Source organism: Melanaphis sacchari, unplaced genomic scaffold (assembly GCF_002803265.2).
Source record: "Melanaphis sacchari strain LSU unplaced genomic scaffold, SCAv2.0 Contig36_pilon_pilon, whole genome shotgun sequence".
NCBI classification, from domain to species: domain Eukaryota; kingdom Metazoa; phylum Arthropoda; class Insecta; order Hemiptera; family Aphididae; genus Melanaphis; species Melanaphis sacchari.
This window is the reverse complement of record NW_020271232.1, coordinates 361,312-497,698: the sequence shown is the minus strand read 5'-3', so window position 1 is coordinate 497,698 and position 136,387 is coordinate 361,312. Positions and strand designations below refer to the sequence as shown.

Here is a 136,387-nt window from a genome sequence, read left to right as displayed (position 1 = left end):
CCTATTTAATGAATTCTTTTTGCCAGTTTTTCCAAACATACATTGCGGTCACCGACAAAAAGGACGTCAATCTTATCTGATTTAATATGTTATATTAAATTTTTGAAAATGTTAGAACTATATTTATTTATCATGATTTTTCGTTATTTACAATTTAATACATTAACGAAGTGATGCCAGGGAATGTATAAAATAACTAGTTAAAGTATAAATTATATACATTACCAACAAGCTTTAGTTATTTTATAAGTTACCTAATTATTTCATAAGCTAACTGATTTAACACTTTAACTGTAACATCCACATAGTGAAACCAATCATTTCATGAACTGAAGATTGTGAATTTTGACGAAAATACATTACACGGACAACCATTTCATGAAATAGATAATACCTATAATATTGTGTACTTTATGTAATTACTATAAAACAATTATTTTTGTTATTTACCAATTAATTGTATTATATTTTAATTTATTATTCATAAAAAATAAAAAATAAAAACAAAAATATAATATAATTATATATAATTGTCAGGGCTTGCAAACGTTATAATAACGTTATATTTGACAAAAAATGATTGAAATTTGTAAACGTAATTATAACGGAAAACGATAAACATAAATAATTAAATGTCACAAAACAAAACATAACGCAAAACGTTATATGTAATACATATATATCATTAAAAAAAAAAAAAAATAATAATAATAATAATAATAATTTCAATTATTTAATTAATAAATTATAAAATATAATAAAAATTGTAATTCTGAATAACGATAAACGCAAAAGTTGAATAACGTTTTAATTGTAAATAACGTATAACAAATTTTTTTTTTTCAAATGCAAGCCCTGATAATTGTATATCATATTTTATAAACGACAATGTTACGTATGAAGTATTATTTATAAAATAATATCTTTATTATTTATTTTTGCACAACGATTGATTATGATTTATAACATACGGCACAATACATCTTCAAAGTCAGAGAAGTATTGAGAGGTCTAAATAGGATGTTACGATCATGGGTGGCTGATAACAAAGCCAAAAAATAGAAAATAGGATTAAATTTTGTTTAATTCTCAAAAAAAAAAAATAGTCCATTTCACTAAACAATATATTGGACGTAGCCTTTATAAAGCTTTATTTGGAAATGACCCAAAAATTGGATTATATAATTACATCAAATTTATTGAAAAACGCTCAATTGCTTGCAGTATATTTTATAAATTTGAAGTGATAATGCTATTATATGCGATTCGATTATTCAAATAAGAAAAAACATAAAACGTGAAAACGAAAATCAGATTATAGATGCAGAGAAAATAATCAAAGCAGATAATGGAATACGGTAAAAATGTTCTTTTAGATCTTAATTAAAAATTATTTTTAATAAGGAAACAAAAAAGAGCAGACGATTTTGAAGTCAATCAATGCGTTGTATTCGGAGTACCTACTGAAAGTTAATAGGGGGACCTATAGATCTGTCAAACATAATTTTTGTGATCACGAAACAAAAGCAAACAGGAATGCGTAAGCTTGGAACAAGATATGGTTTACTTAAATGATGGTTCAGTATAATAAATATTTGAAAAAATCAACAACTCAAACCAATGATTAAGACGATAAAAATATTGAATATTTTTAGTGCCTGAAATTATTACGAAAAATTCGGAAGGCAAGGACTTTTGTCTAATTCGTGTAAAGGCAAAACCTCTTTGCCAATCAAGTCGGAGTGCACGTTTTAAAAATAATACGCTGTGTAATTAATGTAATAGTCGAAGTCATAATCATTTGTCGTGAAAAAATAAATAAATATGAGGATATTATATTATATCGTATAATTTATTACACTTTATAGGTAACGCTGCCATTTATAAAATATAATAATATATACGTACAATAATTATTATTAATAATTATACACTTTGTATTACAACGATATTATCTCATAATATTTTTTCATGAAAAACAAATTAAAATAATTTAATGTCGTGTAATAATTATTGGGCAACAACACAAAAAAAAAAAAAAAAATTGTTTTATAATGATCACACAAAGTGAACTTTGTACGTGCACAATAAAGATATCGTACCTACGTTTCATGAAATCGCGGATATCCGTGTAATGGGTTTTCGTCGAAATTCGCCACCTGGACGAATTTCGCGATCTGAATATCCAATTCATGAAATGAGTGGTTTCGCCACACGCGGATACAACATACGTAATATAATATATTATATTATGTGTAATTTTATCTGCGTGCTGCGTTAATGCAGTCGTTGCACGCGTGCAGGTTTGATACTGTCGAGACGACGTGCAATAAAAATAAATCATCAAAAAACATAGAGAAGTCGTATCTACGTATATATATATATATATATATATAGACTTTATACGGTAATTAATTTATTAAAAATTTAAAGTCGATTAATTAACGCGTCCGACGGTCTAATTTAAAATTAATCAATTAATTACAACGCGTTCGACGATCTAATTTAAAACCAATCGATTAGTAGCGCGTTCGACGGTCTAATTCACGATTAATCAATTAACGCATTCGACGGTCAGTCGGACGTATATATAGAGTGGTACGCGCGTTCTCATAATATTATGATATAGCTGGTGTACAATTATTTATTTCAGCGCCGTGGAAGTAATGCGCAAGCAGTCCGCACGGCGCCGTCGGTTCCAAACTGATAAAAAAAAAAAAAAAAAGAAAAAAGGTAGGTATACAATTATTTAGATCAGCAGTTCTTAACGGGGACGGTACCGTCCCCTTGGGGGCATTTCGGTCTCACTGGGGGGGGGCGGTAATTTTGAAGGGGGCGGTGAGCTTTTCCAAACTCGGAGATGAAAAATAATACAATTTATTATTATTATTATATAACAACATTACAAATAATTGAATGTGAAATCAGAATAGTTGTAATTGCGACAATTGCGTACGCTATGCAACGGCGTACGGCATGTTATCTAATCGCATTTTACGTTTATTAATTAAACTTTAATTAATAATGTTATAATATACTGATGAATAAATAAATATAAATATATATATATGTATAAGAAGAAAATTTGATTTTGCACGAGGGGGGGCGTTAACAATTAGTTATTGTGATAAAAAGAGGGGGCGTTGAACTAAAAAAGGTTAAGAACCACTGATTTAAATGTAGTACATTTCTATGCATAAACACTGATAATAAACAGATCACCGAAACTTTATAGCCTCTATTTAGTATTTGGTACACGGTAAGTAACAGGCCCTATTATTTGTAAAATTTCGGACTGTACACTTAATTTTACTGCTTTAAACAGAAATTTGACTCTCACTACTGTCTTGGAAAAAGAAATATATTATAAATATATATATATATGTGTGTGTATATAATAATTGAATATAACAACAAAATATTTTTGACCGATAACAATGTTTGAAAATTAATAGAAAGAAATTATAATTCAGTATAATTTAAATTTAAAATATTCAGGAAATACTCATATTTTCTAGTGGCTGGCATATTATTTAATTTTTGTTTTACAGACCGTAGTGCACACTCGTACATTCGTGGTGCACATAGTGTGTCGTAGTGCACATAAAAATAGGGCCTGGTAAGTAAGAAGGTACACTTTATTTACGTACAGTACAGGTGCATAAAATTGGTAATTCAATGCAAATCGTCTAATCCAATATAATAATATCATACGCTGCAGTCGGTTGTGTATACGCGTGTAACATATTATTCAGAATTTAAAATTTAAGCACCTATATAGTCTATATAGATATTAATTTTTTATAATTATTTTTATGGTTATTAAAAAAATATATATATTTGTTTCTATCTTAATTGTACACGAACCGAGATGATTCGATGTGTGGTTAAAATAAAAAAAATACGGAATTCTAGGTACGTATATACCTGCAGAGGAGGACAACAATAGTAGACGTCGTGATTAAGTATATTAAATCATTTGCAAATACAATATTAAACTCGCATAGCTTATATTATTATATCGATGTTGTGTACACATCAACCAGACTTGGGCCAAACGATTTGCTCGATCCACGGTATGTACTTGGACACTCTGGTGTATACGCCAGGCGAATTCTCCTCTGCACACTTCTTGCCGAACGACGTGACGCCTATTTGCTTATACATGCACGTGTAATCGCTGTGTGGTATCTGAATCGGACCGCCGGAATCGCCCTGTGCGACGAGTTCAAGAAAAATATTTAAAACAGACGCCTTTGAACTCGATAAAAGACTTTTCACACGTATGATGTCGTTTGAATTTCACGTTTGGAAAATTATTTAATGATTTCTCGTGTTTAGCCCCAGGTAATAGCCATCTGCAAGTATGTGTAGGTGATGGTACAGCACATTTGTCGTTATTCTTACACCACATAATAAAGTGATATATCCGATCCCTCTCGTCGTTTTTTCGATAAACCAAAATAAATAAAACAATCGCGGTGAAACAGGAGACGATAATATAATTATAATATACATACAATATAGAAAGACTTATCGTTTGCTTTGAAATTTAATATCAAATAAAATAAGGAATCGGACGATAGACCGTGCGATAAATGTTACGTTTTATCATTTAATTTATTAGATCGACGTGGGACAATTTAATATTTAATACGATATTAAATTACGACAAACACCGAATTAATGAAATGTGTAGTGTTACACGATACGTGAGTGCTGTATACGTTATGCGTGTGTAAAGTGTACAGACGTTGCGTGAACAGAGAACACGCGTAACTTACCCCGCAAGTGTCTTTTTCACCACGAGCATAGCCCGCGCATATCTGGCTGTCATCGAGTATTCCATTTGGCAATTGAGATTTCGCTGACGACGCATAATTAGATTTGCACTGACTCGCCGGAATAACCTCCAAATCGACTTTTAACAGATCTGGACTGACTGGTCCCTCTGTAACACGGTTTACTGGTAATTTACTTGACACTGATTATAAAAACGTATCAGGACGCGACTCGGGACTACATTTATGGTTTTAGCGATTTATAGGATCATAAATATGTCCCTACTACCAAATCTCAACACTATAGGGATCTACCTCGTTTTAAACATTGAAATTTGAGAAGAACATACCTAAAAACTTCAAAACGTTCACAATTTCATTTTATTTTTTTTGTTTTTTCGAAAAATTATACGTTTTATAATTTATAACGACAAAAAGATTTTTCATAATATATGTTTATCGATATATACGTATACTTCTCACACTTTTGCTTAACCCTACGCTCAAGTCCTATGAAATACGGTCATTGGTAAATAAAATTTAAAGCCAAGAAATATAAACCAACTGTGTAGTATCTGTCCCCAACCAGTTGCTACCACCTTCTGCGGAGCAGTAAGTTTCAAATTAGGATCTGCGTTCAGACAAATGGGCCGTACGTATGCCGAAAACGTTACATCCTCCTCCAAACGAAACAACGCTATATCGTTGTACAATAACGGAGGTTTATAGTTCGGGTGAACTACGCGTTGTACGATTTTGTAATCCTTTGGTCTGGCATCATCGGTATCCTTCAGATAGTTCAACTCTCCCAAGCGTGCCCATTGCACAAACAACCTGAAACAGGTAATGATAAATTTCAAAGTTTTCACAACAGAGCGAATTTATCAAAATTAATCATTTTTATAGTTTATATATCTGCCTGAATATAAACCTATACTATCCTAGAAGATTGACAGACGTAAGCGCATGACAAAATAATTGAAATTGTAAAAAACCCAATTTTCTTAAACTAAATAACAATATTTTAGATATATCATCAACATGTTAAGATAGTTCACTTAGCGAACGATCGTGCTAAATTACTGGTTCCTATTCGTATTTTAATGCGAGTACAGCACAATAAGCTTTCACCTATATAAAATCTTAAAAAGAAATTAATAACCTTTATATTTTTAATATTTATTAATTATTAGTGCCTAATACCTACGGATACGTATATACTAAATACTCATATTATAATATGTTTTAATATTTAATCATATAAATTTACTTGAATACTTACGAATATCGGTATAGACAATTATTTATTTATTTATTTATTTATTTAATCAAGGTACCTATTAAAATATTCACAATTTGCATATATGGTAAAGGTAATTTTTACCTATTACCTAGTTCAATAGGTATATCTACTAGGAACTATTAACGAATAGACGGGCAGACACAACGGAAAATTAAGATGTTTTAAACCAATGTTTAGAAACCTCTAACACTGTGTTTCTATTTATCAACGTTTTTCTATTAATAATATCATACTAACGAATTTTCAATTTTATCACAGTGCGCTGCGGACAGAACCCATCTATTGCTGATCAATGATCCACCGCAGGCCCATGCATTGTCTTTGGGATTTTTGGTATAACCCAACAAAGCCTATAAAACAATCGAATAAATGTGAAATCTATTAATACATATATTTATAATTTGATATATTGTATAGATCTTATTATTATTCTACATTACCATGTGCGGAAATTCTTTTGAATCAGCCAACGTTCCGTTAGTGATTAAAGGTACGACAATGCGACAATCTTTAAATTTGATAAAATGATCTTCTTGGCTCGGCAGTAATATTGGATCCTTTATTTTAACGTAAATCAACTCTGAATACTTTTCGCACACTTTTTCAAAATTAAAGCAAATAACAATTATATATTATTATTATAATAAATAAAACGATTTTTTTTTTTTTTTTGAATAGCTATTGGTGACAAATGAATTATAATTATATACAAACGCTTACTTTCAGCGGACGAATATGTTTCTATGCTTGTGGATTTGTTAACTGTCGGAACACTAGTGGTACTAGCCACTTTATCTGTAAGCGGAAAATAAGCAATAAAAATCTACTATAGTTAAATGAGCGAAATCACATTAACAAAACATTTTTTTTTTTCACTCACTCGCCTTCTCTCTATTCTGTATACGCATTAGATATAGATAATAATAACAATGGATATCAATAATTATTTTATTTTATAATATTAAAAACTCGAATTTATAATGACTTTAATTTAGTTAATACATACAACTGTAAAAACAATTTACTTTGCAAAACCTAAGAAAATGTTGCTGTATATCAGGGATGGGCAACTCACAGTTACTATAGGGCCAATTTTTAGAAATTTAAAATATAGCGGGCCAGAGCATAGAAAGCAAAAAAAAAAAAAAAAGGTTATATTCTTTTAAGACCGCAATAACGCTTAAACAAACTAGACATTGAGGTTTTTTTTGTTTGTTAATAATAAATAAATATTCATTCTCCCATGAGGTATTAAAAGTTCTATTTTCATCATCAATTTTACGCTTTTTTGCGGACATTATTAGGCACTACAAAAAACGAAAACAATAAATTCAACGACAGCACGACACGAACGATACGAAGAAACTGATATAATTAAATAGATCGGTACAAACAGCTATGGTTAAAATCTATACGTATCCATACGTGTGTATATACCTACTATAACTATATTGTGACATTTATACATTTAACAATGTTCAATACCAGATAACAATTATTATATCGATAAGATAGACTAGATAGAGTATACACTATACTAGACATTATAGATTATAGAGTATAGACGATAAAGTTTAAAATTGTATACCTATACCTAATGCAATTTGAAAATGTAGCGCGGGCCAGATAAAAAAGGCTCGCGGGCCGCCAGTTGCCCACCCCTGCTGTATATGATGTATAAAAATAATATTTAAATCTTTTATCGTGACTTTTGTCTTTTACATTATTAGAAAAACATCAAATACAATATGAAATAAATGAAAAAAACGTATAATTATACGAATGTATATTTAATTATGTGTAAGTATTAATATCATAAGTCAAAGCACTTTAATAATATAATATTATAATATATATATTATATACAATGCAATACCCGTATGATCATATTCATAGGCGTAGGGTAGTAAGATTTTTTAGGGGGGCTGTAGTCTTCCTAGGGGTAGACATGTACCAACTCACAGAGGACTTCGTCTGCATTTTGGAGGGGGGGACTATTTTCCAAACTGGAGACATCAATTTTAAATATACCGTTAAAATTTATATTTTAAAATGATTACGTGACAATATAACCGATTTTATTTGTCATTAATACCTCGAATCACTAGTCTCGTATCACTCCAAGTCTCCAAAATACGCATAAGTTTATAGCCCTAAATAACAGTCGACAAGTTAGTGTTATGACTTATGACGATAACTGGCAAGGAATAACGACGCGTTTTCAACAATAAAATTCACCTTAAAAATTACCATTTTTTTTGTTGTGCGACGGGATCGCACAATATGATTTATATCGCATTGCCTCGTATTGGTAGGTAAACCACGTGAAAAATATTCCTTCCACATTACACTTCTAATCGTTATAAAAAATATGTTTATCATAACACCGAGCGTCCGTAACACAAACTAGCTGTTTAAACGTTTTCAAGGCAACAACACTAGTTTTTAGTTTTTATATTACTATTATGTGTATGTCGTCAAGCATATATTTCGCCTGTGGTAATACGCGAGTACAAAAATATAATAATACATTTAGCTTTTTAATATTTAATAATTTGCTCGTCAATTTTTAATTATTTCGCCGTCGACCATGGCTGCAAATCTCGAAAAACCATTCGATTATCATTATTTTTACGGCTGTCTGCTTCAGCTGTTACTGTTTTACTACGACATTAGCAAAACCGTCGTATTCTGGATGAACGTTGTCTTGATCTTGTCCACCGCGATTACCGGTAATCACTAATCTGTAGCTCTAGATTACCACTGCAGGATCACCCCCAGCGATAAAAGTGGTAAAACTAAAACCGCACTTAAGTCTCCTGTAGTGACTAATTCCGGTTGGGGGCCACGGTGGCAAAGAGGCTTTGATCTTCGATAATTTATAAAAAAAAACTTCATTGTTTCAAGGCCGGGCTGTTCTACTAACGTGTGAGAACCTCGTAAATGACTTCTATGACGACTGTACAATGTATACGTGTTATAGTACCTAAATTATATTTCAGAAAGGAGGGCGAGAAGCAAATCCCATCACCGATCATCGCCCCAACGTCACTTTTCAAACGATAAATCCTCTCTGCAGTGATAGTTTTAATATGATGTACTCTAAATAAGTCATAACACGTTGCGCAGACGTTTGTCCTCATCCTGCCATCCGTAAAAACCCCGAACTTTTGATCTATCAACGATAAAAATAATCCACGTGATTTATCTTTAATGTATACGCATAGGCACTATGAGAATAGACTTTTATTTTTAGAAAGAATATTATGTATAGTTTTATTGAACTAAAATAATAATAAAAAAAAGAATTGCAGTTATTTATTTATTCGAGAAAAACAATTTTTTAGGCAATTTCGGTCAGTTGTGTTTCGCTGTGACTCAGCACATTGAAATGGCGGTCCAACTAATCTGTTCGGTGTTCCGGACGAAACCATTGGACGCGAAATACTTCCAAATCGATACGACTTCAATGCGCCAACAGCGCCTACGTGCCAAACTTCTAATCGACCTTTTCGAACGGAAGAAACGCATAATGATCGAAAAGGAGACACAGAAAGAACGAGACCGACAATCGATTTACGGTAATATTTTCGGCAGTGCATCATCGTAATTTACGGTGTAAATGGAAATCGACGATTAGAAATCCGATGACAATTATTTATTATAATATGTGTATTTTGATTTGTTATAATTTATAGATGAAATACTAGCTATAAGGTTATAACTTGATAATTTTATTGACTGGTTAACAGCATACACTTTTCTATAAGCGTGCAGGGTATACTTGTACCGGTACGTTATGATTAGGATATCTAGTCAAATTTTTAGGACGCTTAAAATTCTTCATCTTAAGTTAAAAATTTAGAAGTGTAGAGTTCAATGATAAAGTTGTTAATTAACTTTTTTTTATGTATATTAATATTTTTCTTGTCATTTCAACAACAATGAATTTATCTTTTGCTCTGTAGACAATTAGGTACATTGCAATTTATTGTATAGTATTGCAATGGTAATGACGTTGAAAAAATATTGGTTAACCTTCCCATCTTGCAGGTTTTATTTTGTAGCTAGTAAACGACTAACGCTTTACCTGATTGCGTTTTCAGATAAATTGGCGGAAATGTTAGATTTTGTACTGAACACGAAATCTCGCCATCAGCGGCGAGACTACGGTTACCGCGAAGAAACGGGTTCAGTGCCGTACACAAAATCAAGTACTAGAGATTTAAGATCGTTCCGAAAATTAAACACATCCATAATTGACGTCGAGACGTCGGAAACGTCGACGCAGCAATTAATTTGCCAAAGATGCGGGCTTCAGATTGACCTATGTAATACCACTGAACCAGCGTTGTAAAAAAAGACAATATAACAATATCATTTGTCTTGTTTTGTTGCATCCAAACTGTCCACTGATTAAATATTCTCATGATGATAATTATTTCAAATTTTAATATTATTATTATTACCTATTGCATATGAAAGATTTTTTTTGTATACCTATCTATTTATCTCAATAATTTGTGTGTTTCCTAATGATTTCAAGTATAATAAATAGAGCTAGAATTTAGATGATTTTTGCATTTTTTTTTTTCTTTAAGTGTTATACAGTTCCAACCAACAACTAAATTTGTTTCGTTGTAGGTATAACAATTAAGAATGTGTAATTTTTATTTTGCATTCTTTGCATTTTTTGTGTTTAAATATCTATATTTTATTGCGTTTTAAACTTTTTAAGGTAATTTTTACAAATATTACGTTAATTTTGTGTATTTTAACTCGTTTTTGTTTATTTTAAGCTTTTTTTAATATCTATGTGTTGTATAGGTAATCTCAATTACTTATACCAGTCCATTGACATTGAAAAAATAGTACAATTGATTGTCAACTTAAATTTAAATATATTTTCTTAATTTATTTCTTAAAATTAAATTTTTTTCACTCATCTAAGTACATTTTTTAAAGTTTTTTGGTTATTTTTGCATTATTTTTTTTTTTTTTTTTAGTGCATTTTTGTGTATTTTCTAGGTCATTAAAATCTTACCTCTAATAATAATTAATAGGTACCCGAGTAAATGTATATATGTATATTATAATATACTCGATTTATGATAAAACAAAAATATTTTGTATACGTATTTAACTGCGCATTTTCATTCTTTACGAGGATATTGTTAGAGAATTTATCAATTATATGAAGTATTAAAATAAAATCGTGAGCTTACCAATATTTTGAGGAGTACAACATCCCAAACGCGTGATACATAAAATAAACAGCATGAATATACACTGTGAATTTCTAAAACTCATCATTTTGCACTAAACGATTAGAAATAATATCTATTAACAACTACAATACCTAGCTGATAACGTTTTAAACTTGTGAGAGAGTATTAGTCAACGTCAGGTTTACGTTTAAGGAACGCGCAAATTGCAACTACTCAACACCAAGATTCTCGTTTTAATCAACGTAGCCACGAGCATAACTAATTAACATAACTACAAATTCAGAATTCACATTTATACATACAATACTATAGTCTGGTTTAAAATCTCAGTTCCCACTTATATTCCACTGTACGTGACCTTCTCAGTCTGCATAGGTGGTTAAGCATAATATTATATTGTAAACAATTCAATTAAATGTTGTACAGTAGAGTGGAAATATAAAATCATTATTCTTTGCTGGTCATCTCTTATTCGCCCGTTATTATTAATAAATGATTAATGTATTATTGTATTACAATAAAAAATTATTAGTACATTGCAACACCCTTTGATAGTTTTACAAAAGCATAACAATTATAATAGGTAAGCTATTATAGTCTTAAATAGAAACACAAACATTTTAATATTGAACAATAAAAATAATAAAAAATTATCTATAATAAAAATAATTACACTATGTAGGTACTTGTGTAAAAGTAATAAGTATAACACACGATACGCCTCTATCTGGGAAAATAAAGGGACGATAAAATATAGGGGTAAAACACGATTGCGTACGATTTTACCTGATTTTTTTACACCATTGTGTTCACAATATTAAGCTTTATTAATAATTGTATTTATTTATTAATTATTTTAGGTACTATTATTTAGTTATTCCCATTAGCATTGATTATAGAATATACTATAGTATATTATAGTATATTCTATAATCAATGCCATTAGGTATACTTTGTTATTTTATATTGATTATTATAGAAGTATATTGTAAAATTATTAAATTTGACAACATTTGACAACCCATCCACAAACATACGCAATCGTGTTTCACCTAAATATAAAGGAACTAGGGATTAAAATCTTGTGACTTGTACGTTTAAAAATAATAACACTTGTACCTGCTTAAAATAATAAAATGTGCCATGCAATAAGTCATTTAAAAATTTTAATTTAACATTAAGTAGTGTCAAAAGAAATATTCAAATAAATATATAGCCTTTTTTATAAATCGATAAATTAATTATAATAATTATATCGATATAGATAACTAGGTAGGTACCTATTTCACAATATTTTGAACCCTTCTTTGGCTTCTTCGTGACTACACTTTATCCAATTCATCCTATGTCAAAGTCATAAAAGTTCAATGTATGCAACTTTTTAAGTTGTGGGTATAACGTGTCACCAATATATTGGTACAAACACTGAAACACATCTAAAGTTTATTGTTTAAATAAATACTCGCCAACAAGCACACCGAAAAACATATACCTATAACAATAGGGCAAAAATCAATATTGTTTATATAAATACAATTATATTTTATCATGAGTTACAACGATATTATTATAGCCTTATAGGTAATAAATAATAATAATATTTAAATTTTAATACTCATAATGTTTCAACTCACAACACTATAGCTCGAAACATTCCTTTGATGATAATCAGATATTCAGTGGTCAATTGCACATAACACCTATCTATTTTTGGATAAAATACTACGTTACCTATGATTCAAATACATTTCAGCTGACATATTTTCGTATATTTTATAGCTCTCTCCCGTATTCCTATACTACATAGTCTACATATAATATAAATATAATCGCTTGATGTCTTGATGTCGCTAAGTCATTAACTATGTAATGCGTAGTGCGTAGATATACATACAAAAACAACGATTTTCCATTTAGTTTAACTTGGCATTCACCTACTGTAAGTTAGGACTTGAAAAAAAAAAACCAGTAAAAATTATATTGCATTGAATAAAAAAATAAAATAATACAGAGCAAGATACAGAATGGGATTACGATATTATTTTCAATATAATACTTATCAGACCATTGTGTTATTTTTTTCATATCTTAACGCTTAGTTTCGAGATAAACTGGACCGATGATTTATAAACAAATTGGCAACTACCTACACATCACGAGTTAAAAATAATAACTAAGGTAATAAACTAGGTATTATACTATTATAGTAATTAGTAGGTAACGAGCGCTTGATTTGGCACCAGTTGAGTGGAGAGCACTTGTGACTTGTGAGGGACGGTAACAACAAAAAATGCATCTACCGTCGTGCATTTAAAATTTTCGACAAGAGAAGAAACCCACCCACAACAACCTACCTAGCAAGAAAACATTGATGAAATTAATCCGATAAAAGTAAGACAGGGGAAGTCGCTCTGCTATGTAGAAGGGCATAATATATTATGATAAACGTACATTTGTATGCTTGACCTATGGGCAGATTTCGAGTATATACGGACTGTAGTCGAAGATAGAAGATTTTTATTATGCCTAAGATTTTAAATTTGAGTTAATTTCACAATGTTGTAGTCTTCTAAAATATTATCATATAAAATATCATTGATAATTTTAACTGTACAATTTTTAAGTATATATATAAATCAATAAATCTTATTATAATCGTCAAAAAACTTAAAAAGAAGTAAAAAAACATTAATAAATGTACGAATCAATCAATAAGGTTAAAAATAAATGGTTACAACAAAAGAAAAAAAACAGTATTAAATGTTACTTTTGCCTATATTATGATGAAAGGCTAATATATAAATTTATTTTCATTAATTATATATATATATATTAATTTTTTTAATATTCATTTATTATAATTGAAATAATATATATGAATCAAAAATATATGAATAACATATAATGTAATATTATGAGTTTGATATAATTCCACAAATCACAAAAAAAAAAAAAAAAAAACAGAATAAAATTAGATTGATCTTACAAGATAAAACATTCAATAACTAATGATTTTATATATATTGTTGTTTACAATTAATTCTTAAAAATATTATGGAAAATTTAGTTTGATGAATATATATTAATGTTTTTTTTTTTTTTTTTGTTTTAATATTTTTAATTCAGTTACACTGCATGGTAAGATTATAATTTATTTTTGAAGAAATATAATATATTTTATTCTTAATACCCTCTATAATTCATTAGTTTATAAATTTTGTAATTAGTTAAGTACTAAGGTGAGCACAGATGAGTGAGCGATCGGATGTTGCTTATATACTTAATATAACTCAAATAAAAGAAGTTACAAAATCAAATAATTGAAAGCATAATCAAAATGATAAAATATTAGTAATAAATATTGAGAGCAAACATCATACTTTACTTTATATAACTAATATGATAAATCATGGCCCTAGATTTGATTATTAAAATCATGTAACCTACATTTTTAAATATTTTTATCCTAATAAGCACAAAAATACAAATTATGTAAAAATCATATTTGTTCATATATTTTATCTAAAATATTTAATTTCAGTATTTTAGTTTAAAGTTACACACAATACCTATTAATGTCTATAATAAATTGACAAAAATTAAACACAAAAAAGTGTATATATATATACTAAAATAAATAATAATATAATTATTTATTTTAAAAATATAATGCACTAGTACTAAAAAATTGATTGATTAGATTAAGAGCGAATGTTTTTTTTGACAAAATTAACTACGGCAATGGCAACACAGAAAATATATTACACAATTAGCTACGTTTGTGCTGCCATCAGTCGTGTAAATAGCCTAGAGATCTCATATATTGTTTATGTAAGTAGTCCTGAATAGGGGAGGAATGAAAGGCAAACAAAAACTTTTCTTAGCAAATTAAATTATCTAAGTAAGTCTTTGTTTTTTTTTTTTTTAATTTAATTTAAGCCTTAAACATAAGCTAGTCTATGATGTTAATAATACTTGAACGTGTTGAGTACATAAAAAAACAGTCTTATTATAATATTCAGCTTATGCTTATACAGTGTATCGGACTTAATGCGCGCACAGTTAAATTAAAATAAGAAATTAAAATCAACATAATAATAATAATTAAAAATAAAAGAAAAAGACAAATGTGAGTAAACGCAATATTAATGATAATAATATATAAATATAATTCACAAAAATTAGCTAGGTGAACAAAAAAAAAAAAAAAAAATTAAAAAAAATTAACTAACACATTTGAAAAATTTGTTATTTTATAGGTTTAGGTCAACGCAGTACCAACAAAGAAAATCATTAGACTTTCATTTTGTTTAAACTGTGTAAAATTGTTTAAAAATAGTAAAATAAGAAAAATAAATATCTAAAATCGCTATATATTATCGTTGTTTAGGGTGAAACGTGGCTCTCGGAGAATATAACTACTTCAGAACACCAATGTCATGTAGTGGGCAGCATATTTGTTATCATTGTCCATAGTTCTTTTTTACATGATTTAGATCTAAAATTAAAAAAAGAAAATCATAAGCTAAGTGTAAAATACCATTTAAATGACAGAACTACCAATTTAAATATTGTTCACCTTCTAACAGACTGCAACCAGTCCTTGAACATCGTACCGCCTTCTGGTGTCATCGCAAATGCACCATAAGCAGAGTAAAGTATTCCGACATACTCTTCGTAGTCTGCTGATGACAACTGATATAACTTTTGATGTAACAGTTGAATATACCTGTGTGTAAGTAATAAATAGTTAATAACTAGTTAGTTTAAACAGCATATTATTTATATAAAATATATAATACTGTAATAATAACACATACATAGAATGACATTTTTCCACCAAGGGACTCAAGGTTGGGCACATGGTAGGATTGGGATTAAAATGTCCCATGTACATAACAGCTTCCATTGCAACATCATGAAGTGTGAAAGGATTCACAACGCTATTGGTGACAGCCAAACAAAACTGTTGAGTGTAATTAGGTCCTAAAAAAAATAATCAAGTATAAAAATTATATAAATTTTAACAATTATTTATATATATAATACATATATGTATATTGACCACCAAACTTTTTATTATTTTTTTGTATATATTTTTAATTTATAATACATACCTAATTTTTTCGACAGACGCAACAACCATTGTATATCTTCTCTGAAAGGTGGATTTCTAGAGTACTTTGCCTGATTAGGTTCATGAACACGTCTAGCCAGCGTGTCTAAAGCCAATAACCCGACACGGTACGCTGATGTTAAATGATGAATTTGTCTGAAATTTGGTGGTGGACAATGGGTTGCCTGCATGAATAAAATTAAATAATAACAATTTAAATGATTGTGTTTTGTTTTTTTAAATGTATTTATATGTATACTTGTGCTTGTTGTGGTGGGCTTCTAATTTGATTACTATTTTGATTGATTGGCTGAACAAAATACTGTGGTGGTCCTTGTTGTGGTTGACTTTGAGGATTTGCATTCTGATACTGCACAGGATTCTTAAAAAGAAAAACAGTTCACCATTGAATTTACATATAAGTCAATCAATAGTCTTAAGATTTTTTTATACATATTTTTAATAATGAACATTTTTAATTACTTGTAAATATGGAGAATAGTACTGGGAGTATTGGTTTGACGTAGGCGCAGATGGATATGGATAGTACATTACTGTATTGGGTTGTTGGGTATTGAGTGTTGGTGAATTTTGAGGCATTGATTGATTAGGAAAGTATGATAGTTGGTACAGATGAGCTGGAGATGTTTGTGGTGGCGCCATCAACTGATGGGCATAAAGAGGTGGTGGCTGTTGGGATGTGTCAACTGACATTGAATAGTTGGCTTGATAAACATAAGGGCATTTGAATTCCTCTCTGGGATCAACTTGTAACATATAATTATCTTCATCTGGATTGGAATTCTGTATAAATGAAAGATACAGAAATTAAAATAGACTTCTATTCAACTAAATCAATAAAACATACCCGCATATATAAGTCAAACCAATGTTTTGCTACACTAAATAAAACTTCAGGAAAAACTCCTCCACCTTTGGCTGCCATTTCTACAGTCAGACAAGCAATTTCCATCATGTGATCAGACTGTTCTTTACACTAAACAATAACAATTAATAAACATTTATTAAAAATATAACACTCTTAGTAATGATAAAATTATATGTTACCTGTATTATAGCTCTTGTTATTTCGTTTGGATTGAGAGCAACTGAATGTTTTAAACATGATAATGCTAATTGTGCTGCTGCCTCGACAGTATTACGTTCGTGGCTTCTAGACATTCTATCAGCAATATTTGCTACTTCGGTTGGAGTCAAATGACCATCCCACGTGCTTAGCAAGAATAGTGTAGCTGGTGCCCCTATTTCCATTGCATGATCAGCAATCCAGGTAACTTGAGATGAATAATTACGACTCCGCCAGTTTGGTGTAACGCGGTTGAGAAGACCCAAAGAATACAAGGCCAATTGGAATGCACACATGTGTAAAGCGCGATGTGGTTGAGTAGGTAGTGGAGGTTGTGAAAATACTGTAGTTTGTATCGGTCCACCTACTTTGCTCAAAATGGTTTTACCCAATTCAAATAAGTAGTGAGCATTTGCTTCGGAAGCTTGGTTAGGTTGACTGGGATATAAACGTTTACTACTTTTATATCTAAAAAGAATCATTAAAGTTAAATATTGGAATACTTAAAAAATAATATTATTTATTACAAAATTATAAATTAATATTATACCTGTTATTATCTTTTCTATGAGAGGACAATCCTATATTACAACTACTAGACGTTTGAGGTGGTATGGAATTTAACGTCATAACAGCTATGTTTGTGTCTAACTCTCCAGGTACACTGGTTACATTTGGATTGTAAGATGCTACAAATTCAAATAAACAAAAATTTTAATAGATTAATTTTATGATTAATGATTTGGATAATTATGTACTAACGTTGATTATGAATATTGCAGTTTGCAACATTCTTCATAGCTAATAATGGTAAATTCCTAGGATCTCTTATTTGATACCAGCAAGCATCCATTGCTGACTGTAAAAATGGATGAACTTCTCTATCTAATAGTTTATCCATTGCAAGAGCCAAACGTGTAGGATTATTTTTATAACGGATTAATATGTTTGTTGCCAATTCACCTCTGAAATTATGCATTATATAATTCAGTTACAATTGAAAACAATAATATATGAGAATATATAAAAAAACTTTATACCTTTGTCTGCGGATTCCTTCACAAAGCAATGGATGATCCGCTTCACTAATATTGGCTTTCATACCTAAAGCGGCTACAGATGCTTCAAAACCTAAAGTTTCATCAGCAATTTTATCTTGCATAGGTGACTGACACATTGCCAAACACTCAAAGATTAATGAAGCCAGATTTAATGGCAATAATGATTCACCACGTGTTTTGTATTGTCCTTCACGCAAAAGTTTTGCCCTATTTTGGAGAATGCTCACTTGCTCCTTGCCTAATGGCAACATGCGTTTTAAATGATTTAAAATTTCCCCTTCTTGATGAGCCATTTTTACCTAAAAAAATCATTTTTAATTTAGCTATTGTTATTTATTTATTTTTGTTAATTATACGCATATTATTTGATTTATGCATCAATATATTATTTAATATTAATATACATTTTATAATTCATTAAGTAATGTAATAATTAAGGCTCAGATTAATGTATATAAAAAGTAATACAAAATATGTTTTAATAAAAAATTCTTTATATGCATTAAAATTAAACAAATACGATCTAAAAACTGTCATAAATGTTAAGCCGCATTTCCTCGATTGGTATATTTGGCTAAAATTTGGTATTGGTGGTTATTTGTCATACCTTAGAATGGTATATTTGTATAATCATTAGTATCCTTTCTGATAATTTGATTATTGGTAAATGTGACACAAGTCAAAGCAACAGCCAACATATTAATAAATATACTAAAGCTAGATAAATATACCGGCTATTGAAACATTTTATAAACATATCACTGCCAGCTTGATTATAAGAACACTAAGAATGCTGGTGTTGAACATAAAGAACTGTGTCATCACAATATTTTCATCATGCAAATTTATAATCTTTGTATGTATGACAATTGGATAAATAATATTACAATATAACATTCTGTGTGTATAATTATGTTTTTGTAATTATCTGTATCTACCAGAGGGAACTGTTAACCAGTAACAGAACACCTGACATTGTATGAGGAGTTTGGATTTTTTGGTAGCTCAGTGTGGTATACACAAAAATGGATAGAATAGATTTTAACATACAACATGATTGATCAGTAAAAAAAAGGCAAATTTTAATTTAATTACAAATAAAAATGCTTACTTCTAAAGGTTTTGTACTAGCTGGTAGTCTTGGCATCTCCAATCCATACAAACCAATTTTAAATGCTTGTAAATAATATTCTTTTCTTTCAGCTAAAACGGAACACAAAAAATAACATTTCTGTAGAATTTCTGATGCCAATGTAGACAAATGGTGACTGACTGGATTAATCTAGAATATAAAATAACAATTTATTTATTTATTTAATGAGAAAATATTGCGATCAATTTTAAGATCTAGAGTACATACTTTTTTTCTTTTTCCTTTTATCATTGATGGTGGTATTTCAATTATAAAATTTGGTGGATTTTGTAAAAACTGGTCGACAAGTTTTACACAAAGTACACAAGCTTCATTTGTATGACCATAACCATACAATCCTTCTGCTCTTGCAAACATTGTTTCCCACTCTGCATCTAATTTTACCAATGGGGTTATAGGTGCAGTAGAAGTTTTGGATGTAGATGGTATTTGATCATCAGATGTTTTCTTAACTGGGTCTGACGATGTTGATGCCAAGTGCTTTGGGTCATAATAGTAAAGGAAATTATATTCATCTACATCTGGTGGAGGAGTAGTCTGAGAAGAAGTAGACTTTTGTGCAGCTGTTCGGTCACCTTCATCACTACTTTGGCTTTCAGAAGATGTGTTACATGTACTATTGATTTGATGAGGAGTACTAGGTAGGGTACTGGATGAGGAACTTGTAGATGCATTAAAGTCTAGGATTAAATAAAAATATAAACATATATTTTAAAATTTGAAATTTGAAATTTGAAATATAAAATAAAACTATTACTTGCACAACTCGCTGATGCACTTATAGACTCATTAGTTGAAAATTCCTCAGGACTAGTAATATTACTGCTAGCGTTCTCATCATCTGGTGGAGGTAATGATATATTTCTTGGCATATGTACCCAGTAAACATTTGTCATTGCTCTATTTCTATATTATTATAATTATTTATATTTATCATAAAATTAGTATTATTTAAATTATACATACTCATTATTTGGCATATGATTTCGAATCATAGGCATGTTAGATCTGCTACGGTATTCAGATCGATGTGTTCTATTTCCAAAGTGCAAATGCCGATTATTTCTTAAATCCAAGAAGCATTCATCTAAGCATATTTGAGTAGAATTTCCCTAAAAAAATTATGAAGTGATATTTATTGTTAAAACTATAGTTTAAAAATAAAAAAAAACTTTTTAAGAACATCAATATTAAATATATTTAGGATATTTTTTTCTTTGTTCAACTTACTCTAGAAGATGAACTGCATTCATTCCAATTTACATGGTCTCCCATAAAATGAGTAGCAGTTCCTGTTCGTTTAATGTGTACACAAGTACCATCATCACAACAGCAATTAGTTCCATAAGTGATTCCAGCTAATGGATAATCACCCCAGTCTAGGTCGCAAGCGTCACAAGCCGGATTGAAACCCACAAAAATTTCTGTATCTTGGCGAAAATTATTTATTGATTTAGCGTTAGACAAATTTCTGTGTTTCATCACCTACAATGTTAATTAAATAAATGTACAAAGCAATATTGTTAAATTCTATGAATTTAATACATACTCTTGTAAATATTTTTTCTTGCCAATCTTTAAATTTAGTTTTTAATGAAGTTTTATGATCAGGTGAAATACTTGGATTTAAAGCGGCCAAACGCCACAAAGTTACCATTTCGTCACAAAGTAAAGCACAAGCATGAGATGCTGTGTTGGTATTGCCAGCGGGACCAGTATGCTTAGTTCCTCCACTTCCTCCACCATGTAATGCAACTCTTGTGTTAAACCACCAAACCATAATCTGTAAATAATAATTAAATGTTATCAAAAACAAAAAAATAATAATAACAGTTAATATTCATCCTTACTTGATCACATGCAATAGCTTCTTCTGTTAACACTTCCAATAAATGTAAAGCGTTTTCATCATTTCTACGAAACATTTCTCTTACAATTGATAGTAAATTCCATAAGCCTTCAGGTTCGCGACCACGTAACGGACGCAATAGATTTGCCCATTCTGCAGTAGCAGGTGGTACAGATTGTGATAAAATGTTTACATCACTAATAAATAAGACTTAAATTAATTATTTCTGAAATAAATTAAAATGAAAAAAAAAACTATAAAACGTTTTATATACCTAATAACTAAGGGTGAAGGAACACAAAATTTGATCAAACTTTTTTTAATATTATTGTGCAATGTTTTTTCGTCTAAAAACCATGTTGTTTGTTCATTTACAGAAGCACCTGCAGTTGGATCTGGTGCTCCGCTCGTCTAAAATTCAATAATAATCAGTAGGTAATAAAAATTTAGAATTGAGTATGATATCAATTGTTTAAACAATAATAAATCTTACAGAATTAATAGCAGTTGGTTGTGAAGACAACAGTGAATCCAGTAATCGTTGTGCAGCAGGTAATATCTGTTGAGGTAACTCACTTATCAGATATTGTGCAAATTTTTGTAATTGATCTCGTTCTAATCTAGAAAGGCTTTCACTAACAGGTGCTCTTAAACAAACTTCTTCAGACTAAACATAAGAAATAAATAAAATTATAAATATAAATATATGGCATACGTGATAAATTATTATTTTTACTTAAAGTAATAATAAATTCCTTACACAATATATTCTATGTAAGCAGACAGCAACAACATGAGAACACCAATATGACATGGGTTCACAAGTGCAATTACATGTTGTTATTTTCTTTCGGTCAAATGTAATTGCCACGTTGAACACGCTACGGCCGCCATGATGAACATTAGCACTCAAATGAAATCCTATTTGTACTGAGTCTTTAACAGAATTTGATGCGTACAAACCCTGACCACGTAAAAATTCATCAGAGTTCGAATTGGCCAGACACGAATACAAGCGAATATCGTCTTCGCTATCGGGAAAGCTCCAAAAAGCAATACGGAGCTGAAGTTCTTCTGGCACTGGTGGAAATTCTTGTTCAACAAGTTCATAAGGTATGAATAGAGCGACACACTGAGCAGCTAATTCAACCAGTGCTTTAACTACCTTTTTAGGCTCTAGAAAATAAATATAATTTTATTTATAATTATTAATAACCATCAGTAATATAATGAAAAACAAGAACATTCTAATTAAAGAAATAAATAAAAGTTCCCTCTATTTGAAATAAATATACATTAATTATGCTAACTTTTTTGATTTATTTATACATTGTGTATTAAGTAAATGAACAAAAAAAAAAAAATGAAAAAATAATTTAGAATCAGTAATAGTTTTTTTATACTAAATAATAAATTTGATTAAAGATGAAGTAAAATTAATTAAAAACAATTAACTATTAAGATCGTAGATAAATATGGTATTAAAATATTTAACTACTGTTAGATACTATTAATTAAACAAAAAAATAATATACGTACATTATTTTTATAATAAAACTACATTAGTATTTAGCTTAAATAACTAAAACTATATAAAAATATTATTGTATGAGATTCAAGCTAGAGAAACACGATAAAAATTAAATTATTGAGAAGAAAATTTATTAGAAGAGTTGAAAGATGTAGAGGTTATGGGGATTATGTTAAATAAAAATTTTAATTGCGTGATATAATATAACTAAACAACAATATTGATTACTTAAGAAACCGCTGTAAATAACAGTATGTGTCCATTGGCTCACAAATATATAACATTACAAATTTGTGTTCATCAGTACCAATTTTATCTAGTTATCTATAACATAAGAGTGAATTGACCTATTTTCATATTAAAGGCGTAAAAAATTAACTGTGGTTGTACATTTGTTTTTTACGATATTTTAATTTTTAATCAAGTTGAGGGTATATAAAATATATTTTAAAATGCTCATATAAACTCACTTAAAAATTCATGTATCGTAAAAAAATCTATGTACAAGCACGGAAGTTCTGTTGAACATAAATTTGGTATGTAGAATGTTTATACATTTATAATAATGCATGAAGACAATACGTGTGAATGTGTGATTGTCTTAAGAAAAACTAATTTTTAAATAAAGACAATCTAAATTCTATGATTCAGTTTTCAACTGAACATTGATATTTAAAAATTGTAAATAAGTTCGTAGATTCTTTTAATTTACAAAAATTAAATAAATACCAATCATCTACTTTATGTTTTATAAATTTTAAATAAAAAATCGTGGATAAAATCAATCAAATTAATTTTCATTGTTAAACAGCTAGTAGCTATATTTTCTAAATAATTAAAATAATTTCAGCGTAAAAAATGAAGGTTTTAATAATTTAAACGAACCGACGTCATCAAGACATTTATCGATTTTTCAATACTTAACTATAAAAGTTAAAAACTAAAAATATGAATACATGTATTATACCTACACGAAAAAAAAACATTGATAGTTACTGCGCGGCGTTTTTATTATTTACATTAGGAAATCCAAATAATAAGAAAGCAAATAAAATTAATTTGAATTTCGTAATATTGAAGAACATAGTTAGGTATAAAAATGGTGACAACCCATCTGAGGTTATTTTTCATTAAATAATAACAAAAATGAAAGAAGTGAAATACTCACACCGTGTACGATATTTATTGATCTCCTTTACCAACTGTGCTCTACTATACATATATATTCAATGTGCAATGGGGCCACCCGCCAGGTAACTGTTTAAATAAATGGTAAGAGTGAAAGAGAGAATATGTCTCTGCCTCTGGAATTGTTTGGAAAACATTTAATTATCAGGAAGCCGTACAACACTTATGAAACATTGGAGTGATAAGTGATAATCATTCCAATACTTTTAAATACAATTTATAAAGTATTTTGTTTTATCATTATGTTATAACGAGATTTAAATAGTAACAAACCTAGTTTTATCTATACTAGCTGTACAATCTACTACATGTCCCACATATTTTTAAGCGACTATAAATTATAGATGATAATAACCATAATTTGATTCTTTTAGGTCTGGGCCATATACATATTTATGTTACGAAGGCCGCAACAAAGTAATTAAAATGCAAAGAAGTAGAAGATAGTTCAAAAAAGATAAAATACTTTTTTAATAATAATCACCTACCTAATTCAACTTACCTACAGACCAGTAAGTCTCCTAATAGTTCTAACGTTCTTCGTAAAAATATTAGAAAAACTAATGCTTAAACGTATCTTACCATTCATCACTAAAAAACATAATCTTTTCCTGATCATCAATTAAATTTGCGTATCTCGCATTCGACCAAATACTAAGTTTATCGGGTAGTGAATGCAATATTTTACTCTTTTGAAAAAAAAAATTAAACTGCTTTTTTGGATATCTCTCGAATCTCAAGCCTTAGACTTTGTTTAGCACCAGTCTGTTATATAAACTGAAATCCTTCTTCCCAACAACCTACTTCCTACTTATCATATCTTATCTTACAGATCGCACATTTTTAAACCGCTAACGTCAGTTTAGGATGTAGATTGTATATATTATCTTATTAATAAATATGAAAAAATAACAACCGCAAGTTGAGTAAGGTTTAGGTTATTATTAGTCTATTTTATCATTTTTATCTCGCGATGTACATTTATTTTATAGCGAATAGCTTTAAAATTGACATTTTTTCACACGGGTACGATGTAACAATGAAAATAGGTAGTATTCAGGAAACTTTCAAAATGATTTACCATGCTTCAAACACACGTTTATAATTCGATAGGTTAACTACTAACTGGATAACTAATAGAACTAATCAACTCTAAATTCGTTAGATTCGTCGAATTATTCCAAATAAAATAGAATACTTGTTCGAAAACAAAAATGATTGCCCGGGTGTACTCGTTTTCATTTTTCAAACTTTTGACCGCGTATGCTACACTAATTAGCTTATTAAATTAACAATGTTCTTCTCAGACCCAATTTAATTGAAAATTCAATCTTACCATCAAAACAGTACATTTTTTGTCCATTAAGGCTATTCCTTAATATCATCCTGCTTCTAAAGTCAAGCAGGAGTACACCAAGACTAAGGTACTTCATCAGTACTAATACTTACATTTCACAAACACTACGATATTGAAAAAAAATTTATCACAACTAACAATTACTAGAAAAAAAATCAACAAGAAATTAAACATAACACAAATTCACCACTAGTCTTTAGTCTAAAGCTAGTAAATCCATAATCCTGACTTCTCTCCTTTAAAAATTGAATAACTCAGAGGAATTGATATTTCTTAAATACTGACTTTTAAGTTTAAAAAAAAAAATTAAGTATACACAATATATTTAAAAAAAAAGAAAATTAATTAAATGTACTTATTATAAAAAAAAAAAAAATATATTACTAATTTTAGTTAAGTATTGCTTTAATAATATTAAAGATCCACATTTATACCTACTTATCTTTTAATTTGTTAAATTTCTTTAACTTTTTATTTTAATAATTATATTAAATATATATGTAAGTACAATTATATTATTATTCATGATAAAAATATGTTTAGATATTGTAGGTAGTTTGAGAAAGGTAAAACTAGAGACTTGGACATTTTCACTTAAATTGTGGAGAATTTTTATTTATATTATTATTGCAAAAGAAATAATAGAATACATAAAATAAAAATTACCAATGTGTGATTATAGATTGATTCATTATTTTATATTTTTATAATTTTAATATCATTATATTTATAAGAATTCAAAATTTGAAAAAAAGATGTGGTTCAGTAAACAAAATAGATATTAGATTTTCAATAGCTAGACACTAAATTTATGTAGTCTATAATGATTGTACATGAAATAAAAATGAAAAAAAAAAAAACGTTTTTTATTACTAAAATTTATCAGGAAGTAAATATCACTTTACCAAGTATACAATATTATATAGTCAAGATAAATCTTCCAAACAATTGCCAAAATATAGTTTTATAATTCAATACTATTCAATATTATTATATTTCTTATAGGCTCGATTTAACTTATACTATAAAATAATTATTAAATAAATAATAAAACAAAATAATCGAAATAAGTAACTTCTTAAGTAATTTTAAATATCAGTATCAAACAAAATATTTTCTTAGTATGGGAAATTTCATAACTGCACATTGAAATTAATTAGGTCACAAATGAAAACCAGAGTTCATTTGCCTTCTATTCATAATATTACTTTTAAAGTAATTAAAAAAAAAAAAAACCAACTATTTTCTTTGATTTACATGTGCATTTAGAATTTTTAAATGATCAATAAGTACAATAATTTCAATTACTTACAGATAATACAAGAAAAACTGTTAATACTCTAGAACTTGTAACACCACATTTAAATTGCAAGTGTTACCTATCAATATGTATACCAGAACCACGGAAAAGAATAACTAGGTCATTAATAGATATGTACTAATTAAAATATACCTAGGTATAATAGCTAATACACATTTTCTATTTAATAACAATAATTATTGAATTTTTAAAATATCTAATGCTTTGTTCGTCACATATGTTGTACCTAAATATCATGTATTTTATAATTACCTAATATTCCAACCAATTTCGTAAAAAAATGTACAATTTGAATTAAATTTTGGAAATTAAATTATTATAAAGGTCAAATTACAAATAGATAGGCAGTTACGACATGTACTTAACTAAGTACTTACTAAATAGCCAAAGCTTTTGAGTTTCAATAGCTTAAAATCTTCTATATGTAATAATAATATGATAACTTGTATAACAGATAAATAAAGTACCTAAAGGTTGGCACTATAATAAAATATTGGAACTCTATTTCTTTTCTGTAGTGAACACTTGAAAATTAAATCAATAAATAATGCAATTAATTTTTCGAATAGCAGTTTACAATTATTTAACTTGAAATCTTAAATATTAAATTTTAAAAATATTTTCCTGAAAACTAATGTAATTATATTTATTCTGTTGTTAATTTTATTATTTATATTGAAGGATAGAAGGCAATGTAAATTAGATATAAATGATTCTCTCTAATTTGTTTGGATTTTAAACTGTTATAACTGTACGAGTATAATAATTAATAAACTGCTTAATATTAGACTTAAATACTTAAACCTCAAATAATAAAAACCAGCCCATTTTTCCTGTTAAACCGACAGTAGCAGAGGGGCTCATTACTATTCCTCTGCAGCCATTGATTATTTATGTATACAAATTCTTTAAAAATAGCTTAATAGATACAGTATACATATTAAAGCGATTGCAAGTTGTGCTGAATTACATTAAATAAAAACTAGCTTATGCTTAATTGTTAGTGATTTTTTTAGGAAATTGGCTTTCAATCAATTTAATGTTTTTAAATAATAAAAATATAATTTTAATACATATTATTCTGTTATAAGAAAAAAAATTTCTCAGCCCTATAAAAATTGATTCTTTTGCGCATCCCTATATGATACCTTACCACAGTGACTAGTTTTACTATGACATATTTTCTCATTGAACACAATGTAGAAATTGCTTATATAAAAGCTCATATTATAGTAGTTAATAGGAAACTTTACTTGCATTTGTTGTTTCGTCATACATATACATAACATTATAAATTGTTCAAACTGAAAAATCCATTTAACTCATTTATACTTAACATTCCAGTAAATTTACCTATTATGAACTTTAAAAATAATAATATTAACTAGTAAACCTCTGAAGTTTTTTTATTATGCTTTAATTTTAAAGCAAGTTATTAACATTTTAGAATTTTAAAATGTTCACGATTTGCTAAAAACCTATAACGTTAATCAGAAAGTATTATTACTTTAAATTAAATAATGTGTAATTTACTGTAATATAAAGTACAAAGAAATTAAATGGGCTCTTTAGAATTTATAATTGTATATACTACCTGTTGAAAATACAGATATAATATTTTCGGGTGTAGTGTCAACTTAATAAAATATAATTTAAAAAGATAGGTTCTAAGTATATTAGCATAATGTTTAGTAATGATCTATTTAAATAAGTAGATATTAGACATATATACCCTAAAAACTTAATAAACAATTTATTATACTTCATTTTTGAATATGTAACTAAATTTAATCATGCATAAAAGTTTAACTTTGAATAAAAAATAAAACTTTATGTGGCTACTAAATAGATAATTTAATATTATTATAAATTAAATGATTGAAAGGTATTTAAAATTTAAAAGTTGGTTTTATCTATTATATTTATTGGAACTACCATTGGATGTTTTTTTAACTAATTTTCCATTAATAAATCAATACAAACCCAACTAAATTGGGATATTGATCAAACAAGTAAATAAATAGCTACCTACTCAATAAAGGATAAAAAGATAGGTACTTGTAGTCAAACAACCTCTAATATAATAAAACAAATGAATAACTAGCATACCTAATTAAAACAAAAGAATTAACTTTTATAGTATGCACTAACCGTCTTCAGTGTTCTGTTCGGTCGGTTTCCTCCATCCTCTCCAGTTTATGCATGCAGATTCAGGTTCGCTGCTCCATGTACACAGGGAATCCTCTTCAAACCGGTCAGAGTCATCAAACGAATAACGGTCATTTTCGTGCCATAAAGCCAGCATATTATCATCAATCAGTGGTCGACCTCCATCGTGATGGACGTTGCCGGAACGTCTGGGCAAACCGGGATGCGCCAGTTTGGACGGGTAGTATGTACCACGTTTTCGGAAACACAAAGGATACACACCGACTCGACTTTCCTATGTGTGGACCGTGCTATGCACCGTGGGAGAGTGTGATGTATGTGAATGAGTCTATAAGAGTGTTTGTGAGTGTGTGTATGTACTGTGCAGTCGACCTATGCAGGCTAACGCATCGTAGAATTTTCTCGGTCAGGAACGTCAGCAACCTTGAACCCTTGGAATAAGAGGTTTTTGACCCCGATCACCCTGTGACGACAATCATGACAGTGGTGGCGGCGGCGGCGATGACGACGTCGACGAACGGTGAGCGACGGACCGCTGGCTGTCTGTACGGAGCGTCCCTAGACGACACGAAACGATTATCACGAACTCATAGGATCCATTTCGTATTTTAGTTATCCTTTGTTATCGGTCAGATGAGCAGTAATAAGTAGGTACAAAGGGGCAAAAACCTACTATATATACCAAACAATAATAAAAATAATGGATATCGGATATCTATGGAGGTCGGAGGTGGAACTGGTACTTGGTAGGGCTTTCTCTCTTCCCTAGTCAGACCACTACTATTACAAGTCTATTGTTCCCGAAAGGTGCAACTGCGTGCAGTGTTGCCGACCGCCCGGTTATTTTATGCCTGCGCCGCACCGTAGCACATAAATTATGTTCTACGCTTACTGGACCGCTTGGAAAACCTGCATATCGCATTTCCACTTTCCAGTCCCATGGCCGCACTGGCCACTGTTGAGGTGACTGACTGATGGCTGGATCGTGGATCCGAACCGTTGTCCAGTATTCCAATCGTCAGCTGCAGCTGTCCTACTGACTGCTTCCTTTCGCTCATATCTCGCAGTAATAAATTATCCTGTGCGTCGTTGTCTTTGCGGCTGATAACGGTTATCTCAACGTGGATTGTACATTATCAAATTATCACACATTCTCGGTGATGAGCCGATGGTCAGACGACGTATTCCATTCGCCAGTTCGCCAGCGTTTTGCGAGTTTCGAATGTTTCGGTATTGACGACCGCGCTGCTTTTGTATTATCGTCTTCGTCGATTACCTAGTGTGAATTATTGAGTTGTGGCTTGTTCAATCCGCGACTAACCTCTGACCGCGTAGATCCTTCTCTTTAACGGTACCCGATCGTCATTCGCCATGCAAAATTGGTTAGAATTCCAAGCGGTTGTCATGGCCGCTGGTAAAGGATCCCGAATACCCGAGATGACTGCCACAAAACCAAAGTGTCTGTTACCGGTCGGCAATAAACCAATGATATACTATCCACTCAAGCTGCTCGAAAACGCCGGGTTCAGAGGTGAGTAGGTAGTATTGTAGGCTATTGGTAGGTACCCGATGTGTGAATAATATATACATTGACTGAACCTATTTATATATAAAAAAAAAACTGTTTTACAACTACATTAAATTATTACAAACTGTGGTCCTATATTCAATAAGACAATAAATTGGCTTTAACTTAATAACATTAGAAGTAATAACATAATAGTTATTTTATTTTATTAAAATCATTACCAATTGAGTTGTAGTAAATGATAAGTTGATATAGGCGTTGCAATAGCTACAATGTACCAAACTACACAAGTATATATTAGGATAATATTACGCTATGAGTATTGGGTAAGTGTTACAATTTATTAATTTTCTTTAAAAAAAGACATAATGGAATGGTTACATTGTGATGGGTCATATGAGATTTACTGGGTATATCTTGGGTGTATGCTATTATATATTAAGTTCCATTTATAAGGAATGCAAAGAAAAGGTTAATCCTAAAGAGCCATTGCAAATACCTAAGTGGGGTCTTGTAGAAGACAATAGAATCTAACTGTTATCTAGTATATAAAAGGCATTCTAAGAGTGACATGGACACATTATTTCTGTATGACGACTAGTAGAAAGTATTAATGCTAGAAGTATTTGTCTCAAGTTGTTATAGTACTCTGAGTGCTTAAAAGTGTTAAATACTAACCACACGTCATTAAACATTATGATAGTAAATTAACCTACGTTTTGATTTATATGATTCAACCTTTGTTAATGGTACTCCAAAACTGGATTATAACATAGGTATGTAATTTTTTATGCACCCTCATAAAGTTAAAACTATTCAATTACTAGTTAAATTTAAAGAAAATGCTAAAGCCTGACATAAGGTAAAATAAGGTTACATATAGGTACATACCTATTAGTCAATAATTTAAGTTAAATTAATAAAATCTTGTAATTACTCATACAGTTCCCTTTAGGCTTTAACTATTTTTTATAGTTTATTTTAAAGATGTTTAAGAATGATGTTTATGTTAATGACAATTCAGAAATGTCATAAATACCATTTAGTCTCAAATTTATATCATAAATAAATTGTTAATTATTTTTACAAGTATCTGAAAGTTATTTAATTATTGATTAGCGTTGTTCAACCAGTTTCTTAACATACATTCATAAATCTTTGTATGACCATATGAGAATAATTTTTATTTATTAGAAGTTATTATTATTATAAGTACACTCTAGATATATTTTCTCAAATATTATGTTGTCATGAATATGATTTAAGATGTGATTCAATCAATATAAATTACTTATCTGTTTAAGTTATTTAATAATAATAAATGTTTAACAACAACAAAAAGAAATTAAAGAAAATATCATTAATAATAATGTAGATATGTATATGTATTAGGTTCTCTATAATAATTTCAATTAAAAGTATCTAAAAATTACTGAATGAATAATTAAATGATTTATATAAATGTATGTTGCTTTTCCTGTAGTGTCTTACAATGTTTTGATATTATGTTTTTATGTTTTAGATACAAAAATAATAGTAGCAGATAATTATGCTAGTGATATACAAGAAGAAGTAGATCAACTTGGTTTTGAAATTAATTTAAGTTTTGTTCCAATTCCATCTGATGAAGATTGGGGTACAGCTGATTCTCTTCGACATATCTCCGATTATATCATAGTAATTTTTAATTAATATAAGTAAATTAGTATATACATGTACTATGTATTAATTAATAATTATTTGTCATATGATAATAAATATTTGTTTATTTTTTTAGACTGATGTCATTGTTATTAGTTGTGATTTAATAACTGACATTGATTTACACCAAGTTTTAAATATCTACAGAAATAATAACGCATCTTTAGTGTCTTTGTATTTTTCACCATCACAAGATGAGCAATGTGTTTTTACTGTACCCGGGCTTAAATCAAAGAATAAGTTTGGTAAAGTCATAATTTTTTATAAATTATCATTAATTTAATTTAATTTAATTTTTACTTTTCAAAATAATAAAATATTGATGTGCATATTAAAAGAATAAAGAAATTTTTTTTTCCAATTTCAAGAAACGTATATTCCTATAATCAAATACATTTAACTAAAATTTAAATTATTATAGTTAAGTATAAATAAACCTTTAGATTAATGTAATATCAATATATTTAAAAAAAACATTTTAATAAACATAGTTATGCAATTTTGATTTTCAAAAATCAAATGATTAAAAATTTAATAAATTAATTAAAAGAACATACAAGACACTCTTTTAATATTAATGTATTTTTATTATTTTTTAAATAACTATTCTGAATTTAAAATAAATATTTTAAATTTTATAGAAAAAGATATTATTGGTTATGATTCAAAAACATCTAGACTTTTATTAATGGCTTCAGCTTCAGATTATGAAGAAACTATGCCAATTAGTAGTTCATTACTAAAAAAATGTTCAAACTTGACTCTTTGCTCAAAATTATTAGATTCTCATATGTATATTATGAAACGTTGGCTAGTTAATTACCTTGTAAAAGATATGTAAGTTAAACTTTCATTTATTTTCCACTTATGTAGGTTTATTATTAATTACAATTGTTAATTATTTATTTTAGTAATATTTCAACTCTTAAAGGAGAGCTACTTCCATTTGTGGTAAAAAAACAATTATCAAAACATAGTAAAAATATTGAACCAAGTGAAAAGTGTATTGAAGATGAAGAAGATGAAAAACCTGATATATTTAACATATCAAAAGAATCTGATATTGAAACTAATATTCGTTCAATGTCTTGTTTTGGTAATATATCTAACTTTGAAGAGATAATTAAATGTTATGCTTGTGTGATTGATTCAAATATTGGAATACGTGCAAACACTTTGTATGATTATTGTAGAATCAACAAAATTGTAAGTAACTAATAAAAATAATTTTATTAATATGTTATTTAATTTTTAATTTATTTTTAGATTCACAAATTAAACATAAATTTAGGAGATGAAAAAGATAAAATTTCACCTGACGCTGAAATTTTATCAAATCAATTTGACAAGGAAACTTGTTTTGTTGGGCCTAATACTAAAATAATGGAGAAAACATCCATTAAAAGTAGCACTATTGGTTCAAGATGTACAATTAATTCAAAAACGAGAATAACTGATTGTATTTTAATGAATGGTGTTACTATTGAAGAGAGGTAACATATTTTTTTAATAATGTCAGATTGTTTGACAAGTCATTGGTAATAGATAGTTAAATAGTTTTTATGTACAGTAGAATCTAAATTCGCCATCAGTGTCATAACTAATCGTTGATCAAATATATAGTTTTAACTATTTATTTATTTATATTTCTTGTAAAATACAAGAAAATATGTTAACATTAAACATTTTACTGTTTACCTCAAAAATTTAAATACAATTTTTTTTTTATAATTCCTACACAAATTATATTTTTGTCATAATGACATTTTGTAATAACTGATATTATACATTATTATAATATTACATAATGACACTATACTTTGTCTCATTTAAGTCTGACTAAATTTTATCTTGTTTTGCGCAGATCAGACTTTTTGACAAATTTTTTTGTTGTTAGCTTTTGTTTCTGATAATTATTCAAATACAAGCTAAAAAGTACTTGTTAAAATTATATAAGTAATACTGAGATTGTAATATTTGGAGTACAGTAGCCATATCCAATGCCGCCTCTTATTCAAATATGCTTAAATGAGACAGAGTATTTATTACATTATATTAAACACAATTTATTACAATTGTAAAATTATATGCATTTTAAATAATAAAAAGTATTGGAATTTTCAGATGTGTACTTCACAACTGTATAGTATGTCATGATGCTGTAATTAGTGCTGGTTGTGAACTAAAAGACTGTTTGATAAGCGGTAATTTTAAGGTTCCACCTGGAGGTAATTTTATTTATTAGTTATATAATAGTTTATAAATGAATTAATTTATAATTGTACACTATCTATTCAACCATTCGTGCTAGAAAAACCCTTAAAAACTAATTAACCTCATAAGATTATACATTATGCACACTGAAATAAAAGTATTAAAAGGAAACTATCAGTAGCTGTCTAAGTAACTGCATGATTATAACAGGGGATGCATAATTACTAGTTTAATTTAATTTATCGTTGAAGAAGTTTAAACTTTGAATAAAGAGAAGTACATCTAGGTAGAAAAAGTTAGTGCTATTAGCAGACAACAAAGAAGTGTTCATTAAATGAACCCAAGAACTATAAAAAGCAGTATAAAGAATGGGATTACAAATAAATGTATAAAAGACATGATAGCTTATTGGGTGTTTTTTCCTGAGAAGGAATCTAGAAGTGGGTGTTTATAAATATATTAGATTACAGGATTTCAAGTACCAGGTAAATTTACAATTTAAGAATTATGAACTACAAGACAAATAAAAAACTAAAATATAGGAAAGCAACTGATGCTATTTCTGATTGAAGATAGACAAAAATTCTATATAAACATTTTAAGGTACAAAGTATAACCTGTATAAAACTCTTTATTTGATACATGGTTATATATAGATATAAACTTGGATGCTCCTTAATGTAAAGTACAATAACCTTTTAAGTTTTAATTTATGAAAACAACTATTGAAGTCAATTTTTGACCCTTCTATCGATGTAAATTTAAAAAAATGGAGGACCAAAAATATTGGAAAAGTTAAGGAGTTTTTCAGTAACCCAATATAGTAAATTACATAAAAAAAAGTTGTTCTTTGTGGCTAACTACTCTTGCAAAACAAAGGCTTACTTAATAATTGATATGAGATAGTATACCAGAAAGACAAAAAAGACCTATAGGATGTCTGAGGTTAAGGTGAAAGATCAGGTTCAAAATATCTGAAACAAATTGTTTTGGACATGAAAAACATTTAAATGATAATAATCATAATAGCTAATTACTATGATATCATAATTATTTATCATTTAATATTTATACTTATTTTTAAATGTTATAATTTATTAAAATAAAATATTTTTGCCTGTATGTGCTTTAATATTCAATTATCATATTAAAATGTTGTGTACTATGATTAAACTCTCATAAAGTAAACTATTAAACCAAAAACAAATCATTTAGTTTTAAAAATGATTTATTATTTATTGTTATTTTTGTGTTTTAGGAAAACATTATAATGAAGTACTCACTGCTATGGAGAGACTGATGGAAATTTAAAAATATATGGAACAAATTCTCTTAATGTTTATTTCATGATATTGTTGTTTGATATACATATTTTCCTGCACAATATAAAAATGTTTTATAAATATTATACTTATTTATTACTATCTACTATTTAGAATTTGTAATAAAAATAAAAGTGTTATGTATAAATATAAAATAGTCATCATATTACCATATTATTTATACTACATTATTCTTAACTTAAATAAAATTGTATTTGACAATGTTATAGAATTCTGTTATATCAAAGTTTACAAAAATGTATTGAATTTATTTTACTCACAATAATTCATATTTATTTTTTTAGATAATTTTAATGCGATTATAAAAAATGTAATGTTTTACAATAGCTATATGCTCAATCTAATTATTTTAAATAATAAGTAATTGAAAATTTTTATTTTGACCCTCATTCCCCAATAATACCAACTAACTAGATCCAATTTTCTTTCTGAAATTACTATTAAAATTGAAGACCAATGCATTATTATTTATTTATACTATAATAATTTAATAACTATAAAATGAGTAAACGAAAAAATAAAAATGTAAATAACATCATTCTAATTATCAAGTTATTCATTGTTCCAATCTCAAAATTCAAAATCAAGGTATGCCCATTAAAATATTTTAAAAATTTTACTTAAAACTAATTAGTGATTGTTATATGCTTAAATACTTTATACTTTATAGAACATAGGTCATAAGTATATTTAATATATTACCATATGCCATATGGTATATACGACATGTTTATCATTATCGTACCTACGTGAAATGTGAAAAATATAAAGAACATAAATGATAAATACAAGTACCGCTTATTTGGGATGTTATGTTATAAATTTAAGAATTTTTCGACATAGAATATTTTATATTGATATAAATAAAAGAAAAAAAAATCGAAAATTTCACATAACTTTAAATAGTTTAAAAAGTAACAAAATATTTTTAAAATAATCATCTGTAAAAAATGATAGCATAACATTTGCCAAAAATGTCAAATATCTACGATAATTTATTTTTGAATTACCTCAAAAAACAAGAAATTGTTATAAACGGCGTCTGAATATCTTATGATAAAAATTTGAACTTCAAATAATTATTAAAAATAATTAAATTTTCCAATAAAAATATTTTAAAAAGATTGCAAAACGTATAAACAACTTTGTATTCAATTTTAAAATTTTAGGTATAAACAGAATTTTTTTTATGATTTACTAAGTACAAACTAATTGTATATTTTCAAGATTTTGCCTAATTTTATCAAAATTCTAACTTCAAAAATTTATAAAAAAATATTATGACTATAAATTTTTGAAATTATTTATTGGGAAATTAACAAATTATTAGGAACTTAATAATATGTTTTCAAGCATTTTTATCGGGTTTTATTAAAAAAAAAAAACACAAAAATTTTCAAATTTCCATATAGATATATAATTTTAAATTCCTTAACGCTGTCCTGAATTACTTACTTATCTATACGTCTGAAATTCGATTTTTATAAAAATTAAAGTAGGTAGATACATTGAAATTTTCAGAGAATTATTTTGCTTCGAAATATGAAATTCACAATATTTGCTATTATTTAACTTAAAATATAATAAGGATAAAAATATAATTTTTATTTTTAATTGTTGTTTTGCAATAATTACCTACTTAAAATAATAACAACCAATTTTCAAAAACATAAATACTTTTCGAGAAAATGTATGTTTGTCTTTGAAATAATCGACTAGTTTATTGTTTAAATTCATAGAGAAATATTACATATAGACAGTTATGTGTAAATAAAAAATGTACTATAGGTACTAGGTAATCTATAAAAGAAAAACATAAATAAATATTAATGGATTATCATCTGGTGAAACAACACAAAGACAATTAATTTAAGGAATAATGATACATAAAGGTATTATATTGTTTTATTCAAAAGTTATATGGATAATAAGGAATGTGCATTTAATTAAAGAATTCAAGATGGATAAAGGACGTTCTGTCTTAAAAAACATTTATAATGATCCAATTGCTGACTGCTGTAGCATACGCATATACATATACATAATATTGACATTATGCATAAAAGATTTAATGGTCCAAACTACAAAGGATTTCAAAACAATATGGTGATAATGTAGGCCTACCGCCTATGGTAGTTACTATTTAGTATTTAATGTATAGTATTGTACACTGGACTTTGATTTTAAATTAAATATAATTGTTAAATGTTAATTAACAAACAAATAAAAAATTATAAAATTATTTATCAGTTTAAAACCCGAGAAGTTTGATAAGTCTGAGTTTTATAGGTACTGACGGGCATACACGTGTGTACGACGTACTCGGAACATGGTGCACCACAACCGTGATGACGTAAATTACATATTATATGCTCATAACTCATAAGTCATAACTCATTTGTTTATACAATATACCTATGTTAAATGTACTAAACGAAATTTTACTTCATCTTATAACCGGATGATACCTGAATACCTTACTTTATTTTCTCCTAGCACACCTTTTACTAATTTTATCTATGCCGTAATAAAGGAAATAAGTTAGCTGCTTATTGCTCTGTACCTCTGTTAGGCCAATAATGTAATGATATAATTAAATATAATGAATAACTTAATAAAATACGTTAATGGGGAGTCAAGAATAAAGCATTCGCAATGCTGATACGGTTTGTTGCTATACCTGGTAACTTTTATGGTCTGAATAAAGATCTCCGATTTAAAATTTGCATGATAATAGCGTTCATGTCCTAGCTGTATAATTAATGAGCTCTCTATATCTCTTAATGATCACAACTGTATAATATAGGCAACCGACCTACGTTTGTACAAGCGGTATCCGAATCCTTTATTGAAATAACTTTTGTTTTTAAGGTGCTGAGGAGTGAGGTATCAAATTGACAAATGCTATAGACGAGGATTATATTTTCTACGAAATGCTTCATCCATAACATAAATCATTAAATAATAGGTGTAATGTAATAAATGTATTAATTAAGTAGGTACACAGAACATCTAAGTATTTAATTTTGATAATTAGAGCGTTATAGATACAAGGCACAAATTGTTAAAATTATATATCTATGTTATACATTTTTATCCACTATTAACAAAAATCATTTGCTTTTTAATTAAATATGTATCTAAATATTAATAGTAATTTAAAATTTTACCTTATAATTGTGTTATAAACTTATAAATTATTAAAAAAGTAGAATTTATAACAAAATTAAGAATAATATTATAAGGTTTTAGAAAACAACTTAACATCAACACACAATTGCTTATTAATTATTAGAATAATTTGATTTTTTCACATTTTTAAAACACAATATTATAATAATTTATATTTATAGTATTAAATTTAAAATAAATATAAGTATGGTACCTATATCTATTGTCTATATAATAATAAATAAATATACTAAATGTATGTAGTAATTATAGTATATACTATATACTAATGTAAGTACTTACTAGCTCGAGTGAATCTTATTCTTTTATAATGCCTTCATTCACATTTTAATTTTTGTTATTTCTGAACGCTATTCTTCAGGGCCAAACTTTAGGAAGTCTATAAGGAGCCTCAAGTCCCGACCCACTACAAAATGAGGACTTTCACATAAAATGATTTTATTTTTTTACATTCAATCATCTAATTACAGAACATAATTTTAATATAAATTGGAATGACAACTTTTCGATCATCGGTATTTTCATAAATTAATAAATACCAAGTGAAATGACTGCATAAAACTCATAAAAGTAAACACAAATAAAAATTTATAATTAATAGTAAGGAATTTATAGAATAGGTGCTGATAAACCCTACCGATAAGGTCAGTAATTTAGTTTGATATTAACAAAACAAGTATAAATATTTAATAAAAACTTATAATTTGTAATTTGTTTAGTATTTTAAGTGTTAGGTACCTAAGTAATTTTTAATAAATACCACATAAAACTTAAGTACAGTCATAAAAACATTTGTTTCCATGCGTGGAACTCGTTACTTTTAATACTTTTTAAGTACCTCATTTATCATTTTAAAGAAATTATAATGAAAACGGCGTAACTTTATTAATTATTAAGTTTATCTCAGACAAAAATATATACACATGCATACTTAGAGCACGTTTGTATAAACTTAACGATACTTACTCCGCTACTTACTCGCGAGCGAAGCGGATAACCCAGATATTTTTCGTCGAAAACGGTTAATAACTCACGTAGACAATTTTTTCCACGTCCGTCGCTCTATCTGATATTAAATTATTTTAGATTAAAATATCAATAAACTATATTTTTTTGAAAGATTATCGTTTAAATCTTATATGTTATTTTAATTAATGTTTTTCAGCTTGAAAATATACTATTGCATAGAACATTAGAATTATATAGAATATGTCATTATTTACCTATATTTCACATAATATAATAAATAGTAAATGTTTGATTAGTGATTAATAATTATAATGTAGTTTTTACTACATTTAGTAAAATAATATTAAAAACTTTATCATTATATTTGTAGGTTATAAGAAAATTAATAGATACAATGTAAATTGTAAACCATAATGAAAATTATTTCTATTATGTAAAAAGATATTTTTTTTTAATATGTGAAAATATACTTATTTACTTTTTAAATATCCTATTATGATTTTATTATAAGTATACCTACTTAAAATTAAATATTCTGTTTTATAATCATTATATAATTTAAATTTTGGAGTTATTTACTTATCAAATAAACTAATAATAATATAGAAAATTAATTTAAAGGTTAAAAGTATTTATGAACAGAAAAATTTTCACCTATAACAAGTAACAACGTAATAACATTCAAACATTAAAGTTGGTCATGTTACGAAGCTACAAACCTATACAAACCTATAGTATCCTTTTCGAACTTTGGAAACAGCATTGGAAAAAAATCAGCGTTAAAACCATCCCTCTAAACTTTGACCCAAACATAAGACCTCAAGGTTTTGAATTGTTTCGACAAATCTGGGCAACGCTAGCCAGGATTTGAATTAACCTGGAAAAATGAAATTACTTACTGTACAAATATAAGGATTCTTAGAGACAATTACCTGCCACTGTGGAGCCGAACAAACAGTAAAACATATAGATTTCGATTTTAGAGTGCACTCAAACCAAATTCGAATAAATTCAAGCGTTCAAAAATGCAGTTTTAAAGTAATAAATTGGATGTGTTAGCTGACGTATCTACGTCTGTAGACAAATTTTCACTGACAATATCAATCTAACATAACCTTAGCTTTTCCCCTTTTCCTTTTCTGCTTCTATCTATTGTTGTTATTACATATTAATATATTATTATTTATTTTCAATTTTATTATCTATTTTTTGTCATTAATTCTATTCAAATTTATTTATTTGTAATTTGTATGTATAGTAAATATTTATGCTTATATATATTTTATTATTTTGTTATCATATCAAAGCCATATACAATAAAAAAAGAAAAAGTGAATAATAAGAATTATTTGTTTACATGGGATGCTAGGTGTAGAGATTACAGTAACTAAATACTCTTTTCATCCATTTTATGTCACTCTATAAGTCCTGAGTAAGATGCACTTATATGCTACATTGCCACCTACTTACATCATATTTTCAAGAAATAAACACGTGCAATGTGTCATGTGTGATTTAGGAGTGTAACTGTATGTAAGACAAGTTTTTAAAATTTAAGTAAACCCTTAATAAAATGCGATTTTAGTTTACCTGTATAGATAAATTATAAAATACCTTAAGATGAGTAATATAATACAATGTATATCTATTATTATTAGTTTACTAGGTACCGTTGCTTTATATCAGAGACGGTCAAACTTTTTTCGGCCGCGATCTACTAAAAATATACTTCACCTTTGAGGATCGACTTCGGTAAAAAAGTTTTTATTATTATTAAGTTACTATATCACCATAATTAATTTTCGTGAGCGTAGCTTAAAAATAAATTCTAGCACGATCGACTTTAAAATCGTTTGCGATCGACTGTTTGGCCGCCCCTGCTTTATATTATTTGATCCAGAATTGTAATTTATATTTGCTCTATTAATTTAAGTATGGGTACTGTGTTATAAAATAAATAACTATAATAATACATTGATATCTACTGTAAATCTAATAGATTAATAACTATTATTTATATATTACTAAAAAAATAAATGTTTCAATTATCGTATGTAATCATAGTCGATGGTCATCAACAAATGTTAACGTAAGTAGATCATTTTAAAAATAAAAAAATATCCATTAAGTGCATTAAACTCATTACAGGCACAGTACATTACTATAATATGACATGCGAACGCAAAAATAGCATTAAAACCAGAATGGAAGTCTGGAATATAAAAATAATACAACTAATAACTATTATTAGTTATATAATATAATGTTTACTTTAATATATTACCAAAAATGTATACCTGACAATAGTTGGAAATTTATTAGGTACATAACATGGTACTAAATTGTATTCTACATTTTGCCCTTAACGTTGTATTGTACCATGTGTCCATGTGTTTGTAACAAATATGTACTTACATAAAAGTAATTTATATAAACGTTATTGTGTTCATATTGCTTAATTTTGTGTGGACGAAATATCAATTATCATGTCATATATTTGATATATATTGAATTGTTTTTTCTGTACGTTTAACATTTAGGTAATTGGTAATCACAAATAATATAAAGTAACCGATTTTGTACATCATGATAATTACAATTGTTAACAAATAAAACATAAAAATAAATATATATATATTATGTAATATAGGTATTGGCATATTGGTATAATACTGCAGCAGTGCAGCTTGTCTGCAGAAAGTACAAAGTAGTTCACGAAAATCGAAATATAAATATAATATATAATATGTATTTATTTTACACTCTTAAAAATAATTAGTATTATAATATAAAGGTAGTTTTTTTTTTAAAAGATCATTGATCATAAAAAAATTTAAAATAAATATATATATATATATATATATATATATATCAATATCCGTAATATGTTATTATGTCAAAACTTCTAACTACATTTAAAGATGTTTCCTAAATAGGTATTGTATAATATGATTAAATAATAATAATTAGAAAAAGATTTATAGATCATTGTCCAATGTCCATCCTTCATATTGGCTTCCTATTTGTATTTCTGTGATATGGGTATATTATAAAAATGATACAGCGAACATAGCTATATTGTGTTTATTGATTACCCTGATTAGTGATTACTCAGAAATTCAATTGACTAAGTAGGTACTTTATTATTTCATAAGACGGCGATTCGCATAAACGACGTGCCATTTCTTTGACACAAAATTATGTTGCATAGTTCGTTTCTACCAAACAAATTAACTTATAAACTGTAAATTCAACATCAAAATTTCCAAATATATAAATTTTACTTTATGGTACCAATTTAAATGTTCATTATTTCATTAATTATAGTATCATATGAATCACTGTTGGTAATTAGAGCGAATATACGAATAAACCATAACATAATATGCTGCATAAAATACAGGTAATAAACCTCGATATAAACATATATAGCACTGCAGTATTTAATATATTTATTAAGTTAATAATATTTTTATTATTCATATTAAAATTAATCAACGTAATAGATTTTATTCAAAAATATTGTAAAATAGTTAACAACCTATTTCATAACGGTTATTATTTATAAATTTGATGTAAACAAAATTAGGAAACTTGCTTTGTTATTGGGGTCTTAAATACCTACTTATTTATCTTCTCGTTGAATAGGTCACTGTAATGGATGTGTTTAAGTCAATAATAAATTATTGCAGTATACCAAAAAAGAAAAAAATAATTACGAGCGAAAACTATCTATATTTTTAAAGTTACTTTATTAAATATTTATATAAAATATTGATATTAATTTGTTTTGCTATTACCATAGGTAATACAATAAAGTTGAACTGATTTTTGCAAAATAACTAATTGTGTAGGTACTTAGTACTTACCTACATTACTGTCTATTTTTTGCCTCTTACCAACTTGTAAGTATTAATATCTTCGTACCATGACAGAATGGTGTGAATAAGTCAATAAAATTGAAACTTAACAGAAAAAAAAAAAATTAAAAATTATAAAATTTATCACATTCAGGTATCAAAAAATTATAATTATTACAGTTTCATTGACAAGTGACAACAATAATTTAAACCCATATTTGGTGAAAAATTATGTAGTATGGAAATTAGATTACACCGTTCCCCTATTCCATTAAAATCAATAGTTGAGATTCGCAAATAAAAAAATAAAATAGAGGAGCTCCGTTCTCCTGCGTAGTGCGAACCCCTTCAATTTGAGCTTTGGAATCTTTGGATATTTGTCATTTTTTCTTCTAAATTCACACATTAGAAATTACAAAGTAAATAATATTATTTTTATCGACTTATCGTATTCGCCGCCGCGAGGTTGCAGCGCTGCCAACTATGCGCGTCCGTCGGTCCGAGACATTTAGTTCGGTTGTGACGTGTTGACACTGGAACTGCACGGTCCCCACCACTCGCTAGACAGTCACTGCCACAGTCTATTCCTCAGCAGTGTAGTGTCTGTGAACGTTGCGTGCGTGTGCGCGGTCCGTGTGTAGTGTTCATTAATCACAAACGATATTGTTATCAGAACGATATGGTAGTGCAAAGTTCGACTGTTTCGTCGAGGTTATCGTGAAATAAAAATTGAAAGATAAAACCGATGTGAATTACTAAGAGTGTGGTCCTTTCCTTAAGTCATATTATTACATCGTAATCGTCCGAAAACGATCGCGACCGTCTGTGTCGAGTGTTGTTGGTGTGTTTGCCGATTGGTGAAAATGGTAAATTAATATAAATTCGCGAGTTCAGTGCCCGTGATATAGTGTCGAAATCCTCCGTCGTCGGTAGTTGCTCAATTTCTTTTTGTTATTATCGTTATGTTTGATTATTATTGTTGTTATTATTATTATTGTGACGAGGTGAAACGATACGTGTTAGGCGTCTGCAAATTTTGATCGTACCACCGGTGGTAATATATTACATTTAATTTGTGCGTATGAATGAATTGCAATACATTTCCCGGAAACAAATATGACAACTCGCTGTCTACTAGCTTTAGGAGTTGTGCAACTTAAGTGGAAGTCGCAAAGGTGGCAATCATAAATAAAGTGTATCTGTCAGTTTTCGCAAATGACACCGCAAACGCATCGGACAGCACCGACAACGCGACTGGTGCGAATAAGGTAAAAATAATTCTTTTGAATCCGTTATCATATTTTCATTTACCCGGGCTAAGCTTTACTCTTGTCAAGTCATCGAATTGTTAATTTATTTTTGGAATGTTTTTCTTTTCTGTGGGTTTTTCTGCAGAACATGAAATTTTGTAGGGTGAAATACAGACGATGATAAGGAATTTTAATACTGAATATCGAATGGTACTTGTAATAGTTGTTCAGAATCTGTGCTGACAGTAATAGGTGTTATAAACACGAGTAGGTTATTTACTCGTTATAAGCAATTTTTGTAGGCTTAGGGCTTAGTGTAGGCACGATGGCCGCTTGATCGGAGATCGATTATAAATGAGTTTCCCAAATTGTTTAATAAATAATTATTTTATTTTCCACCACTGTTTTATAAAAGCTTTGTGTATGTGTGTGCGTATTGTGTACCTATCTATCATTGTTATTATTTGTATTGTTGCATTATCATTTATCGTACATTTCATACCTACCATACCTCCACCGTCGTTTAATATTGGGCGTAATTTTTAATAATAATAATATTAGAAAAAATATTCGTAGCTATTGCTGATAACTAGGCCAAGGATATATATATTTAAGTAATAATTGATAATACTCAGTATTTGGATATACAATACGTAGGAACAGTGTATTATTTTTCAGAAAAACGTGAATTTTACAGATTTTTATGTTTTGATATCGTTTATATAAGATATTATTGTGTAGGAACTAATAATTGCGCTATTCAATTAACAGCACTTATTACGTGATTTATGGATTTTTACTTTTTATCGCTAGTTTTTGTAGCTAGGACAACCAAGAAAACAAGACTATGATTTATATTATTTATATCTTTATGATGAGCAGTGCGTATAGAAATAGGTTTTAATAAAATAAATATATTATTAAATAATAAATTATGTAAATCACATGCAGATGTCATATTATTATTATTTTCTGATGTAAAACACTTACCCATCTGTATTTAATGCGTTGGGTAAAATTCATAAAAGATAACCCTTTGACGCCCTCATTAGGCTTATTCATTTGGAGATTGCAGTTATACCTATTATTCTATACTATGGATGTTAGGAAACTAACATTTACTTATATTATGTTTGAGTTTTTCTGTTAAAGATATAATAATATATTTTTTTTCATAGGGGTATTTATGATTATTGTAGTCAAAGAAATACGGGTTACCCTATTGTTACCATACCAAACCCTTTGCATTTATGAAATCTTTGTAATGATAATTTACATATTTATTACACATTTATATTGTTATACCTACTTTATATGTGTATATTTAAATTATATTAGATTTTTTGTATGTAAAAAGGAATTCAAAGTACGTATTTGATATTTAAGACGTAAGATAGAATTATTCAATGTTTGATTGAAATCAACCTTCACTTTTTGTTTCATTAAAAAAATAACAGTTAATAACATTAATAATCAATATTTAAATAAAGTAGGTAAATTAATATTATTAGGTATTACTGTTTATATTTAATATTTAATTTAAAATAACGTGACACTATTTTAAATGAAATTAATATAAAATAACGATTAAAATTATATGAGTAAATATTTTACATAAATTTTATAAAAAATGATAGGTTAAGAATTAGGTTAGTGAATTGAAAATATATAAATATCTAAATAATACTGCCTATTAAATGTGTTTTTCGACAATTTTGGAGTTTTATAAATATATCAACATTTTTAGATTTTTTTTAAAATATATCGACATTCTAGGAGTTTTTGTTAGTGGTAACATAAAATTAAGTTATTTTTCACTTATTTGTGTTTTTTTTTTTTTTTATATATAATATTATAAAGAGAATATTTATAATTATAATCATTGAACAATTATTTGTAAATATCACTTATACTTAAGTAATAGTAAAAGGTAAGGTAATAACATTTGAATAGATTGTGTTAATTAATTAAGCAAAGAAAATACAAATTAAATGATTATTTTTTGTGAGAAAAACCCTGAAAAATCTTTAGGTACTATAACAAAAATAATTTATTATAAATCTTTTTTATATTTTTTCATTTTTCATATTTTGACCTTGGTGTTTAATTACAAAAATTTTTATTTATGCAAAAACCTATTTTTTATAACAAACACACTAGTGTTGATTATGAAAAAAAAAAATAAATATATTTGTCTCATATTTCACATTTTATAAATTGTATTGTCAATTCTTATTACTGATGTATGTATTTGTATAAGTTCGCCCTTCAAAGTTCCAATTGATTGTCAATACTCGTTAAAAGTTATTAATAAAATACTATAGCTAAATTGGTTTTATCATAGTGATAACTAATAAGTAGGTATATATTATGATTACATGGGTAATACATAATGATATTTCATAAGTGATAACTACGTGTATGGTGTATCCTATTTAAATTACAATTCGACCAATAATTACTGGTGTTAAAATAGATATTATAATATATTTATATCAAAAACGAATTTTACTCCTAATTATTTATATGAAATGTATATGGTAATATACTAATATTATTAATATCATTATTATTTGTGTGTTTGTATCGTGGCATAAATTTAATGCTTTCAATAAAACAAGTAAGTTTTGGTTATTGGATTTTTAGTTGTGGTCTGTTCATATCATAGAAAATAAACACAATTTTAACGGTATCATAACCGTATTTTAATATGGTCACGTTTTGTTTAGTTTTTTCTCGTTCGTTTCAATCTTGATGCCTTGTAAAAATTCAATTGTTATTACTTTTCAAAACCAATAAAAACACATTGTTTCAAAAATAAATTAGTCAGTTCATCTAGCCATGTATATAATATATTTTGATGTAAAATGTACTAAAACAATAAATTACAACGGTTTATTCCGATTTCCTCATGTGTATTGTGTCTATAATTTTATATAAAACTTTAAAACCACACTAACTGGACATTGAGTCCGAAATATCAGCAATGTGATGTATATTATATTTACATTTACATGATTGTTCTATTGATCGATAGAAACATTTTTTTTTTTTTCATTATAATTTATTTGTTTACCTATAAACATCTATCACATCTATATGTATTATGTTATCTAACTTGTTCTGAGTATTAAATAGGTACCTAGTGTCTATGTCATATTATTTAAATATAATTTCAGAGTTGAAAATTCTATTTTTTTAGGTGGTCAAAAGTAATATAATATACCTACACTTAAAAAGTTGACTTCTCTACTACGAGCCTATGAAGGTTATGCTTATAATAATGTAATCGGTTTCCGGTCGCACTTGTACGTGACTCATCAAATCGTGATTACAATTGTATTTAAATGAATACGGCCGCCTCATGCGATTATTATTACCATACGGGTTGTTTAACTAGAACTGCCGCCTAGTCCAGCACCGACTATGTAATGCTCTATAAGTTTTTATTCCACCATGTTGGTTCTCGTTAATACATTGTATATTTATACTGCATTCAATATAATAGTTAATAGCGAGGCTAATAGGTAGGAATACTTTTTATAATCTATGATTTAATGACAGAATTTTTGCAATGATCAGTTTAAGTACTTATTACCATAATGTGGATGGAGTGAAAAAAAAAATTAAAAATATGTATTTTGTGAATAGATAGGCACAATAGACAAATAATATTATTTCAATTGAAAAAAATATCATAAATATTATTAATTTTATAATTGTGTATGGTTATATAACAGAATATCATTTAATATTATTAGATATGTGTAAAATATCATACAATACTATACCTTTGTATAACGTGTTTGTATTAATTTATAATGCTTACTTAAATTATTTTATTTTATATTAAATAATTTATGTTTATGTTGAACATGCATAAAAAATATTATTTCATTTTAATGTAAAAATACAAGTATATTATAACCATTAGTCTTAGTCTGATTCACTTCAAGAGCATATGCTGGAATATTAAAACGGAAGTCATGAAAGTTTTATGATTTCCAGTCGACAGAATCCACATACTCTTGTCTTAAGTGTTTACCTGATTGTTAATATTCTTCTTTGAAATGTCGACGAAAAGCAGAAGCGTTTCATGTCAATATCAATTTTCTATACCGTATAGACTATGCCATAGAGTAATTATTTACAGAATTAACCATTGAAAATTGTTTTATGATTAAAATCTTATAAGTTATTTTCGTAACATCTGGAATTCGTTACTCAAAAGGGTCGCTATATCCTTTTATTTATACATTATGTTGTAATACAATTTTTAAGCCTAAATGTATAAATATTTATATCCATATTTATCTTAATGTATAGAATTTATTAGTTAAATAATTATATTGATTAGGTAAATATCAGCTATGATGTATTTATCTGAATAATAATTTTGGTCAGATATATTATGAACAATAAATAGAAAATTTTTTTGCTATATTACGTTCTATATAATATAATTTAACATATATATTATATATATTTGTCTTTGTTTAACAAGTTGATGCCAAATCGTTCTAGACTTAAAAAAAGGTTAACCTTGGCCTTTGTTGTCGTACTACCAAAGTCTTACTTTCATTGGACTGTGTCTAATTCTATTTTCTAATAGTTATTAATAAAACAACATAAGTGGTAAGTTTATTAATCTTTAAGGCCGTTTATTATTAATAGTTTCAACGATTGGAAATTGTTAATATTTTTATACTTACGTCTTACATATTTTTTAAAAATTAGAAAATTATATTATTTGTTTACAATTTAAAAATTGTATACCTATTGGTTTTATGATAATTGTAGTGTAGATTAAAGTGTAGTGGTCGAGGTAGTGATGTATGTATAATTGTTCAGTGAACATTATATAAATAATAAAAAAAAAAAAAAAAAAAAAAAAAGGTGCAAGAATAGATTCAGTATACTTACGTAGTTATCAAATTTTAAACAACTATATATTATGATATGACTTTTAATCTATCAAAGCCCCTTTGTTGTGAATAAGATCAGAAGTCTAAAGTATAAGTTATGTACAATACGTATTTAGACCCATATTATTTTTTATAACTTATAAGTTACTAACTTACAATAACTGTAGGTATAGGTAATCAAAATAAAATATTTATCTTAGATAAAATAGTTATATTTTTCATTAATGAACACTAAAACTTTGAACTTATATACCAGTGTTCTCTGGTCATTCGTGTGTTTATTATTGGTTACGATCTACACCGCTAATAGTGTTGAATTTTTTGTAATCTACTGATAAAATATTATTTATAAATTATAAATTATAACATATAAGTTATAATTTATAAATTTTAAAAATAAAGTGATTTTGTATAAATATTAATATTTAACATACATTCTATTACAATTATTATGTTTCAATTTTTAATCTATGTGTTTCAATTTTTTAATTTTCAAGCGAGTTTTGAACATGCAAAATATTACAGTTTAAATTTGACTCTGTATTTGATTTATGTTATAATTTTAGAATCCTATAATGTCAATAATGTTTCATCTTTAAATTTTATTTACAAATCAGTTGAGAATTGCAATATGATTTATAATGTTATACTATTAATACTTCTATACCTTTTGTTTAAGACTTCTTTAACATATTTCGATTAGAAAGAGATGTTTAAATGAACATAAATTTGAATAATTTTTTATCGTTACTGCTGTTTTACTTTGTTTTGTCATTGTAGTATTGCTTGATGTACTTTTAAAGACAAACAAATAAAGATTCAAATTTATCTACTTATTGTTCATAATAATACTGTAAGCTTTACTAAATCACGTGGATCACATGTAGCTTATAAATAATACTAGACCTAATTAGCTAAATTATGAAGTTATGTTAAAACACTTATAACTTATAATTATCCGTCATACTCGAATGAAATCTTTCAAAAATATTGCCGAAAAATGAATTTGTTAAATTTATTATCAATATTTTTATTACTTTTATAGCATATTTTCGTTACCTATTAAATTTTATTGTCTGTTAAAATTTACTGTTTATTATACTCACTTAAACCACTTTAACCTTATTTAAAATCTATTGTTTTACCATTATAAAAAATGTATAGTATTTATGTCCAATGTCCATATTTGTATTTCTGAATGTTATATGTTTTGAAAAGTGACAATTTTGATTCAATATCTCACACTATTTGTGTATAGAATTTTTTCATAAATTATGTTATTATTTAGTATGCAAGTAAATAATGCCGTTATTGGTGTTTAAGTACTCATCCGAATATTCATTTGACAACAATTCATTAGGTACATTTATATTCTATTATATATACATGCTTGTTTCTATATATTTATTAAGCTGTATTAAAATTATATAAAATGTATAAAATAAAAATTAATATAAATCGTTTCATATTTATAAAGAAAATAGTATTGTTTGGAAATATTTTTAATCGATTTAATTTATTTAAATTTATAAAAGTGACATTCATAATATTTATGAATGTTTATTTAATTTTCAATAATATAATAATTTATGATCAAATAAAAGTTTTTATACTTTTAGTTTTAAGATGATTACATTAATAACACTATAACGCTAATCATTAATGTATATATTTTATTTGGTATTTTATTTTGAATCGTATATACCTGAGGTATTATTTATACTGAGTGGTTCTTTAATCGAACAACACTCATTATTTCAAAATCTATTAACGTTTATGAAAATATATTTTTTACATAATTTCCAGTTGAATTAAAACAAAATTTTCGCTAAGATTAATCACAGTGAAAGTAATTAGTAAATGTAATAGTAGTTAGAGAAGTAGATACTTTGACGGTGGCTATTTTCCGTAAAAAACGACATAGGTATTAATTTTTTTACTATTCATCTCGCTATTTATTTTCCTGCAAAAAAAAAAAAAAAATTCTAGATAATTTTTCTACATTATAAAATTTTTATATTATCCTGCTTTTATTAATTTGAATACCTATCTATATTATTTTTTGATTAAAAATTCCGTTTTATATATTTATTGAATGTTTAAACATAAAATATGAAATAAATTAAATTAAAAACTATTGTGATAAAACATGTTTTCATAATAATTTAGAATTATATAGGTAGTCTAAGAATTTAAAATTAAAATACAACATACAAATTATTGTTAGCTCTTAAAAGTTAATAACATATAAAATATGTATATATTAATATTAGAAAATATTCATAAAAAATAAATATAGGCATTCTTACTAATAATTACACATATTTTATTATTTTACCAAATAATGGATGTTTAAATAAAATAAATAGATATGTACTTAAAAATATATGGATCTAACTCAAAATACATGATATAACTTATTCTATGTTAAAGTATTTCTGTTTGTAATAAATATTTTGTATCTATTTTAAAATTTGATTTTACGAGGAAATTAAAACTTTCATGTAATTAAGTTGATAAAAATATTATAAATCTATAACAGTAGTTAGTACTAGAGACGTATACTTGTGTGTGCATTTTTGAATCATGCTTAGTCAAAGTTACGAGATTATCAACTGTTAGTGTCATTCTCAATACAGTATAACTCAGTTAATGTGTCTATTCTGGCTAAAATATAAGCAAAATATTGGATATCATGTCATAATATATATTATAAAAATATCATTTTAATGTTTGATGGCGAAAAAATATAATTCTAGTCCAAAAAAATATATAAAGGAAACAGTGACGACGTTTTGTATTTTGGGGGGAGGGGCCCAGGACATTATTCTTGGGGGGGGGGACCTTAATGATTATGGAACTAGATGGTAAATACACTGGTTTTTACTTTTTTATTTTTATATAATACACCTGATAATCTTTTGACACTTCAAGTACCAATTTTCAGTTAACAGTAGTGATATATTTTAATATTCTTATAATTGACGATTTATTTAAAATTATTTTAAACAGATAGATAATTTATTAGATATTAAAATTAAAACATACTTATTACAATTTATATTTTTATGCTTTATACTTGTATTTATTCAACTATGAAAAACAAATAAGTAGACACAGGACCCTGGGCATTTGCTCGGAGTGCCCTTATCTTTCTAACACTGTAACTGAAGGGAAAATGGAAAGTCTCTGCCTACCTCTTTTTTTGGTAGAAATAATCCCGTTTAAAGCTTTTAATAACTGATAGTATGATGTTAATTCTAAAATATAAAGCATGCTATTACGTTATTTAATTATATAATGTATATATATTATCGGATATTTTCAATAAATAATAAATATTATTCGATTTGTTAAACACTTTGCATTAATAACCTTTTAGTAAGAAAAAAACAAAAAAAAAAAAAATTGAATTTAATACAGATTTAATATAACATATCATGTAATATTTAATCTTGAATAGGTTGTTTTTATAATCTGTTTAACGTTTAATAATGTAAATACTTGCAAGGATAGTATATTTGATAACTATCAGATATTTTTTTTTAGTTGCGTCTCGGTAAGCATTATATACCTAATCAAATGATCAACGTTAATACGTGTTTATCAAAAGTAGATAATCGTATGCCATATGGTCTATGGAAATATTAAATCTAAAGGTACCTACAACAGTAGATATCTTTGTAATGTATACAATTTATAAGTACATTTGTAACTTGAATTGAATACATTTTAAAAATAATTTTTAGAAAAATAGTGTAGAATATTTAAAAAAAAAAATTTCAGCCATGTAGGTTTTTATTAAAATTATTTCTTTTAAATTTCAGTCTAAATATTAACATATTTTTATGATAACTGAATTATAATAGTTATCTTATGAATAATTTAATTGAAATTATTATTATATTTAAGTTTTAGTTACTAAACATGCATTATAAACATTTTTTTAATTATTTTATTATACCTAGATATTATAATTATTTTTATGAAACTATTGTAAAAAATAGGAAATAACTTAGAAATAACATTTTTTTTAAATTTAATCAATAATATTTTTAACATTCTTTAAAAATATTTCTTATATAGGTATAATAAATATATTATTAATCACGTACCTATAATAAATACACGATAAATCAATTAATTATTATATTGATACTTCTACGTAATTGATAGTAAGAGAGTAACTAGAAAAAAAATAAAAGGCGGTGGTAAATTCTTTTGATTTTTAAAACTAGTAATTTCTCCTGATGATAAAAACTCCCGAATCAACATTATGTTTATCTGAAGTACCTATTGTATTATTTATTCAAACTTAATTTTAAAATTAAAACTTCAAAGTTATTGTCTATACAAAAACAGTGACATTTTTTAAAATTTGTAAGTTTATATTATTATAAACATTAAATGATAATGATATAGTTACAATGTACATAGTTATCACAGATTCAAAAAAAACTTATTTATACCTTATAAGAAGTACTTACGTAAACTCGAGAGAATTTACTAACGATAGAGTTTACATATCATTAAAGTCGGGAGAGTTTACAATTATCCAAAAATTGCACACTGGAACATTAATTACCCATGAACTTTTCTTAACATTTTTTATTAGGACCTGAGTTTTCTACCGATTAGAATTTCGAACCAAAGTTTTTTGCATCGAGGTAACTATTTTTATTGACATTTTGAATTTCCTGGATACTTGTATAATATAATTTATGTAAAATAAAATAGGTACCACGTATATATGAGTATCTCTTTGTAAACGAACTAAATTATATAGCCAGATAAATGAATAATTATCATGTAAATTTTTTATATTTTTACCCATATGCATTCTCAGCTAAAATGATTCTAAACCATAGGTACGAATTAGTGTTAGTGCTGCTCTTTAAAAAGAAGTACCAACGCAATAATTATCAAATTAGTCGTGCTCTTTTTTGTTTGGCTACAAGCAACCTAATTGTCTGTTAATACTATTGTAATACTAATTTTACTTTATGGTCGCCTTAATAGTTATTTATCCTACCATAGTATATTAGACCGTATAAAATATAATATAAGTAAAAAATGTACATACATCATACTGTAAAGCTATGCATTCAATGTAATGTATGTTGGGTGATTATTTTATCAAATAACATTCATAAATTAAAATTTATTAAAGTTTTTGAAAAAAAGTGTTGTTTTATTTCGATTGAAAGTTATGTAAGAAAAAAAATATATGTTCTCACTTAAAATAATGAGTGTTATTTGATAAAAGAATCACTCTGTATACATGTATAGAAACAGACACATAACATACCGAGTGAATCATATAAAAATCTTTCAACAATTGAAAATGCGGTGTAGGTAAGTCTATTTACTCAAAACGACCATTGAAAAGTTTTGGGTGTAAAAATTATTCACATATTAAAGATATAAATATTCAGACTGTTAGATTTGGATGTTAACAATATCATGTAATTACTGTTATATTAGTTATTAGTATAAGATATAAATAAAATATAATATAATAATAATATAATATACTCGTTAGTCATTATACAGGCAGATATTTCTTTAATAGTTCATTAGATTACTTATTAATTTATTTAACATTCGATCAATTAGAATTGACATTACGGAACAGTGAACATTGGTCACAACACTACAAAATAATGTACTGAGCGACCATCCTATGTCGAATACTTTCTCCGTATTTTACGTCTTCATTTTATATTTTTTTCCTTATTTTGACATCCTATGCAGTTATTCTTCATCAAATATCATTTTAAAATAACAAATAGATTTAGCTGATTTAGGTCTGTAAAAATCAATTGAAATTATTAGAAATCGCTACTATTGATGGATAAATTAATACTTACCCAAGTATTGGCTATTTTAAATTTATTAGACATAACTAAATAATGTTTATGAATATATTTTCGTTTAAAATAAATATTTTTAAACTGAATTTCTAAAAATAATTTTAGTTTAAAGTATAGAAATGTTTTACAATGAGGTTAGTTTTATACCATTATGATTTATGACTTAAATATTTTGATGATTTTTTTAAGACTAAACAGTTTGAAGCCATATGTTTAGAACTTTTTAGTTGAAGGTGCAACCTAAACTTTAAACAATTTTAATCACTTTAATTTTATATCTATTTTTTAATTTGTTTTTTTAGTAGGTATAATTGGTCTTTTTTAAAATTAGTAAAATAAATGTAATGAAGTGTAACTGCCATTTAAAATTTCTGTAAACAATAAAAAAAAATGTTGATTTATATTTTTCCATTGAAAATGTTGTATTATCAACTGATAAATTTGCTATAAATAATTAAATAAAATAATTACGAAAACATACAAATATATAAAAAATTATACTTTATAGTTTTATAATTATTAATAATAATTGTATTTAGATTTATAAATACATTAGTGTATTAGGTTTCTTATGAATAAAAAAATTATGTTCTTTTAATACTTATTTCTTCTATCACATTTTATATTTATAATTTATAATGATTTTTTTCTGTATCTATAGCTTAATAATCATTAGCCTTATTCACTTTCCATTATTTCCCCAACTCTATTAATCTGGGTAAGGCTATTTTCTTTAAATATGTCTATAATAATTAAAACATATATATTTAGGTTATTCAGATTTTAGTTTTTTTCTTTTTATTTACTTTATTGTTAAATTTTACAGTTGTTAGTATAACATATAATATAGAATTTAATTGCATGTTTATATTGATATTGTTATATGATTGTAAGTGCAAATCAATTAATTGACCTTGATTCTCTTCAGTTAAGTGATAATAATATTTAAGTAACATAATAATTAAATTACCTATTAATGGAGGGGGCGTAAACAAAACTTAAAAAATGTGCGCCCTAGGCTATCATGGTATTTGCGCCTTCTCAGCAAGGGCCAAATTGAAAAAATAACATTTTGTTATACTAGCACTAGCACGCTTTGTTTGCAATATTTTTTTGTTTTTTTCAATACATTTGTAGTTATTTGCCCGCACAATATCAAATAGTTTCCATGGTTTTTGATACGGTGAGACTTCAAATACACGTGGTCAATGACATCATGTGTTCTATCGTTAAACAAAATTTCAACATGCACAACGAATTCGATGTCATACAATGATGGCAATAACCTCATCTGTTTATATTTTTTCATTACTTTTTACCCTTTACTATGTATATTTCCTAACTAATCTAACACGTTTAGTACTTTCTATACATAAATGGTCTACTTGTTTTTGGTACAATTGAACTTAAATATGTGCAGCTGTGGTGAGAACATTTTTAGACATTGTAAGACCAGCTGGCATTTGGTACATCTCATTAATTACAATCTCTTGTATAGATATGTGTATAGAAGTAAAAAAAAATATTATTATAACTCCAGTTCATAAGATAGATAAAATTCACTGTGGGTATATTATGTAAGAAGTATTATTATTTTAGTCGGAGACTATTTTAATTATTCACTAAATTGACTTAACACTATTGCCATTGAATAATTAAATATATTTTTTAAATAATTATCATGTTACATATCATTGTATCACATAATATGTATCTGATACAACATGATAACAATCGCGATTAGGAATTGTGTAAAAAACGGTATAACAAAAGCAGTATAACGACATGGTTCCGTTAGATAGGTATCAGAACAATGCGACCAAAGCATTCATCTTGGCGAATTACATGCTTTCTACTGCAATATAAAAAAAAAAAATATGTCATCAATAAATCCCTACCAGTTTCATTGTATCATCGATTCTACCTGTACTCATACGTCTATTCAAGTTTGTTTCAAAAAGTCCAGGATCCAATTTAATAGACAATATTTAATATAATATATACTATTTTTATACATATAAGACACTACATATTATACTTATAGGCAGATCAAATATTTTAAATTTAACGTCTATAATGATACTATAGAAGGTTTATTTACTTATAGAATATTTTAGAGTGAGTATTGAGAATTGTGGTTTTCGAAGAATAAACAGTCATAATATACAATAAATTTAACTTTAAATGATTTTCTTTAGCTAAAGTTAAGTATTTTATATACTAAAATCTTATTCATAACATTAAGAATTGTGATATGAATATAAAATTTATGACAAATGTATTATTATTATTATATCATATAGTTTAAGAGAAAGGATATACTTCGTATAGTATCCGTATGAAGTCCTAGCTGTCTCACCCACTTGTTGGTCATTATTCGTCGTGCAATTTATTTGCATTTGAACATGTAGTCTACCTTTATAAAAAAAATCTATGTCAAATTCGTGTGTTCATCGTCTATTGTTGTATGTATTATTCACTGTATATATTTGACGTAAAATATTTCTAGGGTAGTAGTGGCCATGTGCTTGGACCATAATATTATAACAAACAATTTCTTATAATAGTTTATTATTTCAAATTAATTTAATTTTCTTCTCTTTTACTATGGATTATAAATTATAATTTCACAATATTATGTATGTACTAAAAAAAGTAATCGCTTATAGTATCTATACAGCAAAAGCTGTCAATATAATATTATATGAAAAACAAAAATTATTCATTATTTTTTCTGCACATTATTATGTATATTTCAATTAAAATCCTTGTATATGTATAACAATAATACACCATTATTATGTAAACCTCTGGTCAGTTATACCATATGTGTTCTAACATGGAACGAGGTTAACGGCCTGTGTAGTGTGTATGCATGTGTGTAGCGTAGGTACAGTGTATGGGTTTGAGATCGTGCGTGCATGTGTGTGTATACTTACTGTATATTATATGTACCATCATTCTATACTGTTCGATGTCAGTTGGATCCGAGCAACCGTGACAAATGATCTTTTACCACGGTCAGTCCTTATATTCACCCAAAACACCATGATCATATTTTTCCAATGGTTTTTATGTAACAAGCATAATATATGGATTCAATCATATCATACAGTTTTTTCACCGTTCGAAAAAAATTTGTTTTTTTTCGCCCGCTTATATTGTGTACACTGACAATAGACATCATGCACTTTACAAGTTGCCGCCACTCTAATACATAATGCATATCAGTTATACGCGCGTGTGGTCGCTATTGCTGTCCAAAACAAAATAATATTATGATCTCCGGGTGATAATATTATTATTATTATATGTGTGTATACGTGATCAGATACATTTTGTCCAATGGAGTTGCATCATATATTTTCCCCTACCCTACTCTTCGGGCCATTTTATTTTATGTTTTACACTGACGTGATGAATATAATATGTAGACCACAACTATAATGTTATATATAAATACTAAATAGGCACATTTTGGGGCGACGGCGAATGGCACTTCACTGTGTTGTATACTCGTATAAATAATAAATATTATGTTGATATTATAATATCAAAATATAATATATTTAATATAATGTATGTATTTATCTAATCATACTTATGCAGACTCTGATATGTGTAAATACTAAATATACTACGATTATTTCAGAATAAATTTTCATTCGAGTCCTCTGATCGAAATTTATCCATATTATATATTTATTTTGTGAATTTTGTTGTGCTTTACATTTAATAATATGTATGTGTAGGTATATTGTTAATGATGTTTGATTGGATTTATTGTTATTGTACATGGTTATTATACACTGTATTTAAAGTTATATGTTGTACATGAGTATAAAACTATCATTACATTTTTTAATGTGATACATAATTTGTATTGATTTTATTTTTTCGGTTTAATATTAAATGTATTTTTAAGTTTTTTAATAATAAATCTGTGATATAAGTAGGTACTACAATGTAATAAGAATAATAAAGCTTTCTAATTTTGAAATTCTTATCAGGATAACATATTATTTTATACTATAATACCTTTTATTAATACCAAATATTATAAGTCTATTTCTACAAAATAGCAAACGTAACTGAAAGTTAAGAACCAAATAATGTTTTTTACATTATCGCGTGATTATAAATTAATGCTTGATACCTTGATAAGTTATTTATAGTTAATTTATGTTTTTACGATTTATAATAGGTTTTAATATTTTATTATTTAAAAGTAAATATATAGTAAGTAAACTATATATTATATTCATTTTAATTCAAAGTATAATTAAAACTACGTTAAAAAAAGCGGTCCTAATTATTTATAAATTATTTAAAAATCTATATGCACTCCTTAGTTTTCATGTTGTGTAGGATTCTCTAACTATATATGTATGTTGGATTTATATATCATTAAAAAATTTAGAATAGGTACTATTAATATATTATTTATAAAGATGAGTTAACCAAGGGAGAAAATGAAAAAGCAAAATAATTTCTTCCGTTTAAAATTTATAATACTTATATCTAAGTATTAATATATACCTATATATTTTTTTGTTAAGGAAGTTGGTGACCACATTTTGGTATTTTATAATCTAGACGTTATCAAATTATTTAATGATTTATTCAAAACCTGTACAATCTTAGCAATCATATAATTTCCACAAAATACTGTAAATGTGATATATCTTAAATAAAGAGTAACATATAATTTAGTTTTGTAAAATATTACGCAATCGTTTTGTCTGTAATATAAATAATATAAATTATAAGATATTTATTTGACGTCATTATAGATGCCTGTTGATTGCTATTATCATTATTATGTTGAAGTCAAAACTAAAATTATGGTATTCGTGTATCCTTATAAGTCATTATTATTAACTAAATTATACCCATGTGTATTAATCAGTGTTATGCAATTTGGTAGTTATCACATTGTTAGTTTGTTTATTTTCTTGTGAAATGGAATTGACTGTTCGAGAAGTTGAAAATAAATGCATTATTATTTGTTACAATAACTTATAATGTATTTTTTTTAATTGGTTATATAAACGTTATTACTTTTTTACTTTAGAATGGGCTTTAAAGTTAAAAGGATTGAAATTAATGTACACGTGTGTTGTATACATTATCTAAAATTATTATTTATAACTTTATAACTTCATAAGATACACAAATTCTAATTTTATATTATTTTAATACCATAATGTTAATAGAATGGGTCACTAAATTTTCTGTTTTCTCATGTTGACTTTATGGAAAAATATATGTGACAACTTATAGAAAAATATAACCAGTTTATAAATACCATTACATTTTCTTAAAAATAAAATATATAATAAACTTTTAATTTGATTATCAAATAATTAATTGATTCTGCAAGTAAATAGATTTGATAAATATCTTTAGATTGTATTGTATTATTTTTTTACTGTTGAAACTTAATTAAAATAATTAAAATAACTTAAAAAATGAATAGTTTTGTTTTTTTACATAATTTTTTGAACATACTATTATAGATGTTTTCCATTAAATCTTAACGGTAATATTGTATCTTTTAATATAAGTTAAAGCTTGCATATCTTTGTGATTTATTTTTTTTTTAATTTCCTAAATCATACATATTATGGTAGGTATTGTTATTAAAAATATATCCAATTAATTACAATGTTATGAATAAATAAAACATGTTAAAACTACTATGCATGTAGGTTCTCTGGCATTGCTTATTAACTATAGTTGAGTTTAACAACGGACTAAAAAAAACTATATGTTTATTTTATATAATAACATAGCATGATTTAAGAACATTGTTTAATGCAATTTTAAGCCTTTTTGATAACTCGGACAATATTGACGTAGCACTAGTAAAGGTTTGATGATTATTGATACAAAATATTTCAACAAACTCAAATACCTCATACTGTCTATGTTATTTAGTCTATTCCAACGCATGCCTGTTGCTCATTTTAGTCGGATTATCACGCCTATTGTCTTAGAGAAAACTACCTTCGCAAATGACATATACACGTATATAACAACAAAATAAATTGCAAGTGATTTATTTAGCGGATTATCGTCCGGTTAGGTATGCTATTAAGTATATAGTATATAATATGTATTGGTTAATGTGGAGATTACTGTGGGACTTGTGTCATCTGCGCGGGCAAGATTATAACCTTGTTCTCTGATGAAGCGTATATATTTCCCGAAGCTACTGAATATAATTTATTATATATTATACTCGTATAACATACAATACAATTGGCGGAGGCGGTTTTTTTTTGTTATAGACGAATAGATGGTATAGATGCATTCGATTGTGAGCCAGATAATAAATATTTTATAAAAAATTAAATTAAAAAGTAAAAAAAAAAACATAACCATGGAGGTTTTCAGAGAATAAAATACGTATATACAGGCAAGAGGCTGTGGGATTGTGACACGTTTTAAAACAATGCTAGTGAAGAAGACGCATGCGGTACACTTGTCTATAGAAACATGTGAAGTAATTTATATATATATAGATGCCCACACCAGTGGAAAAGTTTAAAAAAAAATAACAATATGATTTTTAAAACAAATAATGGTTAGTTATAGCAATAATTACTTACGGTTGAATTTTAATGCAATTTGTAGTTTTTTTTTGTAAGGTATTTGTTCTGGTACAAATCTATTTTATAACTTGTTAACGGCATTTTTTTTTATTCATTATGCCTATTAAATGTTATAATTTTTTTGAAATTTTCAGCTTTTAATTTATAATTACATTTTTATGATTTATTGACTATTTTATACGTAATCTTAAAATTAAAAAAATATGTATTTTCAAATACCAAATATTGCAGTATCTATGTATTTTACTATCAAAGCAATCAATTAAAATTAATTCCATTTAAATTATATAGGTAAATAAATTAACCGGATACAGACCATCAGGCAATATAATTTAATATTTATACATGATAAACCAAATTTTGCATCATAAAATTAATGTAATTTAATCAGATTATCAAACTAAATAATTAAAATAATATAACTCTGTGCATTCTACAATCTACATATTACATTTTAAATATTTTAAAAACTTAGTATTTTTTTTTTAGTAAATTTTATAAGTGCATTATTTAAAAATTTTAGGGGATCAATACATTTTTTATAAATTAGTTCTATAATAATAACTACATCGATTTACGACTGTTCGTGATGGGATCATTTATGTATTCCTCTTAATAAAAGTTATGTACTTTTAAAACTTTGTGAAATAAGTAATTACGAATTTAACTTTTAAACTTTATTTTAATTCATGTCTAATGTTACAAAATATGTCGATTTAAACAAGATATTATCACATATTTTAACCCAAGCTATTTTCATAAATGTTTACAATCCTAGGTAATAAAATATTGATTTATTTCAGTAGCGATTGTGATTTATGATTAGATACACAAGTTGCTGTAAAAATAATTTTAAGATTTAAAATTTTTTTGAAAATTGAATATTTCTCATTTTAATTATTAATAATAACTTAATATCATTTGTATTCTTTTATTTTTTCTTTGTTTGAAAAAAATAAAACATTAGATCTTGAATATTGTAATTTGGCAAACCGTCCATTTAAATAGAATAAAATAAAATATGTAATGCTATTTAATGCTTCTTAGGTTATCTATCAAAGTTTCCCTCCGCAGAACTTCCATGCACTCCATTATCTCTTTTTGTTATAATAATAACTTTATCGAAAAATACTTCCATGGTTACATAATATTATATTACTTACCTATTATATTTATTTTTCTGTTGTAATAGTAAAAATATTGAACATCGATATAATGCATATAGAAACGTATGCCTATGCTTTAAATTTATGAAGTGTAAATGGATAATATATTATTATAGATATAATTTAATATTTGAATATTTATAATTAGATAACGGCTATTAAATAGTACTTAATTGTATTATAATATTTTGTTTAATTTTAAACGATTTAATAAAAACTAAAATACTTTTACAAATGTGTTATAGGTATTTACCTCCAGTTACTTCAAAACCCATATAGTAAAGTTGATTTTAACAGTCTTAAATAAATCAATATATTGACTATATAATATACTTTTCATATATAGGTACACATGATATTATTTTAAGTTAAACATTAAGTACTTAATTAGTACACACGTTTTATTTTTAATTAAATGTAACTAAAATATTTCATTTATTTTGCGTAACAACCTAAGCAATTTGAATTTGATTTGTTATTAATATAGAAGATTATTTTAGTATCAATAAGCATAAGAAAATCGGTTTGTTAAACATTATAAAATTGACCGTGTGAAGTTTGATCGAGTGGAGTGAGTGGTCAGTATGAAATAATAAGTAATAACTGTAAATATTTTATTTTTTTTTTTGTGTATAACTATGAGTATACATTGTTGGACGAGATAATAGTAGAAATATAAAATATTTTTTATACAATTTAGTATCTTACTATAAGACATTATTTAGTTATTGCGTTATTTAACTATCGATGAGAACTATACTCATTTACTATCGTTTAAAACACATACATTTTATTTACATTAACTTAATTTTAATGTTAACATGAAATATTTTTTTTTTATCATCAAATATGTAGTTTATGTACTAAATAAGTATAATTCGAGTTTATTTGAGTTAAATTTAAATTTATTAAATCCAAGTATTTGTATAATGTATTGAATACAAAGAATAGAGTACTAAAAAAAAATTCAATCTGATATTGAAATATTATTAAAGTTGCATTCTAAATATTCTGTGGGAAAATTCTTTGTATTCCACAGTTCTAGAAGTAGTAATTACTAATTATAATATGAATAGTATGGATAAATACTTATAAAACACAAGAAATATGCATGTTTTACCAAAGAAGTTTATAAATGGAACATAACTGTTTCCTAGATAAAGATAACATAAATGATATTATTGAAAGGCATATTATATTAGAAGTATTCAAATTAAAAATTAAAATTGTATCATCTAATTTATGTAATTCCATTTATAAAAGATTTACCAAGAAGCACATTGTCTTGTCTTATAAATTAATCTAATGTACTTGAAAAAGGCTTTATTTAATAAACATTATTAAATTATTCTTCATATAAAAAGTCTGACGGTGATTATGTATATTATTTTTTAAGTAGGTAGGTATATGCGAAATATGTAAATTGATATCACAATGTACATATCTGCTTGATTGAATTCATACACACAAAATACTAAGTATATATATATCAAGTACAAGGAAGTTTACATTCAATTATTTTTCAAACAAAATCGGATCTGAATTTGATCTTGATTTAAATTTAATTTCGACGCAAAACGCCCTCTGTATACGTACAATATCAAATATATACTCAACCAAAATCTAATATATAAACCGTTACACGTAGCTCGTCCATGCATCGTGAGCTGCAATCCTATTTAGAATATTGTTTCAGGTTTCTTTAATAGGCGTTCGATCAATTGATTGCAACAACAGTCGTGTTCCAGAAGGAATAGGTGTTTTTGAATTTCCATATAGCGTGTCACAAAAGTACGAACTTAAACTTATTGCAATATTATAGTATAGTTTCGCCCAAATTTTCATCTTATTTCATTTTTTATACTCCTACGAGTTCTATTATTTAATCTTTTGTATATTTAACTACAATCAATACATACAATTGTTGTATTTTATATTTTTTTTAATACAGTGTTGAAATTATCCCAGCGAAATAATAATACATAATTTTATATTAAGCAGCTATATTTATATTTATTGTTTTTAATTGTTATTTTGATGTAGCACTCCGGTCTCCGATCCTATATACCGTGGCTTCAGCATTTTCATTGCAAGACCACCGCTATAGAAAGTCGACAAGTTTGAAAACTATGTGTGACTTGCGGAGGGAGACGAAAATGTTTTTCTCAATAACACGCTCTCATTGGCATCACCACAGAGTGGTTGCGGTTTTACTCACAACTACAATATTAATAAAATACGTAGTTGTGTCTATCCGTCAGAGTATGAAAAAAAAAAAATTCGAGAACTGCAACACACTATTTGTCCATCCCGTTAGATCACATTTTTTGGTTTTATTTCGGACAGCTAAAATATTGACATTCATTATGCCTACAGGTAAAATTTGTATATTACATACGGTTCTCGTTTGCTGCGACAACTTATTTTACGGAAAGCGTTTTCACGTCTTCTTTTTTGAGCACGTCACTGTATTTTGTGCACTCGTTTTTTTCGCACGTCGAATCATTTTTTTGTCTTTGTATTAGTGCAGATTCGTGATATACTGGCAATGAAAACAATTGTACGCAGGTGGTTATTTACGTAGGTGTGTGCATATGTGATTCTCGACATTAATTTTCGTAAATACAGTATATTATATTAGTTATTAAATTATTATTATATCCGCGAACAACCAGTCGGTGGAACCGGTTATGTCGAGACACCACGAAAACGCTTGCAAGTCGTTCCGTTTGAAAAATAAAAACTTGTCCCGGTGCGTTGCACTTTTTTGACGGCGGCTCGTCGAATATAGTCGAAGTATCCACTCAATACGATCGTGACCGAGGTGGCGCCCGTGCTCCGCGATCTTGTTTTTTTCGCAATGGCGGAATCTCGTCAAACATATTACATTACATATTATTATTACATTGTAGCGTACGCCGAGGTTGGCGAGATAACATTACAGCGTGGTCTTAATACAGTGTATTATATATGTAGATACTAATATGTGTATCTAGTATTATACTGTACTGACAACGTCTTCGCAAATACAACCGACAAACTTATATTTAACGTCTATATAGATTTGACAACAGCTTGGGACAGGTAGTTAATATACATATATAAACGTAATATACTAACACCTATACGGCTATACATAATACATATATGTATATAATATCAATAGTGCAACTATGGTGGTTTGACGAAATATTTCGACATGTCATGTAATGCGTGTGTAACTACATTTTTAGTGATGGTTTAACTAAATATAGTTGACATGTCCTGAATTCTGTGTTTATTAAATATATACTGAACATAATATTATAATATAATATACATGGACCTTGATATTGCAGTAATATATTATTATTATATAGCATTGTGTAGTTAATCACAGAGAAAATGAGAAAAGCTTAAAATTCAATACGGACAATACCATACATAAATTACAATGCCCATGGAAATTTTTTTTTTAAGTATTTAAAATAATTTCTCTATTTTATATGATAAGGATTTTAAACAGTCTCTAATAACATAATTATTTATGTAACATTTAGTACTTAGTGGTTTTAAATTTTTACGTTTGACTAGGTGTATAAACCAATACCACATAATTTATATAAATTATTGCAGCAATAACGCTCAAAACACTCAACAGAAGTTTATATACTTAATACATAGTACCTACATACACATATTTTATACATTACTCATAAATGTTTTTTTTTTTTAAATTATTATCTTTCTGTTTATGCATTGATGTTAATGTTTTATATCAATGAAAATGTTATTTCACTGATACAATAATTATACACCATTGATACCAAGAATCTTAATTATATGTTATGAAACATTATATAATCCGTATATTTGTTAATATTTTACTAAAAATAATCTTGCATGGACAAGTGAGTAAGTGGGTTAAGTAGGTTAGGTGTATTCTACGTTATAATATTTATATTAAATTATTATTGTTAAATTTAAAAATTAAATAGTCAGTTTGTTTAAACGTTGTGTATCCTAAGATACATATACACAAGAAAATAAGTTTGACTAGCAACGCTGCAATGACGTAATAAACCTGGTTGTTGGTACCAGGCACCGCCGGTTGACGTTAAATCGGCGTTATTAGTGTGACACTGACACGAACGTTCGCATTTCCTTGATTTATAAATTATCTTTATCTCGGAATGAAAAATATCGAAAAGTTCAAGTTTATTTTAAAAATTTAAAAAAAATTCTAAACACGTTTAGAATACAGACTTAAAGTTGTATTAACCGAATATTAATATTTAATTGAACGGGCTGTCCGTCTCGTCACGGTTGTCACATGCTGATTATTACGTTATGGCTGTGTGTGTGTGTATGTGTACGTGCGAGTGCACGCGTGCGTGTGTACTGTGTAGCCTTTAAATAAATTCGTACAGGAAATGTAAAACTAAAAAAAAAAAAAAAATAATTATAATCAACTTCTATTGCAATAGGTTCCACATAATATCACCATCACGTAGGTTTTATTATTATTTTTCATCTATTGTAAAATGTATAATGCAAATGCACACGCACACTCTTGCATAAACATATACGTGTGTGTGTGTAGCCGCTGTAGACGGCTGCAGCTGCGCCGAGGCCACGCGTCGTCGTGTGTGTGTGTGTGTGGACTAACGAAAATGTTGTTAAAATACTTATTACGCAATATTATTGGATAGGTAGAGCATTATGCCATTATGTGTTTCCATTGAATTTTCAAAACGCGCGCGTTGTGCCTTCCGAATTACTCGCCGACGAGTTTTTGATAACCGTGACTTCACATCTGAACGGGGCAACAACCCAACAGCATATAGTGGTGACTGCGCTGTATATAACCGCTTATTCGGTAGGCTGTGTTTTTTTATTCAACTCAAAACCGTGACAACCCGAAGCTTTCACTCGTTTTTACACGGCCAACCGTAGGTACAAAACATAATATTACCTATATCTACTACTGTTGTGTTATCGGTCGACGATGGTCTGTTTAGTTTACAACGCCGTTGACCGAAAACTGTTCGATCCCCGTCGTCTATTGCGCGCGTGTACAATCAGTATACACTTACGCGTAGGCGGCTATATTTATATTATATATATATATATATATATATATATATATATATATATATTATGTACCTATAAGACAGTCTCATCTAGTGCACACCCGTGTATTTTCGTTTCAGATTTTTTTTTTTTTTTTTTCATTTAGTTTCACGTTCCTTAAGTAATTATTTATAATGTAGGTTCCGTATTTTTAATGTCAATGGAACGTGTCGCGGGACATTATCGATTCTGCTACAGCACTGTTGTAGTTGGTGAGTGGTGACGAGGCAACAGCGGAAGGGCGTTGGTAATTTATTGGTATATAGGTATACTATTGTCGGCGGTTATACATTGTATCTACGTTTACGACGTGGTTTGGACAATAGTAAGGGGAGGGTAGGTCATTTATTATAATTTCTAGTTTCACATGCTATATTATTAATATCGTTGGATTGTCCGAAATCCTAAAAATTGGTCCCATATTATGTAAAATTGTATTACGGTTTTCTGCTGTCATATGGTTGTCGAATAAAATTTGTATATTATTATATTATATTATATTATATTATATTATACAGACCGAGTCGTTATGTATAAAAAAAATTCGTAATAACTGTAGTTGTTTTATAATATAAACATAGGTAGCACCTCGATGGCGTATACAGTTATGTGTTTTTCGATGAACGGATTCACTGTGATTTTTTTTTACTTTTTTTTCAGCTATTTTGCGTACCGGTTGTAATTTATCAAATACTTGAGATTTAATTTTGTAATTTATTATAATTATAACTATATATTTACATATAATATTATATAGTATATGAACAATAACCCTTTTATGTTGTTATGCAATTATGTTCACATTAATAAAGTATGAAGTTTAAATTAAATGTGAATAATTAAAATCCTTATGCCTCACAAAAATTATTCAGAAAAAATTTAACATATTTATTATACTGTAAAGGGGGGGGGGGGGGTAAACTACTCATACATTTTTTCTGTACCAGACTCCCAACTATATGTATTTCTATGTATTATATTCCCAAGTACTTCCACGTACCCCTAGTACTTTTAAGATATTTCTTAATATTTATTTACCCACTTCCACTAATGGTATGTTTATCCCTCTGCATTGTACAATGTACATTGATTATCACTGCTATACGCATATAATATATAATATTATATAATATGTAATGAGACCTTTTTCATGTTTTTTACTAGAAATTTCAACAAACTATACAATATTATTTGGTACAATATCTAAAAATAATAAAATGATGGCAAAAAATGTGCTTATTCTCAAATACTTCAACAAAGATTTTTTTTTTTTCATAAATCTCGATAGTTTTTTTGTGGATCTTCTTTCACGTACGCTTTGAGTTTGTCTTGGATGTTTTGACATTCTATTGTTTTAAAGGTCAACAATGCCAATGCGTGCGGATACAATTTTATATGTGCCTATACTATACTCGCCGTATGAATCCTCATAAATGACCATCATGATATCCGGCCATATTAATATATCGACTTTCATTTTTATTTTTTTCCTTTAAAATACCATGTTATATAGATACGTCTATATAACTTTCTCTGATGTCGTGGTCGTCCCGGACATCGCTGTATGCACCGCGCGTTTAGTTATTCGCCGTGCTCCGAAAAGGAAGAAAAAATGACTGTTAAAAAAAAATGAATAATATGCGCGTAATGATGCTACATTCGGTACACGCATATATATTATATATATTACATTTAATAGAAATGCTACAGACCTTTATGTCACTGTTAAAGGTAACTGGCAAGTAAGAAACGAACAAAAAAAAAGTTGACGATTCACTTGCCCAAGTTCATTATAGATCGCTGATAATTAAAATAAAATCGTCGTTGCTGTAGTATTTCATTCGCTTTCTACTCACGTGTAATTGAGTTTCCGATGCGTTATCTTTATAAACGAATTTTAAAATCCGCTTACATGATGATTTTACATTCTCGATCAAATCTTTTAGGTAAACCGTTTTGGTCTTGCACAGTTATTATATACCATAAGAACTCTCCTATACTCTATAAGTGTATAAGACCTGATATATATAATTATGAACATGTGCATGTGTATAAACATAACGCGTTAAGTATACGCATAAAGATGCCGTTAGATAAAATATATATCCGCGAACAATGCAGCAATTAAATTATTTTCTAGTTTATAACTAATAATATAATATATTTAAGTCCTATTACGTATACCTATTACCTATTAGACAGATGTTCGTGGGCTTACACAAAATTGAATTATAATTTTTAGTAATATATTTTGGATTTTCCGGTTACTAATGTAATTTATTGTCAAATGGTATAGGCATGGTAAAATTATGATAGGTATAACAATACATGCAGCGGAAAATGATGGACGAATGCCACCTCTTAGTCTTCACTGAATTTATTGTTTCTCCCTTTGGAATTTAAACGTATATGTTAAATACATTCTATTTATAATATGTGTTAAATATCGTGAAAATAATGCTATTTTGTATTAACGTAGATAATAGTAAATTATAGTGCTGTACTCATACACACACACACACATATTTCTACTTGTAAAAAAAATGTTATGTGTTGACTAAATATTAAATATGTTGGTATATATGTATTATGTATAAAAATAAAACATAACGTAACTTATACAAGCATATAATATTATTGAATATATATGCCATGTATGCATTTCGTTAACCCGGTCACACAATCATGTGTTAAACCTGTTTAAAAGAATGTTTATATTGCACATTGATTTAACTATAGAATATTCTGCTTTCGGGTATTTTAAAACATTTATCATAATAATATTATTATACTTATGAGAAAAATTAATACTTTTTAAAAATATATGACATATTATACATGTAATATGTAGGTATAGTAGTATCTATATTCTAGACTATGCTATATCAGCTATTTATATTATATATTTATTGAATTCATTTTAAATATTTGTAATTAGTGAAGTGACTTGATTATAAAAAAAATGTGTTAGGATTGAAAACAGTATAAGCGTTTGACGCGTTGGCTTATAGAGAAATCGTGTTTAAATATTTTATATATTATATGGTTATAATAAAAAGGTAGCGTTCTGTTGATTTTAATGTGTCATAACTCAAGTGTAAATCAATAACTTGAATATTGGCTAGATTTAGCCCATATTGTTAAGATTATTAAGAATGTGAAATATTTCAAAACTATCAATTATGTGTAATGTAAGATATTAGGCAATTTAAACATTTAGTAGGATTAATATCGTTCACGTATAATGTATATATATATATTATATATAAGTAGTATGATAAAAAATGTTACCTAATGAATATTATTTTAAAATATTAATAATTAAATATACTGATGAAAAATTAATTAAAACATTAATCTATTATATGATTCATAATAGTGTCCTTAAATTAAGATGTTTGTGTAATATGAGTTGAGATTAAATTACGATGTAATGTATGGTATTATGATATTATTACGTACTGATTTAAATAATTCTCAGATGTCATGTCATGGAAATAAATATTAAGTTACATTTCGCTAAAAGTCGACATCAAGATGATATAGTATTATGAAATAACTTACAATTTTTTTTGATTATATGTTACGCGTAGTTTTTAGAAATAGTTTAAAGTGACCTTCTTATCACTTTTATCAAATCAGTGTTAATTAAGAATACTTATAAGGAGCGATTACGAAAAATTCTCCCTATAGTTTTTTTGGCACTGAAGTGAAACGATAGATCACAGAGATATTTATTGTTTAAATCTAGATTTAAAAGTATTTATTTAATTATTCGTTCCTCTTCCCTTCAGAAACTAACTCCTAATAGATGATATTGTAAACATAAATGAATGTACTCTCCTGCTGCGCCACTAAACAATTTCATCGTTTGCTTCCACCATTTACATCGTGATCAACAAACTCGATTGACGATTTCTTAAAATTATACTAGGTCCGTTTAGTCTTACGCTTGGCAGCTGGCCGAAGTTTACTATAATGGGTTGATAATAATAAATAAATAACGAACATAATATGACATAAGGTTGTCTGACTGTCACCGTTTCCCTTCCAGCGTCCTTGGCTGATAGGTGCGTCGCGGCTTGCGACGACGTCACGGCGTTGCCGTTTTTAACGCCTAGAAACCCGCGGATAAAGTATGATAAAATTCTAAGAGATTATTGTGTAAAAAAATTTCCTTTGTTTGTCTACTATTAACATTTATATATTATGACCGTCTCCACGATAATTTCCCTTACACTCCTTTTTAGATTTTTATGACACGATTCTAAAATAACTAAATATTTTTTTTATAATACTTACTAATTGAGTTTATAGATAGTTTATAGATGATATTATGGAAAGTACTTCTTCCGTTTCTTCTATGTTTCTTTTGAATTCTTTCCGTTGTTGGAATTAAGTGTAATTTTTAGTCTTCTGCAAATTTACATGAAAAAATGTTTATGTCTACGTGTCTTGTGCCTGCTAGGATAAATATTAAATAGTATTATTTATTGTCAATTGTTATTTTTTTTTATCCTGCACGAAGACGACGTCGACTGTATCATTTATATTATACATTTACCGTGTTCTATTAACTATAATATACTACGATTTGTCCATTAATATATAAAATGTGAGCATCGTTATTCTGCAGTCAATTATACGTATTAGTGTAATACGTATATTTTTTTGATTTTCTGTCATTCCGCTATATAGAAATAAGGTGTTTATTATGGTCAATAGTCAGTCGTTTGTGTACACTTTTACGAGACTACAGACTATATGACAAGAACACTCGTATATAGTATGTTTCATAATCAAACTTTCATTAGATATTTGATTTTTTTGGCGACTTTTCAACAATTTGGTTAATGTTGTGTATTTATTAATTTAAATTTTAAATCTGTTTTTTCCCTTGATGTGGGAACGTTGGAAATTGTGATCAAGGTTATAATTTGAAAAGCTTATTTTTGGAGAAGAGAAATAATGTGACATGCATTCACCAATAACGTCTATGTACTACATCATATTTACATATTTACATAATAGGGATGAACATACTCGTTTATCATATTTTTACGATTTTTTAAATGATTTTCAACTGATTCTGCTGAGGCGTAGATAATTGTATTCATAGTGTAGCCCAAGTCTTACAATATATTTTTTCAATAAATTTGAGACTTTAATAGAATTATTTAGTTTCACTAGAATAACTGTTAACTCTATCAAACCAATAGGGATAGTTATGATCTATCGATGGATAGATCTTCGATGGTCAAATCACAACATAATTAATAATCTATCCATTTCTCGTATTATTACTGATTAAATAAATTATAGTATGATAAATATTAATTTTATCACACGAAAACGAAGACTGAAGAAAAGATTGGTGCCACCGTGTCCTACTTTCCGTTATAATAAACGGAAATGCTCGTACTGTGCGCTTATGATATTATACAAACGACGATAGTCGAAGACTATTCTTGAATCAGTTAATTTTTGGTTAAAATAATAATCATATTTTATTGTATTGTTTACGATTGTAGTATTTTTGATAAATTTTTTAGTACTTTTTTATTTATATTATTTATGCTGCGAACAGTGGCTAGCGTCAAATCGCTTCATTTGAAACGATGTTTTTTAATCTTTTACTATTATTATTTTTCTCTAACTACTATATCACAAACTGTTTGGTTCAGTTAAAGGATTTATTATCATTTGCATATTCTTATAAAATTCAACATCATGTAAATAAAAATATTTTTTCATAGGTACAAATAGCCAATAGGATTGAAATTTATTTGTAATAAGTATTAATTACTAAAAAGTGATAAATAATAACTAATTTTGTTTTATTAATCGACCATTTGTCATTGTGTCAGTCGTATAATGTTTTTGTCTATTTAAAATATATCCATTAATATTCTATATCCTGTTTTTCAGTTTACTATCTACTTTATTTTTATAGTTTTTTCCTTTTCAATTCTCAAAATTATTTATCATCAGTATTTATGTGGATGCTCGTCTTGTCAAATGTTTTTTGTGCATTTATTTTTTTTTATTTTAATTTTTTATTGCTTATAGTTTTAGGTTTTGAAGGGCTATAAAATGTTATCCCTGAACATAACCGATGTAACGATTTTGTCGTAAACATGTGGTACTGTAATTTTGTGTTTAACTATTACTTTTTTCAAATACATATTATTTATCGTTAAACATTTTACATGATATCATATAAATACGTGATGATGGATTATACTTGAACAGTATAGATATTTGTAATTTTAACGATTTGTATCCTGGGCGTTGGTCGTTGTTACCGGATTTTCAATTTCAACATACACTTAACAATAACAAAAACAACGGAAATAGTTGGAAAATTGACCACGGTTACTATCTTCTCAGTAGATAATATGTAGGACCTAAATTGTTGGTGCTTTTTCCGTGATAATTAACGTATTATAAACTGTAATTTTACTTAATATTATTTAATGTCAACTAAAATCTGCACTGCCATTTCAGCCATTATTTTTTTAGAGTTTTATATTCCAACATTTGTTGTTATCATCGTGTCTATAATTAATGTTACAGGTATTACTTATTTTACTCGTTAATATATGATATTGATTTTTTTTTTTTTTTTGTAATAGATCTATTTATTTTCCATCGCCCAACGCAAAACGCATACCTCATCAACTTGCGCATAATAATATATTACGTTTATAGAACATTATATACCGCTATAAATAACCACCTATTTAGGTGTTGCAATTCAGCAATGTCCATTTGTATAAATCGTAAATCGTATTAAAACACGCGTTCATTTCGATAACGATTAAATGCGTCATGCATATATTTATGCATAATATATTATTTACGCGTTATTATCATTTATCATTTATTACAGAGCGATTGCTTAACACGTAAAATTTCAGTATTTGTCATTACTACTCAAATTGGTGTTATGTGCAGTATTTTTCCAATGTCCAATAGTATTGTCCAATGTCTTATGTTGTTTACCTAGTACCTACCCATAATCCTATTGTGCGTTAATATCATTAATTATTATTATATTTGTTTGGATTTCGTTGTTTTTTGCGTTGCTTAATTTAGAGTGGACAGAGTTCGTGAACAATAATAATGTTTTTTTCTACATTTGTTCCGTATTTTTGAGAAACGTTCACTTTTAATAGTATATATAATGTTATATGTCTGTGTTTATATTTGTACGGCAATTGTGTGCTTACAAATCTTGAACTAGGCCATCTCGACGACGTGGTAATTAGTGTAATAGCCAATAGGTACTTTTTAAAGCATGCGCTAACATAGCGTTAATCGTCCGTTCACATGGTTTAATTAGTTAAAAATTACATTTTTTATGTTATTGATATTCTAACAATTTATGTTTAATTTTTTTTCCTGTTATGGAATACTCTTTCGATTACGATTAAAATTCTTTCGGCTAGACGCACTGCAACTGATAGGTTTATAATGCAGTATTGTAAAAAATTCGACTGTGTGTATAACTATAGGTAGGTACGTTTCTGACGCTTCGATATAGGTACGTATAATATAACCACCATGATATTCATTTATAGGTTACCGTAGCGTAACATACGACTTTCACGGCCGCGGCGTGCCATTATTTCGGGGCTTCCAGACTGGTTCGATTTCGTTCGTTTTATTTATGCATCTGAAGAGAGTGGGTACAGATCAGCAGCAGCAGCATTACGAAACCAGTTAATTAAATATAGTATTTTTTATTTCGCACAGAAGGTCATCGTGTAGAAAATTGTCCGGTACACTCGAACAATTTATTTTTTATTTTTGCGATAAAATGATCGATCGGTGAGACAATGACGCCTTTTGTACGCGCGCTTGTCGGCCGTCGATGGGTATACCTAAAACTATAATATAATAGTATAATATTCTAAATATTGCACGAAATCAGGTCGTCAGCAGTGGTTTGTGCGTGCGTCCGTGTGTGTGCGCGAGCGTGTGATCGACTAGCGGTTTCTGCGAGCTGGAAATTGACCACAGGTTCCGAGACTCAAAATAATTTTTCGGCTGTACCGGATACAATACAAATGATATCGTTCGTGTCCGTCCGTGTTATATGCACAGTTATATTATATTCTCTCGGTGAAGTATATTGTATATATTATAATGATTTGTGATTTTTTCGAAATTTTATTTTTTCATTATTTATATCCTTTACGGCGGAGCGCGTGAGGTATTCCATGTCCTTACGTTCTAGAGGGGTTATGCCGTGACTCCGGACGACAAACTAAAAAATAATATCCACGGACGATTGGTCTCGGTGCGCGTAAAAGAACATAATATTATATTATTTGTACACACGGACGACATCAGCTAATAATGCGTGAAATACAGAAAACAGTTGTGTTCGAAATGCAGGTCTGTTGTTGAACGGTCCATAACGTGTAATGCACACATATTGTATATTTATATTAAAATAACAGGAAAGTGTACTTATATACATTATAATATACTCGTTGTATATGTAACTCGTTCGGTGAACCAGCACTGATTTGTATTGAAATCCAAAGTAATACTATATTGATGTATATAAGTATTTTGTGTGTTTGTAGCGTGAGTGTGTGCCAAATGGACGTGTACGGGGAAAAAATAAAAATTGTATATAATATCCGAAATCTCGCTCAAAGCCCACGGAGGATCGCCTTGAATATATTTTATTTCTTTTGCGAATTTTAATGGTAATATAAGTAATATATGTGATTATTACGATAACCGGAATCGGACGATTCGATGAAATAAGATTTATGTATTGCAATATGTTACGTCGTTATGTACTTAAAATAGTATATTATATGTTACTCTGTGCAAACGAGTTTTTGTCGAATCCGTTTTGGACCATTATTAGCATGTATTTTTTATGTATGCAATAACAAATAACGTTTTTTTTGAAAATACAGCTAACATTTGCTTTTGTGTCAATAAAGTTTCAAATTGGATGAACTAAAACAGTTTAATTTTTTACTTACAGACTTTGAGGGGCCTCGAGCCCCTGTGGGATGGACTGCCGTGGTGACGAGCTCATCCAACACAATAACAGAACGGCGGCACAAGCTGTGCCTTTTCAATACCTCATCAACGAACAGGCAAAGTCTATTCTCGCTCTACAGGTCAGTGTAAAAATTATTTCAATCTTTTTTGTTTTTTTTCAACTAATGTATTACACAAAATGTATTTCGAAATCGATAATTATCATCTCGTTATAGTTGCTTATATAACTTTATATATTCATATGTACGTCGGTATATAACACAATTAATTATAAAGAAGATATAATACAATTAGAGTACTTCTAAATTTTTTTTTTAATATTAATTACATTGGCCTATTACTATTCCCAATTACTAAAGGTTAATTTAATTTTAGTAGATATATTTTTTACCTATATTATATAATGCAAAATGATCTAAGATACTAAAAATGTCGTAAATAATTCTTTCTAATGGAAAGGTAATTTCGTAATTTTGAATAATCTTATTTCATTACGTCAATGTGAACTGTATAATAATTATTTAATCTTTTAGAATAATAGTAAAAATCTGAGAATGCTTTTGATATTAAAAAATTAAATAGATTGCAACATATTCGTATTTTTCTACGTATTTGATTAACTTAGTATTTTGATAACAATACATATTAAATTGAAGCAGTAATAAAATTATTTTAATGTATTCTATACCACACATTTTTTTTAAATATTGATATTTAATAAATATTTAAATACAAAATAATAATTGGTTGTTTTAACATAAGCGAAGATTCTTTACATTAAAATATAAAAATGTAAACTTAAGTTATATTTTTTATAAAGTTCTGATTGAAAATATTTTTTTGGTGTTCTTATATACTATTGATGTATGTTTTAAAATGTATAAATTAAATATTAAGTTTTAAAAAAGACAAAAATTAATCGGAAAACTAACCTATTATTACGTGGTTTATTTGCAATTCCGCTTTCAATTAAATTATTTATTGTTTGTGAAAAATTATTCAAATTTATTTTCCTCTGGACATAATATTTAAAATAAAAAAAATACCCAACATAAGATTATTATTATTTGATTATGAATTATGATAATCTAACACGTGACTTGTATATATGACCCACTTAACCGGTTTGTATATTTTCGACAAATGAGGTAAAACAAAAGTTTTACCTTTCGATTTCCTGTCGATTAAAGCCAAAATTGTTATAATGATCATAAAATAATTTCATGTTTCGAAAGTAAAATCTATGATGTACGGATATAGGCATACAGAGATAACAACAAATTAAAATGTTCAATTACTTTTGCGAGTTATTTTTGATTTATGTTTTTACATTAAATTTTTATAGATAAAACAAAATATTTGTAAAAACCAATTGTAGGTATTTTTTTTTATATATTTTTATTTCGCATAAAAATAATAGGTCAACTCTTGTTTTTTTGTGGTTAAAAACTAAAAAGTAATTATATTTTATTTGTGCATTACCTAATATTGAAAAATTTATCAAAACCAAAAGTTTTTTTTTTTTTAATAATGAATTTAATGTGTTTGTAAAATAAAGTATTACGCTGCAAATTATTAAGATAATATTTCACGATATTGAACAATGGACATGTTGTATCATTCAAATTTATCTATAAATTATAATTTTATGTGGTAAGTAATTTAACTGTTTATACATGATATCAAATTATTTAAATTATTTTTCTATAAATAACAAAATATATCATCTTGTGTCGTATGTCTTTTCTAATTTAACATATATATCTAAACGCATAAACACTGTGTTTTTCCACGTACTTAGGTTTATTTACGATATCACCAGAATTGTGTGCTTATATAAAAACTACAATTATAATAATAAAAAAATGTTACTAAGATTTTATCAATTAAAAAAATCAAGCAATTTTATGTTTTATTATTTTTTTTTGCAAGGTTTTCTATTATTTTCATTATGTGGTCACTTATAAGTTAAAACATTCATAGTGAGAGTTATATTTTAAATTAGTATTGTTCTTTTAATTTTAACAGACCTTGAAATGTATTATTACTATCAATAAGTTTTAATTCAATGGCTTCGTGAACGATTTATTATTATTTTTCGTAAATAATTATAAGTATTATTGTTATTATGACTATTAGATACTTACTATTATTTTTAATGAGTTAAAACGTACAATCATCATAATGGTGGGTTTGACATTTATTTTAAATACCTACAAAATTATTTCCTTGTTAATATCTAGTATGATTTGTTCGAGTGTTAATTAAAAGTACTTATGTTAAATACTAAATTTACAGTATTATACAATATTTTAGTTTTGAAGTTATATTTTTGGTCCAAATGATTATGTTTTTAACAAACGCGTTACACCTAAAAAATGTTTCTTTGTATAAATCGCACGTGCGAACTCGTATATTTTACATATGATGTGTAATCTATAAAGAAATACAATGTGGGTTTATATTATAGTGCGTTTTTAAATGCTTAATAATAGAAACATTTTTAATTTGGTTTTAATCATAATAAAAAAGTTTATGTGTAGATAATGGTACACACGATTCGTCTATAATTCTATATATGGCTCGCAGGTACATTATGTTTACGGTTTGAATCCCACCAATTGAATAAATAAAACCTATCCGTTTGATGTTTTTGGAATAGAAGTACATGTGCAGGCCATGATAGCGAATAATTATTATTTTTGACCGAATCTCAAGACCAACTATGGTTTTGTTCAGGAAAATATTTGCAAACGATCTTCTTCGTTGACGTGCGCACATATTATATATGTACCTATTACGAAGAAAAAAAAGTGGGACGCGTATAATTATAATTTAAACTGTGCAGTTTATTGTTGAAAATGTAAAAATTTTACTCGTTGAACCAATAATAATATACACCGCATATATACCTTTATTTTTTATAGCCCGCTCTAACACGTTTTAGCAGTATTTTTCGCATGGCCATAATAAAATAAACGTAGTTAATAAGTTCGTTCTCGCAGACCTACTCAATTACCATAATATTAATACATTATGCATTATTTATCGTCTGACGCATGTATCGTTTGAAAATGTTTCAGGAATTACAGAATGAGGTCGGCGCGCTGTTGGAGTTTAGGGACCTGGTCATGGACACGTTCCCGCACCTGCGTCACAAGCAGGCGTCCAGCCCGGAGCCGAGCTCCGGGTCGCAGGGCGTCGGTTCCGGGGAGAGCCGCTGGGAACCCGGGGTGCGGGTCCGCCGGAAGTTGCAGGGCCCCTCGTCCGGATGGATTGCCGGCGGCGGCGGCGGGGGCGGCGGGTCCGGTGGCGTCGGACTGGTGGCCGCGGCCGGGGCGGCACCGCGCGGTAAGACAGCAGCCCACGAGGAAGGGGAAAAGCGGCGAATATGGCGGCCACTTCGTCGGGTGGGCACCGTCACGGGACAGCGGCTTCTGCACGGAGAAAACAAACGCGCTCGACCAGGTTCGCGGACGACGTGACCCAAGAACGCAGCGACACGGCCGACGACGAGCTGTGGGCCTGCTGGAGAGCATCGGACAAGGGCCGCAAGCTCAAGCTGGAGTGGGTCGCTGCAGAACCGACTGCTGGTGGACGACGGCGGAGCGTCGGCGCCGAGCGCCGGTTCGGTGCCGCCGTGCCGGGTGGACGACACCAGCCAGGGCCGCGCACGAGCGACGACGCGCGCCGCCGCCGCCGCCGATTACGACGTGTTCGGGCGCACGGTGTCGGACGTGCGCGAACAGGACGCGCGGCTGCTCGACGGGTCACCAAAGGCGGTAGACCTGTCGGCGCAGCGCATGCGGATCCACCGGCGCTCGCCGACTCAGGCCGTCGTGTGCGAGAACAGGGAACTCGAAGAACGGCTGTGCGGCGGCAAGTCGCCGTCGGCCGCCGCCGCCATAGCCGCCGCGACGATCGCGTCGAGGAAATCGTCATCTAGTCATAACGGCGGCGGCTTCGCCCCGGTCCAGCCCGAATCGTCGACGGGGCCCAGCTCGTCGTCGGCCGGCCGCGACGCGTTCTACACGCCCAGCCAGCATTCGGCCTGCAACCTGTCTTCCATCGAACTGCAGTGCGGCCAACTGCGCGACGGTTCGTCGTCGTCCGCGTCCTGCGCGTCGTTGTCTTCGTCGTCGTCCGCCGTCGTCGACGACGACCGGGATCGGGACCGTCACCGGTCCAGGAGAGTCCTGCTGGTCCGGCCGTCCGACCCGATTTCCCGGAACCTGGAGGGCCGCGCTCAGTCGCCGGCGGCGTTGGACACGGGGTCGCCCACGTTCGCCAAGCGGTTGGGCGCCCTGGACGGCGTCGTCAGCAGTCCCGGCGACAGGATTGACAAGCCGCACGCGCCGGGATTCGGCACGCCGTTGCCCAAACAAACGCTGGCCGCCATACTCAAAACGTTCAATCCCATCGAACTCCAGCGTCACCTCATCACCTTGTCCTACGAGAACAAGGTGAGCTATATGCAATACTGCGGATTATTTATAAGACAAAAAATTAAGTTCTATCGGAAATAGCAGTGCCAGTGTAGTAATATAAGTGTTCAAAATGATTACACCCACGTCCGTATTGATTATTGTATACAGCTGTTACGGATCGGTTTTATATCTATGTTTTTTTTTTTTTTTTTTTTTAATTAATTTTGTTCTTACCGAATGCCCAAAAGAGAAGTATAATTAACGCAGCACCGTGTTACTTATAAATAACAGTTTTTGTTAAGTAGCCTACTATATTAGTGGTTGCACCTCGATATCTTCTGACATAGATTCGGCACTGATTCTGTTCTATGATGAAAAACTCCGTCAAGTGGGAATTTATTTATAATACATTATAATATCGGTAATAATACAAGAACTAAATTTTTTTTTTTAATTTTGGTATTCCGCTGAATGGTAGTAGCTAAATCTTTTTTTAACTACATTCGCGCATTACTTTTTGGGTTTGCATTGTTTTTGTGTGTTTTTCTTTTCTCATCGCTCTCTTACAATATTATTATTGTTTATGATGAGTCATCGCTCGTCATCTTAGATTTTTTTTTTACTTTCGCACCTTCTCGTACGTCCAGAATACGACTCATAATTCTGTTTTTCCCTTACAAAATGATACAGCTGAAAGAGAAAAATACATATATTATTATAACACTAATAAATGTTTTAAAATGGTTCCAGTTGACAACATTTTTAAGTATGCTCTCGTCCTTCCTATAAATAATGTATGATATATACATTATCTCTAATACGATTTTCCTTGTGCAGTATTAAACATATACGATTTCAATTTGCAACAACTATTTGCTTTGATACTTTCTTTGCGGTTAAAAGGCATGCTAAAAGTTTTCTATTCGCAAACACAGTTCGATTCAATACCACACGTAATCTGCAGGCTGTAGAGAAATCGAGAATAAGATCAAAATGTAATTTATGTGAGCGAATGTTACGAGGGATTTAATTATGTAGAAAACCTATCTGAAATTATATTTACATTTAAATCACGTATTTAGCTCTGACCATAATGTAACTCAAAATCGCCCACAATGAGCGGATACAATTTTCTTTTGAGGATATTGTACGTGTTATATGAATTTTCACTATAAGATTTGTGGTCAATAAGAAAATATGTCGAATTTTTTCTCTTATTCTACCATACGTTGTATTACATTTTATTCTAATGGGCAATGACGATTTGAATATAATTTATGTTTCATTGCTTTTACATTAGTGCATCTAGCTGTTGGTTACAATATAGTAACACTTTTATTAAACAGTTAAAGATGATTTATGATTATTTATTTTAATTGCTTCAGACTTTTTCTGGACACGCTCCCAAACCCGCATTAAACACTTTCGATAAATACGCGTTGAACGTCATTACTCATCAGACTGTAATAATTTCGGGCGCAGTTAAGTGCTATATATAGAAGATAAATGATTGTAGTGATGCTACGATGTTTATAAACACAATATAATATAATTTCTTAGTGATTGTATTAGAGTGAAGATACATGGGGGTGTCCGATTAAAAAATTTTAAAAACTACGCTCAAAATTAGAAAGACTGTTAGGTAATATTAATCGACCGCCCACTGGTTTATAGAACCCCTTTTGTCGTGTAGTATACGTTCGCATTATTGTCGTTATTATTATTATTATTAATAATGCGCTATACAAATTTTGTTTTTGAACCCACATTGACATATATTTACATTGAAGTTTCAAGTTCGTCACAAGTTGACCATATACGTGCACTACGAGTGGTGCATAAACCTACGCGTTTCCAATTTATTACACCTAACCTATTATTGTAGTGTGTATAGTAAAGGTCTTCATTGTTTCGACTTTTAATTTTTTTTCGGTAGGCGGATCGTATTGCTGTTTTAATATTTCATCTCTAAACACGCATACGAATATGATTATGCACTTTTCAAGGATACAACGTTTATTTATCTCCACAACGCATGATTTATGTGTATATATACTTTGTCATCGAAATGCAATAGTAATAAATCGCTGTATAGAGCCGATAATAATTAATTATTCCGTGGCGATGACGACGACAATATTATTATTTCTGTATTTTAGAATATTACAGTAATGAATTCGTATAACGGCCGATGTTGTTTTTAAACGCTGTTTTAAGCGTATAGGATCGCAGATGATTCCTGAATTCGAATACGTTTTTGTTTGAGAAACAATAAACTTTAGGTCTTGTAGGTAAATACTAAATAGGCATACAATTGGTTATATATATGGTTATGTAACCGTGATTCTTGAACACAAAACGAAAATCCTAACTGTAAAATATAATATAGAGCGTTTTACCTACCTAGCTACCAAACATCAAGTGTACAGCATCAATAGTTTATGACGTATTATTTATAATTTATACTCATATACTATTGTACCGGCCGCCGGATATTTAGTAACCGAGCCAATTAGAAACACAGTCTTGGTCATCTGGGACACCGCGATGGTGATGCAGTAGTGTATAAATGTATAGTTGCAACTATACTAGTATCGAGCATTCGTATAGAGTTTCTGGCCCGACAATAATTAACTGACCTCAGATCGTACTCGTGAATGTGTGTGAGTGTGTGTGTGTGTGTGTGTGTAAGTAATATATACTTTTGCAATATTGACGAATTGTATTAACGTTATAATAAATCTCTGTGTATCTGTATATAGTACAGAGAATGAAAACGGGCCAACGCCCTTCGACGAGATTAAAGCAGGACTCACAACGTTTGACTTAAATGAATGAGAGGGAAAAAACACTGTAATAATAATGTATTATGGCTACACGTTACACGTAATCCAGTTCTAGTCTTATGATATGACTCTTTTTGTGTGTTCAGTCGACGCGTACTAGATTTATGGGGTTTCGATGACATTGGCCATGATGGGTTTCGCGGTACGCGTCTATGTACGTATTTGAGCATTGTACGATATATAATAATATTTAATACGTACGAATGTAATATACGATTACACTTTTGTATGACACACACACACACACACGCTAATCACACAAAATCGATTGATGGCTTCGAAAACGTAGGTATGTGACTATTATAGAATTGCTGCTAATAGTCATTATTGTTATTAATATTACCTATTTTTTATTATTTTTTATTTATATATCAAATATCAAATTATATTATTGTGTACAATACATTTTGATTTTAAAATCTATAAAATTTAATTTAATTTAAGGAGTTCAAACCTCAGTACAGTGTTCTTTAATAATTTGATAAATTCAGCGTGACATATATTATTAAATACTTTGCTAAGCAATATGCGGAAAACTTAAACATATCGTTAACTCGTTTTGTTTTTCAGAATCTCGTCCGTCAAATGGAGATGTTAAACATTTCGAAGAACAGCGTTTCCAACGAGTTGAACAAGAGCAGAGAGGACAATGAAGAACTGAAATTCCAAGTGAGTGATGTGCCTCGGCGACGCTAGTGGCGCAACGGTGGAGGGGTTGACCGCGTATAATGGAACGATGACGTCATGCTTGTTTGTTTTAGCTGGAGGAGAAGCGCATCGAGTTGGAAGGTACCATGGCCCGGGTGAGGTTGTTGCAGTTGCACCAGGAACAGCAGCAACACGGTCCCGTCGTCGCCGGATCGCAGTTGGCCGGCACCACAGCCGCCACCACCGCAGCCAACAACCAGTGGCTGGACTTGGTGCCATCGAATCCGATTTTACCTCAGATCGCATTGCCGGGAACACCGTCGGCAATGGTCTCCACACTGCACACGAACAACAACCACCTGCAACAGCACCAACACCACAACAACCACCACCTCAACCACAGTCAGGACGAGAACGGCGGCAGCAGCAGCACCGAGTCGGCGCATCAGACCCGCGGCGGCAGACATGGTACGCAACATCAGCCCAGCAAGATACCGGTGGTCAAGTCGTGCCCGGTGCAGCCGAGGCCGACGTCGTCGCACCGTGGCGGTGACGCACAACAGTGCCAGTCGTGGACCAAGTGCAAGTCGGACCAATCGTTGCCGCGCAACTGGGAGTCCATCAACAACAAGAGCAACGGCGGCTCGTCCATCGGAAGTGGCGTCGGCGGCAGCAGTGGCGGCGTCAAACAGCGCGGTAACAAATCCGCGGACTCGTCACAAAATCACCACCTCCAGCAGCACAGGTCCCGAAGGGATTCGGCCGGTGGCGGAACCTCCCTGACGCGAGCCAGATCGCAAAACAATTACGCGCACCAGCGCGGCGGTTCGTCGGTGGCGGGCGGCGCGACCAAAGACTTCAACAGGACCGCGGCGGCGGCGGGTCATCAGCTGCAGCAGCTGCAACAGCCGGCGGCCGACGATACCAACAAGGTACGGCCGGCCAAGAGATTCGCCAACATGTTTAACGGTTGGATACGGAAATCCTAACGGAAGGCTTTTAAACACACACGCTCGATCGTATATATATATTATATACCGTAACATCAAATAATATATGCCCACGACTCATCCGATTCCACGACATGTGCGCATGCGCACGTTTTCAAACACATAAACATATATACCTACATATACACACACATACAAACATATATATATATATATATATAAATATCGCACACTACTTAGGCGCACACACACACGCACACGCCGATAAGTCAAAATAGTGTATGTATATAATATAATATGATGTGTGTATGTGTGTGTGTGTGTGCGTGCGTGCAGAGCCCGCTGCGAAGTCAACGAATATAATATTTATCATCTTTATATACATATATACATACATACTTACTTATATGAATGGTATCCGTACACATTTAAGTGCGTGTTTTACCTTTATATATATATATATATATGTATACACATTTCGTATATTTTATATTTTCGCACTACACTGTTGTTTTCGATCACCGATCACACATCGCAGTCACCAAAAAAAAAAAAAAATCTGTTATATAATATAATATACGAAAAAGGATTAGCTTTCCGACGTGTGCTTGTTTGCTTCTTTGGACATTACGCAGTAAAACAAATATACATAGTACATATACATGCATATATACGCATACCGTGTCCCCGCGAATACCACACACGTTCACACTCGACGACTCAAGTCGGCCGAAACCCGTAAGTCTGATAAATTTTTTTTTTTTGTTTTTTTTTGTTTTTTTTTTTTTTTACTAAGTTTCAAATTTTACATAACCGTCTTCTTGCCCTTTTTTTTTTTTTTTTTTATATACACATTATTTTATAGAGTTGTAGCTTATTGCATGATGTTTAGGCCTCTACTCACGCACAATACCCCTCCGTGTGCAACACATCATTGTTTTAAAATTTCCCACCTTACACGCGTGTTATGGATACACTTCGGCGATTTTAGACATTTTATTATCGAGCGTACACTTATTTATGCGTAATTACGCACATGCGTCAACAGACGTGACAGTATACTTTTTTAGTTAATAAATGGGTAATAGAATCTCATCGTATCGCCATCTGTTACTGTAGATTATGGATTATTAATATTTCGAATTCGATCTGCGTACTGATCATTTCGGAATCGTTCGAGTTGTTAGTTTTTCGCTTAATTTTTATTCACGTGAAAGTTGAAACGTTGAAATCGTCAACGGGAATCCGAACTCTAGTACGCTCTAAAATATGACCACGATATTATATAGCCGAACAAGGAGGTGCGTTTTTGGGCGAAAATTCGCCTCGCTTCAATCCTCTCAAACCGCAATATATATATATAAGCGTTTGCATCGCACCGCGCTTATTCGATCCGCACGATCTAATATAAATGATAGGTATATATTATTATTATCGTTGCCGAATAACCGATTTTCGATTTGCCTTGAAATCGTGTAAATCTGGAAAACAACGGCGCGGGGCAGCTACTGTGCAGGATCATCTACCGCGGTCGCCGTCCGTGTCCGTCCGCGCGCCGTACGATGAATCCGTTGTTCGTCGCGAGGTCGATTTACTATATTATTCGACGGCGAACGCGTCACGTATTTTTCGAACTTTTAATAGGATTTTTTTTCCGCGTGCCGGTCCGATTATAATAATGAAAATCTCGTCGTATAATACGCGTATGTGGACAATAAAAGTAATAATATTTTAACGATATTTCGATGCGCCACGGTCCGTTAATTCTTTTTAGCGTCTGGTTAGCGATATAACTATATAATATAAAATAATATACAATGGACCCTATAGTCATGTATATCTCATATGCATATACAATATACGCGCGCATGCGTGTAGTTTGTATACATACACGACTGAGACAGCGAGAGAGTGCAGTAATCGAGAAATTCAAGGCCCATAGTCGTCGTCGTTGTCGTCCACCACCATCTCATCTCCCCGCGCACTGCAGCCGTATTAATAATTATTATTACTACAATGATTTGTTTGTTCTTTTATTTCATTCGGTTCTTTAATTTTTTTTTTTTTTCTCTCAACTTGAAATCAAGGACAAAAACGGTACCCACTGCAGCAGTTTATACACCCATGTAACGAATGTATATTATATTTATAATATATAGTCTGCGTCCACGCGTGCCCGACGTTTATAACAATTTTCCGTCGTACTTATGACATGTATAGATACAAACCGCAACGTCTGCAGCGTTAATTTTTAATTTAAATCTTTTCACACAAGACGATTTATCTCCCCCCCCCCCCCCGCCCTTGCTCTCCGTTACTTTCTGCTTGTTCCTGCGTGACGAGACGACAACGACATAATATTATATACTATATCGTGCGTTTATATATTATTATACGGACATCGCCAGTTTCGGTTCGAACACGCGCCGTTGCCGCCGCCGAGGGAAAATTTTATCAATATTATATTTATGTTATATAGTGTTTTCAAACGGTGCCGCCGCCACCGCTTTTTTACAACGCGCCGTATACCTACGTCTCGAAATTGATTTGCAATTATCAGAAAAACCAAAAACAATTCGACACAAAATCGCTCGTGGAGTTTAAATTGCGGTCCGTCATCGTTATTGTACAATAATAATTGTACTCGGCGTCGGTTTTCGACTATGTCCATTTGTCCGCGCAATTTATTGTTGTCCGGTGTTTATTAGTACCTTTATGTAGGTGTATACAATATAATAGCTGCGTACTTTCTACTTCCGTTCGATTTCCGGCTGTGCACTGACTGACCTTTATGTAGTCAAAAATTCACTATATAATGTTTGGACTGCAGTACGCATAGCGTGTCATACAGTTTTGTACAGATAGTATAGTCCATTGGGATTAGTAGTGCACTAATAATACCCTATGATTCGTGTGATTGAAAAATAAGTTTTATTTTTTCCTAGTGTAATTTTAACTATAAATGTATTTCTACTTTTTAAATTCCAAATAAAGTTTAAAGATCAGCGAAGTAGTTCACCAAAAACTCGAGGGGTAGTATCTTCATTATTTTAATCCTCCTTGCTTAAAAGCAAATACTTATTTGGTAATAAGAACACAAAAAAACGTTTAGAAAAATATCAAAAAAATTCGATTTGATTTTGTGAATGTGTAGCGTTCCGAATAATAAATTACTTCAAACCACAGAAAAACCTTTTCCCTTTTTTCTAAATCGTTTAATGACTAATCGAATAATTAGTGTAGCTGGTTACACCGAACACCTGTACATTACATACGATCTCGTAGTGTGTACTCGTATTATTTGTACTTAGAAGTAGTAACAAATGTAATCAAAAAATAGATACGCGCGTCAAAAAATATATATATTATATTATACGGTCCGAGAGAAAATATGTTTTCGCATCGATTATGTTATTGTTGTAGGTACATTATGTTATTATATACGTGTCGTCATCAGTTGATTATTACACACATATAAATATAACGTACACGTATGTATATAAATAGTTATTAACAACGAAAATAAATACTTTTTGCTCATTCAGCGCGGACGAGATTTCTAATTATATTCATTTATTATTTCTATCGCAGCTTCTTTTCAGGTATATGATAATAATAATTTAACACAATTTCTTCGTGAAATCGTTTCGGAAATAATAATACTTGTTACGCATTTTTATGACGCGATACTCCGGTACACTATATTATAATATGTATTATATACAATTAATACCTCTAACATTTTCGTTTAGACGGACAAATCACAGTATCTGTACGATAAAAATTGAAATCGTTGCTAATTGCGTCGCGTTGTTGTCCAAAAACCGACAGGTCATCGATAATATTATTCGTGTTTCGGTTCTTCACAGTTTTTTTTTACCTAAATATATAAAGTCGGAATATTAGCCGTCCGTATACGACCGGAAATTGTCACTTCCTGATTGCTATGCACATTACAAAAGCGCACGTTCCGCTCGTCCATCGGCCCGCATCGTACATAATAATTTTTTTTTCATAAAAATTTATTAACAGATTAGCCGTTCATCTTTGTTATATACCATTTACAACATACCTATGCCATGTACCGCAATGATGTATTATTAAATCGCAGTAATAATAATGGCCACTGTGCCTAAATCGTGTATTATTTGTATTATAAACTCTCGCTTGTTCATACTCAGTTATCGCGTTCGATTAATGATTTTTTTTTCTATTATTATTTAGTGATAAGATTATAATATAAAAAAAACGAAAGTCGAAACATTAAATACGTTAATTTTGGACGAAAACACAGCTGCAGATTAATATATAATATTTATACCTTTGTTTGTGTACAATTTGTGTGTGTGTGTGTATGTTTTTTTGATAAAATTGCAATTCCGCCGGTATCTATAATGTATTATTTGTATATATTTATATATTATATATTATATATTATATTCTGATATTTTCTTAATTCGCGTAGAAAGTCACGGTTATCCGTATTCATTATTTTTAAGCCACGAATAATTACGCGAATAAACAGCAATAGCTTGTACATAGCATTTTCTATTCGGACAAGATGAATGAAATTTTCTTACGTTTAGAACATATAATCTCATTTATTATAGATTACCATGTATCTATACGACTATACATCAATTGATTGTGGTTTTATAGTAGGTGTACAGTGTAAAAATTGTTACTAATTTCGTTGCTTTTCACCACGTTTGGAAAAAGTTTTTCACATATACATATGCAATTTACTATAGATAATCATAATACTATAGTTTTGGAGAAAATCGCAATATGGGTACGTTCCTAATCATTTTCTTAATTTTACACTTCGTTTTTTGTAAAAAAGATAAGATTTATCGTGGTATATTTCATATATTATAAGCGGCCCACCGAGTTTTCCTCAGTAGCTCACCAGACCAATCCGGCCCTAAATTACGCAGTATACATATTATGAGCATATCATTTATTTTATTTTTTTAAATTGTAATTTATATTACATACCTTAAGATCGTAATATTTATAAACATATACGAAGTATAGTGTGTTTTTACATAACTATTTGATTTTTAATATTGCAATACAATATTATAATACCTATGGTATAGTATTTTAGTATATTAATGAATGGTCATTTTGAGGACAGTGTTACATATTATAACAGAGTTACTCATAATTCATAAATATAATAAATTATAACATAAATATTTTAATTTGCCATCGTATAATGTGTATAGATGCGTTAAGGACCACAAAAGAAAACGTATTCGTTTTTTTATGCGGCTTGTGTTAACCTACTTGGCGTGCGCGTATAGGTATATAAGGTATAACACATAATCTTCTTTCGATTTTTATTTTTTATTTTTTTTTTTTTTTTTTGTTAGTTCGTTAATATATAAATATATATATAATACCGCAGCACGTATCGTAGTTTCATTGGATCAATAGCATTGTTCAATTATAAATAATAATAATAATACCAACTACAAAGCTGTCGGTTTTTTTTTTTGAGACGTTTCACACTCGGTCCGTCACAGATTTCCCAAACGTATATTTAACTATAATATAAACCTATATAGAACCGATAGACCTGATACATCATATTATTATGGTTTAGACATACATTTTTATGTGCTACATGCGTGTTATTTTACGTCGTGCGCGCATCGCGGTCGCATCTTTCGTGTGTCTCTGTGTAACGCACTCAGTAAATTGCTACTAGATCTTATATGATTGTGAATTCGTGTGATGACAAAGTGATTTAGTGATGGCCGACGAGGATATAGTTATACAGTATATTTAAGTAGTTGAGTGTAATAAACTTCTACTCGCAATTTCGCGACGTAAGTACATGCCACTACGACTTCGGTAAGGTTTTGTATTTATAATTACCGCGGAATAAATCGAATCCGTTAAAAATATCTAGCGGAATATAATCGAATGACATTGTTTCTGCAGTGGTTGTATAAGCGCGTGTTTTGAATTGTTGTATAGATATACATATTTGTGCTATGGTATGACGCGAGTAGTAGTGACAGGGAAGGAGGTGATATGCTGCTGCGTACACGTTGTAAAATGTCGTTAAAAACTCGCAGGAGAGAAATCGTTAATCATATTAGCCGATTACCAAACGCTGTTCCTGAGGTCATCGCGCTCAGCGACAGGACCGTATCCTATAAAAGACGTAGTGATAAATATATATTTAATAAATTAATAAATTCGTTTTAAATAACTAACTTATCGTTTTTGTTTTTTTTTTTGTTGTTAGGAAGAAGAGAGAATTTTTAATAATCAGATATGAAATATAATTGTATTTATTTATAACGTAAAAAACCATCCATTGTAACGAAAACAACTCCAGAAAATGAGTTGTACCCGGGAAATCACCCCCCTTACTTCCATACTAAACGGACGATGATGACGAGTACATGCGAAATAATGATAATATTATATAAGTACCCGGGTACACACGTCAACAGGTTTTACGGACTGTAAACTGTAAATATTATAATTTATATAGGAAACTCTCATGTATTATATAGTATATAAAATATATATGTCGTCGCTGTTGCTTTCGGATTGCGACACCAATTTATAATAACAACCGCGCGCGTTTAGCCGACCGTGTCTTCCTGTGCAGGTCCGCACTTGTGTGTAGGTACGTATACAACGATACAATGTTGCTCAAAAACACGTAGGTAACCTAAACAAACTAATATACAGGGTACATTTTCGTGCTTGACCCCGTTAACGATGTATACTTGTATCGGTAATGGACACGTATTATTTTGGTTTGCCTAAAATCAAAATCGCTTGCGTTTGTGTTAATCGAAAAAAAATTATCTATTTTTTATTTTCCGACTAATATCTTTAATTCCTCTTGGATTTCGCGTGTTGATATGTTTCTGTCGAGTTGGTACAATTTTCAAGTTTTTTTCGTTAGAAATAATCATGATAATTTTTGAAAAAATGCATACAGTTTTTAACACTTTACAAGTCTGTTGCGTTAACGTCTCGATAATAATTTCTTAACAGGGTGAACAGCATGACGAGGAAACACACATCCTGTGTACGCGTAAATACCACTCGCCTCGCATAGAAATATAAAACGTGTAATGTGCGCAGTACAGCGTAAAGCGTTTATCAAAATAATCTTTAGTCGTCAGAAACTTCGCGCGTGCTGCTCGGTGTGTGCTTAATGTATGAACGCAATATCTATACTGCAGTGTGCTTATTAGTTATTATATTATATGCATGTGTGCGTGTCCACATTTAATTCGCAGGAACCAGCCGGAAAAAAATAATTTGCCTCCTCCGAGTCTTAGTCGATTTCCGGATAAGTTTATATGTCACGTCGCTAATCTCCTCATTCATATCGCATTCAACGACGTACAAAACATAAACATAATATCGTACATTCAGCTCAGCTGACGCGTGTTTAACATTTTGTTCTAATCATAATTATTTTTCAAAACCTTTTTAAAAGCCCGTCTGTTAAAAAAATGTTAAGTGCCTACCTATGTATACCGTTGACTAAACATGAGAAAATATAAATTCTTATCTTATTTGCACCACTATACTCTCGAGATGGCCCGTTTACTCGCCGAGTTGAATTATCGATTTCTCTCTATTCGTGGGTACGTTATAGGTACTTCGCATAATGTGTACAAAACGGGTATGTTTATTCAGATGTAACCTAGTCTGCAGATGAACATTATAAATAATATTTGCCTATTTATGCAGTATTTATCAGATTGATGGACGGGCAAGAGGACAAAAACGCCGTTACAAGATACGTTTATTATATATATATATTGTATAGTTATAGCGAGTTTTAGTGTTTTCGAGTTTCGCAGATGACGGTTTAAAAAAATAAATATAAATTTAATATTATATTTTCTATCTCTACACGTTATTAACCGTTGTGTACGTTTAATGTTATATTTTGCAGTGCGTGCACCGTTGACTCCACGAGATTCGTTTCCCAGACTTCGTTTTCTTTTTCACGATAAACCGACCCTATCATACGTGTACCGTTTTTATCGCGAAAAGAAATAAATATCTATTAAACACTTGCTGCATACAGGGCGCACCTATATAATGATGTTTCTGCAGTATAAGATTTCCCTCGACGATCACGATTCGCCAGCCAAAAACGTACTTTGTACTTTTTCGACCGTATTATCAGCTATACTGTATATAATAATATAATATTATACAAGTATATAATAGTGTAAAGTGATATCCTATATTGGTAAGATTTTGATATTTTTTCCAATCAAAATCATTCGTTCGCGTGCACACACGAACATCTACACGCAATCGAGTAAAAATGATTTGACAACAGAACAAAATCTCTCCACGAACGTACCATATTATAAAACCGTCGAAAAGGAAAATCGCGTAGTTGCTCTCGCGCGCTAACGCTCGTCGCATTCGATTACACGTAATAATGCAGTATCTACGTATATACTTATAGCTTAAAATAGTATATAACATGGTATAATTGTACAATAATAACGAATAAGGTAGTTGTACTTATACGTCTGAAATTGGCCGACCGTCTATATAACTTCTAAATGATATGTATATACCTACAACGTGTACTTGCCGGCTAGATACGATACAATTTGTTTAACCGTGGCCGCCTAAACTTAACATAATATACTAAAGTTGTTGCATAACTAAATGTCTAAATAAGTTCTTAAATAATACCCGTTGGTACCAGGTTTTTACGTTACGTAACCCAAAAACAAACACTTTTAAGAAAAAAAAAAATTATTAAAATCGTGACAAACTGTGCGGTAGCAGGCTAGTATTAGTATAGTATATTTAATATTATAACGAGACTCTAACATGCATCATGGGTAATTCGAAAAAAATTGCGACGTGGTAATAACAATCTCGTGCTAAGACTATAAGACTTCCGCCGCGTGCAATCGTATATTATGATATTTTTGTATACCTGTTCTATGCAAGGGTGGCTCAGTAGGGGAGGAAGGATCAATTGCAAGAGTGTTTCTCACCTATACGCCGATCACTATTCTACGCTCGCCAATAATAATTTCATTGCAGTGCTGACCTAGTGACTCATCGTTACCTATTAATATAATAATATTTTTATATTGCGTGCATTGTTATGTAATAGAATGATGTACATATTATATAGATACCTAGTACCTACCCATAATAAGTGTATATTTTTACGTCGGCAGAACATGTAGCTAACATTTGTCTTTAAGACTTAAATGTTGAGATATGAGAGTAATTAATATAATCTTCTCACATGCACTCCCTACCAATCTGCAGCTATTACACATACTATATGCATACTATATGACGCTTATTATTGGTCTTACTTTCGGTTTTAATTTTTTTTCTCATCAAAAATCTAACACACGCTTTACTTGCATGTACATACTATATAATAATGTTATGATTTAATACATACAATGGTTTAATGATTGTGGTTCTTGATTTTTACGGATTTTTTTTTTCTCCTTTTTGCACACAGCCCGCTGCCAAGAAACTCTTTCGACGCCGTAACCTCGTACGGCAGAGCCGTGGCTTGATGGAAGCCTGCAAGAAGCCTGTCCTGCCGGCTGTCGACGAAGTACAAGAGCCCCCGGACTCCATGGCCGTCCGACTTCGCGACTTAGACGACGGGGACGACGACGAGTTTTTCTTCGACAGCATCGAAAGTAGTTTGGCCACGAGCGCCTGCAGCTCCAGACCACCGCCGCCCGAATGCGATTCCATCGATCTATCGCAACCCGACTCGTCGTTGACAGCCTCTTGACAGATGACGGTCTTCCGTCATAATAGTAGTATAATTATTATTTATACTTAAAAAATATACACTTTGCCTATACGACGACGAAATAGAAAGAAAAAAATGTTGTATTTTGCCATTTTTTTTTTTTTTTTTTTTACTTTCGTCTTTATCACATATTATTATGTAATATATAAATCGTCATCTCCCCATGTAACGCAACACACTTATCATCATCATTGACACCATCAAAAACATCACAATTCAATCTTTTTCGTGTCCTCGTCACAGCATCTATTGGATACGTACATCTATTATACTGCTACACACATCCCGAGACGATATTCCGCAGGACTTGACGATGATTATTGCCATAGTAGGTACACGCGCGTATAATAATATAACGTACACGATATTATCAGAAGTGTTTTCATGTTCCAAATCAATGTTTTGACGATAAATCATTCGTTTGCCATCCTTACACGATAATTTGTCCATATATTTATATGAGATTATACGTCTATATGTATATATAATATTATATTATCGTCATACTTTTTGTTATATTATTATTTTTGTTTAATTAATTTTGTGGTGCTCTATCACGGCTGGAAATATTAAAATGTAATACATATTATTATTATACAATGCGCATTACGCGTGTATATTGCAGTACATACCCGTGTATAATATCATTATGATGTAATCGGTGAGAAATGAATGGAATTTTTTCTGTCCGAGTCTCGACATTCCAGACGTATTAACGTATTGCATATTATTTGTATTTATATTATTGTTTTCTATTAATCATATTTATGTTATAAATTTAGACTGATTATTGCGTAGTAATTGTATAATCTGAATTCCAACCCCGACATTTTTCTCGTTAGTTGATCCCCTAACCCCTCGCCATCGAGAATTGATTATACATTTTCTAATACATTTGTTTTTACATCCGTGGGTTTGCTTTCATTGCAAACTTTACACGGAAAACGGAACTGTGTTCCATTTTATTGTTTACACGCATAGAAAATAAAAATATAACGTATAAATCCGCGGTAATGGGTAATGTATACCCCATTCATAATACAGTTTAACCATCATTAATCACCCTACCGCCCTTTTTCTCCAATACAAAATTTTATTATATACTTAAGTTTAATGAATAAAAACAAAGCTCACTGATAATATAATACTTATATATATAAATATATATATATATAATAGAAGTGTCACATTTATTATTATTATTATTATTATTATTTAAAAAAAAACATTAAATCATAAATTATTATTATTATTATAATTATTGCTAATTTTGTATAACCACATAAAAAAAAAAATATTTATTTTTAAAAAGAAATTTATACTTAAAATATATTGTAAAATTATTGTTATTGTAACTATATATATATATATGTTATTTATGTTGTATATGTATTTTTTCTTTTTTTTTTTTATGTAGTGTTATTATAGATAATATTTTTGTGTGAAAAAAACTATAAATACACATGCGTGTTATAAAACAGCTGATATATTATGTGTATATTTCGAAAAGAACTGTACAATAAACTCGTGATCTTAGTCAATATTATGAAGCCTTATATTATTTTCTTCCGTCGTGTTTGTTGTTTATAATAATTTTATAACGTATATAATATTATTATGCATAACGGTCTAATATATGTGTTACATATTATATTATGTAGGTGAGGTTCGCGTCTCACCGAGGTCGTGACTACCTATATTACATATACGTAAACATATTGAACGGTAAACGTATTATCTCAACGGTATAGATATTTGTCGGTGAAAAAAGCATTTTCTAGTGAAATCGAGATGAAAATCGAATAAAATCCTACACGCGCCGCCCGTACGTCACACTGGAATCACTAAATATATATAATATATACATATATATATAAATGCACATATCCTGTTTGCTGCGGTCCAGCGGGGTGTGGGAGTGGAATCTGTACGAGTCAAGCCACCGTCGGAGGACACTCTAAAAAAAAAAAAAACAACTACGGCGGATATCGGGGGAGGGGAATTAGTCTAAAAATAGCAACAGGCTTACGCTTGTGTGTTGGGGAGGAGGAGAAGAGGTCGTATAAAAAATGTATCGATTTTATGGATCGATCACGCGGACCACTAAAATCGTGTTTAAGGGAGCTAAGGAGACCGGTATCAGCTCTCGCTGCGTATTATTAATAACAATATGCGCGCGTGTATAATATTGATATTATTGACTCGTTAAACGTCTTTGGCGATTTGTTCGTGCGACCCGCCGGCATAAGTTTATTAGGTTACGGGCAATATATAACGCATAGCCCCGCGATTTGGGTATTACATTATGTGAAATTAATACCGACTAATTCGTATATTCAGTGGTTAAAGTAGAGGGGGACGGAGTACCCCTTCTTATTTGCGGTAAGGTAATGCGTCCCCTTTGATTCAAGTATCCCAAGTCCGGATGGGGGGGGGGGGAAGCTTAAAAAAAATTGTATAATAAATTTAAGTTGCATGTTAATTTTTAATAATTTATTAAATGACTTACGCAGACATACACATTGATTAATCACCGAATTCAAAGTATTTAAAAGTTGATAAGTTATAATATTTTATTGAGAAATTGAGGACCTTTATAATTTAAATAAATATATTCTTATATGATATTATAATATTTATATAGGTAGCTTATGATATGTGATATAATAATTAAAATTTAAACAAATTATTAAACTGAAAGAATATGAATAGTGATATTTATTACAAATTATTTTTTATTTATTTTTTTAATGAAATGTGAATACATTTATTTTAAATTTCAGGCAATGAATTGCAATTTATTTTTTACTTAGCAGGAGCATTATATATTTATAAATTTCACATACTATTAACATAATAATTAGCGTTTATACCTATATAGTAGGCTTCTTAAAATTGGTTAGACATAGATTTAAGAATAAAAACTCGGGAACGCTGTTCAATTTCTGATGACTTCAGTTCCCCCCTCAACATTTTTCCCACTCTAACCGTCGCGTATATCCGGTCCAAGGGTAACCTATTATCGCGTATCATCAATACGACACTACGGTTATGTGCTGTCTGCGGACTGCGGCGCGGCGACCACCGTGCCCGCGCACACGATTCGGCGACGGCGGCGGCGGCGGCGGTGTCCTGCTACGAAATTAAAAAAATAAAATAATAATAACAATAAAACTCGAGGCCGCCGCTCGCGTTGCAGTGTCCGACGCGGCGACGGTCTCGCCAAAGGTCGACCGCGCCCGCCGCAATCAAATACACGACGCGTACATTATCGTTACAACGCGCCTGATTGGCGCGCACAATCACGTCGGGTATAACACTAATATCACAACGTCTTGTAACCCATTTCTCGTGTTAAATAAATGTGGCATTGCACGCGCGGCAATCGCCGCTGCAGTGGATAGGACACTGCAGCCGGCAGCGACGTGCAGGCTACAGGCAAGCCCGGGTTTAGGGGGGGGGGGCAAGAGGGGCCAAGTCCCCGGGGCCCATAGTTTTCTCGGTTTAAAATTACATTAAGTGATAATTTGTACATTTTATAGTACCTACATCAGTACCTACAAAAATATTTTTATTTTTTTCTTGTTTGAGCTAACGGTCGATGGGGCCCGTCGACCGTGTTTACCACCAATAGTATGGTAAGCGGGGAAACATAGCGTCATAGCCAGGTTTGTGTTTGTCGGGAATAGGCATATATTTTGATATTACTGTATTTAAAAATAGAATTGGGAAAATGTGTTTATGTGACTTTCGATAAAAATATAATATATTTATCCTCATCAATCGTTATCATACTTAAATAAAAATGTTTAAATTTGTTTTATTGTATAATTTTATGATTTTAAAGAACTGTTTTTTATTGACTGGGGCCCACGACAACCCCCAGTATTGGCCCCTGGGCCCCTGGAGCACTTGATCCGGGCTTGGCCCCTACAGGTGTCCGCGTAGCGGGCGGCGCATAATGTGCAACGATTGCGATACGTGTAATTATACCATAGTGATGTCGATGTGATACGTGTGTGCGCCACGTGCGTAAAGGTCGCTCGGATCTCGCGATAAAACGGTCGTGATAAATAATATTATGTTGTAGCTAGGTGCATCGCGTTTGCGGGCGGCGAGCGATCGAAAAACGCGAGAGAGGAAAAATAAACGCCGTGTCATGATCGCTGATCGCGTATACCATCATTTACATACCTGTTAAAATAATACGTGTGCTGTGTGTGTGTGTGTGTGTGCGCACACAATACGCCGACGAGTCGGGTTACTCGACGGCTCCTCGAGGTGGTGCGAGGGGCCACGGCCGTCCGGGATGCGAAGTCGATACAACGACTGCAGCCGCAAAACCGCGCGATGTGTGTATAATAATATTATATTATTATTATAATAACGTAATGTGACGACGACGACGACCTATAACGTTTAAATTCGCGGAGCTAATAATTTTATTATACGACATTGGGTCATCTACGCGACGTCATTAATAATTATTATTGTACCGAGCGCGTACGTCGTATCATTACGTCGACGTTGTATACGTCGTGCGCGTATAATAATATATACGTATAGAGGTAGGTATACCTAGCCCCGTCAGCCGGTGCGTTACCGCACTCTCGGCTGGCCGTCGTAATGATAGGTGTTTAAGGACGATCGTCCTTCGGCACGACCGCGTGTGTCGACCAGGGGCGGACCCCGGCGTGAAAAATCGGTCCGGGCGATCGCGAAGGCCCCCAGCCGCTTGTAGGTATTAACGTATTGTATACAAATAGCATTATACCAGCATTTCTTAATAGTAATAGTCTAGACAGACAGAATTAGTGGCTATCCTCCTCTCTCCCGACTGTGTTCAATCGTCATCATCGTTTGGTCTGTTATATAGCTAAATACAATTTTCAAATCAATTTTTGTGTCCTTGATTGTCAACCAAAATATACAATTTTTACCGTGGTCTACATTATCGTAAGACCGGAAATCCTAACAGCCCAGGGGACGATCGCCCACCCGCGGGATCCGAAACACGCACGTGTACAGACACCTGCACTGTTATAAAGGGTATATAGTGTGCATGGGCGTAGTTGGGATTTTAACCGGGGAGGGGGGGGAACAGTTGATAACTTTCTTTTTGATTTTTGATTTTATGGTAAAATGTATACATTTGGTATAAGACGTAGAATTTAGTTTTAAGCGCAAGGGAGGGAGGGGGAACTCACCTCCTCTCGCCCCATCCACGCTGCGCCCGCGGTAGGATAGTATAGGGATCTACTGCAGGTGCGATCCACGAGAGATCGACGTGTTTTCGTCGTGTTTCGACCGCGTTGTCAACCCGAACGGTATGTGCGATTATGGCGACCGCTATATGCCGCCGCATCGTTGCCGCAATTAGTTGTATGCGTTAGTTAGTTACGTACTTACGTCTGACAGCGAACGTGCATCAGTCGTGGGGCTCGTGCGTAGGACTTTGGACATTACTCGGGCCATATAGTCGGTGAAACCTACTTTTTCACGCTGCACGTATATTTACTCCCTCCCCCTGAGATTCTAGAAGTATTTGTGCATAGTATATCGTTGCACGTTTTCCAGGCCTACGCGGGGTAGCTGCAGCTGCGGGGTGGCTTGCGCGTGAATTTCGTTTGTGGGGCCTTGGCAAAACGGATTGTCCGTATGATTGCATAACTCGCACTCGAAAACTGCTAACACTCGACCGATGTTGATATAGGAGAATGCTTAGGTGGCACGCGACTTGTACCGCGTTCAAAAATATATATCTAATCTGACGCGGATGGATGACTGCACGGTGGATCATCAAAACCGCGGAAATAAATGTCGGTGTATAGCATCACATCATATTATGTTTGTTCGTTTTTACCCGGGCAAGGTCGGCGGGCGGTTTGAACGGCTGAGCGCTTATTGTGTAATCCACAGTAAACGGTGTTAGGTGTACAATACAATAAACGGTAGAGCACACCTTTTTAAGTCGAAACGCATTTGCGTATATTATAATATGTTTAATTACATTTTATATTGATACTAAAGCTAAAGCTTCTAAACCCGTTTTCCTTTATTGATCGGCAATTAATATATCAACGATGTTTATAATGTTATTGTGCGAATACGACCAAAAGGTCAGACCTCTTCGTTTCAATAATTTTAGCTCTTAATAACATTATACGTTTAACTTTTAATGCAAATAAAATCACACTTCTAAATATCTCGATTCAAACAATGATACAAAGCCAAAAATTTATGGGAATCATAAGTATATACGTATATATCACAGCAAAATAAAATAAACTAAAATATCGAAAAATAGTTATATAGGTACTATTAGATTTGGGAGGATTCAACAGGGGTCCTAGTAAAACCTAAATCATTCCTAACCGAATATAGAAATTTACTAGCAAACTTTTAATGTTATTCAATTCTTGTCATTCTAGCGTACTGTACCGGTGCCAATACTTAATGGACACGCCCTCCGGCCACTTATAATCAAACTGTCCTCCAACAGCGTGTCATACTTAAAGCCGCATAATGGTAATAAACGATCATCACATCTCGGAGCAAAATATTATTCGGAGTATCTTGAGCCATGTAAAAATCAAATTTCAAACCAGAATATAGTTTATTCGTTATAAGTATTTTAAGTTTAGATGATCGGAGTAATGGAACAACATTTTTCGGAGTATTTACCGGCTACCATCGAACCACTTCATTCTACTCAACTAATTTTTAAAGACTTTTAACACATCGATCGCTCGTTAAAAGTTCGATTTTTATACGATGGAGTTCTCCAAGAAATATTTTGCTTTAGAACGAGGTTTTAAAAAGGCACGTTGTCGCTAAAAATGTTTTAAAAATAATATAATACCTTCGCTTTATAACAACAGTCAACAAATAATATTATCAAACGTTTTAATAATTTTTTTGCAGTACCTAACGAGTAGGTATTATGTTAAATGGATGACTCGATATTGTGAAATATAATTGTATGTGTTTATCATTTGTATATTATATAATACGCGATTAAAAAAAATTCATCTACACGATTTTCTTAGCTATTTGAAATAAACCCGAACTCTAATTATATATTTTAATATATTATTCATAAACTTTAACTTAAAAACTAAATTTGACCATAACGATAATACACTTTTTTTCCAATTCAAGGATAGAATTTATACAACCATTACATTTCATAACGACTGTAATTTTTATTGATTAAATGTTAGATTATTTTGTTTATCATTGTGTAGATTGTATAGAGTATTATAAAACAATGGTTCAATGAAAAAAAAACAAAATAAAATACTTCCCATCATCAATAATCACGGCTAACTTTATAATCGCTGCAGTCGTGATACGTATTATGCATGTGAGAACGTAATAAATATTTAATGTTCAAAACATTTGCAATATAATTTTTTTTAATTCACAGATTGCAAATGAAATCGTATTGTTGAGCGTATTACATTTTTCCTAGAGGCCTCTGTCGACGTATTAGGTTTCGAAGTGATTTAGGTAAAATAAAACTGCCGTTTTCGGCACGCAAGACCTACAATCACGTCGAATTGGTTTAAAATTTTTCGTGGAATCCGATAAACACGCACCGGACGAACGCGGCGGCGTTGTCGTATTATTATAAATACGTTTACCTAATTATATTACATACATAATTGTATGTGCACATTATTGTTGTCGTGTCCGTCCTTCGCACCAAAAACTGGTAATAACCGCGGAGCACGCTTCCTGCTGCAAATGTTTCCGGTCGACTTAATATAAACGCGTATTACGATATAACTATGTAGCAATAACAGTAATAGTCAATAATAATTTCAGATAGATAGGTGTAAAATAAATAGCTTTCCGATGTACCGACGATATGCTTGTCATATTTTTGGATAGTCGACGAGAGTCGAAATCATTGAACTTTCAACACTTTAGTAATAGTATAATACGCAACGTCATTATAAATACCGCCGGTAATCGATGCCATTAAATAAAATTTAATCGATTAGAATATTTTATTTATCCACTGTAATATGAATGGTATCTAAATTAATGTTTATGCTTTTACAAATAATACGTAGAGGTCAAAAACTTTTACGTACGTAAGTAATTACTAATTAGTAATTAAATACGCATATGTAATATCTTTGTATGAATAATATGTCGATAATAGTAGGTACTATAATATTAGGTAATTTATTTCCGTATATTTAATTATATTTATGAGGACTGGGGCTTTGTTGAACTTTTTCGTTTTTAAGTCACTAAAAAATTTATTCTGGTTTAAACAAGGTTATAAATTATAATTAATTTAAGTATGAAATATTATTAACTATCTAAATCCCACATAATTTATTATTTATATACGTGTAGAATTATCATTGTGTATAGTGTGATTCAACAAGCATTATGCTTTTACCCATTTTTCCTTTAATAATGAATTAATGAGTTTATTTGAATTCTGATTTTTAGATTTTTTTTTTTTAATTCAAGGATGTGTCTTGTGGCAGTAAAAAAATTTTTTCAAATAAGAACCATCCTTTTTACTTAGAAAAAGTTTACAGAATTTAAAAAAAAATATATATTATTTATAGATAATAATATAGGGGGAGAAAAGGCATTGTGAATCACCCTATGTATTATAATACACTATATATTTATGATTTACACGAGTATGGCTCTATTTATAAATAAATATACATCCGTTTTTTATTACTTGTATATGATATTTCATTATAAGGCGTGATTCACCAATCATGCACATTGCTCATCCCAGTCACATGTTATTCAATAATTCAAAATAGATTTTTTGGAATTTATAAATATATATTAAAACCATAAATTTAAAATTTTGAGTTTTTTTTTTTTTTATTACCTAAAAAGTGTCCAATGAACTAGTATGATGTGTGAAATTTTACAAACTTTTTTTTTAAATTAGAATAAATCTCACTTTTGTCTATAAATTATTTAGTAGATAATTTTTCTGAAAATTTTGAAGTATCGAAATCAAAATTCGAACAAATACTTTTTGAGTTATTCGACTTTTTATATAATTATTATTCGTGATAATGGGTTTAAGAATATGAGGGCTATAGAGATGCTATAGATACCTATGAACCTTTAAAGTCATTTAAAAATTGTAATAAGTAAAATTAATTTATCAACATTTATAGTTTATAAAAATGATCCAAGTATAATAAACACGGGATTCGATATTGCATCTATTTATGTTTTTACATACCTACTAATATTTTTCAAGAACTGTTATCCTTAGTTTAAACATTTTAATAACTTAAAAATGACTTTTTAAAATTTTAAACATCAATATTTTCAACACAAAAAATATGTACATTAAATAATTTAAAGTAAAAGGGGTGGAGAGGAAGTTGAAGAAGTTTCTTTCGCTGCAAGACATTTCTTTAGTAATACAAACAATCTCAAAAACTTGAAAATATTATGATCTTTAAGTCGATATATTTAAAAATGCCAAACATTAGAATTTAAATAAAGGAAAAATAGGAGTTAAGTAAATCATTTCGTATAAACATAATCGCTCTCGACAAACATAAACTTTATATGGCACGATTGCACGAACACGATATAACAAACCACGTCTATATACTTATCGGGTAGTGATTACCTATTTATAGAAACGTTTTGTAAGCCTTTGTTATTATATAAAATGACTGTTAACATTTTTCTAGTCTCCTCCCATTTATGTTCCCCTTTTTATTATATGTTTAGCAGTTATTATATACTTGCACGATAGAGCAGATTTTTGAGTTCTATCTTTATTATACTTATATATGGTTACGTGTTTTTCTCTTGAAAACTTTAAACTATACGCCTTTGGTGAGTTCTGCTACAATGTCCATCAAAATCATTTAAAATATGTACTCAGTCACAGTGAACTGCGAAATCAGTTTCAGTATTTTTTTTTTCAGACATTGAATAGGTTAGGTTAGCGAAATCGAACAAATAACACATAAACATAAACCATTAAACTATATCACAAACATATTATAATATAAAATACACCTGAATATAACAGTTCAATCTATTTCAAAAATCATTATATAATATACACTTTCATTTCAATACAAAATAATGATGGAACGGGCTAGGTTTTTAATTTCCGGTCGGAACTTAACTTTAGCTACCTATTGTCTTATTAATTATGTGCATATTCCATTGTAGCTTTATTTATTGCAAATATACGTACATTGTACATATCAATCATATTTATTGTCATTTTACGAAACCTTAAGTGTTTATTAAGTATTTAAATATGCATGAAATAACGTTACATCGGTGTAAGAGGTTTTTTTGTTTTTTCCTTAAAACTAAAATTATAAGATTAACAGAACTCAAAAGGGTGGACTATATAATTATGGAACAAAACTGAATATTATAACTGCGTTTTACTTTCTGACTTGAATAATTGTTATTTGACATCGCCGACTAAATGATTGACATAATATTTTATTCTTATTTAACTAAAATATTTATTCTTTATAAATAACATTATTTATTCGATAATTTAACTATTAGAATTCGGCAATACTGTAACGAAAACCTTAGGCAAAAAAATAAAAATAAGACATAATCAATTGTGTATTTCGAAATGTGTACAATTTCTTCGAATTGATCAAATTACTTTTAGCCTCTAGCAGATATTTATGTACATACATAATAGGTATACAATCCATCGCATTAAGAATTGTCACTGATGCCCTCTGGGGTACATAAAAAACACATCCTTATATAATAGCATCCAATTATAAACTGTTGTTGAACTTATTTCAATACATTATAAAACGGTTCATGCCAAAGTACCTACTCTTAATCCACCTCAAGCTAGAGTTGATTACCTATATAGTCTATAGTCCAAAGCATATTATCCTTTTTAGCAATGCATGCGAGAACACTCCTCGTCGATTCATACGCAATAATTGCCACATGCCCTCATAGCCTAATTAATACAATGAAACAATATGAATGGAAAAATCATCTTATACAAATAACATGTGCGTTAGGTACTCTTCAGAAGTACGTTTTATGCTATTGTAATGTGAACAGATAAAAAAAAAATCTTTCCAAATAGGTGTGACAAATTGGTCTCTCATTTTATGTACACGTCCTTCATGGCCTGTAAATATTTTATTTTTATTTGTTTACTTAAATTGTGTAATACATACATATATTGAAAATAATGTGTCTCGACAATTTGTAAATTGGTTGTAACCTTCTTTGATAAAAAGAAAGAAAAAGTTTGAAAACCGCACAGGCCACAGGGTGGTGATCAGTGCGTATACATCCTCTCTATTGGTTATTGACTATTTAAATAACAACAGTGGACCAAACCGAAGTAGGCATAAACAGAGATTTTTGAATAATTACCATAAAATTCGATACACTTTGAGAATGTGTATATTATTACACGGCAAAAGCATGTAAAATAGTATGAAAAATAATTGGTCAAACGCCGACTAGTTAAGCCGATTTGTAGGTATAAACGGCTAAAATAACATAAAAAAACGTTTGTATTAATTGATAAATCTAAAAAAGCTTGAATCTATAAATACTATGGTCTATCAGTCTATGACTTTTGTATACTCGTATAGTCTCGATACGCATTATTTTCTATGATAGCTTAAGCTGCGTCCACACCTAACAAACGTTTGGGAAAACATTGTTTGTCAAACGTTTGCCGAAAATTTGTCGAACGTTCGTCAAACGTTTATCAAACATTTTATTAATGACAACAAACGTTTGTTTATAATTTGTTGTTCGCTATATCATATGTTTGCCAACAGTCGTGACCATGTCAGATATAGAACAAGTCGCATGCTGCATTGGCGCTGCTGCGTTTGTTATGATGCGTAATAAAATATTAAAAAAAAAAAAAATTAATAAAAAAAGAACGTGGTGGGAAAGACAACTTTTTCAGAGAAGAAAGACTTGCAGTGGTGAGAATTAAAAAGTCAAATAATTTTCGCATTATTATTTATTATTTAGCTATAAGCTATAACTATTTAATAGGACGTCTCACGAGGAGATAAGAGATATGTCGTTATGTCGTATCTATTTTTGATATTATGATAGATAGGACTGTGTATTAGGTATAGTAAGTTAAAACCCAATATCCTTCATACATATTGTATTGTACATCTCTGACGATGAAATAGAAACAAAACGATATGTACCTGCGTGCAGCACGGTATATGAATGCGCCTTGGTCCTGGATATTAGGTATGTATTATATATTAAATAGGTATTTATGTGTAGACTAGAACGTACCCGTGATAGGTAGGTACCTACGTCTCTATTATTTATGACGCTGACCGCAATAATTAAAACACGAAAATTATTACGACCTCGACTTGCAGGACCGTTCCGGGTAGTTAAACTACCAATAATATATTGTTATTATACATTATCTTACTGGGAACGCGCTGTCGGGAGTCGCGCACGGCGTGAATTTATATATTTATATACATATATATAAATACATACGTAAGGCATGGTTATATTGCATATTATATTATATTATATGATCTGAAAAAAACAAAACAAATTATAGGATTTCGTGAATTTTTTTCGTCTGCTTTTGGTATGCAAATACGTATAACCTTCGTTTCTGGAATGAATATACCTATTACCTAGTCACGGACCGATCGACAATAATTATACACGTGCGCCGTAAGTATATATATATATTATATAACATAATATTTTAAGACAACCATATAATAATATAACATTTAATATACACATATTTTTATATAGTCTCGGAATTATTTATCGCACAATACACACCTATGTATACGTATGCATATTATGCATGTAAAACGTGACGTAGCATTCATATATTATTATAATATATATATACGTCATTAAAAATTGTATTATATAAGCGCCTGCTTAGCATTGCGGCGAGCACGTGAACCCTTTCAGTGGCTTTATAAACAACATTTTAATATTATTTTATTGTTATAAATTATAATTATATATAATATGTGAGATGTGACCAATTAATACCAGTTAATATATTATAGTATAACCGTGGTGAGCTCTGTGCCTCCGCGGGCCACGGCCATTTAAACACACTCTCGTGAATGGCTCAGACATATTAAAACTCATTCCAGGCGTTTATCTTAAAAGTTTCAACCATAAACGATCGCAAGTGCACGAGCGTCCTCAGACATCTTTTCTAGGGGGAGGGGACAAAATTAATTCAAAAAATAAACGAAGATTTTTTTATACGTTTAATTTTGTAGTACATAATTATGTTTCGTCATTATTACATTTAGGTATTGTTATATTATACTTTTTTTCGTCATCATTACATTAAATTATCACAATTAGGTAACAAATTTAAAATTATAGGGAGAAGGACAAGTGCCCCGTCTTGCCCCCCCCCCCCATGTGGACGCCCACGCGTAGGTGGTAGACGTTTGCAAGCGAATGTGGTATAATACTGCAGGTATATTTAAAAAATACTAATCAATAAAAACAGTACGATACAGGTTGGTACCTACACAGTTTTAAATAAATTTTAATTGAGCTGGTTTTTATAATATTCTATTCAATATGTATATATTTGAACAATAATATATATATATATATATAGTACATACACATTATGATATACCTATATCTCAATAAATTTCGTAAAAAAATTTAAATAAAGTACCTGTACCGTCCGCGATGCGTCTTAATAAAAAATAAAAAATAGGAGTATACCTACGCTAAGCCGATACGTATTTGAACATTTGGTCGAGATACCCAGTCCCCCCCGGCGACTTTCCACCACCCACACTATAAAGTCAAACGCCGGGTAGGTACCTACACCTACTACCTACCCGCGAATACCCATTACTCGCCGACAGATCGGACACTAATTTTTATAATAATATCATAATCATCATCATTTCTGTTAAATATACTTAACACGTAATTATAATACAAATTATATTAGGTACACATAATATAATATAATACGCGCATACATATTTATGTACCTATACATGTTAAAAACCGATCGCGCGAACCGGTTTACATGTTTTTTACTGCCGCGTTTACCGATTTATTATCGCCGAAATCCCGTTAAATCGATGGACGGGTAAAAATCGAGTAGATGAGCGATAACTATGGCGACATTGAAAAAAAAAAATATATCATTTACATTATGTACATATAACTACGTGCACTCTTGAGGTTTTCTAAAGTGTAGGTGGTGCCCGCGCAACGTCCGAGATTATAGAATAAGTAGGTACCCAACTCGAAATATTTTTACGTACCTAACATAACATCGTAGCCTGCAGGCACGAGTGGTGTACCTATAGGATGTATGATTGTATGAACATAGGTGGTATTAAAGGAGTACCTGTACAGACGATAAACAATGTAGACGACACGACACGGTTGCTTGTAACCACGATAAAAGATCTATGTATTAAATAGCAATATGCACAGTAGGTATAGGTATTATAATATCGTAATATGCAATTATTCATTATTTATTTTTATCGATTACGCATTCATACGAGAAGAGTATATACAATATATACACCTCGAAGAACGCATGACTATTAAAAAAATTACATCGATATTAAAGTTTGATTACGTTTTAAATATTATATTCACACATTAACATAAAAAATTATGATTCCATCTATGGTACGGTTCAAAACACATGGCATGCAAGCAGGTGCTGAGTGATTTGTATTTTCAAATTAAATTTTTTTTTTATTATTATTATTATTATTATTATTATTATTATTACTGTTTATGTTATTTAAGCCCCACAACTAAGACCATTAGGTGTGGATAGAAACAGTAGTTCTTTTTTTCTGTGTAAGGTTTGTTTTGTAAGATTTGGTTAGTAGGGTTGAAACACGTGTGTGTATGTGTGTGCGCCATGGATTCGACACTAAGAACTCGGTTGGTCACCCATCCGAGAGCTAGCGACGCCGGTCGATGCTTGACCTCAGAGCAGTCAGAATACATTAGTGACCGATGCCAATAAATTTAATTTATTTTACCGGTAAATTACAGTTTTTTGTTGTTCGTTAATTTTAATTGATCTTGTTAAATCGTTTTCAACTTAGTAAAATTTGCAATCATTTTGAAATTAGAATTTTGTGTCAAGAAACAGATTTGATGATTCCCATTTATGCTACTTTAATTTCAACTTTCAACAATTTCAGTTTGATTTTTTGAACTCTTTTAAATATAACATTTTTATCTAAAAACTCTAATTTAATGGCTTTTTAGGACGTATAGGTGTAGTATACTTTTTTTTAAATGTATTGATACTATAGACCCTTAACTATTTGTTATAATTAAAAGTCTGGCTTCTAAATAACATCAATCTTTCTAATCCATAACAATTCACAGGACATAAAATAAATACCCTGCAAGCAAATACATTTTTTTTTTAAACTTATTATTGTTTGTTGACCATATTACCATATGTTAAGTGATTATGGATAAGAAAAGAATCAATATGGTGTTTATATTATAATAACCATAATATAATTACATACAAATATATTTTTAATACTTTTATTGGAAATAAAAATTAACAATTTATAAAATATATATGACACCGTTGGACAACTTACTTACAATAGTTAGTAATAATAATAATAATAATAATAATAATAATAATATTTGAATAATGATAATTAAACATTTTTCTATAATAAAAATATTTATAATAATCAATGGTATATAATTGTATAACATTGTTATTGGCTTAAATAGATACTTCACATTTCAGAAAAATAATATTTGCAAAATGTTCAAATATTTTGTTTATTTGAATAATTGCTATAAGATTTTATTTATGAAAATATAGGTATACAATAAAAAAATTAACTAAATTAATATGACTGGTTTTTGGATGAACAGTCGATTAAAGGGAGGGAGAAATACATAATGTATTTAATTTTGTAGAACATGATGTTATATTGTATAGAGCATATTGTGTGCAAAATCAGTCGTTTGCCTATTTTTAAGCATATAATTAATTTTTCTTAAATACATTTAATCAAATACATTTTATGTACATGATTCATTAAACAAGAATTAAACTAAAGATTTTCTAAAAATAAATTAGTATAAAATAAAAACTATTAAAATTAATATGATTCACATAAAATATAAAATTATAATCTAACACAATAATGGTAGAAAACAGTTTAGCCATGACTGAATCATTTATGTGTAAAATAAAAAAATCAATTTTTTAGCACATTAAACATTTAGCGATGTAAAAATTGGACTAGGGAATCAGTTAATAAATATATAAAAATATAATTTATATTAGAGTGTGTATATGAATATTGGTATGTAAGCCACTTTATAAAATTACAACTGAGTATCCGATTAACAACATTGTTTTCTCCATACATTCATTTTCAAACACCATAGACACCACATTCATGGCAGTCTAAATATACATAACAAAACTTAACAGAACACAATAATTGAATACTATTACTAAAAAAAATTCTGAGTAAGTACATTTTTTTTTTTTTTTTTAGAGTTATAATAAATAATAACATGTGTAACCCTAAGGAATGTTAAAAATAAGTAAACCTAAAAATCACTTAAAAATTTGTTTAGAAAATAAACTTGGGTGGCACCTGTACAACTGAAAATTTAACTTATATTTGTGTGCTTGTTTCAAGATATTAAAATAGAATACAAATTGAATTGATTACCCAATAATTTAGAATTTTGTTTTTAAGTGTTTTTTTTTTTTAGAACTAAGAGGTAAAGTGTGAAAACTGAATTAACTATTAACTGTCTGAAATGCCACTATTTATCACATTTGGTGTTCAAAATGAACTAAAATTCAAGGAATGATTAAAATACAATAATACTTAATTAAAAATGCTAACAAAGATGATGAAAAATTTGACTCTAAGGACTAGAAGAATAAAAGATAAATAAATTATATGCAAGGGACATGGGTTTAATGTGTATAGGTTTACACAAAAGATAATAATTAATACTAATTTTTTAAGAGACAAAACACAGAATTGAGATTAGAGTTCTGGCATTGACTCTTAGAATACATTTCAAATATCAATACTAATTGATTAAAAATGTACATACACTAAACATAATAATGATATTCAATGCAAAGTTACATGTTAAATAAATAAATTATAAACAACAAATTGGTAATGGTCTTAAGTACTTGTTTGATTATCTTTTCATTATTATAACTATTAATTTATATGGAAATACTGTTATCCAAATCATACTCTTGTAACGAGTTCCATAATTTTTTTCATTTCCTTCTCAATCTCTATACGTTTTGCAATCTCCACTTCCAACTTTGTCGACAATTTGTCAAGTAAACTGTTTTGCAGTTGAACGGTGGATTCCAATTGTTTGACCTAGTAACCAAATTTTAGACCATTTATTATAAAATACATTTTTATTTGCCAATTTATTAATTACCTTTTCATTTAACACTGTTATTAAATTTCCCTCTATTGATGGTGTCGACAGATTAAAATCAGCTGTTATAGGTACAACAGGACTAGTTGGTGTGGTAACTGTTACTGATTCAGGTGTTGTAAGAGGTGGTACATAACCAGGAGGCTTAAAAACAACACCACCCAAGCCTACTGCAGTCAATCCTGATCTGGATGTAACTGTTGTGGTTTCTGAACTCTCTGATGTTATAGTGGTTGTAGATGGATTGATCATCACTCGAGTTCTACCGCCACCTAATTTACAAACATTGAATTTAAAAAAAATAATTAATATTTTTTTCAATTTAAATAAAAAAATAATTTTTTTCAATTTAAATAAAAAAATAATTTTTGAATAGAAAAAATAATAAAAATTCAATGTATAATTTTATTATTAAAAACATACCTATCACAGAATTAGTGATTGATGATTTCTTTGCCTGATTCATCTTCAATTCTTGAACCCACGGGGCTTTTTCTTTATCCACACCAGGTATACCATTTATTGGTGGAGGATCCAATGATGGATCATCCTCACTGGGAACATTAAAAGCTGCAGACGGTGGTCTTCTTCTAGGTGCTTTAGCTCGAGATGCGGTTGGGTGACTAAGCATGGCAGTTCTTTCGATTTGATCAAAATCAGGACTCTTGGGCTCAGGAGAACTATTATCATGCTAAGAAAAAATAAATATATTTATTACACAATAAATCACTTAATAATACGGAAACTTTATATACATACATTTGTGAACACTAATGATGTAGGAGACGATTCTGGCGTAACATGGTAGATTGATCTACTCATACTTGATCCATCTGGTGAATCAGACGATTTCTTCATAGAACCCACAGATTCTGAACGTTTAACAGCTATAGAGCCGTATTGTTTAGAATCACCAATTTCAGATGTTATGTGTTTCGTCTTATCCGTAGAATTTTGTTCAGAATTCAACATAGATTTAATACCACTAATAGTTTTTGACAAGGAAGACGTTGAAGTTTTGGCGGAGGGTGGTTTTTTGGTTGTAGGTGGTGGTGGTGGTAGAGCTGGTTTTTTGCTCACCACTGGTCCCAAAGATTTGTTTTCCATTTGGCTCTGAAAAACTTTACGTAATGAAGCAGTTGTACCGCTACGTGGACTATTCACAGTTTTTTCCGATTTAGTTGCCAACTGAATCAACAAAAGTAAAAACATATGATTATAGTAAGCTATAGTTAAACTAATAACAACAGTAATAATAAAAAATACCTCATCCTGATTCATTATTTGAACAAAATTGTCAGGAAATACACCAATTTTTCCTTTAAGCTCTCCTTTCCACCAGCCTTTGTCTTCAACTTCACGTGATAAAATAGTAACTATATCACCTTCAGCTAACGACAGTTCATCACTATTAACGGCTTCGTAAGGGAAGAGTGCAACACAAATTTCTTTAGCTGTATAAATTCAAACAATTATAAAACATTAAATAAGACATATATTTCTGTGTTCAGATCAATTTATAAATATGAGACTGGATAATTGCTGTAATTTAGAAATGTCAATTAGCAATATCTATACATGCATATATTGAATTGAGTGTATTGACCTTAAAAAAACTGATGTTTTAAAAATAATTGATTCATGATGATTAGATTAAGTATATTTTTAACACTGAAAATATATCGTCAACAAATGGGTATTAAGGTTATAAAACAATTTTAACACTTACAGTGAAATAAGTAAGACAATCTCTGTTTCACTAATTTCATAACTTATAGATATTCTTGAGTAAAATTAAAAGCACAAATTAATAAATAATGGACTTGAATTAAAACTGTTAATGACAAGAATAACTGAAGTTTGATACATTACTAAAATAATGTAATTAAAATTTGACTTATTGATACATGCTTTATCTTTCAAGTGATTAATAATCAGTATATTGCATTCATGACTTTTTATCAATTTGTGTGGGTATAAAATAATAGTTTACAAAATTTATTAAACTAAAGTCTATAGTATTATATGTGTATTTAACTAATAGGTTGTATATTTTAATGCAAAATTATTATATTTAAATATTTTACTTAGAACTGTGGAATTAACAGTATATACCTGGTTTTGGAGGTAGAACTGGAGCGTTAGATTCTATATTATTATCAGCGGTTTTGATTGGTTCCACAACAGATTTTTCTAAATAAAAATAATTATATTAAAATATAGATTATGTTTATGTAATTTCTTTTTAAATTAAATAATAATCAAAATTGAAGTTGTTAATATTTACACAGATTATATCCTTAAAAATTACCTTTCTTAATGTTTTCTTCTTTATTAAGGGATCCAGTAGAAGTTTTGGAGTCACTTCTACTGATACTCTTAGTGTCTGATATTTCAGTAACATAGTTAGACGGAAATACACCAATCTAAATTTAAAAATAATAATAAATATAAATATGTTTTGATGATATATTAGACAATTACTCATGAATGTGTTATAAATATTTGAATAAGGAATAGATAATAAAACAATTATTTTTCTTAAATACCTAAAATAAATTATTAAAGATTAAAAAATACAAAATTGTTTAAATTATGTAACAAAAAGACTAAAGAATATTTTTCTTAGACTTTCACATATATTTAATTGTAAATAACAACTAAAGATTTTTTAATTGGGTCAGAAACTTTATATGGGCATAACAATATTTTATTCTAGTAAAAATGTTAAATTTCACAAGTATAAAAAGATATTTTAACTAAAATATACAAACATATAAACATTTTAATTGTTTATTTAGGTTTCTGTTTATTAAAAAATTAAAATAAGACAAACTATAAAATATTTTGATAGTAATTATAAAAAATATACATATAAATATTTACAACATATTATCAAATAGCATTATTCATAGATTAGCACTTAAAACATGTTTATACATTAACAATTTAAAAATAAAACCAAAATTTAGATATATGAATAAAATTTAATTAATATTTAATAAATCTAATTTTAAGGTATATGTATAGTCGTTTTCTCAATAATTTATGTTTAAAAACTCTTTTAAGGGATATTCACTATTCACACGAGTTTATTAGAGAAGTTATTTCAATAGTTGTGATAAATGTAAAAATATAATTTTTATTATCTATAGCTGTTAAAGCATACTAATATAAGTACATAAATGTCAGTGTAACCTTCTAAATAATCATTAATCTAAATATTAATCATTTAGTATTTGTCACACATTCATTTGTTCTTGACTAACACATTGATGTATTTGTGCAATAAAAATATAGTCATTGTCTTTAATACACTAATGAGAACTTAGATAATATTATTAGTAATCAAAAAGTATTCCAACAATATTAATATTTTAAGAAGAAAGTAATAATTAGTACCTAATAAAAATAATTCAATAAAAATTCACTAATCTAAATAATAATTAAAAGAAAGCATACACCATTATTATGCCTAACTAATTTATCAAGACAATGTAGACACAATTAATTAATTTATTCACATGTAATTAATGTGAATTGAATTAATTTGTTGTATAAAACTATGTATGAATTATTTGATAATCAAAAAATTTAAAATGTTGAGTGTGTGAATTATCAAATAATATCTAGTACCTATTATTGTTATAAAATTTGAAGCCTTAAAACAGTAAATATTATATTGAGCGTAATTTAAAAATTATAACATTTATTAACATTAAAAAGACAAATTGAAAATTTAATATCTATGTAATTTTTTAAAGATTAAAATATATATTATGTTTGACAGTTTAATATAGTTAATTATTATTTTAAAAATAATTAATAATTGTTAAGGCTAACAGTATTTAAGCTGCAATAGTATAATATATATTATTTATTTACACTATTACATCCAACGCAATTAATATCAGAAGAACAAGTAAAAAGATATGGTAGATAACAATAATTGACAAAATAAACATGTTTATGACAATTATTTTGTAATAACACCAAAAATATAATATCCTTGCACTAAATTTTAATATAAACTTAAAAAATGCTATTTTTAACGTTAAGTTAGATCTGGTGTTTGATACACTTTTAAGAAAAAAATGAGATATTGAGGTCAATAAATATTTAAAGCTTGAATAAAGATAAAATACTTAAGTGTAGAAACATAATGATGTAATGAAATCAGTACTCACTTCATTTCTAAGTTCTCCTTTCCACCAACCTTCCTCTACTTCGCCAAGAACTTCGATTACATCGTCTATGTTCAACTCCAGTTCATCTCTGTTTGCAGGTTTGTAACTAAACAATACCTTACACTTTCTTGTATTTTCTAAAGTTAAAAAAAACCATATAGTAACATCTATAAATTTCTATAGGTAAATGAAATTACTCACTTTTTCTCAAAACGACGCCAGCCGAAGTATGAACAATCTATAAAATACAGCATCAATACGATTAGTTTGAGCGGAAACCTGGATTAAAGCCAACGAATAGTTTTAGAGTACCCACCTTAACAAAGTTGTCAGGAAACATTCCTTTCTTGCCATCCTTGTGTCCTTCCATCCATCCGTCGGGCATGGGTTTGACGTCGGTGATGACGTCTCCCTTCTTTAACGTCAATTCGTCGGGTTCGCGTGCTGCGTAATCGAATTGGGCCACCGCTTCTATGCACACGAAACAGACGGGTAAATATGACGCGGTGACAACCGCCAGACGAGAAACAAACAACAGACGCAACAAAGAAACTAGTAAACAAAATGTCATCAACACTCACCCATGTTTGGTCGTCGGCTGCTGTAAATCGCAACGGCCGATGGCGTTTTTCATCTATCGTCGCATCGGCGGTGGTGACGATGGCACGTCATGACGTCGACCGAACGAACGAACACGCGAGAGACGACTACCTACGTGCGTTCTAGGGAGGTGCTTGCGGCGCGGTGTTGCTAGTCAATAGGTGTACGTCTTGCCACGGCGATGAGATCATAACATTATGCACCGTAAATATTATTATTACTGTTGTTTATTTTATTCCTCATATATATATATATATATATTATATCGTTATCGTAGTGATAAGTCTGAGGAGATTCTCGCCTTTCGCGTAGTCCGACCGACCGCCACCGTCGTACGCGGTGCGTGCGCGTTTATATCACGGCCCGTTGGCCGTTATCGGCGCCGCCACGCGCAATCGCCGGCAATACGACTTTCCCGCGAAGTGGACGACGACGGCGATCGACACTCGGCGGCGTTAGCCGATCGCGAAATTGCGTACGGGTTTTATTTTTTTTTTTTATCGATAAATCGTCAAATAGTTACGATTTTTAAAAACCGTTTCGCCCGTTTCTGTTGAACGGCCCCGAGCGCTTGTTGATCAATATAATATTATTACAGTTATCGTTATTCAATAATAATATTCGGACGTCGAGCGAGGAACGAGTGACGCGTCCACCGTCAAAAACATGACCACGACGATGTTATGATTGATGAGAAAAGTTTAACTTTCTTCTCCTTTTCTTCTGTGGAGTCGTTGACGACCGACGACGACGACCGAATGACTGGCGCGCGCGCGACTCCCATTTTACGCGGACCACCCGCGCCCGCCGACCGTCCGCCCGTCTTATACGCTCGCTGGAGCTGGCTTGTTGACGGCGGCGGCGTGGCGCCACATCAAGACGCGAATTTTCCCGCCCCTCGCCCCCACCAACACCGCTGGCAACGCGTTTTCTCCGTGATAACGGTAAAGCCGCCGCCGCCGCCGCGTGTCTTGACTAAAAAAAAAAAAAAATAATATAATAATATCATGCCCAGGTACTATGTATTATGAACGTCGTGTATCGGCTCCAACCTGCTGCTCATGCGTCTCCTGTTGAACAGGTGATCCCGCGTACTGTATATTATAGTGTATAACATTCGGTTTATATTCCATCTGTAGTTTTCGGTTTTTTTTTTTTTTTTTTTTTGTCTTTTTGTATTCCGTTCGTCCACATTGTCGGAAAAAAGTTTTAAAACGCGTTATTGTTTAAATTCGAGTTCGTAAATTCGGTCTACACTGCAACCGTGCAGTATTGCGCCGTACACTTTACATATTATTTAAACAATTTACAAAATGTACCTATGTTATTGGTCTGCATGTACATATCGGTATGGTATCTGAAATTGATTAAAAATTGGAGCGCGTCTACTTGCGTTTTTCACCACGCGAGACACGAGTGCAAGGGCTGTCGAGTGTCGACGCGTCCTTAAGGTTACCCATATTATTGTACTTTTCAACAATTCGAATACCGTGATATTTATTTACACTTTCCGGGCGATGTTTAAGACGTGTGTTGATATTATACTATTTACACTTATAAATTATAATACACATCATACTAGCTATCCCCGTACGGCCGTACACGTCTTGTTACCCGTACAAAAAACGTCCATATTAAATTTACTTACCTATAATGGTAGCGCGTGTGGATAAATAATATTTTTGGTTTTCTGATTAGGTGTATAAATGATATTTCCGACATATCAACTTTACATAGCTGTCCTGCCCAGCATTACTTTTTTTTTATCGTATAACAGCAGCATTTTTTTTTTTCGAACGATCCAAATTTAATTTCCTTTTTATTCTAGACCAAAATCCAACAATTCATAAATTTTTAATTGTGTAAATCAAAATAACGAAAAAGCTTTGCACTGTTATACTACATCAACTATTCACTAAAATACTAATTTCTAGTGTAACATAGTTGAAAATTCGTAACACTAATGAAAAAACTATATATATCTTTATGTGCGTATTTGCTGATTATTTAAAAGACTAATAACTCGATTTTTCATTAGTCATTACCAATGTAATCGAAAATAGGCTCAAAACGATGTACCCTTTCGTTAAAAAAAAAAAAATCAATTTAATCGGACTATAGTAGTTTTAAAGGACATGCGTGACATCGATTTTGATTTTTACATTTACATAATATGTGTATAGATACATTATTATTTTATATTGCCTTTTGATGTATCATGCATATATATTATGTACCCATATAGGTTATAGGCTCTCAAATCGTATTATATAAGAGCTTTTTCCATTCTTTTTTATTTTTTAAATGCAATTTAATATGCACATTTATTATGTCATACGACAACCCCTTTTTTCTACGTAAATACTATTATAATGGACGTGTATGTGTGTGAAGGCATACCTATTTTAACAATTACATGTGCATCGTTGTGTAATGTATACGTTATATATATATATATATATATATATAGATAGATAAATGTGTGTGGCGTAAATGTGTAATTCGTTCGAATGACTGCGCAGGCCCCACAGGGGAGAAAAAAAATGTGTACGTTCCGTCTCTAGCGTGCCGTTGACGGCTCGGTGTACATTTATACAGGTTACTGCTGCACGTTTCTCGGAATACGAGTACCGCTTCATAGGACATACTATGTTGTCTATATTATGTATAATACCTTTATAATATAGGTATACCTACCCCGTAAATCGTGCGTATACCTATACATTATAGAGTTCTGCTACAGTGCTGAGTGTATAGAAACGTAACGTGAGTTATAATATATTATTATCATCATCACTCTAAATAGTCAAACTCTACGGGACGTGATACTTTTTATCAGCATATATAATTCAATTAGTTTTTTATATAGGTACTCTACTAGAGCTATTATTTATAAAAAAGTTATGAAATCATATTATAATATATGTTATGAATCAGTAATCACTGCATAAAATAACGCTTTGAACTGTTTAAAATATCATAATTTTAGATTGATTTAGATCAAAAAAATAAAAAAATAATAAGAAGAATTTGGATTTTTAACGAATTTTATACATCTACGTCTGCTTACCCTGAGAATTTATTAATTGATATTATGTACGTCATACACGTTTACAAAGAATAGTTATCTCATAACTTAGTAATTAATTGAAAAATATTAACATTTTTAAACAATTTTTAAAAATTAACCGTGAAAAATGAAAAAAACTGAAGTATTTATATATCACAGTTTTCGGCCAAATCAATTTTGTTTTTTTGTTTTTTTTTATTAGAGAAAAATAATTGTAGTTCTAAAATTATCGTCTAATATTTATATTAATATATTTTGGACATGATAAATATTTTAAAATATTTACAACAAAAATAATAATATTTGGGATCATATACAATTATACCATATAATCATTGAAAATACTTAAGTTTTTTTAATAAATCGTTAAGATGTATGACGACTTACTAAATAATAAAAACATAGCGTCTTACAAACAATATGATTTATAAATAATGTTTATTACCACAAAATGAATATAGTGTTTACGAACCAAAGAATTTTTTATGATTTTTTTCCGACTTTCAGTTATAACTACATCATCATGATCATGATCACCAGCAGCACACGTAATACTATTATAATATCTATCACTTTGTTCATTGTAGAAACGACTCATCCATTATGAAAAATTAAAATAAACGTATAAAATAATATGTATTTATCTATTCTACGTTCACTTATACAACATTATTATAATATAATATGACCATATAATATTATGTGTGTGTCAACCTGCGTGATGTGGTATTTATACCATGGTATACATTACACAATAAATATTACATACTCATACTGATTTTTTTTTTTTTATTGATCATCTACAACTTCAGCAGCTAAGGACATAAATACACTTAATTAAATTTTTTTATATATACTATGTACGTTTAAATAAATAATATAATAGAGTATTTAAGTAATAATTGTAATTATTACATTTTTTTATCCAGTCTGGTATCTTCGAGGAAGGGAATGAGGTCGTTTGAGATATCTTGCTTTATACATATAGGTTTGAGTGAATGTTGAATTTTAGTATTGCTTCTTTGTATGATAACTAAATAGGCAGTTTGTGAAAATGTGTTCAACTGTTATTGTTACTCCACATGAAGTGCAAGTTGTCAACTCTTTTTATTTGTCTATTATTAAGAAAATATGTATATCCGATTCTCGATTTATTGATTATTGTCTCTATTTTTCTAGATGTTTCGGTAAGGAACCATAGTATTACACTTAGTATTGATGTTTGATTCAATAAGTGATTTTGCCAAATATTAAGTGGCATATTTTCATAATTATTTTGTATGTTTAAAACAATTAAAACTGTAGTTTTGTAGAGATTAGAAATTACTAGTTATGTGATATAACGTTATTTACGCGATTTTGTTGAAATGTTAATTATTTTAAAAGCGGCGAATGGTATTTTAAGAGTTGGTAAATATATTGAAATTTTTTTAAGTGTTAATTTTTATGTGGCCGACTGTGTACTGTGTAGCTAAAGATTTTGATTATAATTTGTAAATTTGTCAATAATTATGTTTAATTTTTTTTATGATTATAGAAATGCTTAACCTTGATTACACTTGGAGACGTTATTAAAAACAATATTTATTAAATATCTTTTCCCCGTGGTGTGTTTTTAAACTTACGAAATAGGTTTTTGTACATTTTTGGAGCTTTTCCTTTTACATATATTACGTATCTATATATTATATATTTACACATATAAACTTGTATTTATAGATGCATAACTTATGGAGTACTTAAAAATTATGATATATAATATTATCTACTCTAATAATATCTATATTATGCCCTGTATTAAGTGTATGTTATTTTATATATGTCAACGTATAATATTGATCATTCAAATAATTGTGTTGACTATTTGGATGATTAATTAATTAATAAAACAAATTATTATAATTATTTTGTTTGTAAACGCCGATTTGTCACTTTGCTTATCTGCGTGCACATTAGGTCAATTGAATTGACCTTGACCGTTTATTAACAACAATAGAAAAAATGTCGAAAGAAAATCCTTTCATACTAATTATTACTAAATAATATAATTTACACTGTTTATGTACGTCACAATATGCGGTGGTTTAAAATATATTTTATATTCCACTTCTACACATAATAATACATTTAGGTTAGGTTAGTTACTGTTTATTTAGCGTGATTTTTTTTTTTTTAATGTTAATCTGGTTTTTACCAAGCTATGAAACTTGTAAGATTTTAAATTTTAAATTAAAATTAAACGGGTTTAGCAATTTAGCATCAAGCATGTTAAACACAATGTTTTGAATTCTATTTTGTTTGAAATAAAAATAATTTCTTAAAGACTTATTAGTAATGACTAATGAGTAATGACTAATGATTACAAAATTAGCTATAACTTTTATATAATAGTCTATTTTCAGTTATAGATGAGTTAATTCATTTCTTGGATATATAAATATGATAGGATATTGAAACAATAATTAAATATTTATGTGAAGTTCCAAAATTCATTTGAATTCTAATTAAATTATTGTACCTATTACTATAGAAATCAAAATCAGCACATAGCAGTGTATTCAAACAAGAAATTTTATTTGGCATATTTCGATTCTCCAAAAATTCTATAGTTACTTACCTAAAAATACAAGACTTTTTTGCTGTTTTCTAAATTTAATAAAATAAATACTTTAGTGAGCCTTGAGTTTATAAATGTTGGATTGTAATATCTAGTAAGTAATCTACTTACGTATAAAAATAACTTTTTTGGAAATTTAAATACAATTAAAAAATGAAAATATTAAGTAAAAACTAATGAGTTTAATCATTTATTTAATTTAATAATAAGTAAAAACTCTCTTCTATTATAAAAAAAAAAACTTGAATTTATATAATTATACATTGGTGTAGATTGACATCAGCTTTATAGGTTTGGAATTGTATTTAAAACCTTTACCTGTGACATTAGAAATTCAAAGGATTTCGTATCGGGAGTTTACCAATTACGCTTAAAATTTCTATTTTATATATTAATTATGCTCTATACATTTTTGGGTCGACAGACTAATTGCGCTCAAAATATTTTAAAATACTTTGTGAAAATTTTTTAGTTATAGGTAGCTATAATTATAACTATTATAATATTATAATTATTATAAAATAAGTTTGCAATAAAGTCTTTCAACAAATCTTCTAAAATTCAGTGACCATACCCAATAACGTATTATGAGTTACGTACTTGTTTTTTCTTTCATTTTATGTAAAGCATAATATGTTACACAAAAAGCAACTCAATGTTTAGGTTTATCATCCAATAAATTCATCTCAAAAAAAAAATTAATGTTATGTAGATATACTTATAAATATTTTTCAAGTTAACTAAAACTTAATTTTAATAATTACAAAACTCAGATTTAATGATCATAAATTCATTAAAATAAACATTTTAAAATATGCAAATTTAAGTTTTGTAAATAAATAAATAAATGAAATATATAACTATATTATACATTAAAATGTGAAAACTGTGTTGCGTAACTAAAAAGCATTTACTAATTATTGTACTTACATACTCGTGGGCGAAACCCGCTGGGCGGAGAGAACATCTTGAAACATAAATTCATAAAAATTATTTTACTCGTTGTATAATTATCGTCATTATAGTCATACTCGTAAACAAATAACGATAATAATATAAATATTATCTTTAATCGTGTTTTCACAAATATTTAAAATAATAATAAAAAAATTAAATATATGCTATACTAAATTTAGAAACCATACAAACAAAATATATTCTCAAAAATGTCAAATATGCATATCCAAGCAAAATAAGTTCGTAGATTTAAAATCTAAACTTCATGAATCGAATTTAAGACATGTTTTGATATAATTTTGATTTCACTGAAAAAATATGCTAAGTCATAAATTCTCGAGCTCTAGTAATTACCATATATATATATATATATAATATACATACATTTTGTTATAACGTAATTCATAATAATAAAATAAATTTAGCTCGCTATTCTATAAAATAAAATTCTAGCCTTTATATACTTTTATTATTATTTATTTATTTATTTATTTATTTATTTTTTTATGGAAGTTCGTCGCGTTTTTAATGCATTTAATCGCCAATGTGTAGTGTGTATAATGATTAAAGTGCAGATCAATAAATGATAAATATAACGATAATAAAATAGTAATAATTATAAATTATAATATTTATTTTGTAGTGCCTACCAATTTGTATAATTTATAACTAGAGCGCGGATTTCTATGCTATTGCATATTTTTTTCCTTTTAATATTTTTGGATTTTTGTCAGTTATCTCCACGAATTATCATAATTTGAAGCTAATGGTGAAATTTTTTTTTGCATATTTCTGCATATTTGAAGGTTATTGCATATTTTTGCATATTTTGACAAAATTCAAAATTTATTGCATATTGAAGCGAAAATTTAAAAAAATGTATAGGATAATATTTTGTCAAGTAGAATGATTTAAAATTTATATCTATTCATTTGGCATTTTTAGTGATAAAAATAGTCATAAAAAAAACTGGAAACTCGAAATATGACTTTATATCTAAGCTTTTCAATAATTGACGAAACGAAAGAAAAAATGCATTCTATTCCTGGATTGAAAGGTGTAACACTTACAACAAAATTAAACGAGCTTTCCAATAAAAATGAAGGTCTGAAAATTCTACGAAAAATTAATTCAGTGTTATTAAGTGAAAACGTTCATCTTGAAGATCTTTATCAAGATCCGACAATACTAAGTTGCTTCAAATATGCCCCAATAACTTCGGTTGACGTCAAACGTTCGTTCTCAGTCTTTAAAAATATGTTAATCGATAAATGATACAACTTCACAGAAGAAAAACTTGAAATGCATATGATTATTAATTTTAATAATAAATACAATTTTAAAAATAAATTAAGTTTAGAAAATTTCCTAAATTATTTATTATTAAGTATTTAAGTAATTAATTATTATAAGTTTTATTGTAAATTTTAAATAAATAAAAAATTCTTGTATATTTTTGCATATTTTCATAATTTTGACTACATATTTTCATTATTTTTACTGCATATTATATGCCATATTTCGATACTTTTAAGTGCATAAAAATCCGCGCTTTATTTATAACATACATACACGGACATTATTACTATTCAGAGTGGTTAGTGGAGCTATAATTACTTACGTTATAATACCTTTAAGTTTAATAGCCACTTCGTGAATTATATCATTATTCATTGAATATTGATAACCGATAACCAATATAGATTTTAACGAGAACCAAGTCGTGCGGTTTGATTAACAGCTGTCGCTGTTTCCTGTTGCGTCCTGATGTTTGTCATGATTCAAATCGCGACTGGCTGTGGTAAGCATCGATCTCGAGAATCTTTATTATTATGATTAGCATATCAATATAAACTCAAAACCGATTATATATATTATGTCAAGTACACAGACTCGGTGAACTGTGAGTATATAATATAATTTATTATATTGTTATACATTTATTATTTATGTATCGATTGTCGATCACATTCATTGTAATCAATATTGACTAACTCATAATTTCCTCCTAGAATCCTGTATTATGTGCATTGTACCGTTAATCATAGTAATGTACAATTTTATGTTAACGATTTGCGACAACTTTAAAATTTGAGAAGACTTTAACTTTAATATAATATATTTTAGTATTCATAAAGGAAGACACAAATATTCTTTTATGATCGGTCCAATTGAAAATAACGTTTTAATAATTATTTTACTAATTATTATTCCATTAAAAAAAAAAAAAAAAAACTCGTATATATTTTATACAATATTAAGCACGATTGGTAGTACGTTAGATTTTAGACATAATTTGAGAAGGATTCGTAAAAAAAAGACATTTCGATAGTAGGTACGCACGGCCAACACATTATATTGTTTTATACCTACGGATATTGTCTAACCATATAGGTATAGTTAACATAATATTATATAACAATATTATTAGCTCGATTCCTTAACTGTTCACGCGTTAAGTTGTTTTAGATTAAGGAATATCGCGATGTTCTGCGATGGAACGACAGTCCTGCATTACACTCTGTACGATAGAATTCAATATTTATCCCGTTCATCATGTTCTATACTCTATTTATTTTCTCAACACTACTAGACACGTTCGATACAGCGGATCGCAGAAATCATCATTTTTTGTCTGGCGTGCCGAGCCAAACCTTGCTGCAGTGATTCGCGCCTACATTATAATACATTATATTATTACCGATATCGCATAATTATAAAACGCGTGTGCATACAACGAAATCGCAATTACGCCGCATACCTAAACAACGGATGAATCATCCGTAAAAGAATTCGCGTTAGGTTAGGTTATCCGGGATCCGCGAATAACCTGCGCGCGCGCAGTGCAAACGACGCACGCCCAGCCAACCGGTCGAAAGTTTTTTTTTTTTTTTTTATTATTATTATTATTATTATTATATTATTTTACAAAAATCCGTATGACTGCGCCGTGACGGATTTCAGCCGTTTTGCATAAATTACGCGTAGGTAGCTCTGATGATGTACAGTGTAAATGCGAAATCGTGGTTTTTCACCGGATCTCTTGGCAACAAAAACGCGGTGGCAGTGGTGGTGGCACGCCGAATGTAATGCGGTGCACGGAGCGAAACGATAGTCTCGTCGTTTGTCGCATAGCGATCCGCGAGATGTAGCCGAGTCATTTTTTTTTTATCGACGAGTCGGAAGATCTATTCGCCAAATCGGTTTGCTCGTACTGCGGCCGCCGGGACGACGATCGATCGATCGTGTTGTTATGACGTGTATATATTTTTATAACGCGAATTGTGCGCTATTAATATCATTATCGTACACAGGTACCGTTGTACACATACGTATACCTATAGGTACTTTGTAAACGCGACACTGCAAACGCCGCGTGCGATTGGAATTATTAGCAGTAGCAACTGTATACAATAGGCGTATTATAGAAATTAGTTTTTCGTAATCGACGCTTTAAAAAAAAAAATAAACCTAAATAATAAACACTAATAAAATCATGAATTCCGATTTAATGTTTTGAGAACTGGCACGTTTTACGAAAATGTTTTAAGCGGAAACGATAGCTATATTTATACGCCAGTGCGTTTTCATTTCGTATAGACACCTAGTTCAGCAAAAAAAAAAAATAAAAAAAATATCACAGCATAAAAATCCCATGTTTTAATACTTATTCATCTCATTCTACGTACCTATAATTTTATCAGTTTTTTAAATTGTCAAATGGTGATGTATGGACTGAAAATTTCATGTTTAATTGCGTGACATATATTTAATAATATATACAATATTATATTATTATACATGACTACAATCTGATGTATTATTGACCGTTTTAGTTATTTTTTTGCACCATCTACATTTTTTTATTAAATATTTAACTCAAAGGTGCAGACGTTTTTAATGCGACCAAATGGGAAGGGATTCGAATTGATGTAATTTCATAATGGTGACTTGCCTATATACCTACTCTATACACGTTATTACTTATTTCCCTACAAGTTAACTGCACGGACATTGCAAGTCGCGATGATTTTTAAATTCTGATTAAGATTACGATAATAATATGACATACCTATATAACGTGTAAATACGTTTATACATACAAATGTATGTGCAAAGAAACGCAAGAAAGAAAGTAAATATTATACTTATTATGTATTCCTCAGGCGAGTCCTGTTGCGATTCAAACGAGGATTTTCGAAATATTTCGCTCGGGGTGTATGTCCGCGAGTCGTTAACAGCCAAAGTAGTATATATACTAAGTAAACTGCTCAGATTAATCATATCGTGTATAATATTATGCTTTATGAGATTTGCTGAGTAGTGTTTTACACGACGCGGACGCTTGTATTGTATTATTATAAATATAGAATGTATACTGTGTATAATATATTTTGTACAGTAACTTGTAGGCATGTAAGAAATTCGACGCCTTGATACGTGTATATGATTATTATACTTTTATAAAAATGATGACTGCAACATTAAGCTGATCTAATAGCAGTACATCCGATGCTTATTTTACTGCAGAGAAAAATTACGTAACTATTGCGTAAAGGATCATCGAAACTTTTCTCGATTAAATATTTTATAACTTCTAAGTAAACGGTACACGTTTAGTCGTATTAAAACATATAGGTAACAAGCGACAGAGCGACCTGTACATAAATGTTTGGTCGTAAATAGTGTTTTGGATATACATTTCAATTCCAAAATTAAATATTTAATCGAAGGGGGTTGCCCAATTAACAAAAGCAGTATGTATATTTTTATGAGCTACTATTTTCATTGAAGTATTATCAGAATTTGGAATAATTTGTTATATTCGTTCAAATATTATGTGATATGGGATGTAGAGCAAAGTTCCTAATATAGTTTTGAGCTAATAAATATGCGGGTGGTGCAACTGAAATATTGTTTTTCTATAGTACGAAAATCAGTTCTTGTCACGATATCACCACTGGTGAATTGAATTTTTTTATTATTGAGGAAAAGTTTGTTTTGTTTAAATATTTAAGAAACTAGATTATTAATAAGACTTGAAAATTATTATTATTATTATTATTATTATTGTTATTTATTGATTCTGAGCAGAGCGATGAATGTATTGATTTGATTTTGCATGATGTGTGTGTACCTATGTTTTGTTTTTTGCATGAGTACTCATGGATAAGTTATCGATTATCTAATATCTATATACTTCAATTTTCAAAAAATAGAGGTATTATGGATACAATACTGGATCTAATTTTTACTTTAGAGAATTCAAACTTAAACATTGTTCATTAATTATTTTTATGATTGGGAACACAAACAAAAATTTAGGAAAAACAAGAATCTTTACTACACAAATCTAATTTTCAACAAAATCGATTTTATTCTTTTAAAATGACTAGAAAACGAATAACCAAAGATACTTTACATTTTCATCAAATGTTTACATTATTATTTTCTATTTATATTAAAAATTCTAAAATTTTAGGCTATTTATAACCATAAGAAATTTTTAATTTTTTTCAATATATTTTTATAAATTTTGATTTAAAATTATTTGCCGAGTAAAAACATTTGAAAATTTAATACAAAGCTCTTTATAAGTTATTAATTTACCTACCAAAAAAAAAAAAAAATATATCGAGAATCTATAGTCATAATATTATTTTTAAACACTTAAAGTTAAAATTTTAAAAAAAAAAAATCATAAAAATTAGTAAATTTTCTTGTAGTTAGAAATTAATAAATTTTTATTTTTATACCTAAGATTTAAAAATGCAATGAAAGGTTCTTTGTTAGATTTATATTCTTTGTACGAAAAAAATTCTACCAGAAAGCCGAGTTAATTTTTTATGAATATTTAAGTTAAAATATTTACAACCTTCGATATTTACTCATACAATAATTATTTCTCCTTGAACAATGTTTAATATTTTATCGTATTAAAAAAAAAATGAAAATAATAACAATTTATACTAGAAATTTTTATCAAACAATTAAATAAACATATTCGTTTTATGATAAAATTTTCAAAATTTTTTAATTCTCTTTAAATTATTCATTGACATAAAAAATTGTTTTAATTTTTTTTCTTATAAATGTCGATTAAAAAATTATTTGCTAATACTTGAAAATCGAATACAGTATCCCATTAAATATATTCTTATATTTGTATAAAAATATTAAAAATACATAGGCACATATTTTTTTGTATGCATTTTAAGTTAAAATCGTAAAAATTAAAAACGATTTTGTAATTAAAAGTTCATGAAAACTTATTTTTGTATCAAAGTTTTGAAAATGTAATACAAGTTTCCTCATATTAGAACCATAAAATCTAAAAAATCATTGAAGAAAATTATTATTTATAGACATTTTAAGTTCTAGTTTGAACAAAATTACTTATTTAAACAATAATGTGTTAATTATTTTGTTATAATTTGAAAATATTATTTGTGGGAACTAAAAATTTTATGTATTTTTTATTATTATACACGAATTTTACTATACACAATAATATTTTTGATTTGTTTTAATTTTTAATATTTTATCTTTTTTATTTGTAGGTACTATGAATCTATTTTTATTGATTTATGGTATTTATAGAAAGATGTTATTACATTTTGAGAGTTTTATAATAGCTGATAATACACCATATAAATTTATATTATTTTAATAGTTAAATACTAATAATATAATAAATGCAATATTTTTGGAAAAAAATACATCAATCTATTATAATACTGAAAGTAAAATAATTGACTTTAATTTTTAATAGCTATATAAAAAAAATATTACTATGTGATATAGGCTGATAGACCGTTTTCGCTCAGAATAGTTTTTTGTATATCTAACTCAAATTTAACAAACCTATAAAATTATATAGTGACCCACTCGACAATTAATGCAAGGCAAAACGGGTACCCACTTCTATATCTTTTTTTTTTAGCTTGTTTTTATGAATATATTATTACATGTTAATATTAACTTAATAATTTATTATTTAGTATTTAGGATAATCAGCTTTTTGTTTTGTTTTTTTTTTATTATTACACTGGTTTTGATAAATTACATTTTTTTGTTATTATGATTTTTCGAAGGGGAAAAAAAAGAAATTAAGTAAAATTATATCTTTGTTTGGATTGAAAATGTTGATTTTTAAGATAAAATAAAATTAGCAATATAAATATACAAAATTAGAGTAGCTCATTACAAGCAACATTGGCCCATTGATGTTGATGTTAGCTTAGCAAATTTCACCATTGTTTTACTCATATAATATATAAAAATTTAAATGTATCGTGTATATAACTTTTAGACATAAATATTAAATATAACGTCATAAATATTCGATGTTGATTAATAACTGGAACTTAAATATAATACCGAAGTAGTGATTGTTGCAGTGATTATACCACAGAATTTAATTTTCTTTCAGATAAATTCTGAACTTCACTGAAAAAACTCGAGAGGAAGCAACATTTTTTTTTGTGATACATTCAAATAAATTTACTCTTACAAGTAAAGGTCGTATTGGAATAAATGAGTTATGAAATTTTTTTGAATATTTCAAATTTACAATTCTTAAGCAATAAATGTGCATACATTTTTATAACACAATAAATAAAAGAAAAAAGACTTAATATTATAGCTCGCTTATCTTTATAATAGAATTTTTGGTTAATTTTAACTTGAAATTATAAAGTACTCTCATGAATTTCCGGGAGTGTCAACCCTCGGCGTACAAAGTATAGAACTGTCAATTAAATTAGATAATTTGAGTATTATTTCTATGGATTAAACGGTCTTTCTTACGCAGACTCCGATCCAGGGGCAACATAAGGATAATCCGACCAGTTTTCCAGGTTTGCCGTGAAATTCGGTCTATAATTGCACATTTTTATTATAAGTACCAAATTGAAATTGTATTGAATATAAAATGAACTTTTTAGAAATCCAAATTTATTTTTAGATTTTTTACGATTTTTACTATGATAATAATAAAATTACAATATTATGTTATATTGTATTTTTATTTTTAATTATAATTAATGCATATAATTTCTAAAAATATAACTTTATGGAAATACAATTTACCGAGGACTATAATTAAATATTCAACGGCCGTGATAATTCAAAAAAAAAGTTCAGGGGCAGCGTATACTCGTACTGTCTCTGCTGCCCCCGTACTCACGTTTATGGTTTAATCACATTATGAAAACACGATTTCATCATCAAATAAAACGATTCTATTTATTTTGCAGTTATCGCAGCTCGAATAATACGTACTCTGCGTCTCTTCTATGTGTAATCAAAGAAAAGTAAAGTAGCAAGTATCAATCGTAGAGATTCTATAGTGTTGAATTATCCTCTTTTTTTTTTTTTTTTTGTGATTATACGACTAGTTAGGGGTAGGTACGTTGTTTCATATTGCATAACCACATTCCATTGATGATATCGATTATCGACTAATTGTCGCTTAGCGGACACGGACGTTATGCATGACTATAAGAAGTATACTAGGTAGTACATTAATAAGAAACATATAATATTAACAATATTATGTAATCATAATATATTATGATGTAGCTATAATAATAACAACACGTATAACATATTTCGAGGTAGGTATAATACGAAAGAATGTAATTATAGCGTGAGTCCGGCTATTTAATTATTTATAAACATTTTAGTATTTATTATTCATCCAGGTATAATTATCTGCTCTAAGAATACAAAAACAACCTTGTCATAACTCACTGTGATAACATTATGTTTTAATTTTTTTTTCTGTTTTACTGTAAAATTTGAAATAGCATCATGAGTTTTAAATTACACAAGATTCATTTAATATAAACCAAAGTCACGCTCAGAACGTTTAAGTTTAATTTTTTTTTTTTTCATTTAAAAATATAATAATAAAATACCGAACGAGACCAAACAGTATACTCGTTGTTTGGGAGTAGGAATAAAATCGACGAGATGAAAGAACGGAAGTACATAATTTTAGCGTCACTAAATTCAGAAGGCACGTCGATTATGTTTTTGTGTGTAGGTTGTATTTCTGCTACACAATAGAAAAACAGTACGTGTTTGATATTATTAAATGTTCGGTGAAAATATTTGTAGATATAGTAACACTTTACTTGATTTCTTTAATTTTATTGGTACACTAATATTGTCAGTCGTCAGAAACGTGAATTCAATAACTGGGTATAAAGTAAAAATAACAATATAATAATTATGAAAAAAAAAAAAACCCTATAAAATCGAGTACTTGCAATTATATATTATTATAATTTATGGATACAATTATTTATGCATAAATATATTTTTGGTACTAAATATCAGTATAATACTAAAATAATAAGTAATAACATACATGATCATAGGTACTATTCACATAGAATAATATAACATTCGTAAATAATACCTATACACAATAAATACCGTTCGAAAAGTATGACATAAATTTATGAATAAGGTATTACACGTATAGTTACAATAGTAAGCACGAAAATTTAAAAAAAGACTAGTGATTTTCTCTTTTTATTTTGAAAAAATAAAATAAAAACAACAACGAAATACCCATTGTATGTTCGTGTTCTATAGGCGTTCGTTTCAATCTATCCAAATTTCGTTTTTGTACATAATTGTTAAAACATGAGCAATACATGAAGGGACGGTACATCGTGTGAACTAGACAAACGACGTCGACGAAGTTTTTAAAATCTTAATATATATTTATATACAATAAGCGCTAATATAATTTTTTATAGACAATAAAAAAAAAAAAACACACACACACACACACATTAATAATTTTATACAACTGATACATTTGCGTATAAAGCGAAATGTCATGCAGTTTTATTGTTGCATTATAAATATATGTACAGGGTGGGCCGGATGTCGACAAATCATAATAAATATTTCTATCGCTACGTTTACACCTATTTGCAAGTGTTTTTTTCTAAATATTATTAATTTTTGTTGTTTTTTTACGTGTGACACGCGAAATACTCGTAGACATGTAATTACATGATATGTCATCATATTATATAACTATTAACGGAAACGACTCGGTCGAACGGAATCGTTTCGTCGTCGCTGCCGGTGCGTCTGCCGCGCGGAAGTGACGTCGGGCGCGGCGGAGACCTGTCACAGGCGTTCGCCACTTATGCACGTGGTGATGTTGTAGTACGCGTTGTCCGGGAACCTATCCAGCTGTATGTAGTCCGTCTCATCGACCAGCAGCTTGTCGAGTAGCTCCATGAGCTCGGCGAAGTCGGGCCGGTCGTCTGCGCACTTGTCCCAGCAGTAGAACATGATATTGTACACCTCGCGCCGACAGTGTTGCGGCTTGTCCAGTCTGTAACCGTCCCGGATACGCTTCATGACGTCCGCAGCAGCCACTCCCGGGTACGGCGTCGAGCCGAGCGTCACAATCTCCCACATCAGCACGCCGAACGACCAGACATCCGACTTGGCCGAGTACAGGTTGTCGAACAGCGACTCGGGCGCCATCCACCGGATGGGCAGCCGCCCCTCGGACTTCCGCTCGTACACCCGGCTGCTGGCCACGTCCCGAGCGAATCCGAAGTCGGAGATCTTGCACGCCCGTTCCTCCGTCACCAGAATGTTCCGGGCCGCCAGGTCTCTGTGTATGATCTGCGAACAATACGTGTGCGTGTGTTATATATTATTAATACGTTCTATATTCACCTACAAGTGATGGTGGTGAGTGTATCTATTGTTTGTTATGACGCGGCAGCGGTTCAGGGGAAAAAATTGCGATTGGCGGGAAACGAAATCAGTGCCCGGCAACAAAAACGTTTTTGTCGTTATCTTACCAGACCCCGCCCAGTA

General features: G+C 29.3%; 6 protein-coding genes across 6 annotated transcripts in view; 2 read left to right on the top strand and 4 right to left on the bottom strand.

Moving 5' to 3' along the window:
• Positions 1-3,949: 3,949 nt before the first annotated feature.
• LOC112597018 (venom protease-like) lies at positions 3,950-11,533 on the bottom strand. The gene is made up of 7 exons (XM_025342922.1): positions 11,310-11,533; positions 6,805-6,879; positions 6,525-6,682; positions 6,322-6,434; positions 5,347-5,615; positions 4,785-4,951; positions 3,950-4,215 (listed from the first exon to the last, which is right to left on the bottom strand). The coding sequence occupies exons 1-7, from the start codon at positions 11,395-11,397 to the stop codon at positions 4,039-4,041; spliced, it is 1,047 nt and encodes a 348-aa protein (XP_025198707.1). The 5' UTR covers positions 11,398-11,533; the 3' UTR covers positions 3,950-4,038.
• Positions 11,534-15,502: 3,969 nt separating this feature from the next.
• On the bottom strand, positions 15,503-29,903 carry LOC112597024 (zinc finger SWIM domain-containing protein 8-like). The gene is made up of 22 exons (XM_025342933.1): positions 29,127-29,903; positions 22,339-22,754; positions 22,072-22,245; positions 21,853-21,989; positions 21,580-21,775; positions 21,279-21,512; positions 20,960-21,214; positions 20,696-20,841; positions 20,487-20,635; positions 19,937-20,409; positions 19,688-19,858; positions 18,556-18,875; positions 18,278-18,480; positions 18,066-18,204; positions 17,497-17,983; positions 17,297-17,425; positions 16,912-17,232; positions 16,688-16,810; positions 16,430-16,613; positions 16,133-16,298; positions 15,892-16,041; positions 15,503-15,810 (listed from the first exon to the last, which is right to left on the bottom strand). The coding sequence occupies exons 1-22, from the start codon at positions 29,278-29,280 to the stop codon at positions 15,750-15,752; spliced, it is 4,788 nt and encodes a 1,595-aa protein (XP_025198718.1). The 5' UTR covers positions 29,281-29,903; the 3' UTR covers positions 15,503-15,749.
• A 189-nt stretch (positions 29,904-30,092) lies between these two features.
• On the top strand, positions 30,093-35,963 carry LOC112597025 (translation initiation factor eIF-2B subunit gamma). The gene is made up of 8 exons (XM_025342935.1): positions 30,093-30,675; positions 32,195-32,349; positions 32,450-32,618; positions 33,015-33,210; positions 33,285-33,579; positions 33,640-33,866; positions 34,498-34,601; positions 35,846-35,963. The coding sequence occupies exons 1-8, from the start codon at positions 30,516-30,518 to the stop codon at positions 35,896-35,898; spliced, it is 1,359 nt and encodes a 452-aa protein (XP_025198720.1). The 5' UTR covers positions 30,093-30,515; the 3' UTR covers positions 35,899-35,963.
• Positions 35,964-44,546: 8,583 nt separating this feature from the next.
• LOC112597076 lies at positions 44,547-96,693 on the top strand. The gene is given in 9 exon segments (XM_025343000.1): positions 44,547-45,219; positions 77,908-78,046; positions 81,011-81,349; positions 81,351-81,373; positions 81,375-81,494; positions 81,496-82,390; positions 85,771-85,869; positions 85,962-86,780; positions 96,307-96,693. Coding segments are annotated over 8 exon segments (2,691 nt in total). The 5' UTR covers positions 44,547-45,219; positions 77,908-77,935; the 3' UTR covers positions 96,592-96,693.
• A 16,494-nt stretch (positions 96,694-113,187) lies between these two features.
• LOC112596973 (SH3 domain-containing kinase-binding protein 1) lies at positions 113,188-119,657 on the bottom strand. Its single transcript, XM_025342865.1, has 11 exons — positions 118,862-119,657; positions 118,597-118,751; positions 118,482-118,518; positions 118,281-118,417; positions 116,405-116,519; positions 116,209-116,286; positions 115,360-115,547; positions 114,853-115,281; positions 114,517-114,784; positions 114,094-114,365; positions 113,188-114,029 (listed from the first exon to the last, which is right to left on the bottom strand). Exons 1-11 carry the CDS (start codon positions 118,863-118,865, stop codon positions 113,889-113,891), a joined length of 1,824 nt encoding a protein of 607 aa, XP_025198650.1. The 5' UTR covers positions 118,866-119,657; the 3' UTR covers positions 113,188-113,888.
• A 15,680-nt stretch (positions 119,658-135,337) lies between these two features.
• LOC112596901 (tyrosine kinase receptor Cad96Ca) overlaps positions 135,338-136,387 on the bottom strand; it is a 25,507-nt gene continuing 24,457 nt past the window's right edge. The window contains exon 7 of the mRNA XM_025342736.1: positions 135,338-136,189. Within this exon, the coding sequence (XP_025198521.1) occupies positions 135,680-136,189 (510 nt within the window). The 3' untranslated portion in view covers positions 135,338-135,679. The remainder of the gene's footprint in view (positions 136,190-136,387) is intronic.

Coding starts and splice junctions, on each gene's coding strand:
- LOC112597024 (XM_025342933.1), bottom strand. CDS start 29,280: ATGCTGGCTTTATGGCACGAAAATGACCGTTATTCGTTTGATGACTCT. Junction 20,842..20,959: donor AATGCAGTTCATCTTCTAGA/GTAAGTTGAACA, acceptor TAATTTTTTTAG/GGAAATTCTACTCAAATATG. Junction 19,859..19,936: donor TAAAAGGAAAAAGAAAAAAA/GTATGTACTCTA, acceptor TTTATATTCTAG/ATTAATCCAGTCAGTCACCA.
- LOC112597018 (XM_025342922.1), bottom strand. CDS start 11,397: ATGATGAGTTTTAGAAATTCACAGTGTATATTCATGCTGTTTATTTTA. Junction 5,616..6,321: donor TGTGATAAAATTGAAAATTC/GTTAGTATGATA, acceptor TACCTGTTTCAG/GTTGTTTGTGCAATGGGCAC. Junction 4,216..4,784: donor GTGAAAAAGACACTTGCGGG/GTAAGTTACGCG, acceptor CTCGTCGCACAG/GGCGATTCCGGCGGTCCGAT.
- LOC112597025 (XM_025342935.1), top strand. CDS start 30,516: ATGCAAAATTGGTTAGAATTCCAAGCGGTTGTCATGGCCGCTGGTAAA. Junction 32,350..32,449: donor ATATCTCCGATTATATCATA/GTAATTTTTAAT, acceptor TTATTTTTTTAG/ACTGATGTCATTGTTATTAG. Junction 34,602..35,845: donor TTTTAAGGTTCCACCTGGAG/GTAATTTTATTT, acceptor TTTGTGTTTTAG/GAAAACATTATAATGAAGTA.
- LOC112596973 (XM_025342865.1), bottom strand. Junction 116,287..116,404: donor AGAAGAAAACATTAAGAAAG/GTAATTTTTAAG, acceptor ATTTTTATTTAG/AAAAATCTGTTGTGGAACCA. Junction 114,785..114,852: donor CATCATTAGTGTTCACAAAT/GTATGTATATAA, acceptor ATTTTTTCTTAG/CATGATAATAGTTCTCCTGA.